Below are 144,179 nucleotides of genomic sequence, written 5' to 3'. Positions count from 1 at the left end.
CACTGTATGTCCACCTTAAAGTCGTCACAGTCATTCCCACTACGAGTTTCTCGAGTTAGCAAATGTACTTCGCCGGATGACGAGGCATTTGGCTACCTTAAGAGAGTCATAGTTACTGCAGCCGAATGCTCCCCTTCCTTTGAATCTTTTCCTCTCTTTAATTCGTACTGTGGAATGTCCAATCAGAAGCGAAACGCTGCAAGTAGTCCACCTTAACGATGTCTGAGTTACTCAAACGACGATATCCACGAGTTTTCAAATAAATTTCGCAGAGTGACGAGGCATTTGGCTACCTTAAGAGAGTCATAGTTACTCCTGCCGGCTGCTCCCATTTCTTTAGGCCTTTATCATTCTTGCTATGGCCAGTCCTACCGAACCGATATGCCACTGTATGTCCACCTTAACGTCGTCACAGTTACTCCCAATACGAGTTTCTCGAGTTAGCAAATGTACTTCGCAGGATGACGAGGCATTTGGCAACCTTAAGAGAGTCATAGTTACTGCAGCCAGATGCTCGCCTTCCTTTGAATGTTCGCTCTCTTTCATTCGTAATGCGGAATGTCCAAGCAGAAGCGAAATGCTGCAACTTGTCCACCTTAACGTAGTCTGAGTTATTAAAACGACTATATCGACGAGTTTTCAAATAAATTTCGCAGAGTGACAAGGCATTTGGCTACCTTAAGAGAGTCATAGTTACTCCTGCCGGCTGCTCCCATTTCTTTAGGAATTTATCATTCTTGCTATGGCCAGTCCTACAGAACCGATATGCCACTGTATGTCCACCTTAAAGTCGTCACAGTCATTCCCACTACGAGTTTCTCGAGTTAGCAAATGTACTTCGCCGGATGACGAGGCATTTGGCTACCTTAAGAGAGTCATAGTTACTGCAGCCGAATGCTCCCCTTCCTTTGAATCTTTTCCTCTCTTTAATTCGTACTGTGGAATGTCCAATCAGAAGCGAAACGCTGCAAGTAGTCCACCTTAACGATGTCTGAGTTACTCCAACGACGATATCCACGAGTTTTCAAATAGATTTCGCAGAGTGACGAGGCATTTGGCTACCTTAAGAGAGTCATAGTTACTCCTGCCGGCTGCTCCCATTTCTTTAGGCCTTTATCATTCTTGCTATGGCCAGTCCTACCGAACCGATATGCCACTGTATGTCCACCTTAACGTCGTCACAGTTACTCCCAATACGAGTTTCTCGAGTTAGCAAATGTACTTCGCAGGATGACGAGGCATTTGGCAACCTTAAGAGAGTCATAATTACTGCAGCCAGATGCTCGCCTTCCTTTGAATGTTCGCTCTCTTTCATTCGTACTGCGGAATGTCCAAGCAGAAGCGAAATGCTGCAACTTGTCCACCTTAACGTAGTCTGAGTTATTAAAACGACTATATCGACGAGTTTTCAAATAAATTTCGCAGAGTGACAAGGCATTTGGCTACCTTAAGAGAGTCATAGTTACTCCTGCCGGCTGCTCCCATTTCTTTAGGAATTTATCATTCCTGCTATGGCCAGTCCTACAGAACCGATATGCCACTGTATGTCCACCTTAAAGTCGTCACAGTCATTCCCACTACGAGTTTCTCGAGTTAGCAAATGTACTTCGCCGGATGACGAGGCATTTGGCTACCTTAAGAGAGTCATAGTTACTGCAGCCGAATGCTCCCCTTCCTTTGAATCTTTTCCTCTCTTTAATTCGTACTGTGGAATGTCCAATCATAAGCGAAACGCTGCAAGTAGTCCACCTTAACGATGTCTGAGTTACTCAAACGACGATATCCACGAGTTTTCAAATAAATTTCGCAGAGTGACGAGGCATTTGGCTACCTTAAGAGAGTCATAGTTACTCCTGCCGGCTGCTCCCATTTCTTTAGGCCTTTATCATTCTTGCTATGGCCAGTCCTACCGAACCGATATGCCACTGTATGTCCACCTTAAAGTCGTCACAGTCATTCCCACTACGAGTTTCTCGAGTTAGCAAATGTACTTCGCCGGATGACGAGGCATTTGGCTACCTTAAGAGAGTCATAGTTACTGCAGCCGAATGCTCCCCTTCCTTTGAATCTTTTCCTCTCTTTAATTCGTACTGTGGAATGTCCAATCAGAAGCGAAACGCTGCAAGTAGTCCACCTTAACGATGTCTGAGTTACTCCAACGACGATATCCACGAGTTTTCAAATAGATTTCGCAGAGTGACGAGGCATTTGGCTACCTTAAGAGAGTCATAGTTACTGCTGCCCGCTGCTCCCCCTTCTTTGAATCTTTCCTTTCTTTAATTCGTATTGCGGCCAGTCCTGCAGAAGCGAAATGGTACAGCATGTCCACCTTAACGTTGTCTGAGCTACTCCAACGCCGATATCCTCGAGTTTTCAAATAAATTGCGCAGAGTGACGTGGTATCTGGCTACCTTAAGAGGGTCGTAGTTTCTCCTGCCGGCTGCTCCCATTGCTTTAGGCCTTTATCATTCTTGCTATGGCCAGTCCTACAGAACCGATATGCCACTGTATGTCCACCTTAACGTCGTCACAGTTACTCCCAATACGAGTTTCTCGATTTAGCAAATGTACTTCGCAGGATGACGAGGCATTTGGCAACCTTAAGAGAGTCATAGTTACTGCAGCCAGATGCTCGCCTTCCTTTGAATGTTCGCTCTCTTTCATTCGTACTGCGGAATGTCCAAGCAGAAGCGAAATGCTGCAACTTGTCCACCTTAACGTAGTCTGAGTTATTAAAACGACTATATCGACGAGTTTTCAAATAAATTTCGCAGAGTGACAAGGCATTTGGCTACCTTAAGAGAGTCATAGTTACTCCTGCCGGCTGCTCCCATTTCTTTAGGAATTTATCATTCTTGCTGTGGCCAGTCCTACAGAACCGATATGCCACTGTATGTCCACCTTAAAGTCGTCACAGTCATTCCCACTACGAGTTTCTCGAGTTAGCAAATGTACTTCGCCGGATGACGAGGCATTTGGCTACCTTAAGAGAGTCATAGTTACTGCAGCCGAATGCTCCCCTTCCTTTGAATCTTTTCCTCTCTTTAATTCGTACTGTGGAATGTCCAATCAGAAGCGAAACGCTGCAAGTAGTCCACCTTAACGATGTCTGAGTTACTCCAACGACGATATCCACGAGTTTTCAAGTAGATTTCGCAGAGTGACGAGGCATTTGGCTACCTTAAGAGAGTCATAGTTACTGCAGCCAGATGCTCGCCTTCCTTTGAATGTTCGCTCTCTTTCATTCGTACTGCGGAATGTCCAAGCAGAAGCGAAATGCTGCAACTTGTCCACCTTAACGTAGTCTGAGTTATTAAAACGACTATATCGACGAGTTTTCAAATAAATTTCGCAGAGTGACAAGGCATTTGGCTACCTTAAGAGAGTCATAGTTACTCCTGCCGGCTGCTCCCATTTCTTTAGGAATTTATCATTCTTGCTATGGCCAGTCCTACAGAACCGATATGCCACTGTATGTCCACCTTAAAGTCGTCACAGTCATTCCCACTACGAGTTTCTCGAGTTAGCAAATGTACTTCGCCGGATGACGAGGCATTTGGCTACCTTAAGAGAGTCATAGTTACTGCAGCCGAATGCTCCCCTTCCTTTGAATCTTTTCCTCTCTTTAATTCGTACTGTGGAATGTCCAATCAGAAGCGAAACGCTGCAAGTAGTCAACCTTAACGATGTCTGAGTTACTCAAACGACGATATCCACGAGTTTTCAAATAAATTTCGCAGAGTGACGAGGCATTTGGCTACCTTAAGAGAGTCATAGTTACTCCTGCCGGCTGCTCCCATTTCTTTAGGCCTTTATCATTCTTGCTATGGCCAGTCCTACCGAACCGATATGCCACTGTATGTCCACCTTAACGTCGTCACAGTTACTCCCAATACGAGTTTCTCGAGTTAGCAAATGTACTTCGCAGGATGACGAGGCATTTGGCAACCTTAAGAGAGTCATAGTTACTGCAGCCAGATGCTCGCCTTCCTTTGAATGTTCGCTCTCTTTCATTCGTAATGCGGAATGTCCAAGCAGAAGCGAAATGCTGCAACTTGTCCACCTTAACGTAGTCTGAGTTATTAAAACGACTATATCGACGAGTTTTCAAATAAATTTCGCAGAGTGACAAGGCATTTGGCTACCTTAAGAGAGTCATAGTTACTCCTGCCGGCTGCTCCCATTTCTTTAGGAATTTATCATTCTTGCTATGGCCAGTCCTACAGAACCGATATGCCACTGTATGTCCACCTTAAAGTCGTCACAGTCATTCCCACTACGAGTTTCTCGAGTTAGCAAATGTACTTCGCCGGATGACGAGGCATTTGGCTACCTTAAGAGAGTCATAGTTACTGCAGCCGAATGCTCCCCTTCCTTTGAATCTTTTCCTCTCTTTAATTCGTACTGTGGAATGTCCAATCAGAAGCGAAACGCTGCAAGTAGTCCACCTTAACGATGTCTGAGTTACTCCAACGACGATATCCACGAGTTTTCAAATAGATTTCGCAGAGTGACGAGGCATTTGGCTACCTTAAGAGAGTCATAGTTACTCCTGCCGGCTGCTCCCATTTCTTTAGGCCTTTATCATTCTTGCTATGGCCAGTCCTACCGAACCGATATGCCACTGTATGTCCACCTTAACGTCGTCACAGTTACTCCCAATACGAGTTTCTCGAGTTAGCAAATGTACTTCGCAGGATGACGAGGCATTTGGCAACCTTAAGAGAGTCATAATTACTGCAGCCAGATGCTCGCCTTCCTTTGAATGTTCGCTCTCTTTCATTCGTACTGCGGAATGTCCAAGCAGAAGCGAAATGCTGCAACTTGTCCACCTTAACGTAGTCTGAGTTATTAAAACGACTATATCGACGAGTTTTCAAATAAATTTCGCAGAGTGACAAGGCATTTGGCTACCTTAAGAGAGTCATAGTTACTCCTGCCGGCTGCTCCCATTTCTTTAGGAATTTATCATTCCTGCTATGGCCAGTCCTACAGAACCGATATGCCACTGTATGTCCACCTTAAAGTCGTCACAGTCATTCCCACTACGAGTTTCTCGAGTTAGCAAATGTACTTCGCCGGATGACGAGGCATTTGGCTACCTTAAGAGAGTCATAGTTACTGCAGCCGAATGCTCCCCTTCCTTTGAATCTTTTCCTCTCTTTAATTCGTACTGTGGAATGTCCAATCAGAAGCGAAACGCTGCAAGTAGTCCACCTTAACGATGTCTGAGTTACTCAAACGACGATATCCACGAGTTTTCAAATAAATTTCGCAGAGTGACGAGGCATTTGGCTACCTTAAGAGAGTCATAGTTACTCCTGCCGGCTGCTCCCATTTCTTTAGGCCTTTATCATTCTTGCTATGGCCAGTCCTACCGAACCGATATGCCACTGTATGTCCACCTTAAAGTCGTCACAGTCATTCCCACTACGAGTTTCTCGAGTTAGCAAATGTACTTCGCCGGATGACGAGGCATTTGGCTACCTTAAGAGAGTCATAGTTACTGCAGCCGAATGCTCCCCTTCCTTTGAATCTTTTCCTCTCTTTAATTCGTACTGTGGAATGTCCAATCAGAAGCGAAACGCTGCAAGTAGTCCACCTTAACGATGTCTGAGTTACTCCAACGACGATATCCACGAGTTTTCAAATAGATTTCGCAGAGTGACGAGGCATTTGGCTACCTTAAGAGAGTCATAGTTACTGCTGCCCGCTGCTCCCCCTTCTTTGAATCTTTCCTTTCTTTAATTCGTATTGCGGCCAGTCCTGCAGAAGCGAAATGGTACAGCATGTCCACCTTAACGTTGTCTGAGCTACTCCAACGCCGATATCCTCGAGTTTTCAAATAAATTGCGCAGAGTGACGTGGTATCTGGCTACCTTAAGAGGGTCGTAGTTTCTCCTGCCGGCTGCTCCCATTGCTTTAGGCCTTTATCATTCTTGCTATGGCCAGTCCTACAGAACCGATATGCCACTGTATGTCCACCTTAACGTCGTCACAGTTACTCCCAATACGAGTTTCTCGATTTAGCAAATGTACTTCGCAGGATGACGAGGCATTTGGCAACCTTAAGAGAGTCATAGTTACTGCAGCCAGATGCTCGCCTTCCTTTGAATGTTCGCTCTCTTTCATTCGTACTGCGGAATGTCCAAGCAGAAGCGAAATGCTGCAACTTGTCCACCTTAACGTAGTCTGAGTTATTAAAACGACTATATCGACGAGTTTTCAAATAAATTTCGCAGAGTGACAAGGCATTTGGCTACCTTAAGAGAGTCATAGTTACTCCTGCCGGCTGCTCCCATTTCTTTAGGAATTTATCATTCTTGCTGTGGCCAGTCCTACAGAACCGATATGCCACTGTATGTCCACCTTAAAGTCGTCACAGTCATTCCCACTACGAGTTTCTCGAGTTAGCAAATGTACTTCGCCGGATGACGAGGCATTTGGCTACCTTAAGAGAGTCATAGTTACTGCAGCCGAATGCTCCCCTTCCTTTGAATCTTTTCCTCTCTTTAATTCGTACTGTGGAATGTCCAATCAGAAGCGAAACGCTGCAAGTAGTCCACCTTAACGATGTCTGAGTTACTCCAACGACGATATCCACGAGTTTTCAAGTAGATTTCGCAGAGTGACGAGGCATTTGGCTACCTTAAGAGAGTCATAGTTACTGCAGCCAGATGCTCGCCTTCCTTTGAATGTTCGCTCTCTTTCATTCGTACTGCGGAATGTCCAAGCAGAAGCGAAATGCTGCAACTTGTCCACCTTAACGTAGTCTGAGTTATTAAAACGACTATATCGACGAGTTTTCAAATAAATTTCGCAGAGTGACAAGGCATTTGGCTACCTTAAGAGAGTCATAGTTACTCCTGCCGGCTGCTCCCATTTCTTTAGGAATTTATCATTCTTGCTATGGCCAGTCCTACAGAACCGATATGCCACTGTATGTCCACCTTAAAGTAGTCACAGTCATTCCCACTACGAGTTTCTCGAGTTAGCAAATGTACTTCGCCGGATGACGAGGCATTTGGCTACCTTAAGAGAGTCATAGTTACTGCAGCCGAATGCTCCCCTTCCTTTGAATCTTTTCCTCTCTTTAATTCGTACTGTGGAATGTCCAATCAGAAGCGAAACGCTGCAAGTAGTCCACCTTAACGATGTCTGAGTTACTCAAACGACGATATCCACGAGTTTTCAAATAAATTTCGCAGAGTGACGAGGCATTTGGCTACCTTAAGAGAGTCATAGTTACTCCTGCCGGCTGCTCCCATTTCTTTAGGCCTTTATCATTCTTGCTATGGCCAGTCCTACCGAACCGATATGCCACTGTATGTCCACCTTAACGTCGTCACAGTTACTCCCAATACGAGTTTCTCGAGTTAGCAAATGTACTTCGCAGGATGACGAGGCATTTGGCAACCTTAAGAGAGTCATAGTTACTGCAGCCAGATGCTCGCCTTCCTTTGAATGTTCGCTCTCTTTCATTCGTACTGCGGAATGTCCAAGCAGAAGCGAAATGCTGCAACTTGTCCACCTTAACGTAGTCTGAGTTATTATAACGACTATATCGACGAGTTTTCAAATAAATTTCGCAGAGTGACAAGGCATTTGGCTACCTTAAGAGAGTCATAGTTACTCCTGCCGGCTGCTCCCATTTCTTTAGGAATTTATCATTCTTGCTATGGCCAGTCCTACAGAACCGATATGCCACTGTATGTCCACCTTAAAGTCGTCACAGTCATTCCCACTACGAGTTTCTCGAGTTAGCAAATGTACTTCGCCGGATGACGAGGCATTTGGCTACCTTAAGAGAGTCATAGTTACTGCAGCCGAATGCTCCCCTTCCTTTGAATCTTTTCCTCTCTTTAATTCGTACTGTGGCATGTCCAATCAGAAGCGAAACGCTGCAAGTAGTCCACCTTAACGATGTCTGAGTTACTCCAACGACGATATCCACGAGTTTTCAAATAGATTTCGCAGAGTGACGAGGCATTTGGCTACCTTAAGAGAGTCATAGTTACTGCTGCCCGCTGCTCCCCCTTCTTTGAATCTTTCCTTTCTTTAATTCGTATTGCGGCCAGTCCTGCAGAAGCGAAATGGTACAGCATGTCCACCTTAACGTTGTCTGAGCTACTCCAACGCCGATATCCTCGAGTTTTCAAATAAATTGCGCAGAGTGACGTGGTATCTGGCTACCTTAAGAGGGTCGTAGTTTCTCCTGCCGGCTGCTCCCATTGCTTTAGGCCTTTATCATTCTTGCTATGGCCAGTCCTACAGAACCGATATGCCACTGTATGTCCACCTTAACGTCGTCACAGTTACTCCCAATACGAGTTTCTCGATTTAGCAAATGTACTTCGCAGGATGACGAGGCATTTGGCAACCTTAAGAGAGTCATAGTTACTGCAGCCAGATGCTCGCCTTCCTTTGAATGTTCGCTCTCTTTCATTCGTACTGCGGAATGTCCAAGCAGAAGCGAAATGCTGCAACTTGTCCACCTTAACGTAGTCTGAGTTATTAAAACGACTATATCGACGAGTTTTCAAATAAATTTCGCAGAGTGACAAGGCATTTGGCTACCTTAAGAGAGTCATAGTTACTCCTGCCGGCTGCTCCCATTTCTTTAGGAATTTATCATTCTTGCTATGGCCAGTCCTACAGAACCGATATGCCACTGTATGTCCACCTTAAAGTCGTCACAGTCATTCCCGCTACGAGTTTCTCGAGTCAGCAAATGTACTTCGCCGGATGACGAGGCATTTGGCTACCTTAAGAGAGTCATAGTTACTGCAGCCGAATGCTCCCCTTCCTTTGAATCTTTTCCTCTCTTTAATTCGTACTGTGGAATGTCCAATCAGAAGCGAAACGCTGCAAGTAGTCCACCTTAACGATGTCTGAGTTACTCCAACGACGATATCCACGAGTTTTCAAGTAGATTTCGCAGAGTGACGAGGCATTTGGCTACCTTAAGAGAGTCATAGTTACTGCAGCCAGATGCTCGCCTTCCTTTGAATGTTCGCTCTCTTTCATTCGTACTGCGGAATGTCCAAGCAGAAGCGAAATGCTGCAACTTGTCCACCTTAACGTAGTCTGAGTTATTAAAACGACTATATCGACGAGTTTTCAAATAAATTTCGCAGAGTGACAAGGCATTTGGCTACCTTAAGAGAGTCATAGTTACTCCTGCCGGCTGCTCCCATTTCTTTAGGAATTTATCATTCTTGCTATGGCCAGTCCTACAGAACCGATATGCCACTGTATGTCCACCTTAAAGTAGTCACAGTCATTCCCACTACGAGTTTCTCGAGTTAGCAAATGTACTTCGCCGGATGACGAGGCATTTGGCTACCTTAAGAGAGTCATAGTTACTGCAGCCGAATGCTCCCCTTCCTTTGAATCTTTTCCTCTCTTTAATTCGTACTGTGGAATGTCCAATCAGAAGCGAAACGCTGCAAGGAGTCCACCTTAACGATGTCTGAGTTACTCAAACGACGATATCCACGAGTTTTCAAATAAATTTCGCAGAGTGACGAGGCATTTGGCTACCTTAAGAGAGTCATAGTTACTCCTGCCGGCTGCTCCCATTTCTTTAGGCCTTTATCATTCTTGCTATGGCCAGTCCTACCGAACCGATATGCCAATGTATGTCCACCTTAACGTCGTCACAGTTACTCCCAATACGAGTTTCTCGAGTTAGCAAATGTACTTCGCAGGATGACGAGGCATTTGGCAACCTTAAGAGAGTCATAGTTACTGCAGCCAGATGCTCGCCTTCCTTTGAATGTTCGCTCTCTTTCATTCGTACTGCGGAATGTCCAAGCAGAAGCGAAATGCTGCAACTTGTCCACCTTAACGTAGTCTGAGTTATTATAACGACTATATCGACGAGTTTTCAAATAAATTTCGCAGAGTGACAAGGCATTTGGCTACCTTAAGAGAGTCATAGTTACTCCTGCCGGCTGCTCCCATTTCTTTAGGAATTTATCATTCTTGCTATGGCCAGTCCTACAGAACCGATATGCCACTGTATGTCCACCTTAAAGTCGTCACAGTCATTCCCACTACGAGTTTCTCGAGTTAGCAAATGTACTTCGCCGGATGACGAGGCATTTGGCTACCTTAAGAGAGTCATAGTTACTGCAGCCGAATGCTCCCCTTCCTTTGAATCTTTTCCTCTCTTTAATTCGTACTGTGGCATGTCCAATCAGAAGCGAAACGCTGCTAGTAGTCCACCTTAACGATGTCTGAGTTACTCCAACGACGATATCCACGAGTTTTCAAATAGATTTCGCAGAGTGACGAGGCATTTGGCTACCTTAAGAGAGTCATAGTTACTGCTGCCCGCTGCTCCCCCTTCTTTGAATCTTTCCTTTCTTTAATTCGTATTGCGGCCAGTCCTGCAGAAGCGAAATGGTACAGCATGTCCACCTTAACGTTGTCTGAGCTACTCCAACGCCGATATCCTCGAGTTTTCAAATAAATTGCGCAGAGTGACGTGGTATCTGGCTACCTTAAGAGGGTCGTAGTTTCTCCTGCCGGCTGCTCCCATTGCTTTAGGAATTTATCATTCTTGCTATGGCCAGTCCTACAGAACCGATATGCCACTGTATGTCCACCTTAAAGTCGTCACAGTCATTCCCACTACGAGTTTCTCGAGTTAGCAAATGTACTTCGCCGGATGACGAGGCATTTGGCTACCTTAAGAGAGTCATAGTTACTGCAGCCGAATGCTCCCCTTCCTTTGAATCTTTTCCTCTCTTTAATTCGTACTGTGGAATGTCCAATCAGAAGCGAAACGCTGCAAGTAGTCCACCTTAACGATGTCTGAGTTACTCAAACGACGATATCCACGAGTTTTCAAATAAATTTCGCAGAGTGACGAGGCATTTGGCTACCTTAAGAGAGTCATAGTTACTCCTGCCGGCTGCTCCCATTTCTTTAGGCCTTTATCATTCTTGCTATGGCCAGTCCTACAGAACCGATATGCCACTGTATGTCCACCTTAACGTCGTCACAGTTACTCCCAATACGAGTTTCTCGAGTTAGCAAATGTACTTCGCAGGATGACGAGGCATTTGGCAACCTTAAGAGAGTCATAGTTACTGCAGCCAGATGCTCGCCTTCCTTTGAATGTTCGCTCTCTTTCATTCGTACTGCGGAATGTCCAAGCAGAAGCGAAATGCTGCAACTTGTCCACCTTAACGTAGTCTGAGTTATTAAAACGACTATATCGACGAGTTTTCAAATAAATTTCGCAGAGTGACAAGGCATTTTTGCTGCCTTAAGAGAGTCATAGTTACTCCTGCCGGCTGCTCCCATTTCTTTAGGAATTTATCATTCTTGCTATGGCCAGTCCTACAGAACCGATATGCCACTGTATGTCCACCTTAAAGTCGTCACAGTCATTCCCACTACGAGTTTCTCGAGTTAGCAAATGTACTTCGCCGGATGACGAGGCATTTGGCTACCTTAAGAGAGTCATAGTTACTGCAGCCGAATGCTCCCCTTCCTTTGAATCTTTTCCTCTCTTTAATTCGTACTGTGGAATGTCCAATCAGAAGCGAAACGCTGCAAGTAGTCCACCTTAACGATGTCTGAGTTACTCCAACGACGATATCCACGAGTTTTCAAGTAGATTTCGCAGAGTGACGAGGCATTTGGCTACCTTAAGAGAGTCATAGTTACTGCAGCCAGATGCTCGCCTTCCTTTGAATGTTCGCTCTCTTTCATTCGTACTGCGGAATGTCCAAGCAGAAGCGAAATGCTGCAACTTGTCCACCTTAACGTAGTCTGAGTTATTAAAACGACTATATCGACGAGTTTTCAAATAAATTTCGCAGAGTGACAAGGCATTTGGCTACCTTAAGAGAGTCATAGTTACTCCTGCCGGCTGCTCCCATTTCTTTAGGAATTTATCATTCTTGCTATGGCCAGTCCTACAGAACCGATATGCCACTGTATGTCCACCTTAAAGTCGTCACAGTCATTCCCACTACGAGTTTCTCGAGTTAGAAATGTACTTCGCCGGATGACGAGGCATTTGGCTACCTTAAGAGAGTCATAGTTACTGCAGCCGAATGCTCCCCTTCCTTTGAATCTTTTCCTCTCTTTAATTCGTACTGTGGAATGTCCAATCAGAAGCGAAACGCTGCAAGTAGTCCACCTTAACGATGTCTGAGTTACTCAAACGACGATATCCACGAGTTTTCAAATAAATTTCGCAGAGTGACGAGGCATTTGGCTACCTTAAGAGAGTCATAGTTACTCCTGCCGGCTGCTCCCATTTCTTTAGGCCTTTATCATTCTTGCTATGGCCAGTCCTACCGAACCGATATGCCACTGTATGTCCACCTTAACGTCGTCACAGTTACTCCCAATATGAGTTTCTCGAGTTAGCAAATGTACTTCGCAGGATGACGAGGCATTTGGCAACCTTAAGAGAGTCATAGTTACTGCAGCCAGATGCTCGCCTTCCTTTGAATGTTCGCTCTCTTTCATTCGTACTGCGGAATGTCCAAGCAGAAGCGAAATGCTGCAACTTGTCCACCTTAACGTAGTCTGAGTTATTAAAACGACTATATCGACGAGTTTTCAAATAAATTTCGCAGAGTGACAAGGCATTTGGCTACCTTAAGAGAGTCATAGTTACTCCTGCCGGCTGCTCCCATTTCTTTAGGAATTTATCATTCTTGCTATGGCCAGTCCTACAGAACCGATATGCCACTGTATGTCCACCTTAAAGTCGTCACAGTCATTCCCACTACGAGTTTCTCGAGTTAGCAAATGTACTTCGCCGGATGACGAGGCATTTGGCTACCTTAAGAGAGTCATAGTTACTGCAGCCGAATGCTCCCCTTCCTTTGAATCTTTTCCTCTCTTTAATTCGTACTGTGGAATGTCCAATCAGAAGCGAAACGCTGCAAGTAGTCCACCTTAACGATGTCTGAGTTACTCCAACGACGATATCCACGAGTTTTCAAATAGATTTCGCAGAGTGACGAGGCATTTGGCTACCTTAAGAGAGTCATAGTTACTGCTGCCCGCTGCTCCCCCTTCTTTGAATCTTTCCTTTCTTTAATTCGTATTGCGGCCAGTCCTGCAGAAGCGAAATGGTACAGCATGTCCACCTTAACGTTGTCTGAGCTACTCCAACGCCGATATCCTCGAGTTTTCAAATAAATTGCGCAGAGTGACGTGGTATCTGGCTACCTTAAGAGGGTCGTAGTTTCTCCTGCCGGCTGCTCCCATTGCTTTAGGAATTTATCATTCTTGCTATGGCCAGTCCTACAGAACCGATATGCCACTGTATGTCCACCTTAAAGTCGTCACAGTCATTCCCACTACGAGTTTCTCGAGTTAGCAAATGTACTTCGCCGGATGACGAGGCATTTGGCTACCTTAAGAGAGTCATAGTTACTGCAGCCGAATGCTCCCCTTCCTTTGAATCTTTTCCTCTCTTTAATTCGTACTGTGGAATGTCCAATCAGAAGCGAAACGCTGCAAGTAGTCCACCTTAACGATGTCTGAGTTACTCCAACGACGATATCCACGAGTTTTCAAATAGATTTCGCAGAGTGACGAGGCATTTGGCTACCTTAAGAGAGTCATAGTTACTGCTGCCCGCTGCTCCCCCTTCTTTGAATCTTTCCTTTCTTTAATTCGTATTGCGCCCAGTCCTGCAGAAGCGAAATGGTACAGCATGTCCACCTTAACGTTGTCTGATCTACTCCAACGCCGATATCCTCGAGTTTTCAAATAAATTGCGCAGAGTGACGTGGTATCTGGCTACCTTAAGAGGGTCGTAGTTTCTCCTGCCGGCTGCTCCCATTGCTTTAGGCCTTTATCATTCTTGCTATGGCCAGTCCTACAGAACCGATATGCCACTGTATGTCCACCTTAAAGTCGTCACAGTCATTCCCACTACGAGTTTCTCGAGTTAGCAAATGTACTTCGCCGGATGACGAGGCATTTGGCTACCTTAAGAGAGTCATAGTTACTGCAGCCGAATGCTCCCCTTCCTTTGAATCTTTTCCTCTCTTTAATTCGTACTGTGGAATGTCCAATCAGAAGCGAAACGCTGCAAGTAGTCCACCTTAACGATGTCTGAGTTACTCAAACGACGATATCCACGAGTTTCAAATAAATTTCGCAGAGCGACGAGGCATTTGGCTACCTTAAGAGAGTCATAGTTACTCCTGCCGGCTGCTCCCATTTCTTTAGGCCTTTATCATTCTTGCTATGGCCAGTCCTACCGAACCGATATGCCACTGTATGTCCACCTTAACGTCGTCACAGTTACTCCCAATACGAGTTTCTCGAGTTAGCAAATGTACTTCGCAGGATGACGAGGCATTTGGCAACCTTAAGAGAGTCATAGTTACTGCAGCCAGATGCTCGCCTTCCTTTGAATGTTCGCTCTCTTTCATTCGTACTGCGGAATGTCCAAGCAGAAGCGAAATGCTGCAACTTGTCCACCTTAACGTAGTCTGAGTTATTAAAACGACTATATCGACGAGTTTTCAAATAAATTTCGCAGAGTGACAAGGCATTTGGCTACCTTAAGAGAGTCATAGTTACTCCTGCCGGCTGCTCCCATTTCTTTAGGAATTTATCATTCTTGCTATGGCCAGTCCTACAGAACCGATATGCCACTGTATGTCCACCTTAAAGTCGTCACAGTCATTCCCACTACGAGTTTCTCGAGTTAGCAAATGTACTTCGCCGGATGACGAGGCATTTGGCTACCTTAAGAGAGTCATAGTTACTGCAGCCGAATGCTCCCCTTCCTTTGAATCTTTTCCTCTCTTTAATTCGTACTGTGGAATGTCCAATCAGAAGCGAAACGCTGCAAGTAGTCCACCTTAACGATGTCTGAGTTACTCCAACGACGATATCCACGAGTTTTCAAGTAGATTTCGCAGAGTGACGAGGCATTTGGCTACCTTAAGAGAGTCATAGTTACTGCAGCCAGATGCTCGCCTTCCTTTGAATGTTCGCTCTCTTTCATTCGTACTGCGGAATGTCCAAGCAGAAGCGAAATGCTGCAACTTGTCCACCTTAACGTAGTCTGAGTTATTAAAACGACTATATCGACGAGTTTTCAAATAAATTTCGCAGAGTGACAAGGCATTTGGCTACCTTAAGAGAGTCATAGTTACTCCTGCCGGCTGCTCCCATTTCTTTAGGAATTTATCATTCTTGCTATGGCCAGTCCTACAGAACAGATATGCCACTGTATGTCCACCTTAAAGTCGTCACAGTCATTCCCACTACGAGTTTCTCGAGTTAGCAAATGTACTTCGCCGGATGACGAGGCATTTGGCTACCTTAAGAGAGTCATAGTTACTGCAGCCGAATGCTCCCCTTCCTTTGAATCTTTTCCTCTCTTTAATTCGTACTGTGGAATGTCCAATCAGAAGCGAAACGCTGCAAGTAGTCCACCTTAACGATGTCTGAGTTACTCCAACGACGATATCCACGAGTTTTCAAGTAGATTTCGCAGAGTGACGAGGCATTTGGCTACCTTAAGAGAGTCATAGTTACTGCAGCCAGATGCTCGCCTTCCTTTGAATGTTCGCTCTCTTTCATTCGTACTGCGGAATGTCCAAGCAGAAGCGAAATGCTGCAACTTGTCCACCTTAACGTAGTCTGAGTTATTAAAACGACTATATCGACGAGTTTTCAAATAAATTTCGCAGAGTGACAAGGCATTTGGCTACCTTAAGAGAGTCATAGTTACTCCTGCCGGCTGCTCCCATTTCTTTAGGAATTTATCATTCTTGCTATGGCCAGTCCTACAGAACCGATATGCCACTGTATGTCCACCTTAAAGTCGTCACAGTCATTCCGACTACGAGTTTCTCGAGTTAGCAAATGTACTTCGCCGGATGACGAGGCATTTGGCTACCTTAAGAGAGTCATAGTTACTGCAGCCGAATGCTCCCCTTCCTTTGAATCTTTTCCTCTCTTTAATTCGTACTGTGGAATGTCCAATCAGAAGCGAAACGCTGCAAGTAGTCCACCTTAACGATGTCTGAGTTACTCAAACGACGATATCCACGAGTTTTCAAATAAATTTCGCAGAGTGACGAGGCATTTGGTTACCTTAAGAGAGTCATAGTTACTCCTGCCGGCTGCTCCCATTTCTTTAGGCCTTTATCATTCTTGCTATGGCCAGTCCTACCGAACCGATATGCCACTGTATGTCCACCTTAACGTCGTCACAGTTACTCCCAATACGAGTTTCTCGAGTTAGCAAATGTACTTCGCAGGATGACGAGGCATTTGGCAACCTTAAGAGAGTCATAGTTACTGCAGCCAGATGCTCGCCTTCCTTTGAATGTTCGCTCTCTTTCATTCGTACTGCGGAATGTCCAAGCAGAAGCGAAATGCTGCAACTTGTCCACCTTAACGTAGTCTGAGTTATTAAAACGACTATATCGACGAGTTTTCAAATAAATTTCGCAGAGTGACAAGGCATTTGGCTACCTTAAGAGAGTCATAGTTACTCCTGCCGGCTGCTCCCATTTCTTTAGGAATTTATCATTCTTGCTATGGCCAGTCCTACAGAACCGATATGCCACTGTATGTCCACCTTAAAGTCGTCACAGTCATTCCCACTACGAGTTTCTCGAGTTAGCAAATGTACTTCGCCGGATGACGAGGCATTTGGCTACCTTAAGAGAGTCATAGTTACTGCAGCCGAATGCTCCCCTTCCTTTGAATCTTTTCCTCTCTTTAATTCGTACTGTGGAATGTCCAATCAGAAGCGAAACGCTGCAAGTAGTCCACCTTAACGATGTCTGAGTTACTCCAACGACGATATCCACGAGTTTTCAAGTAGATTTCGCAGAGTGACGAGGCATTTGGCTACCTTAAGAGAGTCATAGTTACTGCAGCCAGATGCTCGCCTTCCTTTGAATGTTCGCTCTCTTTCATTCGTACTGCGGAATGTCCAAGCAGAAGCGAAATGCTGCAACTTGTCCACCTTAACGTAGTCTGAGTTATTAAAACGACTATATCGACGAGTTTTCAAATAAATTTCGCAGAGTGACAAGGCATTTGGCTACCTTAAGAGAGTCATAGTTACTCCTGCCGGCTGCTCCCATTTCTTTAGGCCTTTATCATTCTTGCTATGGCCAGTCCTACAGAACCGATATGCCACTGTATGTCCACCTTAAAGTCGTCACAGTCATTCCGACTACGAGTTTCTCGAGTTAGCAAATGTACTTCGCCGGATGACGAGGCATTTGGCTACCTTAAGAGAGTCATAGTTACTGCAGCCGAATGCTCCCCTTCCTTTGAATCTTTTCCTCTCTTTAATTCGTACTGTGGAATGTCCAATCAGAAGCGAAACGCTGCAAGTAGTCCACCTTAACGATGTCTGAGTTACTCAAACGACGATATCCACGAGTTTTCAAATAAATTTCGCAGAGTGACGAGGCCTTTGGCTACCTTAAGAGAGTCATAGTTACTCCTGCCGGCTGCTCCCATTTCTTTAGGCCTTTATCATTCTTGCTATGGCCAGTCCTACCGAACCGATATGCCACTGTATGTCCACCTTAACGTCGTCACAGTTACTCCCAATACGAGTTTCTCGAGTTAGCAAATGTACTTCGCAGGATGACGAGGCATTTGGCAACCTTAAGAGAGTCATAGTTACTGCAGCCAGATGCTCGCCTTCCTTTGAATGTTCGCTCTCTTTCATTCGTACTGCGGAATGTCCAAGCAGAAGCGAAATGCTGCAACTTGTCCACCTTAACGTAGTCTGAGTTATTAAAACGACTATATCGACCAGTTTTCAAATAAATTTCGCAGAGTGACAAGGCATTTGGCTACCTTAAGAGAGTCATAGTTACTCCTGCCGGCTGCTCCCATTTCTTTAGGAATTTATCATTCATGCTATGGCCAGTCCTACAGAACCGATATGCCACTGTATGTCCACCTTAAAGTCGTCACAGTCATTCCCACTACGAGTTTCTCGAGTTAGCAAATGTACTTCGCCGTATGACGAGGCATTTGGCTACCTTAAGAGAGTCATAGTTACTGCAGCCGAATGCTCCCCTTCCTTTGAATCTTTTCCTCTCTTTAATTCGTACTGTGGAATGTCCAATCAGAAGCGAAACGCTGCAAGTAGTCCACCTTAACGATGTCTGAGTTACTCAAACGACGATATCCACGAGTTTTCAAATAAATTTCGCAGAGTGACGAGGCATTTGGCTACCTTAAGAGAGTCATAGTTACTCCTGCCGGCTGCTCCCATTTCTTTAGGCCTTTATCATTCTTGCTATGGCCAGTCCTACCGAACCGATATGCCACTGTATGTCCACCTTAACGTCGTCACAGTTACTCCCAATACGAGTTTCTCGAGTTAGCAAATGTACTTCGCAGGATGACGTGGCATTTGGCAACCTTAAGAGAGTCATAGTTACTGCAGCCAGATGCTCGCCTTCCTTTGAATGTTCGCTCTCTTTCATTCGTACTGCGGAATGTCCAAGCAGAAGCGAAATGCTGCAACTTGTCCACCTTAACGTAGTCTGAGTTATTAAAACGACTATATCGACGAGTTTTCAAATAAATTTCGCAGAGTGACAAGGCATTTGGCTACCTTAAGAGAGTCATAGTTACTCCTGCCGGCTGCTCCCATTTCTTTAGGAATTTATCATTCTTGCTATGGCCAGTCCTACAGAACCGATATGCCACTGTATGTCCACCTTAAAGTCGTCACAGTCATTCCCACTACGAGTTTCTCGAGTTAGCAAATGTACTTCGCCGGATGACGAATCATTTGGCTACCTTAAGAGAGTCATAGTTACTGCAGCCGAATGCTCCCCTTCCTTTGAATCTTTTCCTCTCTTTAATTCGTACTGTGGAATGTCCAATCAGAAGCGAAACGCTGCAAGTAGTCCACCTTAACGATGTCTGAGTTACTCCAACGACGATATCCACGAGTTTTCAAATAGATTTCGCAGAGTGACGAGGCATTTGGCTACCTTAAGAGAGTCATAGTTACTGCTGCCCGCTGCTCCCCTTTCTTTGAATCTTTCCTTTCTTTAATTCGTATTGCGGCCAGTCCTGCAGAAGCGAAATGGTACAGCATGTCCACCTTAACGTTGTCTGAGCTACTCCAACGCCGATATCCTCGAGTTTTCAAATAAATTGCGCAGAGTGACGTGGTATCTGGCTACCTTAAGAGGGTCGTAGTTTCTCCTGCCGGCTGCTCCCATTGCTTTAGGCCTTTATCATTCTTGCTATGGCCAGTCCTACAGAACCGATATGCCACTGTATGTCCACCTTAAAGTCGTCACAGTCATTCCCACTACGAGTTTCTCGAGTTAGCAAATGTACTTCGCCGGATGACGAGGCATTTGGCTACCTTAAGAGAGTCATAGTTACTGCAGCCGAATGCTCCCCTTCCTTTGAATCTTTTCCTCTCTTTAATTCGTACTGTGGAATGTCCAATCAGAAGCGAAACGCTGCAAGTAGTCCACCTTAACGATGTCTGAGTTACTCAAACGACGATATCCACGAGTTTTCAAATAAATTTCGCAGAGTGACGAGGCATTTGGCTACCTTAAGAGAGTCATAGTTACTCCTGCCGGCTGCTCCCATTTCTTTAGGCCTTTATCATTCTTGCTATGGCCAGTCCTACCGAACCGATATGCCACTGTATGTCCACCTTAACGTCGTCACAGTTACTCCCAATACGAGTTTCTCGAGTTAGCAAATGTACTTCGCAGGATGACGAGGCATTTGGCAACCTTAAGAGAGTCATAGTTACTGCAGCCAGATGCTCGCCTTCCTTTGAATGTTCGCTCTCTTTCATTCGTACTGCGGAATGTCCAAGCAGAAGCGAAATGCTGCAACTTGTCCACCTTAACGTAGTCTGAGTTATTAAAACGACTATATCGACGAGTTTTCAAATAAATTTCGCAGAGTGACAAGGCATTTGGCTACCTTAAGAGAGTCATAGTTACTCCTGCCGGCTGCTCCCATTTCTTTAGGAATTTATCATTCTTGCTATGGCCAGTCCTACAGAACCGATATGCCACTGTATGTCCACCTTAAAGTCGTCACAGTCATTCCCACTACGAGTTTCTCGAGTTAGCAAATGTACTTCGCCGGATGACGAGGCATTTGGCTACCTTAAGAGAGTCATAGTTACTGCAGCCGAATGCTCCCCTTCCTTTGAATCTTTTCCTCTCTTTAATTCGTACTGTGGAATGTCCAATCAGAAGCGAAACGCTGCAAGTAGTCCACCTTAACGATGTCTGAGTTACTCAAACGACGATATCCACGAGTTTTCAAATAAATTTCGCAGAGTGACGAGGCATTTGGCTACCTTAAGAGAGTCATAGTTACTCCTGCCGGCTGCTCCCATTTCTTTAGGCCTTTATCATTCTTGCTATGGCCAGTCCTACCGAACCGATATGCCACTGTATGTCCACCTTAACGTCGTCACAGTTACTCCCAATACGAGTTTCTCGAGTTAGCAAATGTACTTCGCCGGATGACGAGGCATTTGGCTACCTTAAGAGAGTCATAGTTACTGCAGCCGAATGCTCCCCTTCCTTTGAATCTTTTCCTCTCTTTAATTCGTACTGTGGAATGTCCAATCAGAAGCGAAACGCTGCAAGTAGTCCACCTTAACGATGTCTGAGTTACTCCAACGACGATATCCACGAGTTTTCAAGTAGATTTCGCAGAGTGACGAGGCATTTGGCTACCTTAAGAGAGTCATAGTTACTGCAGCCAGATGCTCGCCTTCCTTTGAATGTTCGCTCTCTTTCATTCGTACTGCGGAATGTCCAAGCAGAAGCGAAATGCTGCAACTTGTCCACCTTAACGTAGTCTGAGTTATTAAAACGACTATATCGACGAGTTTTCAAATAAATTTCGCAGAGTGACAAGGCATTTGGCTACCTTAAGAGAGTCATAGTTACTCCTGCCGGCTGCTCCCATTTCTTTAGGAATTTATCATTCTTGCTATGGCCAGTCCTACAGAACCGATATGCCACTGTATGTCCACCTTAAAGTCGTCACAGTCATTCCGACTACGAGTTTCTCGAGTTAGCAAATGTACTTCGCCGGATGACGAGGCATTTGGCTACCTTAAGAGAGTCATAGTTACTGCAGCCGAATGCTCCCCTTCCTTTGAATCTTTTCCTCTCTTTAATTCGTACTGTGGAATGTCCAATCAGAAGCGAAACGCTGCAAGTAGTCCACCTTAACGATGTCTGAGTTACTCAAACGACGATATCCACGAGTTTTCAAATAAATTTCGCAGAGTGACGAGGCATTTGGCTACCTTAAGAGAGTCATAGTTACTCCTGCCGGCTGCTCCCATTTCTTTAGGCCTTTATCATTCTTGCTATGGCCAGTCCTACCGAACCGATATGCCACTGTATGTCCACCTTAACGTCGTCACAGTTACTCCCAATACGAGTTTCTCGAGTTAGCAAATGTACTTCGCAGGATGACGAGGCATTTGGCAACCTTAAGAGAGTCATAGTTACTGCAGCCAGATGCTCGCCTTCCTTTGAATGTTCGCTCTCTTTCATTCGTACTGCGGAATGTCCAAGCAGAAGCGAAATGCTGCAACTTGTCCACCTTAACGTAGTCTGAGTTATTAAAACGACTATATCGACCAGTTTTCAAATAAATTTCGCAGAGTGACAAGGCATTTGGCTACCTTAAGAGAGTCATAGTTACTCCTGCCGGCTGCTCCCATTTCTTTAGGCCTTTATCATTCTTGCTATGGCCAGTCCTACCGAACCGATATGCCACTGTATGTCCACCTTAACGTCGTCACAGTTACTCCCAATACGAGTTTCTCGAGTTAGCAAATGTACTTCGCAGGATGACGAGGCATTTGGCAACCTTAAGAGAGTCATAGTTACTGCAGCCAGATGCTCGCCTTCCTTTGAATGTTCGCTCTCTTTCATTCGTACTGCGGAATGTCCAAGCAGAAGCGAAATGCTGCAACTTGTCCACCTTAACGTAGTCTGAGTTATTAAAACGACTATATCGACCAGTTTTCAAATAAATTTCGCAGAGTGACAAGGCATTTGGCTACCTTAAGAGAGTCATAGTTACTCCTGCCGGCTGCTCCCATTTCTTTAGGAATTTATCATTCATGCTATGGCCAGTCCTACAGAACCGATATGCCACTGTATGTCCACCTTAAAGTCGTCACAGTCATTCCCACTACGAGTTTCTCGAGTTAGCAAATGTACTTCGCCGGATGACGAGGCATTTGGCTACCTTAAGAGAGTCATAGTTACTGCAGCCGAATGCTCCCCTTCCTTTGAATCTTTTCCTCTCTTTAATTCGTACTGTGGAATGTCCAATCAGAAGCGAAACGCTGCAAGTAGTCCACCTTAACGATGTCTGAGTTACTCAAACGACGATATCCACGAGTTTTCAAATAAATTTCGCAGAGTGACGAGGCATTTGGCTACCTTAAGAGAGTCATAGTTACTCCTGCCGGCTGCTCCCATTTCTTTAGGCCTTTATCATTCTTGCTATGGCCAGTCCTACCGAACCGATATGCCACTGTATGTCCACCTTAACGTCGTCACAGTTACTCCCAATACGAGTTTCTCGAGTTAGCAAATGTACTTCGCAGGATGACGTGGCATTTGGCAACCTTAAGAGAGTCATAGTTACTGCAGCCAGATGCTCGCCTTCCTTTGAATGTTCGCTCTCTTTCATTCGTACTGCGGAATGTCCAAGCAGAAGCGAAATGCTGCAACTTGTCCACCTTAACGTAGTCTGAGTTATTAAAACGACTATATCGACGAGTTTTCAAATAAATTTCGCAGAGTGACAAGGCATTTGGCTACCTTAAGAGAGTCATAGTTACTCCTGCCGGCTGCTCCCATTTCTTTAGGAATTTATCATTCTTGCTATGGCCAGTCCTACAGAACCGATATGCCACTGTATGTCCACCTTAAAGTCGTCACAGTCATTCCCACTACGAGTTTCTCGAGTTAGCAAATGTACTTCGCCGGATGACGAATCATTTGGCTACCTTAAGAGAGTCATAGTTACTGCAGCCGAATGCTCCCCTTCCTTTGAATCTTTTCCTCTCTTTAATTCGTACTGCGGAATGTCCAATCAGAAGCGAAACGCTGCAAGTAGTCCACCTTAACGATGTCTGAGTTACTCCAACGACGATATCCACGAGTTTTCAAATAGATTTCGCAGAGTGACGAGGCATTTGGCTACCTTAAGAGAGTCATAGTTACTGCTGCCCGCTGCTCCCCTTTCTTTGAATCTTTCCTTTCTTTAATTCGTATTGCGGCCAGTCCTGCAGAAGCGAAATGGTACAGCATGTCCACCTTAACGTTGTCTGAGCTACTCCAACGCCGATATCCTCGAGTTTTCAAATAAATTGCGCAGAGTGACGTGGTATCTGGCTACCTTAAGAGGGTCGTAGTTTCTCCTGCCGGCTGCTCCCATTGCTTTAGGCCTTTATCATTCTTGCTATGGCCAGTCCTACAGAACCGATATGCCACTGTATGTCCACCTTAAAGTCGTCACAGTCATTCCCACTACGAGTTTCTCGAGTTAGCAAATGTACTTCGCCGGATGACGAGGCATTTGGCTACCTTAAGAGAGTCATAGTTACTGCAGCCAGATGCTCGCCTTCCTTTGAATGTTCGCTCTCTTTCATTCGTACTGCGGAATGTCCAAGCAGAAGCGAAATGCTGCAACTTGTCCACCTTAACGTAGTCTGAGTTATTAAAACGACTATATCGACGAGTTTTCAAATAAATTTCGCAGAGTGACAAGGCATTTGGCTACCTTAAGAGAGTCATAGTTACTCCTGCCGGCTGCTCCCATTTCTTTAGGAATTTATCATTCTTGCTATGGCCAGTCCTACAGAACCGATATGCCACTGTATGTCCACCTTAAAGTCGTCACAGTCATTCCCACTACGAGTTTCTCGAGTTAGCAAATGTACTTCGCCGGATGACGAGGCATTTGGCTACCTTAAGAGAGTCATAGTTACTGCAGCCGAATGCTCCCCTTCCTTTGAATCTTTTCCTCTCTTTAATTCGTACTGTGGAATGTCCAATCAGAAGCGAAACGCTGCAAGTAGTCCACCTTAACGATGTCTGAGTTACTCAAACGACGATATCCACGAGTTTTCAAATAAATTTCGCAGAGTGACGAGGCATTTGGCTACCTTAAGAGAGTCATAGTTACTCCTGCCGGCTGCTCCCATTTCTTTAGGCCTTTATCATTCTTGCTATGGCCAGTCCTACCGAACCGATATGCCACTGTATGTCCACCTTAACGTCGTCACAGTTACTCCCAATACGAGTTTCTCGAGTTAGCAAATGTACTTCGCCGGATGACGAGGCATTTGGCTACCTTAAGAGAGTCATAGTTACTGCAGCCGAATGCTCCCCTTCCTTTGAATCTTTTCCTCTCTTTAATTCGTACTGTGGAATGTCCAATCAGAAGCGAAACGCTGCAAGTAGTCCACCTTAACGATGTCTGAGTTACTCCAACGACGATATCCACGAGTTTTCAAGTAGATTTCGCAGAGTGACGAGGCATTTGGCTACCTTAAGAGAGTCATAGTTACTGCAGCCAGATGCTCGCCTTCCTTTGAATGTTCGCTCTCTTTCATTCGTACTGCGGAATGTCCAAGCAGAAGCGAAATGCTGCAACTTGTCCACCTTAACGTAGTCTGAGTTATTAAAACGACTATATCGACGAGTTTTCAAATAAATTTCGCAGAGTGACAAGGCATTTGGCTACCTTAAGAGAGTCATAGTTACTCCTGCCGGCTGCTCCCATTTCTTTAGGAATTTATCATTCTTGCTATGGCCAGTCCTACAGAACCGATATGCCACTGTATGTCCACCTTAAAGTCGTCACAGTCATTCCGACTACGAGTTTCTCGAGTTAGCAAATGTACTTCGCCGGATGACGAGGCATTTGGCTACCTTAAGAGAGTCATAGTTACTGCAGCCGAATGCTCCCCTTCCTTTGAATCTTTTCCTCTCTTTAATTCGTACTGTGGAATGTCCAATCAGAAGCGAAACGCTGCAAGTAGTCCACCTTAACGATGTCTGAGTTACTCAAACGACGATATCCACGAGTTTTCAAATAAATTTCGCAGAGTGACGAGGCATTTGGCTACCTTAAGAGAGTCATAGTTACTCCTGCCGGCTGCTCCCATTTCTTTAGGCCTTTATCATTCTTGCTATGGCCAGTCCTACCGAACCGATATGCCACTGTATGTCCACCTTAACGTCGTCACAGTTACTCCCAATACGAGTTTCTCGAGTTAGCAAATGTACTTCGCAGGATGACGAGGCATTTGGCAACCTTAAGAGAGTCATAGTTACTGCAGCCAGATGCTCGCCTTCCTTTGAATGTTCGCTCTCTTTCATTCGTACTGCGGAATGTCCAAGCAGAAGCGAAATGCTGCAACTTGTCCACCTTAACGTAGTCTGAGTTATTAAAACGACTATATCGACCAGTTTTCAAATAAATTTCGCAGAGTGACAAGGCATTTGGCTACCTTAAGAGAGTCATAGTTACTCCTGCCGGCTGCTCCCATTTCTTTAGGCCTTTATCATTCTTGCTATGGCCAGTCCTACCGAACCGATATGCCACTGTATGTCCACCTTAACGTCGTCACAGTTACTCCCAATACGAGTTTCTCGAGTTAGCAAATGTACTTCGCAGGATGACGAGGCATTTGGCAACCTTAAGAGAGTCATAGTTACTGCAGCCAGATGCTCGCCTTCCTTTGAATGTTCGCTCTCTTTCATTCGTACTGCGGAATGTCCAAGCAGAAGCGAAATGCTGCAACTTGTCCACCTTAACGTAGTCTGAGTTATTAAAACGACTATATCGACCAGTTTTCAAATAAATTTCGCAGAGTGACAAGGCATTTGGCTACCTTAAGAGAGTCATAGTTACTCCTGCCGGCTGCTCCCATTTCTTTAGGAATTTATCATTCATGCTATGGCCAGTCCTACAGAACCGATATGCCACTGTATGTCCACCTTAAAGTCGTCACAGTCATTCCCACTACGAGTTTCTCGAGTTAGCAAATGTACTTCGCCGGATGACGAGGCATTTGGCTACCTTAAGAGAGTCATAGTTACTGCAGCCGAATGCTCCCCTTCCTTTGAATCTTTTCCTCTCTTTAATTCGTACTGTGGAATGTCCAATCAGAAGCGAAACGCTGCAAGTAGTCCACCTTAACGATGTCTGAGTTACTCAAGCGACGATATCCACGAGTTTTCAAATAAATTTCGCAGAGTGACGAGGCATTTGGCTACCTTAAGAGAGTCATAGTTACTCCTGCCGGCTGCTCCCATTTCTTTAGGCCTTTATCATTCTTGCTATGGCCAGTCCTACCGAACCGATATGCCACTGTATGTCCACCTTAACGTCGTCACAGTTACTCCCAATACGAGTTTCTCGAGTTAGCAAATGTACTTCGCAGGATGACGAGGCATTTGGCAACCTTAAGAGAGTCATAGTTACTGCAGCCAGATGCTCGCCTTCCTTTGAATGTTCGCTCTCTTTCATTCGTACTGCGGAATGTCCAAGCAGAAGCGAAATGCTGCAACTTGTCCACCTTAACGTAGTCTGAGTTATTAAAACGACTATATCGACCAGTTTTCAAATAAATTTCGCAGAGTGACAAGGCATTTGGCTACCTTAAGAGAGTCATAGTTACTCCTGCCGGCTGCTCCCATTTCTTTAGGCCTTTATCATTCTTGCTATGGCCAGTCCTACCGAACCGATATGCCACTGTATGTCCACCTTAACGTCGTCACAGTTACTCCCAATACGAGTTTCTCGAGTTAGCAAATGTACTTCGCAGGATGACGAGGCATTTGGCAACCTTAAGAGAGTCATAGTTACTGCAGCCAGATGCTCGCCTTCCTTTGAATGTTCGCTCTCTTTCATTCGTACTGCGGAATGTCCAAGCAGAAGCGAAATGCTGCAACTTGTCCACCTTAACGTAGTCTGAGTTATTAAAACGACTATATCGACCAGTTTTCAAATAAATTTCGCAGAGTGACAAGGCATTTGGCTACCTTAAGAGAGTCATAGTTACTCCTGCCGGCTGCTCCCATTTCTTTAGGAATTTATCATTCATGCTATGGCCAGTCCTACAGAACCGATATGCCACTGTATGTCCACCTTAAAGTCGTCACAGTCATTCCCACTACGAGTTTCTCGAGTTAGCAAATGTACTTCGCCGGATGACGAGGCATTTGGCTACCTTAAGAGAGTCATAGTTACTGCAGCCGAATGCTCCCCTTCCTTTGAATCTTTTCCTCTCTTTAATTCGTACTGTGGAATGTCCAATCAGAAGCGAAACGCTGCAAGTAGTCCACCTTAACGATGTCTGAGTTACTCAAGCGACGATATCCACGAGTTTTCAAATAAATTTCGCAGAGTGACGAGGCATTTGGCTACCTTAAGAGAGTCATAGTTACTCCTGCCGGCTGCTCCCATTTCTTTAGGCCTTTATCATTCTTGCTATGGCCAGTCCTACCGAACCGATATGCCACTGTATGTCCACCTTAACGTCGTCACAGTTACTCCCAATACGAGTTTCTCGAGTTAGCAAATGTACTTCGCAGGATGACGTGGCATTTGGCAACCTTAAGAGAGTCATAGTTACTGCAGCCAGATGCTCGCCTTCCTTTGAATGTTCGCTCTCTTTCATTCGTACTGCGGAATGTGCAAGCAGAAGCGAAATGCTGCAACTTGTCCACCTTAACGTAGTCTGAGTTATTAAAACGACTATATCGACGAGTTTTCAAATAAATTTCGCAGAGTGACAAGGCATTTGGCTACCTTAAGAGAGTCATAGTTACTCCTGCCGGCTGCTCCCATTTCTTTAGGAATTTATCATTCTTGCTATGGCCAGTCCTACAGAACCGATATGCCACTGTATGTCCACCTTAACGTCGTCACAGTTACTCCCAATACGAGTTTCTCGAGTTAGCAAATGTACTTCGCCGGATGACGAATCATTTGGCTACCTTAAGAGAGTCATAGTTACTGCAGCCGAATGCTCCCCTTCCTTTGAATCTTTTCCTCTCTTTAATTCGTACTGTGGAATGTCCAATCAGAAGCGAAACGCTGCAAGTAGTCCACCTTAACGATGTCTGAGTTACTCCAACGACGATATCCACGAGTTTTCAAATAGATTTCGCAGAGTGACGAGGCATTTGGCTACCTTAAGAGAGTCATAGTTACTGCTGCCCGCTGCTCCCCTTTCTTTGAATCTTTCCTTTCTTTAATTCGTATTGCGGCCAGTCCTGCAGAAGCGAAATGGTACAGCATGTCCACCTTAACGTTGTCTGAGCTACTCCAACGCCGATATCCTCGAGTTTTCAAATAAATTGCGCAGAGTGACGTGGTATCTGGCTACCTTAAGAGGGTCGTAGTTTCTCCTGCCGGCTGCTCCCATTGCTTTAGGCCTTTATCATTCTTGCTATGGCCAGTCCTACAGAACCGATATGCCACTGTATGTCCACCTTAAAGTCGTCACAGTCATTCCCACTACGAGTTTCTCGAGTTAGCAAATGTACTTCGCCGGATGACGAGGCATTTGGCTACCTTAAGAGAGTCATAGTTACTGCAGCCGAATGCTCCCCTTCCTTTGAATCTTTTCCTCTCTTTAATTCGTACTGTGGAATGTCCAATCAGAAGCGAAACGCTGCAAGTAGTCCACCTTAACGATGTCTGAGTTACTCAAACGACGATATCCACGAGTTTTCAAATAAATTTCGCAGAGTGACGAGGCATTTGGCTACCTTAAGAGAGTCATAGTTACTCCTGCCGGCTGCTCCCATTTCTTTAGGCCTTTATCATTCTTGCTATGGCCAGTCCTACCGAACCGATATGCCACTGTATGTCCACCTTAACGTCGTCACAGTTACTCCCAATACGAGTTTCTCGAGTTAGCAAATGTACTTCGCAGGATGACGAGGCATTTGGCAACCTTAAGAGAGTCATAGTTACTGCAGCCAGATGCTCGCCTTCCTTTGAATGTTCGCTCTCTTTCATTCGTACTGCGGAATGTCCAAGCAGAAGCGAAATGCTGCAACTTGTCCACCTTAACGTAGTCTGAGTTATTAAAACGACTATATCGACGAGTTTTCAAATAAATTTCGCAGAGTGACAAGGCATTTGGCTACCTTAAGAGAGTCATAGTTACTCCTGCCGGCTGCTCCCATTTCTTTAGGAATTTATCATTCTTGCTATGGCCAGTCCTACAGAACCGATATGCCACTGTATGTCCACCTTAAAGTCGTCACAGTCATTCCCACTACGAGTTTCTCGAGTTAGCAAATGTACTTCGCCGGATGACGAGGCATTTGGCTACCTTAAGAGAGTCATAGTTACTGCAGCCGAATGCTCCCCTTCCTTTGAATCTTTTCCTCTCTTTAATTCGTACTGTGGAATGTCCAATCAGAAGCGAAACGCTGCAAGTAGTCCACCTTAACGATGTCTGAGTTACTCAAACGACGATATCCACGAGTTTTCAAATAAATTTCGCAGAGTGACGAGGCATTTGGCTACCTTAAGAGAGTCATAGTTACTCCTGCCGGCTGCTCCCATTTCTTTAGGCCTTTATCATTCTTGCTATGGCCAGTCCTACCGAACCGATATGCCACTGTATGTCCACCTTAACGTCGTCACAGTTACTCCCAATACGAGTTTCTCGAGTTAGCAAATGTACTTCGCCGGATGACGAGGCATTTGGCTACCTTAAGAGAGTCATAGTTACTGCAGCCGAATGCTCCCCTTCCTTTGAATCTTTTCCTCTCTTTAATTCGTACTGTGGAATGTCCAATCAGAAGCGAAACGCTGCAAGTAGTCCACCTTAACGATGTCTGAGTTACTCCAACGACGATATCCACGAGTTTTCAAGTAGATTTCGCAGAGTGACGAGGCATTTGGCTACCTTAAGAGAGTCATAGTTACTGCAGCCAGATGCTCGCCTTCCTTTGAATGTTCGCTCTCTTTCATTCGTACTGCGGAATGTCCAAGCAGAAGCGAAATGCTGCAACTTGTCCACCTTAACGTAGTCTGAGTTATTAAAACGACTATATCGACCAGTTTTCAAATAAATTTCGCAGAGTGACAAGGCATTTGGCTACCTTAAGAGAGTCATAGTTACTCCTGCCGGCTGCTCCCATTTCTTTAGGCCTTTATCATTCTTGCTATGGCCAGTCCTACCGAACCGATATGCCACTGTATGTCCACCTTAACGTCGTCACAGTTACTCCCAATACGAGTTTCTCGAGTTAGCAAATGTACTTCGCAGGATGACGAGGCATTTGGCAACCTTAAGAGAGTCATAGTTACTGCAGCCAGATGCTCGCCTTCCTTTGAATGTTCGCTCTCTTTCATTCGTACTGCGGAATGTCCATGCAGAAGCGAAATGCTGCAACTTGTCCACCTTAACGTAGTCTGAGTTATTAAAACGACTATATCGACCAGTTTTCAAATAAATTTCGCAGAGTGACAAGGCATTTGGCTACCTTAAGAGAGTCATAGTTACTCCTGCCGGCTGCTCCCATTTCTTTAGGAATTTATCATTCATGCTATGGCCAGTCCTACAGAACCGATATGCCACTGTATGTCCACCTTAAAGTCGTCACAGTCATTCCCACTACGAGTTTCTCGAGTTAGCAAATGTACTTCGCCGGATGACGAGGCATTTGGCTACCTTAAGAGAGTCATAGTTACTGCAGCCGAATGCTCCCCTTCCTTTGAATCTTTTCCTCTCTTTAATTCGTACTGTGGAATGTCCAATCAGAAGCGAAACGCTGCAAGTAGTCCACCTTAACGATGTCTGAGTTACTCAAACGACGATATCCACGAGTTTTCAAATAAATTTCGCAGAGTGACGAGGCATTTGGCTACCTTAAGAGAGTCATAGTTACTCCTGCCGGCTGCTCCCATTTCTTTAGGCCTTTATCATTCTTGCTATGGCCAGTCCTACCGAACCGATATGCCACTGTATGTCCACCTTAACGTCGTCACAGTTACTCCCAATACGAGTTTCTCGAGTTAGCAAATGTACTTCGCAGGATGACGTGGCATTTGGCAACCTTAAGAGAGTCATAGTTACTGCAGCCAGATGCTCGCCTTCCTTTGAATGTTCGCTCTCTTTCATTCGTACTGCGGAATGTCCAAGCAGAAGCGAAATGCTGCAACTTGTCCACCTTAACGTAGTCTGAGTTATTAAAACGACTATATCGACGAGTTTTCAAATAAATTTCGCAGAGTGACAAGGCATTTGGCTACCTTAAGAGAGTCATAGTTACTCCTGCCGGCTGCTCCCATTTCTTTAGGAATTTATCATTCTTGCTATGGCCAGTCCTACAGAACCGATATGCCACTGTATGTCCACCTTAAAGTCGTCACAGTCATTCCCACTACGAGTTTCTCGAGTTAGCAAATGTACTTCGCCGGATGACGAATCATTTGGCTACCTTAAGAGAGTCATAGTTACTGCAGCCGAATGCTCCCCTTCCTTTGAATCTTTTCCTCTCTTTAATTCGTACTGTGGAATGTCCAATCAGAAGCGAAACGCTGCAAGTAGTCCACCTTAACGATGTCTGAGTTACTCCAACGACGATATCCACGAGTTTTCAAATAGATTTCGCAGAGTGACGAGGCATTTGGCTACCTTAAGAGAGTCATAGTTACTGCTGCCCGCTGCTCCCCTTTCTTTGAATCTTTCCTTTCTTTAATTCGTATTGCGGCCAGTCCTGCAGAAGCGAAATGGTACAGCATGTCCACCTTAACGTTGTCTGAGCTACTCCAACGCCGATATCCTCGAGTTTTCAAATAAATTGCGCAGAGTGACGTGGTATCTGGCTACCTTAAGAGGGTCGTAGTTTCTCCTGCCGGCTGCTCCCATTGCTTTAGGCCTTTATCATTCTTGCTATGGCCAGTCCTACAGAACCGATATGCCACTGTATGTCCACCTTAAAGTCGTCACAGTCATTCCCACTACGAGTTTCTCGAGTTAGCAAATGTACTTCGCCGGATGACGAGGCATTTGGCTACCTTAAGAGAGTCATAGTTACTGCAGCCAGATGCTCGCCTTCCTTTGAATGTTCGCTCTCTTTCATTCGTACTGCGGAATGTCCAAGCAGAAGCGAAATGCTGCAACTTGTCCACCTTAACGTAGTCTGAGTTATTAAAACGACTATATCGACGAGTTTTCAAATAAATTTCGCAGAGTGACAAGGCATTTGGCTACCTTAAGAGAGTCATAGTTACTCCTGCCGGCTGCTCCCATTTCTTTAGGAATTTATCATTCTTGCTATGGCCAGTCCTACAGAACCGATATGCCACTGTATGTCCACCTTAAAGTCGTCACAGTCATTCCCACTACGAGTTTCTCGAGTTAGCAAATGTACTTCGCCGGATGACGAGGCATTTGGCTACCTTAAGAGAGTCATAGTTACTGCAGCCGAATGCTCCCCTTCCTTTGAATCTTTTCCTCTCTTTAATTCGTACTGTGGAATGTCCAATCAGAAGCGAAACGCTGCAAGTAGTCCACCTTAACGATGTCTGAGTTACTCCAACGACGATATCCACGAGTTTTCAAATAGATTTCGCAGAGTGACGAGGCATTTGGCTACCTTAAGAGAGTCATAGTTACTCCTGCCGGCTGCTCCCATTTCTTTAGGCCTTTATCATTCTTGCTATGGCCAGTCCTACCGAACCGATATGCCACTGTATGTCCACCTTAACGTCGTCACAGTTACTCCCAATACGAGTTTCTCGAGTTAGCAAATGTACTTCGCCGGATGACGAGGCATTTGGCTACCTTAAGAGAGTCATAGTTACTGCAGCCGAATGCTCCCCTTCCTTTGAATCTTTTCCTCTCTTTAATTCGTACTGTGGAATGTCCAATCAGAAGCGAAACGCTGCAAGTAGTCCACCTTAACGATGTCTGAGTTACTCCAACGACGATATCCACGAGTTTTCAAGTAGATTTCGCAGAGTGACGAGGCATTTGGCTACCTTAAGAGAGTCATAGTTACTGCAGCCAGATGCTCGCCTTCCTTTGAATGTTCGCTCTCTTTCATTCGTACTGCGGAATGTCCAAGCAGAAGCGAAATGCTGCAACTTGTCCACCTTAACGTAGTCTGAGTTATTAAAACGACTATATCGACGAGTTTTCAAATAAATTTCGCAGAGTGACAAGGCATTTGGCTACCTTAAGAGAGTCATAGTTACTCCTGCCGGCTGCTCCCATTTCTTTAGGAATTTATCATTCTTGCTATGGCCAGTCCTACAGAACCGATATGCCACTGTATGTCCACCTTAAAGTCGTCACAGTCATTCCGACTACGAGTTTCTCGAGTTAGCAAATGTACTTCGCCGGATGACGAGGCATTTGGCTACCTTAAGAGAGTCATAGTTACTGCAGCCGAATGCTCCCCTTCCTTTGAATCTTTTCCTCTCTTTAATTCGTACTGTGGAATGTCCAATCAGAAGCGAAACGCTGCAAGTAGTCCACCTTAACGATGTCTGAGTTACTCAAACGACGATATCCACGAGTTTTCAAATAAATTTCGCAGAGTGACGAGGCATTTGGCTACCTTAAGAGAGTCATAGTTACTCCTGCCGGCTGCTCCCATTTCTTTAGGCCTTTATCATTCTTGCTATGGCCAGTCCTACCGAACCGATATGCCACTGTATGTCCACCTTAACGTCGTCACAGTTACTCCCAATACGAGTTTCTCGAGTTAGCAAATGTACTTCGCAGGATGACGAGGCATTTGGCAACCTTAAGAGAGTCATAGTTACTGCAGCCAGATGCTCGCCTTCCTTTGAATGTTCGCTCTCTTTCATTCGTACTGCGGAATGTCCAAGCAGAAGCGAAATGCTGCAACTTGTCCACCTTAACGTAGTCTGAGTTATTAAAACGACTATATCGACCAGTTTTCAAATAAATTTCGCAGAGTGACAAGGCATTTGGCTACCTTAAGAGAGTCATAGTTACTCCTGCCGGCTGCTCCCATTTCTTTAGGCCTTTATCATTCTTGCTATGGCCAGTCCTACCGAACCGATATGCCACTGTATGTCCACCTTAACGTCGTCACAGTTACTCCCAATACGAGTTTCTCGAGTTAGCAAATGTACTTCGCAGGATGACGAGGCATTTGGCAACCTTAAGAGAGTCATAGTTACTGCAGCCAGATGCTCGCCTTCCTTTGAATGTTCGCTCTCTTTCATTCGTACTGCGGAATGTCCAAGCAGAAGCGAAATGCTGCAACTTGTCCACCTTAACGTAGTCTGAGTTATTAAAACGACTATATCGACCAGTTTTCAAATAAATTTCGCAGAGTGACAAGGCATTTGGCTACCTTAAGAGAGTCATAGTTACTCCTGCCGGCTGCTCCCATTTCTTTAGGAATTTATCATTCATGCTATGGCCAGTCCTACAGAACCGATATGCCACTGTATGTCCACCTTAAAGTCGTCACAGTCATTCCCACTACGAGTTTCTCGAGTTAGCAAATGTACTTCGCCGGATGACGAGGCATTTGGCTACCTTAAGAGAGTCATAGTTACTGCAGCCGAATGCTCCCCTTCCTTTGAATCTTTTCCTCTCTTTAATTCGTACTGTGGAATGTCCAATCAGAAGCGAAACGCTGCAAGTAGTCCACCTTAACGATGTCTGAGTTACTCAAGCGACGATATCCACGAGTTTTCAAATAAATTTCGCAGAGTGACGAGGCATTTGGCTACCTTAAGAGAGTCATAGTTACTCCTGCCGGCTGCTCCCATTTCTTTAGGCCTTTATCATTCTTGCTATGGCCAGTCCTACCGAACCGATATGCCACTGTATGTCCACCTTAACGTCGTCACAGTTACTCCCAATACGAGTTTCTCGAGTTAGCAAATGTACTTCGCAGGATGACGAGGCATTTGGCAACCTTAAGAGAGTCATAGTTACTGCAGCCAGATGCTCGCCTTCCTTTGAATGTTCGCTCTCTTTCATTCGTACTGCGGAATGTCCAAGCAGAAGCGAAATGCTGCAACTTGTCCACCTTAACGTAGTCTGAGTTATTAAAACGACTATATCGACCAGTTTTCAAATAAATTTCGCAGAGTGACAAGGCATTTGGCTACCTTAAGAGAGTCATAGTTACTCCTGCCGGCTGCTCCCATTTCTTTAGGCCTTTATCATTCTTGCTATGGCCAGTCCTACCGAACCGATATGCCACTGTATGTCCACCTTAACGTCGTCACAGTTACTCCCAATACGAGTTTCTCGAGTTAGCAAATGTACTTCGCAGGATGACGAGGCATTTGGCAACCTTAAGAGAGTCATAGTTACTGCAGCCAGATGCTCGCCTTCCTTTGAATGTTCGCTCTCTTTCATTCGTACTGCGGAATGTCCAAGCAGAAGCGAAATGCTGCAACTTGTCCACCTTAACGTAGTCTGAGTTATTAAAACGACTATATCGACCAGTTTTCAAATAAATTTCGCAGAGTGACAAGGCATTTGGCTACCTTAAGAGAGTCATAGTTACTCCTGCCGGCTGCTCCCATTTCTTTAGGAATTTATCATTCATGCTATGGCCAGTCCTACAGAACCGATATGCCACTGTATGTCCACCTTAAAGTCGTCACAGTCATTCCCACTACGAGTTTCTCGAGTTAGCAAATGTACTTCGCCGGATGACGAGGCATTTGGCTACCTTAAGAGAGTCATAGTTACTGCAGCCGAATGCTCCCCTTCCTTTGAATCTTTTCCTCTCTTTAATTCGTACTGTGGAATGTCCAATCAGAAGCGAAACGCTGCAAGTAGTCCACCTTAACGATGTCTGAGTTACTCAAGCGACGATATCCACGAGTTTTCAAATAAATTTCGCAGAGTGACGAGGCATTTGGCTACCTTAAGAGAGTCATAGTTACTCCTGCCGGCTGCTCCCATTTCTTTAGGCCTTTATCATTCTTGCTATGGCCAGTCCTACCGAACCGATATGCCACTGTATGTCCACCTTAACGTCGTCACAGTTACTCCCAATACGAGTTTCTCGAGTTAGCAAATGTACTTCGCAGGATGACGTGGCATTTGGCAACCTTAAGAGAGTCATAGTTACTGCAGCCAGATGCTCGCCTTCCTTTGAATGTTCGCTCTCTTTCATTCGTACTGCGGAATGTGCAAGCAGAAGCGAAATGCTGCAACTTGTCCACCTTAACGTAGTCTGAGTTATTAAAACGACTATATCGACGAGTTTTCAAATAAATTTCGCAGAGTGACAAGGCATTTGGCTACCTTAAGAGAGTCATAGTTACTCCTGCCGGCTGCTCCCATTTCTTTAGGAATTTATCATTCTTGCTATGGCCAGTCCTACAGAACCGATATGCCACTGTATGTCCACCTTAAAGTCGTCACAGTCATTCCCACTACGAGTTTCTCGAGTTAGCAAATGTACTTCGCCGGATGACGAATCATTTGGCTACCTTAAGAGAGTCATAGTTACTGCAGCCGAATGCTCCCCTTCCTTTGAATCTTTTCCTCTCTTTAATTCGTACTGTGGAATGTCCAATCAGAAGCGAAACGCTGCAAGTAGTCCACCTTAACGATGTCTGAGTTACTCCAACGACGATATCCACGAGTTTTCAAATAGATTTCGCAGAGTGACGAGGCATTTGGCTACCTTAAGAGAGTCATAGTTACTGCTGCCCGCTGCTCCCCTTTCTTTGAATCTTTCCTTTCTTTAATTCGTATTGCGGCCAGTCCTGCAGAAGCGAAATGGTACAGCATGTCCACCTTAACGTTGTCTGAGCTACTCCAACGCCGATATCCTCGAGTTTTCAAATAAATTGCGCAGAGTGACGTGGTATCTGGCTACCTTAAGAGGGTCGTAGTTTCTCCTGCCGGCTGCTCCCATTGCTTTAGGCCTTTATCATTCTTGCTATGGCCAGTCCTACAGAACCGATATGCCACTGTATGTCCACCTTAAAGTCGTCACAGTCATTCCCACTACGAGTTTCTCGAGTTAGCAAATGTACTTCGCCGGATGACGAGGCATTTGGCTACCTTAAGAGAGTCATAGTTACTGCAGCCGAATGCTCCCCTTCCTTTGAATCTTTTCCTCTCTTTAATTCGTACTGTGGAATGTCCAATCAGAAGCGAAACGCTGCAAGTAGTCCACCTTAACGATGTCTGAGTTACTCAAACGACGATATCCACGAGTTTTCAAATAAATTTCGCAGAGTGACGAGGCATTTGGCTACCTTAAGAGAGTCATAGTTACTCCTGCCGGCTGCTCCCATTTCTTTAGGCCTTTATCATTCTTGCTATGGCCAGTCCTACCGAACCGATATGCCACTGTATGTCCACCTTAACGTCGTCACAGTTACTCCCAATACGAGTTTCTCGAGTTAGCAAATGTACTTCGCCGGATGACGAGGCATTTGGCTACCTTAAGAGAGTCATAGTTACTGCAGCCGAATGCTCCCCTTCCTTTGAATCTTTTCCTCTCTTTAATTCGTACTGTGGAATGTCCAATCAGAAGCGAAACGCTGCAAGTAGTCCACCTTAACGATGTCTGAGTTACTCCAACGACGATATCCACGAGTTTTCAAGTAGATTTCGCAGAGTGACGAGGCATTTGGCTACCTTAAGAGAGTCATAGTTACTGCAGCCAGATGCTCGCCTTCCTTTGAATGTTCGCTCTCTTTCATTCGTACTGCGGAATGTCCAAGCAGAAGCGAAATGCTGCAACTTGTCCACCTTAACGTAGTCTGAGTTATTAAAACGACTATATCGACGAGTTTTCAAATAAATTTCGCAGAGTGACAAGGCATTTGGCTACCTTAAGAGAGTCATAGTTACTCCTGCCGGCTGCTCCCATTTCTTTAGGAATTTATCATTCTTGCTATGGCCAGTCCTACAGAACCGATATGCCACTGTATGTCCACCTTAAAGTCGTCACAGTCATTCCGACTACGAGTTTCTCGAGTTAGCAAATGTACTTCGCCGGATGACGAGGCATTTGGCTACCTTAAGAGAGTCATAGTTACTGCAGCCGAATGCTCCCCTTCCTTTGAATCTTTTCCTCTCTTTAATTCGTACTGTGGAATGTCCAATCAGAAGCGAAACGCTGCAAGTAGTCCACCTTAACGATGTCTGAGTTACTCAAACGACGATATCCACGAGTTTTCAAATAAATTTCGCAGAGTGACGAGGCATTTGGCTACCTTAAGAGAGTCATAGTTACTCCTGCCGGCTGCTCCCATTTCTTTAGGCCTTTATCATTCTTGCTATGGCCAGTCCTACCGAACCGATATGCCACTGTATGTCCACCTTAACGTCGTCACAGTTACTCCCAATACGAGTTTCTCGAGTTAGCAAATGTACTTCGCAGGATGACGAGGCATTTGGCAACCTTAAGAGAGTCATAGTTACTGCAGCCAGATGCTCGCCTTCCTTTGAATGTTCGCTCTCTTTCATTCGTACTGCGGAATGTCCAAGCAGAAGCGAAATGCTGCAACTTGTCCACCTTAACGTAGTCTGAGTTATTAAAACGACTATATCGACCAGTTTTCAAATAAATTTCGCAGAGTGACAAGGCATTTGGCTACCTTAAGAGAGTCATAGTTACTCCTGCCGGCTGCTCCCATTTCTTTAGGAATTTATCATTCATGCTATGGCCAGTCCTACAGAACCGATATGCCACTGTATGTCCACCTTAAAGTCGTCACAGTCATTCCCACTACGAGTTTCTCGAGTTAGCAAATGTACTTCGCCGGATGACGAGGCATTTGGCTACCTTAAGAGAGTCATAGTTACTGCAGCCGAATGCTCCCCTTCCTTTGAATCTTTTCCTCTCTTTAATTCGTACTGTGGAATGTCCAATCAGAAGCGAAACGCTGCAAGTAGTCCACCTTAACGATGTCTGAGTTACTCAAGCGACGATATCCACGAGTTTTCAAATAAATTTCGCAGAGTGACGAGGCATTTGGCTACCTTAAGAGAGTCATAGTTACTCCTGCCGGCTGCTCCCATTTCTTTAGGCCTTTATCATTCTTGCTATGGCCAGTCCTACCGAACCGATATGCCACTGTATGTCCACCTTAACGTCGTCACAGTTACTCCCAATACGAGTTTCTCGAGTTAGCAAATGTACTTCGCAGGATGACGTGGCATTTGGCAACCTTAAGAGAGTCATAGTTACTGCAGCCAGATGCTCGCCTTCCTTTGAATGTTCGCTCTCTTTCATTCGTACTGCGGAATGTGCAAGCAGAAGCGAAATGCTGCAACTTGTCCACCTTAACGTAGTCTGAGTTATTAAAACGACTATATCGACGAGTTTTCAAATAAATTTCGCAGAGTGACAAGGCATTTGGCTACCTTAAGAGAGTCATAGTTACTCCTGCCGGCTGCTCCCATTTCTTTAGGAATTTATCATTCTTGCTATGGCCAGTCCTACAGAACCGATATGCCACTGTATGTCCACCTTAAAGTCGTCACAGTCATTCCCACTACGAGTTTCTCGAGTTAGCAAATGTACTTCGCCGGATGACGAATCATTTGGCTACCTTAAGAGAGTCATAGTTACTGCAGCCGAATGCTCCCCTTCCTTTGAATCTTTTCCTCTCTTTAATTCGTACTGTGGAATGTCCAATCAGAAGCGAAACGCTGCAAGTAGTCCACCTTAACGATGTCTGAGTTACTCCAACGACGATATCCACGAGTTTTCAAATAGATTTCGCAGAGTGACGAGGCATTTGGCTACCTTAAGAGAGTCATAGTTACTGCTGCCCGCTGCTCCCCTTTCTTTGAATCTTTCCTTTCTTTAATTCGTATTGCGGCCAGTCCTGCAGAAGCGAAATGGTACAGCATGTCCACCTTAACGTTGTCTGAGCTACTCCAACGCCGATATCCTCGAGTTTTCAAATAAATTGCGCAGAGTGACGTGGTATCTGGCTACCTTAAGAGGGTCGTAGTTTCTCCTGCCGGCTGCTCCCATTGCTTTAGGCCTTTATCATTCTTGCTATGGCCAGTCCTACAGAACCGATATGCCACTGTATGTCCACCTTAAAGTCGTCACAGTCATTCCCACTACGAGTTTCTCGAGTTAGCAAATGTACTTCGCCGGATGACGAGGCATTTGGCTACCTTAAGAGAGTCATAGTTACTGCAGCCGAATGCTCCCCTTCCTTTGAATCTTTTCCTCTCTTTAATTCGTACTGTGGAATGTCCAATCAGAAGCGAAACGCTGCAAGTAGTCCACCTTAACGATGTCTGAGTTACTCAAACGACGATATCCACGAGTTTTCAAATAAATTTCGCAGAGTGACGAGGCATTTGGCTACCTTAAGAGAGTCATAGTTACTCCTGCCGGCTGCTCCCATTTCTTTAGGCCTTTATCATTCTTGCTATGGCCAGTCCTACCGAACCGATATGCGACTGTATGTCCACCTTAGCGTCGTCACAGTTACTCCCAATACGAGTTTCTCGAGTTAGCAAATGTACTTCGCAGGATGACGAGGCAATTGGCAACCTTAAGAGAGTCATAGTTACTGCAGCCAGATGCTCGCCTTCCTTTGAATGTTCGCTCTCTTTCATTCGTACTGCGGAATGTCCAAGCAGAAGCGAAATGCTGCAACTTGTCCACCTTAACGTAGTCTGAGTTATTAAAACGACTATATCGACGAGTTTTCAAATAAATTTCGCAGAGTGACAAGGCATTTGGCTACCTTAAGAGAGTCATAGTTACTCCTGCCGGCTGCTCCCATTTCTTTAGGAATTTATCATTCTTGCTATGGCCAGTCCTACAGAACCGATATGCCACTGTATGTCCACCTTAAAGTCGTCACAGTCATTCCCACTACGAGTTTCTCGAGTTAGCAAATGTACTTCGCCGGATGACGAGGCATTTGGCTACCTTAAGAGAGTCATAGTTACTGCAGCCGAATGCTCCCCTTCCTTTGAATCTTTTCCTCTCTTTAATTCGTACTGTGGAATGTCCAATCAGAAGCGAAACGCTGCAAGTAGTCCACCTTAACGATGTCTGAGTTACTCCAACGACGATATCCACGAGTTTTCAAGTAGATTTCGCAGAGTGACGAGGCATTTGGCTACCTTAAGAGAGTCATAGTTACTGCAGCCAGATGCTCGCCTTCCTTTGAATGTTCGCTCTCTTTCATTCGTACTGCGGAATGTCCAAGCAGAAGCGAAATGCTGCAACTTGTCCACCTTAACGTAGTCTGAGTTATTAAAACGACTATATCGACGAGTTTTCAAATAAATTTCGCAGAGTGACAAGGCATTTGGCTACCTTAAGAGAGTCATAGTTACTCCTGCCGGCTGCTCCCATTTCTTTAGGAATTTATCATTCTTGCTATGGCCAGTCCTACCGAACCGATATGCCACTGTATGTCCACCTTAACGTCGTCACAGTTACTCCCAATACGAGTTTCTCGAGTTAGCAAATGTACTTCGCAGGATGACGAGGCATTTGGCAACCTTAAGAGAGTCATAGTTACTGCAGCCAGATGCTCGCCTTCCTTTGAATGTTCGCTCTCTTTCATTCGTACTGCGGAATGTCCAAGCAGAAGCGAAATGCTGCAACTTGTCCACCTTAACGTAGTCTGAGTTATTAAAACGACTATATCGACCAGTTTTCAAATAAATTTCGCAGAGTGACAAGGCATTTGGCTACCTTAAGAGAGTCATAGTTACTCCTGCCGGCTGCTCCCATTTCTTTAGGAATTTATCATTCATGCTATGGCCAGTCCTACAGAACCGATATGCCACTGTATGTCCACCTTAAAGTCGTCACAGTCATTCCCACTACGAGTTTCTCGAGTTAGCAAATGTACTTCGCAGGATGACGAGGCATTTGGCAACCTTAAGAGAGTCATAGTTACTGCAGCCAGATGCTCGCCTTCCTTTGAATGTTCGCTCTCTTTCATTCGTACTGCGGAATGTCCAAGCAGAAGCGAAATGCTGCAACTTGTCCACCTTAACGTAGTCTGAGTTATTAAAACGACTATATCGACGAGTTTTCAAATAAATTTCGCAGAGTGACAAGGCATTTGGCTACCTTAAGAGAGTCATAGTTACTCCTGCCGGCTGCTCCCATTTCTTTAGGAATTTATCATTCTTGCTATGGCCAGTCCTACAGAACCGATATGCCACTGTATGTCCACCTTAAAGTCGTCACAGTCATTCCCACTACGAGTTTCTCGAGTTAGCAAATGTACTTCGCCGGATGACGAGGCATTTGGCTACCTTAAGAGAGTCATAGTTACTGCAGCCGAATGCTCCCCTTCCTTTGAATCTTTTCCTCTCTTTAATTCGTACTGTGGAATGTCCAATCAGAAGCGAAACGCTGCAAGTAGTCCACCTTAACGATGTCTGAGTTACTCCAACGACGATATCCACGAGTTTTCAAATAGATTTCGCAGAGTGACGAGGCATTTGGCTACCTTAAGAGAGTCATAGTTACTGCTGACCGCTGCTCCCCTTTCTTTGAATCTTTCCTTTCTTTAATTCGTATTGCGGCCAGTCCTGCAGAAGCGAAATGGTACAGCATGTCCACCTTAACGTTGTCTGAGCTACTCCAACGCCGATATCCTCGAGTTTTCAAATAAATTGCGCAGAGTGACGTGGTATCTGGCTACCTTAAGAGGGTCGTAGTTTCTCCTGCCGGCTGCTCCCATTGCTTTAGGCCTTTATCATTCTTGCTATGGCCAGTCCTACAGAACCGATATGCCACTGTATGTCCACCTTAAAGTCGTCACAGTCATTCCCACTACGAGTTTCTCGAATTAGCAAATGTAGTTCGCCGGATGACGAGGCATTTGGCTACCTTAAGAGAGTCATAGTTACTGCTGCCGAATGCTCCCCTTCCTTTGAATCTTTTCCTCTCTTTAATTCGTACTGTGGAATGTCCAATCAGAAGCGAAACGCTGCAAGTAGTCCACCTTAACGATGTCTGAGTTACTCAAACGACGATATCCACGAGTTTTCAAATAAATTTCGCAGAGTGACGAGGCATTTGGCTACCTTAAGAGAGTCATAGTTACTCCTGCCGGCTGCTCCCATTTCTTTAGGAATTTATCATTCTTGCTATGGCCAGTCCTACAGAACCGATATGCCACTGTATGTCCACCTTAAAGTCGTCACAGTCATTCCCACTACGAGTTTCTCGAGTTAGCAAATGTACTTCGCCGGATGACGAGGCATTTGGCTACCTTAAGAGAGTCATAGTTACTGCAGCCGAATGCTCCCCTTCCTTTGAATCTTTTCCTCTCTTTAATTCGTACTGTGGAATGTCCAATCAGAAGCGAAACGCTGCAAGTAGTCCACCTTAACGATGTCTGAGTTACTCAAACGACGATATCCACGAGTTTTCAAATAAATTTCGCAGAGTGACGAGGCATTTGGCTACCTTAAGAGAGTCATAGTTACTCCTGCCGGCTGCTCCCATTTCTTTAGGAATTTATCATTCATGCTATGGCCAGTCCTACAGAACCGATATGCCACTGTATGTCCACCTTAAAGTCGTCACAGTCATTCCCACTACGAGTTTCTCGAGTTAGCAAATGTACTTCGCAGGATGACGAGGCATTTGGCAACCTTAAGAGAGTCATAGTTACTGCAGCCAGATGCTCGCCTTCCTTTGAATGTTCGCTCTCTTTCATTCGTACTGCGGAATGTCCAAGCAGAAGCGAAATGCTGCAACTTGTCCACCTTAACGTAGTCTGAGTTATTAAAACGACTATATCGACGAGTTTTCAAATAAATTTCGCAGAGTGACAAGGCATTTGGCTACCTTAAGAGAGTCATAGTTACTCCTGCCGGCTGCTCCCATTTCTTTAGGAATTTATCATTCTTGCTATGGCCAGTCCTACAGAACCGATATGCCACTGTATGTCCACCTTAAAGTCGTCACAGTCATTCCCACTACGAGTTTCTCGAGTTAGCAAATGTACTTCGCCGGATGACGAGGCATTTGGCTACCTTAAGAGAGTCATAGTTACTGCAGCCGAATGCTCCCCTTCCTTTGAATCTTTTCCTCTCTTTAATTCGTACTGTGGAATGTCCAATCAGAAGCGAAACGCTGCAAGTAGTCCACCTTAACGATGTCTGAGTTACTCCAACGACGATATCCACGAGTTTTCAAATAGATTTCGCAGAGTGACGAGGCATTTGGCTACCTTAAGAGAGTCATAGTTACTGCTGACCGCTGCTCCCCTTTCTTTGAATCTTTCCTTTCTTTAATTCGTATTGCGGCCAGTCCTGCAGAAGCGAAATGGTACAGCATGTCCACCTTAACGTTGTCTGAGCTACTCCAACGCCGATATCCTCGAGTTTTCAAATAAATTGCGCAGAGTGACGTGGTATCTGGCTACCTTAAGAGGGTCGTAGTTTCTCCTGCCGGCTGCTCCCATTGCTTTAGGCCTTTATCATTCTTGCTATGGCCAGTCCTACAGAACCGATATGCCACTGTATGTCCACCTTAAAGTCGTCACAGTCATTCCCACTACGAGTTTCTCGAATTAGCAAATGTACTTCGCCGGATGACGAGGCATTTGGCTACCTTAAGAGAGTCATAGTTACTGCTGCCGAATGCTCCCCTTCCTTTGAATCTTTTCCTCTCTTTAATTCGTACTGTGGAATGTCCAATCAGAAGCGAAACGCTGCAAGTAGTCCACCTTAACGATGTCTGAGTTACTCAAACGACGATATCCACGAGTTTTCAAATAAATTTCGCAGAGTGACGAGGCTTTTGGCTACCTTAAGAGAGTCATAGTTACTCCTGCCGGCTGCTCCCATTTCTTTAGGAATTTATCATTCTTGCTATGGCCAGTCCTACAGAACCGATATGCCACTGTATGTCCACCTTAAAGTCGTCACAGTCATTCCCACTACGAGTTTCTCGAGTTAGCAAATGTACTTCGCCGGATGACGAGGCATTTGGCTACCTTAAGAGAGTCATAGTTACTGCAGCCGAATGCTCCCCTTCCTTTGAATCTTTTCCTCTCTTTAATTCGTACTGTGGAATGTCCAATCAGAAGCGAAACGCTGCAAGTAGTCCACCTTAACGATGTCTGAGTTACTCAAACGACGATATCCACGAGTTTTCAAATAAATTTCGCAGAGTGACGAGGCATTTGGCTACCTTAAGAGAGTCATAGTTACTCCTGCCGGCTGCTCCCATTTCTTTAGGCCTTTATCATTCTTGCTATGGCCAGTCCTACCGAACCGATATGCCACTGTATGTCCACCTTAACGTCGTCACAGTTACTCCCAATACGAGTTTCTCGAGTTAGCAAATGTACTTCGCAGGATGACGAGGCAATTGGCAACCTTAAGAGAGTCATAGTTACTGCAGCCAGATGCTCGCCTTCCTTTGAATGTTCGCTCTCTTTCATTCGTACTGCGGAATGTCCAAGCAGAAGCGAAATGCTGCAACTTGTCCACCTTAACGTAGTCTGAGTTATTAAAACGACTATATCGACGAGTTTTCAAATAAATTTCGCAGAGTGACAAGGCATTTGGCTACCTTAAGAGAGTCATAGTTACTCCTGCCGGCTGCTCCCATTTCTTTAGGAATTTATCATTCTTGCTATGGCCAGTCCTACAGAACCGATATGCCACTGTATGTCCACCTTAAAGTCGTCACAGTCATTCCCACTACGAGTTTCTCGAGTTAGCAAATGTACTTCGCCGGATGACGAGGCATTTGGCTACCTTAAGAGAGTCATAGTTACTGCAGCCGAATGCTCCCCTTCCTTTGAATCTTTTCCTCTCTTTAATTCGTACTGTGGAATGTCCAATCAGAAGCGAAACGCTGCAAGTAGTCCACCTTAACGATGTCTGAGTTACTCCAACGACGATATCCACGAGTTTTCAAATAGATTTCGCAGAGTGACGAGGCATTTGGCTACCTTAAGAGAGTCATAGTTACTGCTGACCGCTGCTCCCCTTTCTTTGAATCTTTCCTTTCTTTAATTCGTATTGCGGCCAGTCCTGCAGAAGCGAAATGGTACAGCATGTCCACCTTAACGTTGTCTGAGCTACTCCAACGCCGATATCCTCGAGTTTTCAAATAAATTGCGCAGAGTGACGTGGTATCTGGCTACCTTAAGAGGGTCGTAGTTTCTCCTGCCGGCTGCTCCCATTGCTTTAGGCCTTTATCATTCTTGCTATGGCCAGTCCTACCGAACCGATATGCCACTGTATGTCCACCTTAACGTCGTCACAGTTACTCCCAATACGAGTTTCTCGAGTTAGCAAATGTACTTCGCAGGATGACGTGGCATTTGGCAACCTTAAGAGAGTCATAGTTACTGCAGCCAGATGCTCGCCTTCCTTTGAATGTTCGCTCTCTTTCATTCGTACTGCGGAATGTGCAAGCAGAAGCGAGATGCTGCAACTTGTCCACCTTAACGTAGTCTGAGTTATTAAAACGACTATATCGACGAGTTTTCAAATAAATTTCGCAGAGTGACAAGGCATTTGGCTACCTTAAGAGAGTCATAGTTACTCCTGCCGGCTGCTCCCATTTCTTTAGGAATTTATCATTCTTGCTATGGCCAGTCCTACAGAACCGATATGCCACTGTATGTCCACCTTAAAGTCGTCACAGTCATTCCCACTACGAGTTTCTCGAGTTAGCAAATGTACTTCGCCGGATGACGAATCATTTGGCTACCTTAAGAGAGTCATAGTTACTGCAGCCGAATGCTCCCCTTCCTTTGAATCTTTTCCTCTCTTTAATTCGTACTGTGGAATGTCCAATCAGAAGCGAAACGCTGCAAGTAGTCCACCTTAACGATGTCTGAGTTACTCCAACGACGATATCCACGAGTTTTCAAATAGATTTCGCAGAGTGACGAGGCATTTGGCTACCTTAAGAGAGTCATAGTTACTGCTGCCCGCTGCTCCCCTTTCTTTGAATCTTTCCTTTCTTTAATTCGTATTGCGGCCAGTCCTGCAGAAGCGAAATGGTACAGCATGTCCACCTTAACGTTGTCTGAGCTACTCCAACGCCGATATCCTCGAGTTTTCAAATAAATTGCGCAGAGTGACGTGGTATCTGGCTACCTTAAGAGGGTCGTAGTTTCTCCTGCCGGCTGCTCCCATTGCTTTAGGCCTTTATCATTCTTGCTATGGCCAGTCCTACAGAACCGATATGCCACTGTATGTCCACCTTAAAGTCGTCACAGTCATTCCCACTACGAGTTTCTCGAGTTAGCAAATGTACTTCGCCGGATGACGTGGCATTTGGCTACCTTAAGAGAGTCATAGTTACTGCAGCCGAATGCTCCCCTTCCTTTGAATCTTTTCCTCTCTTTAATTCGTACTGTGGAATGTCCAATCAGAAGCGAAACGCTGCAAGTAGTCCACCTTAACGATGTCTGAGTTACTCAAACGACGATATCCACGAGTTTTCAAATAAATTTCGCAGAGTGACGAGGCATTTGGCTACCTTAAGAGAGTCATAGTTACTCCTGCCGGCTGCTCCCATTTCTTTAGGCCTTTATCATTCTTGCTATGGCCAGTCCTACCGAACCGATATGCCACTGTATGTCCACCTTAACGTCGTCACAGTTACTCCCAATACGAGTTTCTCGAGTTAGCAAATGTACTTCGCAGGATGACGAGGCAATTGGCAACCTTAAGAGAGTCATAGTTACTGCAGCCAGATGCTCGCCTTCCTTTGAATGTTCGCTCTCTTTCATTCGTACTGCGGAATGTCCAAGCAGAAGCGAAATGCTGCAACTTGTCCACCTTAACGTAGTCTGAGTTATTAAAACGACTATATCGACGAGTTTTCAAATAAATTACGCAGAGTGACAAGGCATTTGGCTACCTTAAGAGAGTCATAGTTACTCCTGCCGGCTGCTCCCATTTCTTTAGGAATTTATCATTCTTGCTATGGCCAGTCCTACAGAACCGATATGCCACTGTATGTCCACCTTAAAGTCGTCACAGTCATTCCCACTACGAGTTTCTCGAGTTAGCAAATGTACTTCGCCGGATGACGAGGCATTTGGCTACCTTAAGAGAGTCATAGTTACTGCAGCCGAATGCTCCCCTTCCTTTGAATCTTTTCCTCTCTTTAATTCGTACTGTGGAATGTCCAATCAGAAGCGAAACGCTGCAAGTAGTCCACCTTAACGATGTCTGAGTTACTCCAACGACGATATCCACGAGTTTTCAAGTAGATTTCGCAGAGTGACGAGGCATTTGGCTACCTTAAGAGAGTCATAGTTACTGCAGCCAGATGCTCGCCTTCCTTTGAATGTTCGCTCTCTTTCATTCGTACTGCGGAATGTCCAAGCAGAAGCGAAATGCTGCAACTTGTCCACCTTAACGTAGTCTGAGTTATTAAAACGACTATATCGACGAGTTTTCAAATAAATTTCGCAGAGTGACAAGGCATTTGGCTACCTTAAGAGAGTCATAGTTACTCCTGCCGGCTGCTCCCATTTCTTTAGGAATTTATCATTCTTGCTATGGCCAGTCCTACCGAACCGATATGCCACTGTATGTCCACCTTAACGTCGTCACAGTTACTCCCAATACGAGTTTCTCGAGTTAGCAAATGTACTTCGCAGGATGACGAGGCATTTGGCAACCTTAAGAGAGTCATAGTTACTGCAGCCAGATGCTCGCCTTCCTTTGAATGTTCGCTCTCTTTCATTCGTACTGCGGAATGTCCAAGCAGAAGCGAAATGCTGCAACTTGTCCACCTTAACGTAGTCTGAGTTATTAAAACGACTATATCGACCAGTTTTCAAATAAATTTCGCAGAGTGACAAGGCATTTGGCTACCTTAAGAGAGTCATAGTTACTCCTGCCGGCTGCTCCCATTTCTTTAGGAATTTATCATTCATGCTATGGCCAGTCCTACAGAACCGATATGCCACTGTATGTCCACCTTAAAGTCGTCACAGTCATTCCCACTACGAGTTTCTCGAGTTAGCAAATGTACTTCGCAGGATGACGATACATTTGGCAACCTTAAGAGAGTCATAGTTACTGCAGCCAGATGCTCGCCTTCCTTTGAATGTTCGCTCTCTTTCATTCGTACTGCGGAATGTCCAAGCAGAAGCGAAATGCTGCAACTTGTCCACCTTAACGTAGTCTGAGTTATTAAAACGACTATATCGACGAGTTTTCAAATAAATTTCGCAGAGTGACAAGGCATTTGGCTACCTTAAGAGAGTCATAGTTACTCCTGCCGGCTGCTCCCATTTCTTTAGGAATTTATCATTCTTGCTATGGCCAGTCCTACAGAACCGATATGCCACTGTATGTCCACCTTAAAGTCGTCACAGTCATTCCCACTACGAGTTTCTCGAGTTAGCAAATGTACTTCGCCGGATGACGAGGCATTTGGCTACCTTAAGAGAGTCATAGTTACTGCAGCCGAATGCTCCCCTTCCTTTGAATCTTTTCCTCTCTTTAATTCGTACTGTGGAATGTCCAATCAGAAGCGAAACGCTGCAAGTAGTCCACCTTAACGATGTCTGAGTTACTCCAACGACGATATCCACGAGTTTTCAAATAGATTTCGCAGAGTGACGAGGCATTTGGCTACCTTAAGAGAGTCATAGTTACTGCTGACCGCTGCTCCCCTTTCTTTGAATCTTTCCTTTCTTTAATTCGTATTGCGGCCAGTCCTGCAGAAGCGAAATGGTACAGCATGTCCACCTTAACGTTGTCTGAGCTACTCCAACGCCGATATCCTCGAGTTTTCAAATAAATTGCGCAGAGTGACGTGGTATCTGGCTACCTTAAGAGGGTCGTAGTTTCTCCTGCCGGCTGCTCCCATTGCTTTAGGCCTTTATCATTCTTGCTATGGCCAGTCCTACCGAACCGATATGCCACTGTATGTCCACCTTAACGTCGTCACAGTTACTCCCAATACGAGTTTCTCGAGTTAGCAAATGTACTTCGCAGGATGACGTGGCATTTGGCAACCTTAAGAGAGTCATAGTTACTGCAGCCAGATGCTCGCCTTCCTTTGAATGTTCGCTCTCTTTCATTCGTACTGCGGAATGTGCAAGCAGAAGCGAGATGCTGCAACTTGTCCACCTTAACGTAGTCTGAGTTATTAAAACGACTATATCGACGAGTTTTCAAATAAATTTCGCAGAGTGACAAGGCATTTGGCTACCTTAAGAGAGTCATAGTTACTCCTGCCGGCTGCTCCCATTTCTTTAGGAATTTATCATTCTTGCTATGGCCAGTCCTACAGAACCGATATGCCACTGTATGTCCACCTTAAAGTCGTCACAGTCATTCCCACTACGAGTTTCTCGAGTTAGCAAATGTACTTCGCCGGATGACGAATCATTTGGCTACCTTAAGAGAGTCATAGTTACTGCAGCCGAATGCTCCCCTTCCTTTGAATCTTTTCCTCTCTTTAATTCGTACTGTGGAATGTCCAATCAGAAGCGAAACGCTGCAAGTAGTCCACCTTAACGATGTCTGAGTTACTCCAACGACGATATCCACGAGTTTTCAAATAGATTTCGCAGAGTGACGAGGCATTTGGCTACCTTAAGAGAGTCATAGTTACTGCTGCCCGCTGCTCCCCTTTCTTTGAATCTTTCCTTTCTTTAATTCGTATTGCGGCCAGTCCTGCAGAAGCGAAATGGTACAGCATGTCCACCTTAACGTTGTCTGAGCTACTCCAACGCCGATATCCTCGAGTTTTCAAATAAATTGCGCAGAGTGACGTGGTATCTGGCTACCTTAAGAGGGTCGTAGTTTCTCCTGCCGGCTGCTCCCATTGCTTTAGGCCTTTATCATTCTTGCTATGGCCAGTCCTACAGAACCGATATGCCACTGTATGTCCACCTTAAAGTCGTCACAGTCATTCCCACTACGAGTTTCTCGAGTTAGCAAATGTACTTCGCCGGATGACGAGGCATTTGGCTACCTTAAGAGAGTCATAGTTACTGCAGCCGAATGCTCCCCTTCCTTTGAATCTTTTCCTCTCTTTAATTCGTACTGTGGAATGTCCAATCAGAAGCGAAACGCTGCAAGTAGTCCACCTTAACGATGTCTGAGTTACTCAAACGACGATATCCACGAGTTTTCAAATAAATTTCGCAGAGTGACGAGGCATTTGGCTACCTTAAGAGAGTCATAGTTACTCCTGCCGGCTGCTCCCATTTCTTTAGGCCTTTATCATTCTTGCTATGGCCAGTCCTACCGAACCGATATGCCACTGTATGTCCACCTTAACGTCGTCACAGTTACTCCCAATACGAGTTTCTCGAGTTAGCAAATGTACTTCGCAGGATGACGAGGCAATTGGCAACCTTAAGAGAGTCATAGTTACTGCAGCCAGATGCTCGCCTTCCTTTGAATGTTCGCTCTCTTTCATTCGTACTGCGGAATGTCCAAGCAGAAGCGAAATGCTGCAACTTGTCCACCTTAACGTAGTCTGAGTTATTAAAACGACTATATCGACGAGTTTTCAAATAAATTTCGCAGAGTGACAAGGCATTTGGCTACCTTAAGAGAGTCATAGTTACTCCTGCCGGCTGCTCCCATTTCTTTAGGAATTTATCATTCTTGCTATGGCCAGTCCTACAGAACCGATATGCCACTGTATGTCCACCTTAAAGTCGTCACAGTCATTCCCACTACGAGTTTCTCGAGTTAGCAAATGTACTTCGCCGGATGACGAGGCATTTGGCTACCTTAAGAGAGTCATAGTTACTGCAGCCGAATGCTCCCCTTCCTTTGAATCTTTTCCTCTCTTTAATTCGTACTGTGGAATGTCCAATCAGAAGCGAAACGCTGCAAGTAGTCCACCTTAACGATGTCTGAGTTACTCCAACGACGATATCCACGAGTTTTCAAGTAGATTTCGCAGAGTGACGAGGCATTTGGCTACCTTAAGAGAGTCATAGTTACTGCAGCCAGATGCTCGCCTTCCTTTGAATGTTCGCTCTCTTTCATTCGTACTGCGGAATGTCCAAGCAGAAGCGAAATGCTGCAACTTGTCCACCTTAACGTAGTCTGAGTTATTAAAACGACTATATCGACGAGTTTTCAAATAAATTTCGCAGAGTGACAAGGCATTTGGCTACCTTAAGAGAGTCATAGTTACTCCTGCCGGCTGCTCCCATTTCTTTAGGAATTTATCATTCTTGCTATGGCCAGTCCTACCGAACCGATATGCCACTGTATGTCCACCTTAACGTCGTCACAGTTACTCCCAATACGAGTTTCTCGAGTTAGCAAATGTACTTCGCAGGATGACGAGGCATTTGGCAACCTTAAGAGAGTCATAGTTACTGCAGCCAGATGCTCACCTTCCTTTGAATGTTCGCTCTCTTTCATTCGTACTGCGGAATGTCCAAGCAGAAGCGAAATGCTGCAACTTGTCCACCTTAACGTAGTCTGAGTTATTAAAACGACTATATCGACCAGTTTTCAAATAAATTTCGCAGAGTGACAAGGCATTTGGCTACCTTAAGAGAGTCATAGTTACTCCTGCCGGCTGCTCCCATTTCTTTAGGAATTTATCATTCATGCTATGGCCAGTCCTACAGAACCGATATGCCACTGTATGTCCACCTTAAAGTCGTCACAGTCATTCCCACTACGAGTTTCTCGAGTTAGCAAATGTACTTCGCAGGATGACGAGGCATTTGGCAACCTTAAGAGAGTCATAGTTACTGCAGCCAGATGCTCGCCTTCCTTTGAATGTTCGCTCTCTTTCATTCGTACTGCGGAATGTCCAAGCAGAAGCGAAATGCTGCAACTTGTCCACCTTAACGTAGTCTGAGTTATTAAAACGACTATATCGACGAGTTTTCAAATAAATTTCGCAGAGTGACAAGGCATTTGGCTACCTTAAGAGAGTCATAGTTACTCCTGCCGGCTGCTCCCATTTCTTTAGGAATTTATCATTCTTGCTATGGCCAGTCCTACAGAACCGATATGCCACTGTATGTCCACCTTAAAGTCGTCACAGTCATTCCCACTACGAGTTTCTCGAGTTAGCAAATGTACTTCGCCGGATGACGAGGCATTTGGCTACCTTAAGAGAGTCATAGTTACTGCAGCCGAATGCTCCCCTTCCTTTGAATCTTTTCCTCTCTTTAATTCGTACTGTGGAATGTCCAATCAGAAGCGAAACGCTGCAAGTAGTCCACCTTAACGATGTCTGAGTTACTCCAACGACGATATCCACGAGTTTTCAAATAGATTTCGCAGAGTGACGAGGCATTTGGCTACCTTAAGAGAGTCATAGTTACTGCTGACCGCTGCTCCCCTTTCTTTGAATCTTTCCTTTCTTTAATTCGTATTGCGGCCAGTCCTGCAGAAGCGAAATGGTACAGCATGTCCACCTTAACGTTGTCTGAGCTACTCCAACGCCGATATCCTCGAGTTTTCAAATAAATTGCGCAGAGTGACGTGGTATCTGGCTACCTTAAGAGGGTCGTAGTTTCTCCTGCCGGCTGCTCCCATTGCTTTAGGCCTTTATCATTCTTGCTATGGCCAGTCCTACAGAACCGATATGCCACTGTATGTCCACCTTAAAGTCGTCACAGTCATTCCCACTACGAGTTTCTCGAATTAGCAAATGTACTTCGCCGGATGACGAGGCATTTGGCTACCTTAAGAGAGTCATAGTTACTGCTGCCGAATGCTCCCCTTCCTTTGAATCTTTTCCTCTCTTTAATTCGTACTGTGGAATGTCCAATCAGAAGCGAAACGCTGCAAGTAGTCCACCTTAACGATGTCTGAGTTACTCAAACGACGATATCCACGAGTTTTCAAATAAATTTCGCAGAGTGACGAGGCATTTGGCTACCTTAAGAGAGTCATAGTTACTCCTGCCGGCTGCTCCCATTTCTTTAGGAATTTATCATTCTTGCTATGGCCAGTCCTACAGAACCGATATGCCACTGTATGTCCACCTTAAAGTCGTCACAGTCATTCCCACTACGAGTTTCTCGAGTTAGCAAATGTACTTCGCCGGATGACGAGGCATTTGGCTACCTTAAGAGAGTCATAGTTACTGCAGCCGAATGCTCCCCTTCCTTTGAATCTTTTCCTCTCTTTAATTCGTACTGTGGAATGTCCAATCAGAAGCGAAACGCTGCAAGTAGTCCACCTTAACGATGTCTGAGTTACTCAAACGACGATATCCACGAGTTTTCAAATAAATTTCGCAGAGTGACGAGGCATTTGGCTACCTTAAGAGAGTCATAGTTACTCCTGCCGGCTGCTCCCATTTCTTTAGGCCTTTATCATTCTTGCTATGGCCAGTCCTACCGAACCGATATGCCACTGTATGTCCACCTTAACGTCGTCACAGTTACTCCCAATACGAGTTTCTCGAGTTAGCAAATGTACTTCGCAGGATGACGAGGCATTTGGCAACCTTAAGAGAGTCATAGTTACTGCAGCCAGATGCTCGCCTTCCTTTGAATGTTCGCTCTCTTTCATTCGTACTGCGGAATGTCCAAGCAGAAGCGAAATGCTGCAACTTGTCCACCTTAACGTAGTCTGAGTTATTAAAACGACTATATCGACGAGTTTTCAAATAAATTTCGCAGAGTGACAAGGCATTTGGCTACCTTAAGAGAGTCATAGTTACTCCTGCCGGCTGCTCCCATTTCTTTAGGAATTTATCATTCTTGCTATGGCCAGTCCTACAGAACCGATATGCCACTGTATGTCCACCTTAAAGTCGTCACAGTCATTCCCACTACGAGTTTCTCGAGTTAGCAAATGTACTTCGCCGGATGACGAATCATTTGGCTACCTTAAGAGAGTCATAGTTACTGCAGCCGAATGCTCCCCTTCCTTTGAATCTTTTCCTCTCTTTAATTCGTACTGTGGAATGTCCAATCAGAAGCGAAACGCTGCAAGTAGTCCACCTTAACGATGTCTGAGTTACTCCAACGACGATATCCACGAGTTTTCAAATAGATTTCGCAGAGTGACGAGGCATTTGGCTACCTTAAGAGAGTCATAGTTACTGCTGCCCGCTGCTCCCCTTTCTTTGAATCTTTCCTTTCTTTAATTCGTATTGCGGCCAGTCCTGCAGAAGCGAAATGGTACAGCATGTCCACCTTAACGTTGTCTGAGCTACTCGAACGCCGATATCCTCGAGTTTTCAAATAAATTGCGCAGAGTGACGTGGTATCTGGCTACCTTAAGAGGGTCGTAGTTTCTCCTGCCGGCTGCTCCCATTGCTTTAGGCCTTTATCATTCTTGCTATGGCCAGTCCTACAGAACCGATATGCCACTGTATGTCCACCTTAAAGTCGTCACAGTCATTCCCACTACGAGTTTCTCGAGTTAGCAAATGTACTTCGCCGGATGACGAGGCATTTGGCTACCTTAAGAGAGTCATAGTTACTGCAGCCGAATGCTCCCCTTCCTTTGAATCTTTTCCTCTCTTTAATTCGTACTGTGGAATGTCCAATCAGAAGCGAAACGCTGCAAGTAGTCCACCTTAACGATGTCTGAGTTACTCAAACGACGATATCCACGAGTTTTCAAATAAATTTCGCAGAGTGACGAGGCATTTGGCTACCTTAAGAGAGTCATAGTTACTCCTGCCGGCTGCTCCCATTTCTTTAGGCCTTTATCATTCTTGCTATGGCCAGTCCTACCGAACCGATATGCCACTGTATGTCCACCTTAACGTCGTCACAGTTACTCCCAATACGAGTTTCTCGAGTTAGCAAATGTACTTCGCAGGATGACGAGGCATTTGGCAACCTTAAGAGAGTCATAGTTACTGCAGCCAGATGCTCGCCTTCCTTTGAATGTTCGCTCTCTTTCATTCGTACTGCGGAATGTCCAAGCAGAAGCGAAATGCTGCAACTTGTCCACCTTAACGTAGTCTGAGTTATTAAAACGACTATATCGACGAGTTTTCAAATAAATTTCGCAGAGTGACAAGGCATTTGGCTACCTTAAGAGAGTCATAGTTACTCCTGCCGGCTGCTCCCATTTCTTTAGGAATTTATCATTCTTGCTATGGCCAGTCCTACAGAACCGATATGCCACTGTATGTCCACCTTAAAGTCGTCACAGTCATTCCCACTACGAGTTTCTCGAGTTAGCAAATGTACTTCGCCGGATGACGAGGCATTTGGCTACCTTAAGAGAGTCATAGTTACTGCAGCCGAATGCTCCCCTTCCTTTGAATCTTTTCCTCTCTTTAATTCGTACTGTGGAATGTCCAATCAGAAGCGAAACGCTGCAAGTAGTCCACCTTAACGATGTCTGAGTTACTCCAACGACGATATCCACGAGTTTTCAAGTAGATTTCGCAGAGTGACGAGGCATTTGGCTACCTTAAGAGAGTCATAGTTACTGCAGCCAGATGCTCGCCTTCCTTTGAATGTTCGCTCTCTTTCATTCGTACTGCGGAATGTCCAAGCAGAAGCGAAATGCTGCAACTTGTCCACCTTAACGTAGTCTGAGTTATTAAAACGACTATATCGACGAGTTTTCAAATAAATTTCGCAGAGTGACAAGGCATTTGGCTACCTTAAGAGAGTCATAGTTACTCCTGCCGGCTGCTCCCATTTCTTTAGGAATTTATCATTCTTGCTATGGCCAGTCCTACAGAACCGATATGCCACTGTATGTCCACCTTAAAGTCGTCACAGTCATTCCCACTACGAGTTTCTCGAGTTAGCAAATGTACTTCGCCGGATGACGAGGCATTTGGCTACCTTAAGAGAGTCATAGTTACTGCAGCCGAATGCTCCCCTTCCTTTGAATCTTTTCCTCTCTTTAATTCGTACTGTGGAATGTCCAATCAGAAGCGAAACGCTGCAAGTAGTCCACCTTAACGATGTCTGAGTTACTCCAACGACGATATCCACGAGTTTTCAAATAGATTTCGCAGAGTGACGAGGCATTTGGCTACCTTAAGAGAGTCATAGTTACTGCTGCCCGCTGCTCCCCTTTCTTTGAATCTTTCCTTTCTTTAATTCGTATTGCGGCCAGTCCTGCAGAAGCGAAATGGTACAGCATGTCCACCTTAACGTTGTCTGAGCTACTCCAACGCCGATATCCTCGAGTTTTCAAATAAATTGCGCAGAGTGACGTGGTATCTGGCTACCTTAAGAGGGTCGTAGTTTCTCCTGCCGGCTGCTCCCATTGCTTTAGGCCTTTATCATTCTTGCTATGGCCAGTCCTACAGAACCGATATGCCACTGTATGTCCACCTTAAAGTCGTCACAGTCATTCCCACTACGAGTTTCTCGAGTTAGCAAATGTACTTCGCCGGATGACGAGGCATTTGGCTACCTTAAGAGAGTCATAGTTACTGCAGCCGAATGCTCCCCTTCCTTTGAATCTTTTCCTCTCTTTAATTCGTACTGTGGAATGTCCAATCAGAAGCGAAACGCTGCAAGTAGTCCACCTTAACGATGTCTGAGTTACTCAAACGACGATATCCACGAGTTTTCAAATAAATTTCGCAGAGTGACGAGGCATTTGGCTACCTTAAGAGAGTCATAGTTACTCCTGCCGGCTGCTCCCATTTCTTTAGGAATTTATCATTCTTGCTATGGCCAGTCCTACAGAACCGATATGCCACTGTATGTCCACCTTAAAGTCGTCACAGTCATTCCCACTACGAGTTTCTCGAGTTAGCAAATGTACTTCGCCGGATGACGAGGCATTTGGCTACCTTAAGAGAGTCATAGTTACTGCAGCCGAATGCTCCCCTTCCTTTGAATCTTTTCCTCTCTTTAATTCGTACTGTGGAATGTCCAATCAGAAGCGAAACGCTGCAAGTAGTCCACCTTAACGATGTCTGAGTTACTCCAACGACGATATCCACGAGTTTTCAAATAGATTTCGCAGAGTGACGAGGCATTTGGCTACCTTAAGAGAGTCATAGTTACTGCTGCCCGCTGCTCCCCTTTCTTTGAATCTTTCCTTTCTTTAATTCGTATTGCGGCCAGTCCTGCAGAAGCGAAATGGTACAGCATGTCCACCTTAACGTTGTCTGAGCTACTCCAACGCCGATATCCTCGAGTTTTCAAATAAATTGCGCAGAGTGACGTGGTATCTGGCTACCTTAAGAGGGTCGTAGTTTCTCCTGCCGGCTGCTCCCATTGCTTTAGGCCTTTATCATTCTTGCTATGGCCAGTCCTACAGAACCGATATGCCACTGTATGTCCACCTTAAAGTCGTCACAGTCATTCCCACTACGAGTTTCTCGAGTTAGCAAATGTACTTCGCCGGATGACGAGGCATTTGGCTACCTTAAGAGAGTCATAGTTACTGCAGCCGAATGCTCCCCTTCCTTTGAATCTTTTCCTCTCTTTAATTCGTACTGTGGAATGTCCAATCAGAAGCGAAACGCTGCAAGTAGTCCACCTTAACGATGTCTGAGTTACTCAAACGACGATATCCACGAGTTTTCAAATAAATTTCGCAGAGTGACGAGGCATTTGGCTACCTTAAGAGAGTCATAGTTACTCCTGCCGGCTGCTCCCATTTCTTTAGGCCTTTATCATTCTTGCTATGGCCAGTCCTACCGAACCGATATGCCACTGTATGTCCACCTTAACGTCGTCACAGTTACTCCCAATACGAGTTTCTCGAGTTAGCAAATGTACTTCGCAGGATGACGAGGCATTTGGCAACCTTAAGAGAGTCATAGTTACTGCAGCCAGATGCTCGCCTTCCTTTGAATGTTCGCTCTCTTTCATTCGTACTGCGGAATGTCCAAGCAGAAGCGAAATGCTGCAACTTGTCCACCTTAACGTAGTCTGAGTTATTAAAACGACTATATCGACGAGTTTTCAAATAAATTTCGCAGAGTGACAAGGCATTTGGCTACCTTAAGAGAGTCATAGTTACTCCTGCCGGCTGCTCCCATTTCTTTAGGAATTTATCATTCTTGCTATGGCCAGTCCTACAGAACCGATATGCCACTGTATGTCCACCTTAAAGTCGTCACAGTCATTCCCACTACGAGTTTCTCGAGTTAGCAAATGTACTTCGCCGGATGACGAGGCATTTGGCTACCTTAAGAGAGTCATAGTTACTGCAGCCGAATGCTCCCCTTCCTTTGAATCTTTTCCTCTCTTTAATTCGTACTGTGGAATGTCCAATCAGAAGCGAAACGCTGCAAGTAGTCCACCTTAACGATGTCTGAGTTACTCCAACGACGATATCCACGAGTTTTCAAGTAGATTTCGCAGAGTGACGAGGCATTTGGCTACCTTAAGAGAGTCATAGTTACTGCAGCCAGATGCTCGCCTTCCTTTGAATGTTCGCTCTCTTTCATTCGTACTGCGGAATGTCCAAGCAGAAGCGAAATGCTGCAACTTGTCCACCTTAACGTAGTCTGAGTTATTAAAACGACTATATCGACGAGTTTTCAAATAAATTTCGCAGAGTGACAAGGCATTTGGCTACCTTAAGAGAGTCATAGTTACTCCTGCCGGCTGCTCCCATTTCTTTAGGAATTTATCATTCTTGCTATGGCCAGTCCTACAGAACCGATATGCCACTGTATGTCCACCTTAAAGTCGTCACAGTCATTCCCACTACGAGTTTCTCGAGTTAGCAAATGTACTTCGCCGGATGACGAGGCATTTGGCTACCTTAAGAGAGTCATAGTTACTGCAGCCGAATGCTCCCCTTCCTTTGAATCTTTTCCTCTCTTTAATTCGTACTGTGGAATGTCCAATCAGAAGCGAAACGCTGCAAGTAGTCCACCTTAACGATGTCTGAGTTACTCCAACGACGATATCCACGAGTTTTCAAATAGATTTCGCAGAGTGACGAGGCATTTGGCTACCTTAAGAGAGTCATAGTTACTGCTGCCCGCTGCTCCCCTTTCTTTGAATCTTTCCTTTCTTTAATTCGTATTGCGGCCAGTCCTGCAGAAGCGAAATGGTACAGCATGTCCACCTTAACGTTGTCTGAGCTACTCCAACGCCGATATCCTCGAGTTTTCAAATAAATTGCGCAGAGTGACGTGGTATCTGGCTACCTTAAGAGGGTCGTAGTTTCTCCTGCCGGCTGCTCCCATTGCTTTAGGCCTTTATCATTCTTGCTATGGCCAGTCCTACAGAACCGATATGCCACTGTATGTCCACCTTAAAGTCGTCACAGTCATTCCCACTACGAGTTTCTCGAGTTAGCAAATGTACTTCGCCGGATAACGAGGCATTTGGCTACCTTAAGAGAGTCATAGTTACTGCAGCCGAATGCTCCCCTTCCTTTGAATCTTTTCCTCTCTTTAATTCGTACTGTGGAATGTCCAATCAGAAGCGAAACGCTGCAAGTAGTCCACCTTAACGATGTCTGAGTTACTCAAACGACGATATCCACGAGTTTTCAAATAAATTTCGCAGAGTGACGAGGCATTTGGCTACCTTAAGAGAGTCATAGTTACTCCTGCCGGCTGCTCCCATTTCTTTAGGCCTTTATCATTCTTGCTATGGCCAGTCCTACCGAACCGATATGCCACTGTATGTCCACCTTAACGTCGTCACAGTTACTCCCAATACGAGTTTCTCGAGTTAGCAAATGTACTTCGCAGGATGACGAGGCATTTGGCAACCTTAAGAGAGTCATAGTTACTGCAGCCAGATGCTCGCCTTCCTTTGAATGTTCGCTCTCTTTCATTCGTACTGCGGAATGTCCAAGCAGAAGCGAAATGCTGCAACTTGTCCACCTTAACGTAGTCTGAGTTATTAAAACGACTATATCGACGAGTTTTCAAATAAATTTCGCAGAGTGACAAGGCATTTGGCTACCTTAAGAGAGTCATAGTTACTCCTGCCGGCTGCTCCCATTTCTTTAGGAATTTATCATTCTTGCTATGGCCAGTCCTACAGAACCGATATGCCACTGTATGTCCACCTTAAAGTCGTCACAGTCATTCCCACTACGAGTTTCTCGAGTTAGCAAATGTACTTCGCCGGATGACGAGGCATTTGGCTACCTTAAGAGAGTCATAGTTACTGCAGCCGAATGCTCCCCTTCCTTTGAATCTTTTCCTCTCTTTAATTCGTACTGTGGAATGTCCAATCAGAAGCGAAACGCTGCAAGTAGTCCACCTTAACGATGTCTGAGTTACTCCAACGACGATATCCACGAGTTTTCAAGTAGATTTCGCAGAGTGACGAGGCATTTGGCTACCTTAAGAGAGTCATAGTTACTGCAGCCAGATGCTCGCCTTCCTTTGAATGTTCGCTCTCTTTCATTCGTACTGCGGAATGTCCAAGCAGAAGCGAAATGCTGCAACTTGTCCACCTTAACGTAGTCTGAGTTATTAAAACGACTATATCGACGAGTTTTCAAATAAATTTCGCAGAGTGACAAGGCATTTGGCTACCTTAAGAGAGTCATAGTTACTCCTGCCGGCTGCTCCCATTTCTTTAGGAATTTATCATTCTTGCTATGGCCAGTCCTACAGAACCGATATGCCACTGTATGTCCACCTTAAAGTCGTCACAGTCATTCCCACTACGAGTTTCTCGAGTTAGCAAATGTACTTCGCCGGATGACGAGGCATTTGGCTACCTTAAGAGAGTCATAGTTACTGCAGCCGAATGCTCCCCTTCCTTTGAATCTTTTCCTCTCTTTAATTCGTACTGTGGAATGTCCAATCAGAAGCGAAACGCTGCAAGTAGTCCACCTTAACGATGTCTGAGTTACTCCAACGACGATATCCACGAGTTTTCAAATAGATTTCGCAGAGTGACGAGGCATTTGGCTACCTTAAGAGAGTCATAGTTACTGCTGCCCGCTGCTCCCCTTTCTTTGAATCTTTCCTTTCTTTAATTCGTATTGCGGCCAGTCCTGCAGAAGCGAAATGGTACAGCATGTCCACCTTAACGTTGTCTGAGCTACTCCAACGCCGATATCCTCGAGTTTTCAAATAAATTGCGCAGAGTGACGTGGTATCTGGCTACCTTAAGAGGGTCGTAGTTTCTCCTGCCGGCTGCTCCCATTGCTTTAGGCCTTTATCATTCTTGCTATGGCCAGTCCTACAGAACCGATATGCCACTGTATGTCCACCTTAAAGTCGTCACAGTCATTCCCACTACGAGTTTCTCGAGTTAGCAAATGTACTTCGCCGGATGACGAGGCATTTGGCTACCTTAAGAGAGTCATAGTTACTGCAGCCGAATGCTCCCCTTCCTTTGAATCTTTTCCTCTCTTTAATTCGTACTGTGGAATGTCCAATCAGAAGCGAAACGCTGCAAGTAGTCCACCTTAACGATGTCTGAGTTACTCAAACGACGATATCCACGAGTTTTCAAATAAATTTCGCAGAGTGACGAGGCATTTGGCTACCTTAAGAGAGTCATAGTTACTCCTGCCGGCTGCTCCCATTTCTTTAGGAATTTATCATTCTTGCTATGGCCAGTCCTACAGAACCGATATGCCACTGTATGTCCACCTTAAAGTCGTCACAGTCATTCCCACTACGAGTTTCTCGAGTTAGCAAATGTACTTCGCCGGATGACGAGGCATTTGGCTACCTTAAGAGAGTCATAGTTACTGCAGCCGAATGCTCCCCTTCCTTTGAATCTTTTCCTCTCTTTAATTCGTACTGTGGAATGTCCAATCAGAAGCGAAACGCTGCAAGTAGTCCACCTTAACGATGTCTGAGTTACTCCAACGACGATATCCACGAGTTTTCAAATAGATTTCGCAGAGTGACGAGGCATTAGGCTACCTTAAGAGAGTCATAGTTACTGCTGCCCGCTGCTCCCCTTTCTTTGAATCTTTCCTTTCTTTAATTCGTATTGCGGCCAGTCCTGCAGAAGCGAAATGGTACAGCATGTCCACCTTAACGTTGTCTGAGCTACTCCAACGCCGATATCCTCGAGTTTTCAAATAAATTGCGCAGAGTGACGTGGTATCTGGCTACCTTAAGAGGGTCGTAGTTTCTCCTGCCGGCTGCTCCCATTGCTTTAGGCCTTTATCATTCTTGCTATGGCCAGTCCTACAGAACCGATATGCCACTGTATGTCCACCTTAAAGTCGTCACAGTCATTCCCACTACGAGTTTCTCGAGTTAGCAAATGTACTTCGCCGGATGACGAGGCATTTGGCTACCTTAAGAGAGTCATAGTTACTGCAGCCGAATGCTCCCCTTCCTTTGAATCTTTTCCTCTCTTTAATTCGTACTGTGGAATGTCCAATCAGAAGCGAAACGCTGCAAGTAGTCCACCTTAACGATGTCTGAGTTACTCAAACGACGATATCCACGAGTTTTCAAATAAATTTCGCAGAGTGACGAGGCATTTGGCTACCTTAAGAGAGTCATAGTTACTCCTGCCGGCTGCTCCCATTTCTTTAGGCCTTTATCATTCTTGCTATGGCCAGTCCTACCGAACCGATATGCCACTGTATGTCCACCTTAACGTCGTCACAGTTACTCCCAATACGAGTTTCTCGAGTTAGCAAATGTACTTCGCAGGATGACGAGGCATTTGGCAACCTTAAGAGAGTCATAGTTACTGCAGCCAGATGCTCGCCTTCCTTTGAATGTTCGCTCTCTTTCATTCGTACTGCGGAATGTCCAAGCAGAAGCGAAATGCTGCAACTTGTCCACCTTAACGTAGTCTGAGTTATTAAAACGACTATATCGACGAGTTTTCAAATAAATTTCGCAGAGTGACAAGGCATTTGGCTACCTTAAGAGAGTCATAGTTACTCCTGCCGGCTGCTCCCATTTCTTTAGGAATTTATCATTCTTGCTATGGCCAGTCCTACAGAACCGATATGCCACTGTATGTCCACCTTAAAGTCGTCACAGTCATTCCCACTACGAGTTTCTCGAGTTAGCAAATGTACTTCGCCGGATGACGAGGCATTTGGCTACCTTAAGAGAGTCATAGTTACTGCAGCCGAATGCTCCCCTTCCTTTGAATCTTTTCCTCTCTTTAATTCGTACTGTGGAATGTCCAATCAGAAGCGAAACGCTGCAAGTAGTCCACCTTAACGATGTCTGAGTTACTCCAACGACGATATCCACGAGTTTTCAAGTAGATTTCGCAGAGTGACGAGGCATTTGGCTACCTTAAGAGAGTCATAGTTACTGCAGCCAGATGCTCGCCTTCCTTTGAATGTTCGCTCTCTTTCATTCGTACTGCGGAATGTCCAAGCAGAAGCGAAATGCTGCAACTTGTCCACCTTAACGTAGTCTGAGTTATTAAAACGACTATATCGACGAGTTTTCAAATAAATTTCGCAGAGTGACAAGGCATTTGGCTACCTTAAGAGAGTCATAGTTACTCCTGCCGGCTGCTCCCATTTCTTTAGGAATTTATCATTCTTGCTATGGCCAGTCCTACAGAACCGATATGCCACTGTATGTCCACCTTAAAGTCGTCACAGTCATTCCCACTACGAGTTTCTCGAGTTAGCAAATGTACTTCGCCGGATGACGAGGCATTTGGCTACCTTAAGAGAGTCATAGTTACTGCAGCCGAATGCTCCCCTTCCTTTGAATCTTTTCCTCTCTTTAATTCGTACTGTGGAATGTCCAATCAGAAGCGAAACGCTGCAAGTAGTCCACCTTAACGATGTCTGAGTTACTCCAACGACGATATCCACGAGTTTTCAAATAGATTTCGCAGAGTGACGAGGCATTTGGCTACCTTAAGAGAGTCATAGTTACTGCTGCCCGCTGCTCCCCTTTCTTTGAATCTTTCCTTTCTTTAATTCGTATTGCGGCCAGTCCTGCAGAAGCGAAATGGTACAGCATGTCCACCTTAACGTTGTCTGAGCTACTCCAACGCCGATATCCTCGAGTTTTCAAATAAATTGCGCAGAGTGACGTGGTATCTGGCTACCTTAAGAGGGTCGTAGTTTCTCCTGCCGGCTGCTCCCATTGCTTTAGGCCTTTATCATTCTTGCTATGGCCAGTCCTACAGAACCGATATGCCACTGTATGTCCACCTTAAAGTCGTCACAGTCATTCCCACTACGAGTTTCTCGAGTTAGCAAATGTACTTCGCCGGATAACGAGGCATTTGGCTACCTTAAGAGAGTCATAGTTACTGCAGCCGAATGCTCCCCTTCCTTTGAATCTTTTCCTCTCTTTAATTCGTACTGTGGAATGTCCAATCAGAAGCGAAACGCTGCAAGTAGTCCACCTTAACGATGTCTGAGTTACTCAAACGACGATATCCACGAGTTTTCAAATAAATTTCGCAGAGTGACGAGGCATTTGGCTACCTTAAGAGAGTCATAGTTACTCCTGCCGGCTGCTCCCATTTCTTTAGGCCTTTATCATTCTTGCTATGGCCAGTCCTACCGAACCGATATGCCACTGTATGTCCACCTTAACGTCGTCACAGTTACTCCCAATACGAGTTTCTCGAGTTAGCAAATGTACTTCGCAGGATGACGAGGCATTTGGCAACCTTAAGAGAGTCATAGTTACTGCAGCCAGATGCTCGCCTTCCTTTGAATGTTCGCTCTCTTTCATTCGTACTGCGGAATGTCCAAGCAGAAGCGAAATGCTGCAACTTGTCCACCTTAACGTAGTCTGAGTTATTAAAACGACTATATCGACGAGTTTTCAAATAAATTTCGCAGAGTGACGAGGCATTTGGCTACCTTAAGAGAGTCATAGTTACTCCTGCCGGCTGCTCCCATTTCTTTAGGAATTTATCATTCTTGCTATGGCCAGTCCTACAGAACCGATATGCCACTGTATGTCCACCTTAAAGTCGTCACAGTCATTCCCACTACGAGTTTCTCGAGTTAGCAAATGTACTTCGCCGGATGACGAGGCATTTGGCTACCTTAAGAGAGTCATAGTTACTGCAGCCGAATGCTCCCCTTCCTTTGAATCTTTTCCTCTCTTTAATTCGTACTGTGGAATGTCCAATCAGAAGCGAAACGCTGCAAGTAGTCCACCTTAACGATGTCGGAGTTACTCCAACGACGATATCCACGAGTTTTCAAGTAGATTTCGCAGAGTGACGAGGCATTTGGCTACCTTAAGAGAGTCATAGTTACTGCAGCCAGATGCTCGCCTTCCTTTGAATGTTCGCTCTCTTTCATTCGTACTGCGGAATGTCCAAGCAGAAGCGAAATGCTGCAACTTGTCCACCTTAACGTAGTCTGAGTTATTAAAACGACTATATCGACGAGTTTTCAAATAAATTTCGCAGAGTGACAAGGCATTTGGCTACCTTAAGAGAGTCATAGTTACTCCTGCCGGCTGCTCCCATTTCTTTAGGAATTTATCATTCTTGCTATGGCCAGTCCTACAGAACCGATATGCCACTGTATGTCCACCTTAAAGTCATCACAGTCATTCCCACTACGAGTTTCTCGAGTTAGCAAATGTACTTCGCCGGAAGACGAGGCATTTGGCTACCTTAAGAGAGTCATAGTTACTGCAGCCGAATGCTCCCCTTCCTTTGAATCTTTTCCTCTCTTTAATTCGTACTGTGGAATGTCCAATCAGAAGCGAAACGCTGCAAGTAGTCCACCTTAACGATGTCTGAGTTACTCCAACGACGATATCCACGAGTTTTCAAATAGATTTCGCAGAGTGACGAGGCATTTGGCTACCTTAAGAGAGTCATAGTTACTGCTGCCCGCTGCTCCCCCTTCTTTGAATCTTTCCTTTCTTTAATTCGTATTGCGGCCAGTCCTGCAGAAGCGAAATGGTACAGCATGTCCACCTTAACGTTGTCTGAGCTACTCCAACGCCGATATCCTCGAGTTTTCAAATAAATTGCGCAGAGTGACGTGGTATCTGGCTACCTTAAGAGGGTCGTAGTTTCTCCTGCCGGCTGCTCCCATTGCTTTAGGCCTTTATCATTCTTGCTATGGCCAGTCCTACAGAACCGATATGCCACTGTATGTCCACCTTAAAGTCGTCACAGTCATTCCCACTACGAGTTTCTCGAGTTAGCAAATGTACTTCGCCGGATGACGAGGCATTTGGCTACCTTAAGAGAGTCATAGTTACTGCAGCCGAATGCTCCCCTTCCTTTGAATCTTTTCCTCTCTTTAATTCGTACTGTGGAATGTCCAATCAGAAGCGAAACGCTGCAAGTAGTCCACCTTAACGATGTCTGAGTTACTCCAACGACGATATCGACGAGTTTTCAAATAGATTTCGCAGAGTGACGAGGCATTTGGCTACCTTAAGAGAGTCATAGTTACTGCTGCCCGCTGCTCCCCCTTCTTTGAATCTTTCCTTTCTTTAATTCGTATTGCGGCCAGTCCTGCAGAAGCGAAATGGTACAGCATGTCCACCTTAACGTTGTCTGAGCTACTCCAACGCCGATATCCTCGAGTTTTCAAATAAATTGCGCAGAGTGACGTGGTATCTGGCTACCTTAAGAGGGTCGTAGTTTCTCCTGCCGGCTGCTCCCATTGCTTTAGGCCTTTATCATTCTTGCTATGGCCAGTCCTACAGAACCGATATGCCACTGTATGTCCACCTTAAAGTCGTCACAGTCATTCCCACTACGAGTTTCTCGAGTTAGCAAATGTACTTCGCCGGATGACGAGGCATTTGGCTACCTTAAGAGAGTCATAGTTACTGCAGCCGAATGCTCCCCTTCCTTTGAATCTTTTCCTCTCTTTAATTCGTACTGTGGAATGTCCAATCAGAAGCGAAACGCTGCAAGTAGTCCACCTTAACGATGTCTGAGTTACTCAAACGACGATATCCACGAGTTTTCAAATAAATTTCGCAGAGTGACGAGGCATTTGGCTACCTTAAGAGAGTCATAGTTACTCCTGCCGGCTGCTCCCATTTCTTTAGGCCTTTATCATTCTTGCTATGGCCAGTCCTACCGAACCGATATGCCACTGTATGTCCACCTTAACGTCGTCACAGTTACTCCCAATACGAGTTTCTCGAGTTAGCAAATGTACTTCGCAGGATGACGAGGCATTTGGCAACCTTAAGAGAGTCATAGTTACTGCAGCCAGATGCTCGCCTTCCTTTGAATGTTCGCTCTCTTTCATTCGTACTGCGGAATGTCCAAGCAGAAGCGAAATGCTGCAACTTGTCCACCTTAACGTAGTCTGAGTTATTAAAACGACTATATCGACGAGTTTTCAAATAAATTTCGCAGAGTGACAAGGCATTTGGCTACCTTAAGAGAGTCATAGTTACTCCTGCCGGCTGCTCCCATTTCTTTAGGAATTTATCATTCATGCTATGGCCAGTCCTACAGAACCGATATGCCACTGTATGTCCACCTTAAAGTCGTCACAGTCATTCCCACTACGAGTTTCTCGAGTTAGCAAATGTACTTCGCCGGATGACGAGGCATTTGGCTACCTTAAGAGAGTCATAGTTACTGCAGCCGAATGCTCCCCTTCCTTTGAATCTTTTCCTCTCTTTAATTCGTACTGTGGAATGTCCAATCAGAAGCGAAACGCTGCAAGTAGTCCACCTTAACGATGTCTGAGTTACTCCAACGACGATATCCACGAGTTTTCAAATAGATTTCGCAGAGTGACGAGGCATTTGGCTACCTTAAGAGAGTCATAGTTACTGCTGCCCGCTGCTCCCCTTTCTTTGAATCTTTCCTTTCTTTAATTCGTATTGCGGCCAGTCCTGCAGAAGCGAAATGGTACAGCATGTCCACCTTAACGTTGTCTGAGCTACTCCAACGAGGATATCCTCGAGTTTTCAAATAAATTGCGCAGAGTGACGTGGTATCTGGCTACCTTAAGAGGGTCGTAGTTTCTCCTGCCGGCTGCTCCCATTGCTTTAGGCCTTTATCATTCTTGCTATGGCCAGTCCTACAGAACCGATATGCCACTGTATGTCCACCTTAAAGTCGTCACAGTCATTCCCACTACGAGTTTCTCGAGTTAGCAAATGTACTTCGCCGGATAACGAGGCATTTGGCTACCTTAAGAGAGTCATAGTTACTGCAGCCGAATGCTCCCCTTCCTTTGAATCTTTTCCTCTCTTTAATTCGTACTGTGGAATGTCCAATCAGAAGCGAAACGCTGCAAGTAGTCCACCTTAACGATGTCTGAGTTACTCAAACGACGATATCCACGAGTTTTCAAATAAATTTCGCAGAGTGACGAGGCATTTGGCTACCTTAAGAGAGTCATAGTTACTCCTGCCGGCTGCTCCCATTTCTTTAGGCCTTTATCATTCTTGCTATGGCCAGTCCTACCGAACCGATATGCCACTGTATGTCCACCTTAACGTCGTCACAGTTACTCCCAATACGAGTTTCTCGAGTTAGCAAATGTACTTCGCAGGATGACGAGGCATTTGGCAACCTTAAGAGAGTCATAGTTACTGCAGCCAGATGCTCGCCTTCCTTTGAATGTTCGCTCTCTTTCATTCGTACTGCGGAATGTCCAAGCAGAAGCGAAATGCTGCAACTTGTCCACCTTAACGTAGTCTGAGTTATTAAAACGACTATATCGACGAGTTTTCAAATAAATTTCGCAGAGTGACGAGGCATTTGGCTACCTTAAGAGAGTCATAGTTACTCCTGCCGGCTGCTCCCATTTCTTTAGGAATTTATCATTCTTGCTATGGCCAGTCCTACAGAACCGATATGCCACTGTATGTCCACCTTAAAGTCGTCACAGTCATTCCCACTACGAGTTTCTCGAGTTAGCAAATGTACTTCGCCGGATGACGAGGCATTTGGCTACCTTAAGAGAGTCATAGTTACTGCAGCCGAATGCTCCCCTTCCTTTGAATCTTTTCCTCTCTTTAATTCGTACTGTGGAATGTCCAATCAGAAGCGAAACGCTGCAAGTAGTCCACCTTAACGATGTCGGAGTTACTCCAACGACGATATCCACGAGTTTTCAAGTAGATTTCGCAGAGTGACGAGGCATTTGGCTACCTTAAGAGAGTCATAGTTACTGCAGCCAGATGCTCGCCTTCCTTTGAATGTTCGCTCTCTTTCATTCGTACTGCGGAATGTCCAAGCAGAAGCGAAATGCTGCAACTTGTCCACCTTAACGTAGTCTGAGTTATTAAAACGACTATATCGACGAGTTTTCAAATAAATTTCGCAGAGTGACAAGGCATTTGGCTACCTTAAGAGAGTCATAGTTACTCCTGCCGGCTGCTCCCATTTCTTTAGGAATTTATCATTCTTGCTATGGCCAGTCCTACAGAACCGATATGCCACTGTATGTCCACCTTAAAGTCGTCACAGTCATTCCCACTACGAGTTTCTCGAGTTAGCAAATGTACTTCGCCGGAAGACGAGGCATTTGGCTACCTTAAGAGAGTCATAGTTACTGCAGCCGAATGCTCCCCTTCCTTTGAATCTTTTCCTCTCTTTAATTCGTACTGTGGAATGTCCAATCAGAGGCGAAACGCTGCAAGTAGTCCACCTTAACGATGTCTGAGTTACTCCAACGACGATATCCACGAGTTTTCAAATAGATTTCGCAGAGTGACGAGGCATTTGGCTACCTTAAGAGAGTCATAGTTACTGCTGCCCGCTGCTCCCCCTTCTTTGAATCTTTCCTTTCTTTAATTCGTATTGCGGCCAGTCCTGCAGAAGCGAAATGGTACAGCATGTCCACCTTAACGTTGTCTGAGCTACTCCAACGCCGATATCCTCGAGTTTTCAAATAAATTGCGCAGAGTGACGTGGTATCTGGCTACCTTAAGAGGGTCGTAGTTTCTCCTGCCGGCTGCTCCCATTGCTTTAGGCCTTTATCATTCTTGCTATGGCCAGTCCTACAGAACCGATATGCCACTGTATGTCCACCTTAAAGTCGTCACAGTCATTCCCACTACGAGTTTCTCGAGTTAGCAAATGTACTTCGCCGGATGACGAGGCATTTGGCTACCTTAAGAGAGTCATAGTTACTGCAGCCGAATGCTCCCCTTCCTTTGAATCTTTTCCTCTCTTTAATTCGTACTGTGGAATGTCCAATCAGAAGCGAAACGCTGCAAGTAGTCCACCTTAACGATGTCTGAGTTACTCCAACGACGATATCGACGAGTTTTCAAATAGATTTCGCAGAGTGACGAGGCATTTGGCTACCTTAAGAGAGTCATAGTTACTGCTGCCCGCTGCTCCCCCTTCTTTGAATCTTTCCTTTCTTTAATTCGTATTGCGGCCAGTCCTGCAGAAGCGAAATGGTACAGCATGTCCACCTTAACGTTGTCTGAGCTACTCCAACGCCGATATCCTCGAGTTTTCAAATAAATTGCGCAGAGTGACGTGGTATCTGGCTACCTTAAGAGGGTCGTAGTTTCTCCTGCCGGCTGCTCCCATTGCTTTAGGCCTTTATCATTCTTGCTATGGCCAGTCCTACAGAACCGATATGCCACTGTATGTCCACCTTAAAGTCGTCACAGTCATTCCCACTACGAGTTTCTCGAGTTAGCAAATGTACTTCGCCGGATGACGAGGCATTTGGCTACCTTAAGAGAGTCATAGTTACTGCAGCCGAATGCTCCCCTTCCTTTGAATCTTTTCCTCTCTTTAATTCGTACTGTGGAATGTCCAATCAGAAGCGAAACGCTGCAAGTAGTCCACCTTAACGATGTCTGAGTTACTCAAACGACGATATCCACGAGTTTTCAAATAAATTTCGCAGAGTGACGAGGCATTTGGCTACCTTAAGAGAGTCATAGTTACTCCTGCCGGCTGCTCCCATTTCTTTAGGCCTTTATCATTCTTGCTATGGCCAGTCCTACCGAACCGATATGCCACTGTATGTCCACCTTAACGTCGTCACAGTTACTCCCAATACGAGTTTCTCGAGTTAGCAAATGTACTTCGCAGGATGACGAGGCATTTGGCAACCTTAAGAGAGTCATAGTTACTGCAGCCAGATGCTCGCCTTCCTTTGAATGTTCGCTCTCTTTCTTTCGTACTGCGGAATGTCCAAGCAGAAGCGAAATGCTGCAACTTGTCCACCTTAACGTAGTCTGAGTTATTAAAACGACTATATCGACGAGTTTTCAAATAAATTTCGCAGAGTGACAAGGCATTTGGCTACCTTAAGAGAGTCATAGTTACTCCTGCCGGCTGCTCCCATTTCTTTAGGAATTTATCATTCATGCTATGGCCAGTCCTACAGAACCGATATGCCACTGTATGTCCACCTTAAAGTCGTCACAGTCATTCCCACTACGAGTTTCTCGAGTTAGCAAATGTACTTCGCCGGATGACGAGGCATTTGGCTACCTTAAGAGAGTCATAGTTACTGCAGCCGAATGCTCCCCTTCCTTTGAATCTTTTCCTCTCTTTAATTCGTACTGTGGAATGTCCAATCAGAAGCGAAACGCTGCAAGTAGTCCACCTTAACGATGTCTGAGTTACTCAAACGACGATATCCACGAGTTTTCAAATAAATTTCGCAGAGTGACGAGGCATTTGGCCACCTTAAGAGAGTCATAGTTACTCCTGCCGGCTGCTCCCATTTCTTTAGGCCTTTATCATTCTTGCTATGGCCAGTCCTACCGAACCGATATGCCACTGTATGTCCACCTTAACGTCGTCACAGTTACTCCCAATACGAGTTTCTCGAGTTAGCAAATGTACTTCGCAGGATGACGAGGCATTTGGCAACCTTAAGAGAGTCATAGTTACTGCAGCCAGATGCTCGCCTTCCTTTGAATGTTCGCTCTCTTTCATTCGTACTGCGGAATGTCCAAGCAGAAGCGAAATGCTGCAACTTGTCCACCTTAACGTAGTCTGAGTTATTAAAACGACTATATCGACGAGTTTTCAAATAAATTTCGCAGAGTGACAAGGCATTTGGCTACCTTAAGAGAGTCATAGTTACTCCTGCCGGCTGCTCCCATTGCTTTAGGCCTTTATCATTCTTGCTATGGCCAGTCCTACAGAACCGATATGCCACTGTATGTCCACCTTAAAGTCGTCACAGTCATTCCCACTACGAGTTTCTCGAGTTAGCAAATGTACTTCGCCGGATGACGAGGCATTTGGCTACCTTAAGAGAGTCATAGTTACTGCAGCCGAATGCTCCCCTTCCTTTGAATCTTTTCCTCTCTTTAATTCGTACTGTGGAATGTCCAATCAGAAGCGAAACGCTGCAAGTAGTCCACCTTAACGATGTCTGAGTTACTCCAACGACGATATCCACGAGTTTTCAAATAGATTTCGCAGAGTGACGAGGCATTTGGCTACCTTAAGAGAGTCATAGTTACTGCTGCCCGCTGCTCCCCCTTCTTTGAATCTTTCCTTTCTTTAATTCGTATTGCGGCCAGTCCTGCAGAAGCGAAATGGTACAGCATGTCCACCTTAACGTTGTCTGAGCTACTCCAACGCCGATATCCTCGAGTTTTCAAATAAATTGCGCAGAGTGACGTGGTATCTGGCTACCTTAAGAGGGTCGTAGTTTCTCCTGCCGGCTGCTCCCATTGCTTTAGGCCTTTATCATTCTTGCTATGGCCAGTCCTACAGAACCGATATGCCACTGTATGTCCACCTTAAAGTCGTCACAGTCATTCCCACTACGAGTTTCTCGAGTTAGCAAATGTACTTCGCCGGATGACGAGGCATTTGGCTACCTTAAGAGAGTCATAGTTACTGCAGCCGAATGCTCCCCTTCCTTTGAATCTTTTCCTCTCTTTAATTCGTACTGTGGAATGTCCAATCAGAAGCGAAACGCTGCAAGTAGTCCACCTTAACGATGTCTGAGTTACTCCAACGACGATATCCACGAGTTTTCAAGTAGATTTCGCAGAGTGACGAGGCATTTGGCTACCTTAAGAGAGTCATAGTTACTGCAGCCAGATGCTCGCCTTCCTTTGAATGTTCGCTCTCTTTCATTCGTACTGCGGAATGTCCAAGCAGAAGCGAAATGCTGCAACTTGTCCACCTTAACGTAGTCTGAGTTATTAAAACGACTATATCGACGAGTTTTCAAATAAATTTCCCAGAGTGACAAGGCATTTGGCTACCTTAAGAGAGTCATAGTTACTCCTGCCGGCTGCTCCCATTTCTTTAGGAATTTATCATTCTTGCTATGGCCAGTCCTACAGAACAGATATGCCACTGTATGTCCACCTTAAAGTCGTCACAGTCATTCCCACTACGAGTTTCTCGAGTTAGCAAATGTACTTCGCCGGATGACGAGGCATTTGGCTACCTTAAGAGAGTCATAGTTACTGCAGCCGAATGCTCCCCTTCCTTTGAATCTTTTCCTCTCTTTAATTCGTACTGTGGAATGTCCAATCAGAAGCGAAACGCTGCAAGTAGTCCACCTTAACGATGTCTGAGTTACTCCAACGACGATATCCACGAGTTTTCAAATAGATTTCGCAGAGTGACGAGGCATTTGGCTACCTTAAGAGAGTCATAGTTACTGCTGCCCGCTGCTCCCCTTTCTTTGAATCTTTCCTTTCTTTAATTCGTATTGCGGCCAGTCCTGCAGAAGCGAAATGGTACAGCATGTCCACCTTAACGTTGTCTGAGCTACTCCAACGCCGATATCCTCGAGTTTTCAAATAAATTGCGCAGAGTGACGTGGTATCTGGCTACCTTAAGAGGGTCGTAGTTTCTCCTGCCGGCTGCTCCCATTGCTTTAGGCCTTTATCATTCTTGCTATGGCCAGTCCTACAGAACCGATATGCCACTGTATGTCCACCTTAAAGTCGTCACAGTCATTCCCACTACGAGTTTCTCGAGTTAGCAAATGTACTTCGCCGGATGACGAGGCATTTGGCTACCTTAAGAGAGTCATAGTTACTGCAGCCGAATGCTCCCCTTCCTTTGAATCTTTTCCTCTCTTTAATTCGTACTGTGGAATGTCCAATCAGAAGCGAAACGCTGCAAGTAGTCCACCTTAACGATGTCTGAGTTACTCAAACGACGATATCCACGAGTTTTCAAATAAATTTCGCAGAGTGACGAGGCATTTGGCTACCTTAAGAGAGTCATAGTTACTCCTGCCGGCTGCTCCCATTTCTTTAGGAATTTATCATTCTTGCTATGGCCAGTCCTACAGAACCGATATGCCACTGTATGTCCACCTTAAAGTCGTCACAGTCATTCCCACTACGAGTTTCTCGAGTTAGCAAATGTACTTCGCCGGATGACGAGGCATTTGGCTACCTTAAGAGAGTCATAGTTACTGCAGCCGAATGCTCCCCTTCCTTTGAATCTTTTCCTCTCTTTAATTCGTACTGTGGAATGTCCAATCAGAAGCGAAACGCTGCAAGTAGTCCACCTTAACGATGTCTGAGTTACTCCAACGACGATATCCACGAGTTTTCAAATAGATTTCGCAGAGTGACGAGGCATTTGGCTACCTTAAGAGAGTCATAGTTACTGCTGCCCGCTGCTCCCCTTTCTTTGAATCTTTCCTTTCTTTAATTCGTATTGCGGCCAGTCCTGCAGAAGCGAAATGGTACAGCATGTCCACCTTAACGTTGTCTGAGCTACTCCAACGCCGATATCCTCGAGTTTTCAAATAAATTGCGCAGAGTGACGTGGTATCTGGCTACCTTAAGAGGGTCGTAGTTTCTCCTGCCGGCTGCTCCCATTGCTTTAGGCCTTTATCATTCTTGCTATGGCCAGTCCTACAGAACCGATATGCCACTGTATGTCCACCTTAAAGTCGTCACAGTCATTCCCACTACGAGTTTCTCGAGTTAGCAAATGTACTTCGCCGGATAACGAGGCATTTGGCTACCTTAAGAGAGTCATAGTTACTGCAGCCGAATGCTCCCCTTCCTTTGAATCTTTTCCTCTCTTTAATTCGTACTGTGGAATGTCCAATCAGAAGCGAAACGCTGCAAGTAGTCCACCTTAACGATGTCTGAGTTACTCAAACGACGATATCCACGAGTTTTCAAATAAATTTCGCAGAGTGACGAGGCATTTGGCTACCTTAAGAGAGTCATAGTTACTCCTGCCGGCTGCTCCCATTTCTTTAGGCCTTTATCATTCTTGCTATGGCCAGTCCTACCGAACCGATATGCCACTGTATGTCCACCTTAACGTCGTCACAGTTACTCCCAATACGAGTTTCTCGAGTTAGCAAATGTACTTCGCAGGATGACGAGGCATTTGGCAACCTTAAGAGAGTCATAGTTACTGCAGCCAGATGCTCGCCTTCCTTTGAATGTTCGCTCTCTTTCATTCGTACTGCGGAATGTCCAAGCAGAAGCGAAATGCTGCAACTTGTCCACCTTAACGTAGTCTGAGTTATTAAAACGACTATATCGACGAGTTTTCAAATAAATTTCGCAGAGTGACAAGGCATTTGGCTACCTTAAGAGAGTCATAGTTACTCCTGCCGGCTGCTCCCATTTCTTTAGGAATTTATCATTCTTGCTATGGCCAGTCCTACAGAACCGATATGCCACTGTATGTCCACCTTAAAGTCGTCACAGTCATTCCCACTACGAGTTTCTCGAGTTAGCAAATGTACTTCGCCGGATGACGAGGCATTTGGCTACCTTAAGAGAGTCATAGTTACTGCAGCCGAATGCTCCCCTTCCTTTGAATCTTTTCCTCTCTTTAATTCGTACTGTGGAATGTCCAATCAGAAGCGAAACGCTGCAAGTAGTCCACCTTAACGATGTCGGAGTTACTCCAACGACGATATCCACGAGTTTTCAAGTAGATTTCGCAGAGTGACGAGGCATTTGGCTACCTTAAGAGAGTCATAGTTACTGCAGCCAGATGCTCGCCTTCCTTTGAATGTTCGCTCTCTTTCATTCGTACTGCGGAATGTCCAAGCAGAAGCGAAATGCTGCAACTTGTCCACCTTAACGTAGTCTGAGTTATTAAAACGACTATATCGACGAGTTTTCAAATAAATTTCGCAGAGTGACAAGGCATTTGGCTACCTTAAGAGAGTCATAGTTACTCCTGCCGGCTGCTCCCATTTCTTTAGGAATTTATCATTCTTGCTATGGCCAGTCCTACAGAACCGATATGCCACTGTATGTCCACCTTAAAGTCGTCACAGTCATTCCCACTACGAGTTTCTCGAGTTAGCAAATGTACTTCGCCGGATGACGAGGCATTTGGCTACCTTAAGAGAGTCATAGTTACTGCAGCCGAATGCTCCCCTTCCTTTGAATCTTTTCCTCTCTTTAATTCGTACTGTGGAATGTCCAATCAGAAGCGAAACGCTGCAAGTAGTCCACCTTAACGATGTCTGAGTTACTCCAACGACGATATCCACGAGTTTTCAAATAGATTTCGCAGAGTGACGAGGCATTTGGCTACCTTAAGAGAGTCATAGTTACTGCTGCCCGCTGCTCCCCCTTCTTTGAATCTTTCCTTTCTTTAATTCGTATTGCGGCCAGTCCTGCAGAAGCGAAATGGTACAGCATGTCCACCTTAACGTTGTCTGAGCTACTCCAACGCCGATATCCTCGAGTTTTCAAATAAATTGCGCAGAGTGACGTGGTATCTGGCTACCTTAAGAGGGTCGTAGTTTCTCCTGCCGGCTGCTCCCATTGCTTTAGGCCTTTATCATTCTTGCTATGGCCAGTCCTACAGAACCGATATGCCACTGTATGTCCACCTTAAAGTCGTCACAGTCATTCCCACTACGAGTTTCTCGAGTTAGCAAATGTACTTCGCCGGATGACGAGGCATTTGGCTACCTTAAGAGAGTCATAGTTACTGCAGCCGAATGCTCCCCTTCCTTTGAATCTTTTCCTCTCTTTAATTCGTACTGTGGAATGTCCAATCAGAAGCGAAACGCTGCAAGTAGTCCACCTTAACGATGTCTGAGTTACTCCAACGACGATATCCACGAGTTTTCAAATAGATTTCGCAGAGTGACGAGGCATTTGGCTACCTTAAGAGAGTCATAGTTACTGCTGCCCGCTGCTCCCCCTTCTTTGAATCTTTCCTTTCTTTAATTCGTATTGCGGCCAGTCCTGCAGAAGCGAAATGGTACAGCATGTCCACCTTAACGTTGTCTGAGCTACTCCAACGCCGATATCCTCGAGTTTTCAAATAAATTGCGCAGAGTGACGTGGTATCTGGCTACCTTAAGAGGGTCGTAGTTTCTCCTGCCGGCTGCTCCCATTGCTTTAGGCCTTTATCATTCTTGCTATGGCCAGTCCTACAGAACCGATATGCCACTGTATGTCCACCTTAAAGTCGTCACAGTCATTCCCACTACGAGTTTCTCGAGTTAGCAAATGTACTTCGCCGGATGACGAGGCATTTGGCTACCTTAAGAGAGTCATAGTTACTGCAGCCGAATGCTCCCCTTCCTTTGAATCTTTTCCTCTCTTTAATTCGTACTGTGGAATGTCCAATCAGAAGCGAAACGCTGCAAGTAGTCCACCTTAACGATGTCTGAGTTACTCAAACGACGATATCCACGAGTTTTCAAATAAATTTCGCAGAGTGACGAGGCATTTGGCTACCTTAAGAGAGTCATAGTTACTCCTGCCGGCTGCTCCCATTTCTTTAGGCCTTTATCATTCTTGCTATGGCCAGTCCTACCGAACCGATATGCCACTGTATGTCCACCTTAACGTCGTCACAGTTACTAACAATACGAGTTTCTCGAGTTAGCAAATGTACTTCGCAGGATGACGAGGCATTTGGCAACCTTAAGAGAGTCATAGTTACTGCAGCCAGATGCTCGCCTTCCTTTGAATGTTCGCTCTCTTTCATTCGTACTGCGGAATGTCCAAGCAGAAGCGAAATGCTGCAACTTGTCCACCTTAACGTAGTCTGAGTTATTAAAACGACTATATCGACGAGTTTTCAAATAAATTTCGCAGAGTGACAAGGCATTTGGCTACCTTAAGAGAGTCATAGTTACTCCTGCCGGCTGCTCCCATTTCTTTAGGAATTTATCATTCATGCTATGGCCAGTCCTACAGAACCGATATGCCACTGTATGTCCACCTTAAAGTCGTCACAGTCATTCCCACTACGAGTTTCTCGAGTTAGCAAATGTACTTCGCCGGATGACGAGGCATTTGGCTACCTTAAGAGAGTCATAGTTACTGCAGCCGAATGCTCCCCTTCCTTTGAATCTTTTCCTCTCTTTAATTCGTACTGTGGAATGTCCAATCAGAAGCGAAACGCTGCAAGTAGTCCACCTTAACGATGTCTGAGTTACTCAAACGACGATATCCACGAGTTTTCAAATAAATTTCGCAGAGTGACGAGGCATTTGGCCACCTTAAGAGAGTCATAGTTACTCCTGCCGGCTGCTCCCATTTCTTTAGGCCTTTATCATTCTTGCTATGGCCAGTCCTACCGAACCGATATGCCACTGTATGTCCACCTTAACGTCGTCACAGTTACTCCCAATACGAGTTTCTCGAGTTAGCAAATGTACTTCGCAGGATGACGAGGCATTTGGCAACCTTAAGAGAGTCATAGTTACTGCAGCCAGATGCTCGCCTTCCTTTGAATGTTCGCTCTCTTTCATTCGTACTGCGGAATGTCCAAGCAGAAGCGAAATGCTGCAACTTGTCCACCTTAACGTAGTCTGAGTTATTAAAACGACTATATCGACGAGTTTTCAAATAAATTTCGCAGAGTGACAAGGCATTTGGCTACCTTAAGAGAGTCATAGTTACTCCTGCCGGCTGCTCCCATTTCTTTAGGAATTTATCATTCTTGCTATGGCCAGTCCTACAGAACCGATATGCCACTGTATGTCCACCTTAAAGTCGTCACAGTCATTCCCACTACGAGTTTCTCGAGTTAGCAAATGTACTTCGCCGAATGACGAGGCATTTGGCTACCTTAAGAGAGTCATAGTTACTGCAGCCGAATGCTCCCCTTCCTTTGAATCTTTTCCTCTCTTTAATTCGTACTGTGGAATGTCCAATCAGAAGCGAAACGCTGCAAGTAGTCCACCTTAACGATGTCTGAGTTACTCCAACGACGATATCCACGAGTTTTCAAATAGATTTCGCAGAGTGACGAGGCATTTGGCTACCTTAAGAGAGTCATAGTTACTGCTGAACGCTGCTCCCCCTTCTTTGAATCTTTCCTTTCTTTAATTCGTATTGCGGCCAGTCCTGCAGAAGCGAAATGGTACAGCATGTCCACCTTAACGTTGTCTGAGCTACTCCAACGCCGATATCCTCGAGTTTTCAAATAAATTGCGCAGAGTGACGTGGTATCTGGCTACCTTAAGAGGGTCGTAGTTTCTCCTGCCGGCTGCTCCCATTGCTTTAGGCCTTTATCATTCTTGCTATGGCCAGTCCTACAGAACCGATATGCCACTGTATGTCCACCTTAAAGTCGTCACAGTCATTCCCACTACGAGTTTCTCGAGTTAGCAAATGTACTTCGCCGGATGACGAGGCATTTGGCTACCTTAAGAGAGTCATAGTTACTGCAGCCGAATGCTCCCCTTCCTTTGAATCTTTTCCTCTCTTTAATTCGTACTGTGGAATGTCCAATCAGAAGCGAAACGCTGCAAGTAGTCCACCTTAACGATGTCTGAGTTACTCAAACGACGATATCCACGAGTTTTCAAATAAATTTCGCAGAGTGACGAGGCATTTGGCTACCTTAAGAGAGTCATAGTTACTCCTGCCGGCTGCTCCCATTTCTTTAGGCCTTTATCATTCTTGCTATGGCCAGTCCTACCGAACCGATATGCCACTGTATGTCCACCTTAACGTCGTCACAGTTACTCCCAATACGAGTTTCTCGAGTTAGCAAATGTACTTCGCAGGATGACGAGGCATTTGGCAACCTTAAGAGAGTCATAGTTACTGCAGCCAGATGCTCGCCTTCCTTTGAATGTTCGCTCTCTTTCATTCGTACTGCGGAATGTCCAAGCAGAAGCGAAATGCTGCAACTTGTCCACCTTAACGTAGTCTGAGTTATTAAAACGACTATATCGACGAGTTTTCAAATAAATTTCGCAGAGTGACAAGGCATTTGGCTACCTTAAGAGAGTCATAGTTACTCCTGCCGGCTGCTCCCATTTCTTTAGGAATTTATCATTCATGCTATGGCCAGTCCTACAGAACCGATATGCCACTGTATGTCCACCTTAAAGTCGTCACAGTCATTCCCACTACGAGTTTCTCGAGTTAGCAAATGTACTTCGCCGGATGACAAGGCATTTGGCTACCTTAAGAGAGTCATAGTTACTGCAGCCGAATGCTCCCCTTCCTTTGAATCTTTTCCTCTCTTTAATTCGTACTGTGGAATGTCCAATCAGAAGCGAAACGCTGCAAGTAGTCCACCTTAACGATGTCTGAGTTACTCAAACGACGATATCCACGAGTTTTCAAATAAATTTCGCAGAGTGACGAGGCATTTGGCCACCTTAAGAGAGTCATAGTTACTCCTGCCGGCTGCTCCCATTTCTTTAGGCCTTTATCATTCTTGCTATGGCCAGTCCTACCGAACCGATATGCCACTGTATGTCCACCTTAACGTCGTCACAGTTACTCCCAATACGAGTTTCTCGAGTTAGCAAATGTACTTCGCAGGATGACGAGGCATTTGGCAACCTTAAGAGAGTCATAGTTACTGCAGCCAGATGCTCGCCTTCCTTTGAATGTTCGCTCTCTTTCATTCGTACTGCGGAATGTCCAAGCAGAAGCGAAATGCTGCAACTTGTCCACCTTAACGTAGTCTGAGTTATTAAAACGACTATATCGACGAGTTTTCAAATAAATTTCGCAGAGTGACAAGGCATTTGGCTACCTTAAGAGAGTCATAGTTACTCCTGCCGGCTGCTCCCATTTCTTTAGGAATTTATCATTCTTGCTATGGCCAGTCCTACAGAACCGATATGCCACTGTATGTCCACCTTAAAGTCGTCACAGTCATTCCCACTACGAGTTTCTCGAGTTAGCAAATGTACTTCGCCGGATGACGAGGCATTTGGCTACCTTAAGAGAGTCATAGTTACTGCAGCCGAATGCTCCCCTTCCTTTGAATCTTTTCCTCTCTTTAATTCGTACTGTGGAATGTCCAATCAGAAGCGAAACGCGGCAAGTTGTCCACCTTAACGATGTCTGAGTTACTCCAACGACGATATCCACGAGTTTTCAAATAGATTTCGCAGAGTGACGAGGCATTTGGCTACCTTAAGAGAGTCATAGTTACTGCTGCCCGCTGCTCCCCCTTCTTTGAATCTTTCCTTTCTTTAATTCGTATTGCGGCCAGTCCTGCAGAAGCGAAATGGTACAGCATGTCCACCTTAACGTTGTCTGAGCTACTCCAACGCCGATATCCTCGAGTTTTCAAATAAATTGCGCAGAGTGACGTGGTATCTGGCTACCTTAAGAGGGTCGTAGTTTCTCCTGCCGGCTGCTCCCATTGCTTTAGGCCTTTATCATTCTTGCTATGGCCAGTCCTACAGAACCGATATGCCACTGTATGTCCACCTTAAAGTCGTCACAGTCATTCCCACTACGAGTTTCTCGAGTTAGCAAATGTACTTCGCCGGATGACGAGGCATTTGGCTACCTTAAGAGAGTCATAGTTACTGCAGCCGAATGCTCCCCTTCCTTTGAATCTTTTCCTCTCTTTAATTCGTACTGTGGAATGTCCAATCAGAAGCGAAACGCTGCAAGTAGTCCACCTTAACGATGTCTGAGTTACTCAAACGACGATATCCACGAGTTTTCAAATAAATTTCGCAGAGTGACGAGGCATTTGGCTACCTTAAGAGAGTCATAGTTACTCCTGCCGGCTGCTCCCATTTCTTTAGGCCTTTATCATTCTTGCTATGGCCAGTCCTACCGAACCGATATGCCACTGTATGTCCACCTTAACGTCGTCACAGTTACTCCCAATACGAGTTTCTCGAGTTAGCAAATGTACTTCGCAGGATGACGAGGCATTTGGCAACCTTAAGAGAGTCATAGTTACTGCAGCCAGATGCTCGCCTTCCTTTGAATGTTCGCTCTCTTTCATTCGTACTGCGGAATGTCCAAGCAGAAGCGAAATGCTGCAACTTGTCCACCTTAACGTAGTCTGAGTTATTAAAACGACTATATCGACGAGTTTTCAAATAAATTTCGCAGAGTGACAAGGCATTTGGCTACCTTAAGAGAGTCATAGTTACTCCTGCCGGCTGCTCCCATTTCTTTAGGAATTTATCATTCATGCTATGGCCAGTCCTACAGAACCGATATGCCACTGTATGTCCACCTTAAAGTCGTCACAGTCATTCCCACTACGAGTTTCTCGAGTTAGCAAATGTACTTCGCCGGATGACGAGGCATTTGGCTACCTTAAGAGAGTCATAGTTACTGCAGCCGAATGCTCCCCTTCCTTTGAATCTTTTCCTCTCTTTAATTCGTACTGTGGAATGTCCAATCAGAAGCGAAACGCTGCAAGTAGTCCACCTTAACGATGTCTGAGTTACTCAAACGACGATATCCACGAGTTTTCAAATAGATTTCGCAGAGTGACGAGGCATTTGGCTACCTTAAGAGAGTCATAGTTACTGCTGCCCGCTGCTCCCCCTTCTTTGAATCTTTCCTTTCTTTAATTCGTATTGCGGCCAGTCCTGCAGAAGCGAAATGGTACAGCATGTCCACCTTAACGTTGTCTGAGCTACTCCAACGCCGATATCCTCGAGTTTTCAAATAAATTGCGCAGAGTGACGTGGTATCTGGCTACCTTAAGAGGGTCGTAGTTTCTCCTGCCGGCTGCTCCCATTGCTTTAGGCCTTTATCATTCTTGCTATGGCCAGTCCTACAGAACCGATATGCCACTGTATGTCCACCTTAAAGTCGTCACAGTCATTCCCACTACGAGTTTCTCGAGTTAGCAAATGTACTTCGCCGGATGACGAGGCATTTGGCTACCTTAAGAGAGTCATAGTTACTGCAGCCGAATGCTCCCCTTCCTTTGAATCTTTTCCTCTCTTTAATTCGTACTGTGGAATGTCCAATCAGAAGCGAAACGCTGCAAGTAGTCCACCTTAACGATGTCTGAGTTACTCAAACGACGATATCCACGAGTTTTCAAATAAATTTCGCAGAGTGACGAGGCATTTGGCTACCTTAAGAGAGTCATAGTTACTCCTGCCGGCTGCTCCCATTTCTTTAGGCCTTTATCATTCTTGCTATGGCCAGTCCTACCGAACCGATATGCCACTGTATGTCCACCTTAACGTCGTCACAGTTACTCCCAATACGAGTTTCTCGAGTTAGCAAATGTACTTCGCAGGATGACGAGGCATTTGGCAACCTTAAGAGAGTCATAGTTACTGCAGCCAGATGCTCGCCTTCCTTTGAATGTTCGCTCTCTTTCATTCGTACTGCGGAATGTCCAAGCAGAAGCGAAATGCTGCAACTTGTCCACCTTAACGTAGTCTGAGTTATTAAAACGACTATATCGACGAGTTTTCAAATAAATTTCGCAGAGTGACAAGGCATTTGGCTACCTTAAGAGAGTCATAGTTACTCCTGCCGGCTGTTCCCATTTCTTTAGGAATTTGTCATTCTTGCTATGGCCAGTCCTACAGAACCGATATGCCACTGTATGTCCACCTTAAAGTCGTCACAGTCATTCCCACTACGAGTTTCTCGAGTTAGCAAATGTACTTCGCCGGATGACGAGGCATTTGGCTACCTTAAGAGAGTCATAGTTACTGCAGCCGAATGCTCCCCTTCCTTTGAATCTTTTCCTCTCTTTAATTCGTACTGTGGAATGTCCAATCAGAAGCGAAACGCTGCAAGTAGTCCACCTTAACGATGTCTGAGTTACTCCAACGACGATATCCACGAGTTTTCAAGTAGATTTCGCAGAGTGACGAGGCATTTGGCTACCTTAAGAGAGTCATAGTTACTGCAGCCAGATGCTCGCCTTCCTTTGAATGTTCGCTCTCTTTCATTCGTACTGCGGAATGTCCAAGCAGAAGCGAAATGCTGCAACTTGTCCACCTTAACGTAGTCTGAGTTATTAAAACGACTATATCGACGAGTTTTCAAATAAATTTCGCAGAGTGACAAGGCATTTGGCTACCTTAAGAGAGTCATAGTTACTCCTGCCGGCTGCTCCCATTTCTTTAGGAATTTATCATTCTTGCTATGGCCAGTCCTACAGAACCGATATGCCACTGTATGTCCACCTTAAAGTCGTCACAGTCATTCCCACTACGAGTTTCTCGAGTTAGCAAATGTACTTCGCCGGATGACGAGGCATTTGGCTACCTTAAGAGAGTCATAGTTACTGCAGCCGAATGCTCCCCTTCCTTTGAATCTTTTCCTCTCTTTAATTCGTACTGTGGAATGTCCAATCAGAAGCGAAACGCTGCAAGTAGTCCACCTTAACGATGTCTGAGTTACTCAAACGACGATATCCACGAGTTTTCAAATAAATTTCGCAGAGTGACGAGGCATTTGGCTACCTTAAGAGAGTCATAGTTACTCCTGCCGGCTGCTCCCATTTCTTTAGGCCTTTATCATTCTTGCTATGGCCAGTCCTACCGAACCGATATGCCACTGTATGTCCACCTTAACGTCGTCACAGTTACTCCCAACACGAGTTTCTCGAGTTAGCAAATGTACTTCGCAGGATGACGAGGCATTTGGCAACCTTAAGAGAGTCATAGTTACTGCAGCCAGATGCTCGCCTTCCTTTGAATGTTCGCTCTCTTTCATTCGTACTGCGGAATGTCCAAGCAGAAGCGAAATGCTGCAACTTGTCCACCTTAACGTAGTCTGAGTTATTAAAACGACTATATCGACGAGTTTTCAAATAAATTTCGCAGAGTGACAAGGCATTTGGCTACCTTAAGAGAGTCATAGTTACTCCTGCCGGCTGCTCCCATTTCTTTAGGAATTTATCATTCTTGCTATGGCCAGTCCTACAGAACCGATATGCCACTGTATGTCCACCTTAAAGTCGTCACAGTCATTCCCACTACGAGTTTCTCGAGTTAGCAAATGTACTTCGCCGGATGACGAGGCATTTGGCTACCTTAAGAGAGTCATAGTTACTGCAGCCGAATGCTCCCCTTCCTTTGAATCTTTTCCTCTCTTTAATTCGTACTGTGGAATGTCCAATCAGAAGCGAAACGCTGCAAGTAGTCCACCTTAACGATGTCTGAGTTACTCAAACGACGATATCCACGAGTTTTCAAATAAATTTCGCAGAGTGACGAGGCATTTGGCTACCTTAAGAGAGTCATAGTTACTCCTGCCGGCTGCTCCCATTTCTTTAGGCCTTTATCATTCTTGCTATGGCCAGTCCTACCGAACCGATATGCCACTGTATGTCCACCTTAACGTCGTCACAGTTACTCCCAATACGAGTTTCTCGAGTTAGCAAATGTACTTCGCAGGATGACGAGGCATTTGGCAACCTTAAGAGAGTCATAGTTACTGCAGCCAGATGCTCGCCTTCCTTTGAATGTTCGCTCTCTTTCATTCGTACTGCGGAATGTCCAAGCAGAAGCGAAATGCTGCAACTTGTCCACCTTAACGTAGTCTGAGTTATTAAAACGACTATATCGACGAGTTTTCAAATAAATTTCGCAGAGTGACAAGGCATTTGGCTACCTTAAGAGAGTCATAGTTACTCCTGCCGGCTGCTCCCATTTCTTTAGGAATTTATCATTCTTGCTATGGCCAGTCCTACAGAACCGATATGCCACTGTATGTCCACCTTAAAGTCGTCACAGTCATTCCCACTACGAGTTTCTCGAGTTAGCAAATGTACTTCGCCGGATGACGAGGCATTTGGCTACCTTAAGAGAGTCATAGTTACTGCAGCCGAATGCTCCCCTTCCTTTGAATCTTTTCCTCTCTTTAATTCGTACTGTGGAATGTCCAATCAGAAGCGAAACGCTGCAAGTAGTCCACCTTAACGATGTCTGAGTTACTCAAACGACGATATCCACGAGTTTTCAAATAGATTTCGCAGAGTGACGAGGCATTTGGCTACCTTAAGAGAGTCATAGTTACTGCTGCCCGCTGCTCCCCCTTCTTTGAATCTTTCCTTTCTTTAATTCGTATTGCGGCCAGTCCTGCAGAAGCGAAATGGTACAGCATGTCCACCTTAACGTTGTCTGAGCTACTCCAACGCCGATATCCTCGAGTTTTCAAATAAATTGCGCAGAGTGACGTGGTATCTGGCTACCTTAAGAGGGTCGTAGTTTCTCCTGCCGGCTGCTCCCATTGCTTTAGGCCTTTATCATTCTTGCTATGGCCAGTCCTACAGAACCGATATGCCACTGTATGTCCACCTTAAAGTCGTCACAGTCATTCCCACTACGAGTTTCTCGAGTTAGCAAATGTACTTCGCCGGATGACGAGGCATTTGGCTACCTTAAGAGAGTCATAGTTACTGCAGCCGAATGCTCCCCTTCCTTTGAATCTTTTCCTCTCTTTAATTCGTACTGTGGAATGTCCAATCAGAAGCGAAACGCTGCAAGTAGTCCACCTTAACGATGTCTGAGTTACTCAAACGACGATATCCACGAGTTTTCAAATAAATTTCGCAGAGTGACGAGGCATTTGGCTACCTTAAGAGAGTCATAGTTACTCCTGCCGGCTGCTCCCATTTCTTTAGGCCTTTATCATTCTTGCTATGGCCAGTCCTTCCGAACCGATATGCCACTGTATGTCCACCTTAACGTCGTCACAGTTACTCCCAATACGAGTTTCTCGAGTTAGCAAATGTACTTCGCAGGATGACGAGGCATTTGGCAACCTTAAGAGAGTCATAGTTACTGCAGCCAGATGCTCGCCTTCCTTTGAATGTTCGCTCTCTTTCATTCGTACTGCGGAATGTCCAAGCAGAAGCGAAATGCTGCAACTTGTCCACCTTAACGTAGTCTGAGTTATTAAAACGACTATATCGACGAGTTTTCAAATAAATTTCGCAGAGTGACAAGGCATTTGGCTACCTTAAGAGAGTCATAGTTACTCCTGCCGGCTGCTCCCATTTCTTTAGGAATTTGTCATTCTTGCTATGGCCAGTCCTACAGAACCGATATGCCACTGTATGTCCACCTTAAAGTCGTCACAGTCATTCCCACTACGAGTTTCTCGAGTTAGCAAATGTACTTCGCCGGATGACGAGGCATTTGGCTACCTTAAGAGAGTCATAGTTACTGCAGCCGAATGCTCCCCTTCCTTTGAATCTTTTCCTCTCTTTAATTCGTACTGTGGAATGTCCAATCAGAAGCGAAACGCTGCAAGTAGTCCACCTTAACGATGTCTGAGTTACTCCAACGACGATATCCACGAGTTTTCAAGTAGATTTCGCAGAGTGACGAGGCATTTGGCTACCTTAAGAGAGTCATAGTTACTGCAGCCAGATGCTCGCCTTCCTTTGAATGTTCGCTCTCTTTCATTCGTACTGCGGAATGTCCAAGCAGAAGCGAAATGCTGGAACTTGTCCACCTTAACGTAGTCTGAGTTATTAAAACGACTATATCGACGAGTTTTCAAATAAATTTCGCAGAGTGACAAGGCATTTGGCTACCTTAAGAGAGTCATAGTTACTCCTGCCGGCTGCTCCCATTTCTTTAGGAATTTATCATTCTTGCTATGGCCAGTCCTACAGAACCGATATGCCACTGTATGTCCACCTTAAAGTCGTCACAGTCATTCCCACTACGAGTTTCTCGAGTTAGCAAATGTACTTCGCCGGATGACGAGGCATTTGGCTACCTTAAGAGAGTCATAGTTACTGCAGCCGAATGCTCCCCTTCCTTTGAATCTTTTCCTCTCTTTAATTCGTACTGTGGAATGTCCAATCAGAAGCGAAACGCTGCAAGTAGTCCACCTTAACGATGTCTGAGTTACTCAAACGACGATATCCACGAGTTTTCAAATAAATTTCGCAGAGTGACGAGGCATTTGGCTACCTTGAGAGAGTCATAGTTACTCCTGCCGGCTGCTCCCATTTCTTTAGGCCTTTATCATTCTTGCTATGGCCAGTCCTACCGAACCGATATGCCACTGTATGTCCACCTTAACGTCGTCACAGTTACTCCCAATACGAGTTTCTCGAGTTAGCAAATGTACTTCGCAGGATGACGAGGCATTTGGCAACCTTAAGAGAGTCATAGTTACTGCAGCCAGATGCTCGCCTTCCTTTGAATGTTCGCTCTCTTTCATTCGTACTGCGGAATGTCCAAGCAGAAGCGAAATGCTGCAACTTGTCCACCTTAACGTAGTCTGAGTTATTAAAACGACTATATCGACGAGTTTTCAAATAAATTTCGCAGAGTGACAAGGCATTTGGCTACCTTAAGAGAGTCATAGTTACTCCTGCCGGCTGCTCCCATTTCTTTAGGAATTTATCATTCTTGCTATGGCCAGTCCTACAGAACCGATATGCCACTGTATGTCCACCTTAAAGTCGTCACAGTCATTCCCACTACGAGTTTCTCGAGTTAGCAAATGTACTTCGCCGGATGACGAGGCATTTGGCTACCTTAAGAGAGTCATAGTTACTGCAGCCGAATGCTCCCCTTCCTTTGAATCTTTTCCTCTCTTTAATTCGTACTGTGGAATGTCCAATCAGAAGCGAAACGCTGCAAGTAGTCCACCTTAACGATGTCTGAGTTACTCAAACGACGATATCCACGAGTTTTCAAATAGATTTCGCAGAGTGACGAGGCATTTGGCTACCTTAAGAGAGTCATAGTTACTGCTGCCCGCTGCTCCCCCTTCTTTGAATCTTTCCTTTCTTTAATTCGTATTGCGGCCAGTCCTGCAGAAGCGAAATGGTACAGCATGTCCACCTTAACGTTGTCTGAGCTACTCCAACGCCGATATCCTCGAGTTTTCAAATAAATTGCGCAGAGTGACGTGGTATCTGGCTACCTTAAGAGGGTCGTAGTTTCTCCTGCCGGCTGCTCCCATTGCTTTAGGCCTTTATCATTCTTGCTATGGCCAGTCCTACAGAACCGATATGCCACTGTATGTCCACCTTAAAGTCGTCACAGTCATTCCCACTACGAGTTTCTCGAGTTAGCAAATGTACTTCGCCGGATGACGAGGCATTTGGCTACCTTAAGAGAGTCATAGTTACTGCAGCCGAATGCTCCCCTTCCTTTGAATCTTTTCCTCTCTTTAATTCGTACTGTGGAATGTCCAATCAGAAGCGAAACGCTGCAAGTAGTCCACCTTAACGATGTCTGAGTTACTCAAACGACGATATCCACGAGTTTTCAAATAAATTTCGCAGAGTGACGAGGCATTTGGCTACCTTAAGAGAGTCATAGTTACTCCTGCCGGCTGCTCCCATTTCTTTAGGCCTTTATCATTCTTGCTATGGCCAGTCCTTCCGAACCGATATGCCACTGTATGTCCACCTTAACGTCGTCACAGTTACTCCCAATACGAGTTTCTCGAGTTAGCAAATGTACTTCGCAGGATGACGAGGCATTTGGCAACCTTAAGAGAGTCATAGTTACTGCAGCCAGATGCTCGCCTTCCTTTGAATGTTCGCTCTCTTTCATTCGTACTGCGGAATGTCCAAGCAGAAGCGAAATGCTGCAACTTGTCCACCTTAACGTAGTCTGAGTTATTAAAACGACTATATCGACGAGTTTTCAAATAAATTTCGCAGAGTGACAAGGCATTTGGCTACCTTAAGAGAGTCATAGTTACTCCTGCCGGCTGCTCCCATTTCTTTAGGAATTTGTCATTCTTGCTATGGCCAGTCCTACAGAACCGATATGCCACTGTATGTCCACCTTAAAGTCGTCACAGTCATTCCCACTACGAGTTTCTCGAGTTAGCAAATGTACTTCGCCGGATGACGAGGCATTTGGCTACCTTAAGAGAGTCATAGTTACTGCAGCCGAATGCTCCCCTTCCTTTGAATCTTTTCCTCTCTTTAATTCGTACTGTGGAATGTCCAATCAGAAGCGAAACGCTGCAAGTAGTCCACCTTAACGATGTCTGAGTTACTCCAACGACGACATCCACGAGTTTTCAAGTAGATTTCGCAGAGTGACGAGGCATTTGGCTACCTTAAGAGAGTCATAGTTACTGCAGCCAGATGCTCGCCTTCCTTTGAATGTTCGCTCTCTTTCATTCGTACTGCGGAATGTCCAAGCAGAAGCGAAATGCTGGAACTTGTCCACCTTAACGTAGTCTGAGTTATTAAAACGACTATATCGACGAGTTTTCAAATAAATTTCGCAGAGTGACAAGGCATTTGGCTACCTTAAGAGAGTCATAGTTACTCCTGCCGGCTGCTCCCATTTCTTTAGGAATTTATCATTCTTGCTATGGCCAGTCCTACAGAACCGATATGCCACTGTATGTCCACCTTAAAGTCGTCACAGTCATTCCCACTACGAGTTTCTCGAGTTAGCAAATGTACTTCGCCGGATGACGAGGCATTTGGCTACCTTAAGAGAGTCATAGTTACTGCAGCCGAATGCTCCCCTTCCTTTGAATCTTTTCCTCTCTTTAATTCGTACTGTGGAATGTCCAATCAGAAGCGAAACGCTGCAAGTAGTCCACCTTAACGATGTCTGAGTTACTCAAACGACGATATCCACGAGTTTTCAAATAAATTTCGCAGAGTGACGAGGCATTTGGCTACCTTAAGAGAGTCATAGTTACTCCTGCCGGCTGCTCCCATTTCTTTAGGCCTTTATCATTCTTGCTATGGCCAGTCCTTCCGAACCGATATGCCACTGTATGTCCACCTTAACGTCGTCACAGTTACTCCCAATACGAGTTTCTCGAGTTAGCAAATGTACTTCGCAGGATGACGAGGCATTTGGCAACCTTAAGAGAGTCATAGTTACTGCAGCCAGATGCTCGCCTTCCTTTGAATGTTCGCTCTCTTTCATTCGTACTGCGGAATGTCCAAGCAGAAGCGAAATGCTGCAACTTGTCCACCTTAACGTAGTCTGAGTTATTAAAACGACTATATCGACGAGTTTTCAAATAAATTTCGCAGAGTGACAAGGCATTTGGCTACCTTAAGAGAGTCATAGTTACTCCTGCCGGCTGCTCCCATTTCTTTAGGAATTTGTCATTCTTGCTATGGCCAGTCCTGCAGAACCGATATGCCACTGTATGTCCACCTTAAAGTCGTCACAGTCATTCCCACTACGAGTCTCTCGAGTTAGCAAATGTACTTCGCCGGATGACGAGGCATTTGGCTACCTTAAGAGAGTCATAGTTACTGCAGCCGAATGCTCCCCTTCCTTTGAATCTTTTCCTCTCTTTAATTCGTACTGTGGAATGTCCAATCAGAAGCGAAACGCTGCAAGTAGTCCACCTTAACGATGTCTGAGTTACTCCAACGACGATATCCACGAGTTTTCAAGTAGATTTCGCAGAGTGACGAGGCATTTGGCTACCTTAAGAGAGTCATAGTTACTGCAGCCAGATGCTCGCCTTCCTTTGAATGTTCGCTCTCTTTCATTCGTACTGCGGAATGTCCAAGCAGAAGCGAAATGCTGCAACTTGTCCACCTTAACGTAGTCTGAGTTATTAAAACGACTATATCGACGAGTTTTCAAATAAATTTCGCAGAGTGACAAGGCATTTGGCTACCTTAAGAGAGTCATAGTTACTCCTGCCGGCTGCTCCCATTTCTTTAGGAATTTATCATTCTTGCTATGGCCAGTCCTACAGAACCGATATGCCACTGTATGTCCACCTTAAAGTCGTCACAGTCATTCCCACTACGAGTTTCTCGAGTTAGCAAATGTACTTCGCCGGATGACGAGGCATTTGGCTACCTTAAGAGAGTCATAGTTACTGCAGCCGAATGCTCCCCTTCCTTTTAATCTTTTCCTCTCTTTAATTCGTACTGTGGAATGTCCAATCAGAAGCGAAACGCTGCAAGTAGTCCACCTTAACGATGTCTGAGTTACTCAAACGACGATATCCACGAGTTTTCAAATAAATTTCGCAGAGTGACGAGGCATTTGGCTACCTTAAGAGAGTCATAGTTACTCCTGCCGGCTGCTCCCATTTCTTTAGGCCTTTATCATTCTTGCTATGGCCAGTCCTACCGAACCGATATGCCACTGTATGTCCACCTTAACGTCGTCACAGTTACTCCCAATACGAGTTTCTCGAGTTAGCAAATGTACTTCGCAGGATGACGAGGCATTTGGCAACCTTAAGAGAGTCATAGTTACTGCAGCCAGATGCTCGCCTTCCTTTGAATGTTCGCTCTCTTTCATTCGTACTGCGGAATGTCCAAGCAGAAGCGAAATGCTGCAACTTGTCCACCTTAACGTAGTCTGAGTTATTAAAACGACTATATCGACGAGTTTTCAAATAAATTTCGCAGAGTGACAAGGCATTTGGCTACCTTAAGAGAGTCATAGTTACTCCTGCCGGCTGCTCCCATTTCTTTAGGAATTTATCATTCTTGCTATGGCCAGTCCTACAGAACCGATATGCCACTGTATGTCCACCTTAAAGTCGTCACAGTCATTCCCACTACGAGTTTCTCGAGTTAGCAAATGTACTTCGCCGGATGACGAGGCATTTGGCTACCTTAAGAGAGTCATAGTTACTGCAGCCGAATGCTCCCCTTCCTTTGAATCTTTTCCTCTCTTTAATTCGTACTGTGGAATGTCCAATCAGAAGCGAAACGCTGCAAGTAGTCCACCTTAACGATGTCTGAGTTACTCAAACGACGATATCCACGAGTTTTCAAATAGATTTCGCAGAGTGACGAGGCATTTGGCTACCTTAAGAGAGTCATAGTTACTGCTGCCCGCTGCTCCCCCTTCTTTGAATCTTTCCTTTCTTTAATTCGTATTGCGGCCAGTCCTGCAGAAGCGAAATGGTACAGCATGTCCACCTTAACGTTGTCTGAGCTACTCCAACGCCGATATCCTCGAGTTTTCAAATAAATTGCGCAGAGTGACGTGGTATCTGGCTACCTTAAGAGGGTCGTAGTTTCTCCTGCCGGCTGCTCCCATTGCTTTAGGCCTTTATCATTCTTGCTATGGCCAGTCCTACAGAACCGATATGCCACTGTATGTCCACCTTAAAGTCGTCACAGTCATTCCCACTACGAGTTTCTCGAGTTAGCAAATGTACTTCGCCGGATGACGAGGCATTTGGCTACCTTAAGAGAGTCATAGTTACTGCAGCCGAATGCTCCCCTTCCTTTGAATCTTTTCCTCTCTTTAATTCGTACTGTGGAATGTCCAATCAGAAGCGAAACGCTGCAAGTAGTCCACCTTAACGATGTCTGAGTTACTCAAACGACGATATCCACGAGTTTTCAAATAAATTTCGCAGAGTGACGAGGCATTTGGCTACCTTAAGAGAGTCATAGTTACTCCTGCCGGCTGCTCCCATTTCTTTAGGCCTTTATCATTCTTGCTATGGCCAGTCCTTCCGAACCGATATGCCACTGTATGTCCACCTTAACGTCGTCACAGTTACTCCCAATACGAGTTTCTCGAGTTAGCAAATGTACTTCGCAGGATGACGAGGCATTTGGCAACCTTAAGAGAGTCATAGTTACTGCAGCCAGATGCTCGCCTTCCTTTGAATGTTCGCTCTCTTTCATTCGTACTGCGGAATGTCCAAGCAGAAGCGAAATGCTGCAACTTGTCCACCTTAACGTAGTCTGAGTTATTAAAACGACTATATCGACGAGTTTTCAAATAAATTTCGCAGAGTGACAAGGCATTTGGCTACCTTAAGAGAGTCATAGTTACTCCTGCCGGCTGCTCCCATTTCTTTAGGAATTTGTCATTCTTGCTATGGCCAGTCCTACAGAACCGATATGCCACTGTATGTCCACCTTAAAGTCGTCACAGTCATTCCCACTACGAGTTTCTCGAGTTAGCAAATGTACTTCGCCGGATGACGAGGCATTTGGCTACCTTAAGAGAGTCATAGTTACTGCAGCCGAATGCTCCCCTTCCTTTGAATCTTTTCCTCTCTTTAATTCGTACTGTGGAATGTCCAATCAGAAGCGAAACGCTGCAAGTAGTCCACCTTAACGATGTCTGAGTTACTCCAACGACGATATCCACGAGTTTTCAAGTAGATTTCGCAGAGTGACGAGGCATTTGGCTACCTTAAGAGAGTCATAGTTACTGCAGCCAGATGCTCGCCTTCCTTTGAATGTTCGCTCTCTTTCATTCGTACTGCGGAATGTCCAAGCAGAAGCGAAATGCTGGAACTTGTCCACCTTAACGTAGTCTGAGTTATTAAAACGACTATATCGACGAGTTTTCAAATAAATTTCGCAGAGTGACAAGGCATTTGGCTACCTTAAGAGAGTCATAGTTACTCCTGCCGGCTGCTCCCATTTCTTTAGGAATTTATCATTCTTGCTATGGCCAGTCCTACAGAACCGATATGCCACTGTATGTCCACCTTAAAGTCGTCACAGTCATTCCCACTACGAGTTTCTCGAGTTAGCAAATGTACTTCGCCGGATGACGAGGCATTTGGCTACCTTAAGAGAGTCATAGTTACTGCAGCCGAATGCTCCCCTTCCTTTGAATCTTTTCCTCTCTTTAATTCGTACTGTGGAATGTCCAATCAGAAGCGAAACGCTGCAAGTAGTCCACCTTAACGATGTCTGAGTTACTCAAACGACGATATCCACGAGTTTTCAAATAAATTTCGCAGAGTGACGAGGCATTTGGCTACCTTAAGAGAGTCATAGTTACTCCTGCCGGCTGCTCCCATTTCTTTAGGCCTTTATCATTCTTGCTATGGCCAGTCCTTCCGAACCGATATGCCACTGTATGTCCACCTTAACGTCGTCACAGTTACTCCCAATACGAGTTTCTCGAGTTAGCAAATGTACTTCGCAGGATGACGAGGCATTTGGCAACCTTAAGAGAGTCATAGTTACTGCAGCCAGATGCTCGCCTTCCTTTGAATGTTCGCTCTCTTTCATTCGTACTGCGGAATGTCCAAGCAGAAGCGAAATGCTGCAACTTGTCCACCTTAACGTAGTCTGAGTTATTAAAACGACTATATCGACGAGTTTTCAAATAAATTTCGCAGAGTGACAAGGCATTTGGCTACCTTAAGAGAGTCATAGTTACTCCTGCCGGCTGCTCCCATTTCTTTAGGAATTTGTCATTCTTGCTATGGCCAGTCCTGCAGAACCGATATGCCACTGTATGTCCACCTTAAAGTCGTCACAGTCATTCCCACTACGAGTCTCTCGAGTTAGCAAATGTACTTCGCCGGATGACGAGGCATTTGGCTACCTTAAGAGAGTCATAGTTACTGCAGCCGAATGCTCCCCTTCCTTTGAATCTTTTCCTCTCTTTAATTCGTACTGTGGAATGTCCAATCAGAAGCGAAACGCTGCAAGTAGTCCACCTTAACGATGTCTGAGTTACTCCAACGACGATATCCACGAGTTTTCAAGTAGATTTCGCAGAGTGACGAGGCATTTGGCTACCTTAAGAGAGTCATAGTTACTGCAGCCAGATGCTCGCCTTCCTTTGAATGTTCGCTCTCTTTCATTCGTACTGCGGAATGTCCAAGCAGAAGCGAAATGCTGCAACTTGTCCACCTTAACGTAGTCTGAGTTATTAAAACGACTATATCGACGAGTTTTCAAATAAATTTCGCAGAGTGACAAGGCATTTGGCTACCTTAAGAGAGTCATAGTTACTCCTGCCGGCTGCTCCCATTTCTTTAGGAATTTATCATTCTTGCTATGGCCAGTCCTACAGAACCGATATGCCACTGTATGTCCACCTTAAAGTCGTCACAGTCATTCCCACTACGAGTTTCTCGAGTTAGCAAATGTACTTCGCCGGATGACGAGGCATTTGGCTACCTTAAGAGAGTCATAGTTACTGCAGCCGAATGCTCCCCTTCCTTTTAATCTTTTCCTCTCTTTAATTCGTACTGTGGAATGTCCAATCAGAAGCGAAACGCTGCAAGTAGTCCACCTTAACGATGTCTGAGTTACTCAAACGACGATATCCACGAGTTTTCAAATAAATTTCGCAGAGTGACGAGGCATTTGGCTACCTTAAGAGAGTCATAGTTACTCCTGCCGGCTGCTCCCATTTCTTTAGGCCTTTATCATTCTTGCTATGGCCAGTCCTTCCGAACCGATATGCCACTGTATGTCCACCTTAACGTCGTCACAGTTACTCCCAATACGAGTTTCTCGAGTTAGCAAATGTACTTCGCAGGATGACGAGGCATTTGGCAACCTTAAGAGAGTCATAGTTACTGCAGCCAGATGCTCGCCTTCCTTCGAATGTTCGCTCTCTTTCATTCGTACTGCGGAATGTCCAAGCAGAAGCGAAATGCTGCAACTTGTCCACCTTAACGTAGTCTGAGTTATTAAAACGACTATATCGACGAGTTTTCAAATAAATTTCGCAGAGTGACAAGGCATTTGGCTACCTTAAGAGAGTCATAGTTACTCCTGCCGGCTGCTCCCATTTCTTTAGGAATTTGTCATTCTTGCTATGGCCAGTCCTACAGAACCGATATGCCACTGTATGTCCACCTTAAAGTCGTCACAGTCATTCCCACTACGAGTTTCTCGAGTTAGCAAATGTACTTCGCCGGATGACGAGGCATTTGGCTACCTTAAGAGAGTCATAGTTACTGCAGCCGAATGCTCCCCTTCCTTTGAATCTTTTCCTCTCTTTAATTCGTACTGTGGAATGTCCAATCAGAAGCGAAACGCTGCAAGTAGTCCACCTTAACGATGTCTGAGTTACTCCAACGACGATATCCACGAGTTTTCAAGTAGATTTCGCAGAGTGACGAGGCATTTGGCTACCTTAAGAGAGTCATAGTTACTGCAGCCAGATGCTCGCCTTCCTTTGAATGTTCGCTCTCTTTCATTCGTACTGCGGAATGTCCAAGCAGAAGCGAAATGCTGCAACTTGTCCACCTTAACGTAGTCTGAGTTATTAAAACGACTATATCGACGAGTTTTCAAATAAATTTCGCAGAGTGACAAGGCATTTGGCTACCTTAAGAGAGTCATAGTTACTCCTGCCGGCTGCTCCCATTTCTTTAGGAATTTGTCATTCTTGCTATGGCCAGTCCTACAGAACCGATATGCCACTGTATGTCCACCTTAAAGTCGTCACAGTCATTCCCACTACGAGTTTCTCGAGTTAGCAAATGTACTTCGCCGGATGACGAGGCATTTGGCTACCTTAAGAGAGTCATAGTTACTGCAGCCGAATGCTCCCCTTCCTTTGAATCTTTTCCTCTCTTTAATTCGTACTGTGGAATGTCCAATCAGAAGCGAAACGCTGCAAGTAGTCCACCTTAACGATGTCTGAGTTACTCAAACGACGATATCCACGAGTTTTCAAATAAATTTCGCAGAGTGACGAGGCATTTGGCTACCTTAAGAGAGTCATGGTTACTCCTGCCGGCTGCTCCCATTTCTTTAGGCCTTTATCATTCTTGCTATGGCCAGTCCTACCGAACCGATATGCCACTGTATGTCCACCTTAACGTCGTCACAGTTACTCCCAATACGAGTTTCTCGAGTTAGCAAATGTACTTCGCAGGATGACGAGGCATTTGGCAACCTTAAGAGAGTCATAGTTACTGCAGCCAGATGCTCGCCTTCCTTTGAATGTTCGCTCTCTTTCATTCGTACTGCGGAATGTCCAAGCAGAAGCGAAATGCTGCAACTTGTCCACCTTAACGTAGTCTGAGTTATTAAAACGACTATATCGACGAGTTTTCAAATAAATTTCGCAGAGTGACAAGGCATTTGGCTACCTTAAGGGAGTCATAGTTACTCCTGCCGGCTGCTCCCATTTCTTTAGGAATTTGTCATTCTTGCTATGGCCAGTCCTACAGAACCGATATGCCACTGTATGTCCACCTTAAAGTCGTCACAGTCATTCCCACTACGAGTTTCTCGAGTTAGCAAATGTACTTCGCCGGATGACGAGGCATTTGGCTACCTTAAGAGAGTCATAGTTACTGCAGCCGAATGCTCCCCTTCCTTTGAATCTTTTCCTCTCTTTAATTCGTACTGTGGAATGTCCAATCAGAAGCGAAACGCTGCAAGTAGTCCACCTTAACGATGTCTGAGTTACTCCAACGACGATATCCACGAGTTTTCAAGTAGATTTCGCAGAGTGACGAGGCATTTGGCTACCTTAAGAGAGTCATAGTTACTGCAGCCAGATGCTCGCCTTCCTTTGAATGTTCGCTCTCTTTCATTCGTACTGCGGAATGTCCAAGCAGAAGCGAAATGCTGCAACTTGTCCACCTTAACGTAGTCTGAGTTATTAAAACGACTATATCGACGAGTTTTCAAATAAATTTCGCAGAGTGACAAGGCATTTGGCTACCTTAAGAGAGTCATAGTTACTCCTGCCGGCTGCTCCCATTTCTTTAGGAATTTATCATTCTTGCTATGGCCAGTCCTACAGAACCGATATGCCACTGTATGTCCACCTTAAAGTCGTCACAGTCATTCCCACTACGAGTTTCTCGAGTTAGCAAATGTACTTCGCCGGATGACGAGGCATTTGGCTACCTTAAGAGAGTCATAGTTACTGCAGCCGAATGCTCCCCTTCCTTTGAATCTTTTCCTCTCTTTAATTCGTACTGTGGAATGTCCAATCAGAAGCGAAACGCTGCAAGTAGTCCACCTTAACGATGTCTGAGTTACTCAAACGACGATATCCACGAGTTTTCAAATAAATTTCGCAGAGTGACGAGGCATTTGGCTACCTTAAGAGAGTCATAGTTACTCCTGCCGGCTGCTCCCATTTCTTTAGGCCTTTATCATTCTTGCTATGGCCAGTCCTACCGAACCGATATGCCACTGTATGTCCACCTTAACGTCGTCACAGTTACTCCCAATACGAGTTTCTCGAGTTAGCAAATGTACTTCGCAGGATGACGAGGCATTTGGCAACCTTAAGAGAGTCATAGTTACTGCAGCCAGATGCTCGCCTTCCTTTGAATGTTCGCTCTCTTTCATTCGTACTGCGGAATGTCCAAGCAGAAGCGAAATGCTGCAACTTGTCCACCTTAACGTAGTCTGAGTTATTAAAACGACTATATCGACGAGTTTTCAAATAAATTTCGCAGAGTGACAAGGCATTTGGCTACCTTAAGAGAGTCATAGTTACTCCTGCCGGCTGCTCCCATTTCTTTAGGAATTTATCATTCTTGCTATGGCCAGTCCTACAGAACCGATATGCCACTGTATGTCCACCTTAAAGTCGTCACAGTCATTCCCACTACGAGTTTCTCGAGTTAGCAAATGTACTTCGCCGGATGACGAGGCATTTGGCTACCTTAAGAGAGTCATAGTTACTGCAGCCGAATGCTCCCCTTCCTTTGAATCTTTTCCTCTCTTTAATTCGTACTGTGGAATGTCCAATCAGAAGCGAAACGCTGCAAGTAGTCCACCTTAACGATGTCTGAGTTACTCAAACGACGATATCCACGAGTTTTCAAATAAATTTCGCAGAGTGACGAGGCATTTGGCTACCTTAAGAGAGTCATAGTTACTCCTGCCGGCTGCTCCCATTTCTTTAGGCCTTTATCATTCTTGCTATGGCCAGTCCTACCGAACCGATATGCCACTGTATGTCCACCTTAACGTCGTCACAGTTACTCCCAATACGAGTTTCTCGAGTTAGCAAATGTACTTCGCAGGATGACGAGGCATTTGGCAACCTTAAGAGAGTCATAGTTACTGCAGCCAGATGCTCGCCTTCCTTTGAATGTTCGCTCTCTTTCATTCGTACTGCGGAATGTCCAAGCAGAAGCGAAATGCTGCAACTTGTCCACCTTAACGTAGTCTGAGTTATTAAAACGACTATATCGACGAGTTTTCAAATAAATTTCGCAGAGTGACAAAGCATTTGGCTACCTTAAGAGAGTCATAGTTACTCCTGCCGGCTGCTCCCATTTCTTTAGGAATTTATCATTCTTGCTATGGCCAGTCCTACAGAACCGATATGCCACTGTATGTCCACCTTAAAGTCGTCACAGTCATTCCCACTACGAGTTTCTCGAGTTAGCAAATGTACTTCGCCGGATGACGAGGCATTTGGCTACCTTAAGAGAGTCATAGTTACTGCAGCCGAATGCTCCCCTTCCTTTTAATCTTTTCCTCTCTTTAATTCGTACTGTGGAATGTCCAATCAGAAGCGAAACGCTGCAAGTAGTCCACCTTAACGATGTCTGAGTTACTCAAACGACGATATCCACGAGTTTTCAAATAAATTTCGCAGAGTGACGAGGCATTTGGCTACCTTAAGAGAGTCATAGTTACTCCTGCCGGCTGCTCCCATTTCTTTAGGCCTTTATCATTCTTGCTATGGCCAGTCCTACCGAACCGATATGCCACTGTATGTCCACCTTAACGTCGTCACAGTTACTCCCAATACGAGTTACTCGAGTTAGCAAATGTACTTCGCAGGATGACGAGGCATTTGGCAACCTTAAGAGAGTCATAGTTACTGCAGCCAGATGCTCGCCTTCCTTTGAATGTTCGCTCTCTTTCATTCGTACTGCGGAATGTCCAAGCAGAAGCGAAATGCTGCAACTTGTCCACCTTAACGTAGTCTGAGTTATTAAAACGACTATATCGACGAGTTTTCAAATAAATTTCGCAGAGTGACAAAGCATTTGGCTACCTTAAGAGAGTCATAGTTACTCCTGCCGGCTGCTCCCATTTCTTTAGGAATTTATCATTCTTGCTATGGCCAGTCCTACAGAACCGATATGCCACTGTATGTCCACCTTAAAGTCGTCACAGTCATTCCCACTACGAGTTTCTCGAGTTAGCAAATGTACTTCGCCGGATGACGAGGCATTTGGCTACCTTAAGAGAGTCATAGTTACTGCAGCCGAATGCTCCCCTTCCTTTGAATCTTTTCCTCTCTTTAATTCGTACTGTGGAATGTCCAATCAGAAGCGAAACGCTGCAAGTAGTCCACCTTAACGATGTCTGAGTTACTCAAACGACGATATCCACGAGTTTTCAAATAAATTTCGCAGAGTGACGAGGCATTTGGCTACCTTAAGAGAGTCATAGTTACTCCTGCCGGCTGCTCCCATTTCTTTAGGCCTTTATCATTCTTGCTATGGCCAGTCCTACCGAACCGATATGCCACTGTATGTCCACCTTAACGTCGTCACAGTTACTCCCAATACGAGTTTCTCGAGTTAGCAAATGTACTTCGCAGGATGACGAGGCATTTGGCAACCTTAAGAGAGTCATAGTTACTGCAGCCAGATGCTCGCCTTCCTTTGAATGTTCGCTCTCTTTCATTCGTACTGCGGAATGTCCAAGCAGAAGCGAAATGCTGCAACTTGTCCACCTTAACGTAGTCTGAGTTATTAAAACGACTATATCGACGAGTTTTCAAATAAATTTCGCAGAGTGACAAAGCATTTGGCTACCTTAAGAGAGTCATAGTTACTCCTGCCGGCTGCTCCCATTTCTTTAGGAATTTATCATTCTTGCTATGGCCAGTCCTACAGAACCGATATGCCACTGTATGTCCACCTTAAAGTCGTCACAGTCATTCCCACTACGAGTTTCTCGAGTTAGCAAATGTACTTCGCCGGATGACGAGGCATTTGGCTACCTTAAGAGAGTCATAGTTACTGCAGCCGAATGCTCCCCTTCCTTTTAATCTTTTCCTCTCTTTAATTCGTACTGTGGAATGTCCAATCAGAAGCGAAACGCTGCAAGTAGTCCACCTTAACGATGTCTGAGTTACTCAAACGACGATATCCACGAGTTTTCAAATAAATTTCGCAGAGTGACGAGGCATTTGGCTACCTTAAGAGAGTCATAGTTACTCCTGCCGGCTGCTCCCATTTCTTTAGGCCTTTATCATTCTTGCTATGGCCAGTCCTACCGAACCGATATGCCACTGTATGTCCACCTTAACGTCGTCACAGTTACTCCCAATACGAGTTACTCGAGTTAGCAAATGTACTTCGCAGGATGACGAGGCATTTGGCAACCTTAAGAGAGTCATAGTTACTGCAGCCAGATGCTCGCCTTCCTTTGAATGTTCGCTCTCTTTCATTCGTACTGCGGAATGTCCAAGCAGAAGCGAAATGCTGCAACTTGTCCACCTTAACGTAGTCTGAGTTATTAAAACGACTATATCGACGAGTTTTCAAATAAATTTCGCAGAGTGACAAAGCATTTGGCTACCTTAAGAGAGTCATAGTTACTCCTGCCGGCTGCTCCCATTTCTTTAGGAATTTATCATTCTTGCTATGGCCAGTCCTACAGAACCGATATGCCACTGTATGTCCACCTTAAAGTCGTCACAGTCATTCCCACTACGAGTTTCTCGAGTTAGCAAATGTACTTCGCCGGATGACGAGGCATTTGGCTACCTTAAGAGAGTCATAGTTACTGCAGCCGAATGCTCCCCTTCCTTTGAATCTTTTCCTCTCTTTAATTCGTACTGTGGAATGTCCAATCAGAAGCGAAACGCTGCAAGTAGTCCACCTTAACGATGTCTGAGTTACTCAAACGACGATATCCACGAGTTTTCAAATAAATTTCGCAGAGTGACGAGGCATTTGGCTACCTTAAGAGAGTCATAGTTACTCCTGCCGGCTGCTCCCATTTCTTTAGGCCTTTATCATTCTTGCTATGGCCAGTCCTACCGAACCGATATGCCACTGTATGTCCACCTTAACGTCGTCACAGTTACTCCCAATACGAGTTTCTCGAGTTAGCAAATGTACTTCGCAGGATGACGAGGCATTTGGCAACCTTAAGAGAGTCATAGTTACTGCAGCCAGATGCTCGCCTTCCTTTGAATGTTCGCTCTCTTTCATTCGTACTGCGGAATGTCCAAGCAGAAGCGAAATGCTGCAACTTGTCCACCTTAACGTAGTCTGAGTTATTAAAACGACTATATCGACGAGTTTTCAAATAAATTTCGCAGAGTGACAAAGCATTTGGCTACCTTAAGAGAGTCATAGTTACTCCTGCCGGCTGCTCCCATTTCTTTAGGAATTTATCATTCTTGCTATGGCCAGTCCTACAGAACCGATATGCCACTGTATGTCCACCTTAAAGTCGTCACAGTCATTCCCACTACGAGTTTCTCGAGTTAGCAAATGTACTTCGCCGGATGACGAGGCATTTGGCTACCTTAAGAGAGTCATAGTTACTGCAGCCGAATGCTCCCCTTCCTTTGAATCTTTTCCTCTCTTTAATTCGTACTGTGGAATGTCCAATCAGAAGCGAAACGCTGCAAGTAGTCCACCTTAACGATGTCTGAGTTACTCAAACGACGATATCCACGAGTTTTCAAATAAATTTCGCAGAGTGACGAGGCATTTGGCCACCTTAAGAGAGTCATAGTTACTCCTGCCGGCTGCTCCCATTTCTTTAGGCCTTTATCATTCTTGCTATGGCCAGTCCTACCGAACCGATATGCCACTGTATGTCCACCTTAACGTCGTCACAGTTACTCCCAATACGAGTTTCTCGAGTTAGCAAATGTACTTCGCAGGATGACGAGGCATTTGGCAACCTTAAGAGAGTCATAGTTACTGCAGCCAGATGCTCGCCTTCCTTTGAATGTTCGCTCTCTTTCATTCGTACTGCGGAATGTCCAAGCAGAAGCGAAATGCTGCAACTTGTCCACCTTAACGTAGTCTGAGTTATTAAAACGACTATATCGACGAGTTTTCAAATAAATTTCGCAGAGTGACAAAGCATTTGGCTACCTTAAGAGAGTCATAGTTACTCCTGCCGGCTGCTCCCATTTCTTTAGGAATTTATCATTCTTGCTATGGCCAGTCCTACAGAACCGATATGCCACTGTATGTCCACCTTAAAGTCGTCACAGTCATTCCCACTACGAGTTTCTCGAGTTAGCAAATGTACTTCGCCGGATGACGAGGCATTTGGCTACCTTAAGAGAGTCATAGTTACTGCAGCCGAATGCTCCCCTTCCTTTTAATCTTTTCCTCTCTTTAATTCGTACTGTGGAATGTCCAATCAGAAGCGAAACGCTGCAAGTAGTCCACCTTAACGATGTCTGAGTTACTCAAACGACGATATCCACGAGTTTTCAAATAAATTTCGCAGAGTGACGAGGCATTTGGCTACCTTAAGAGAGTCATAGTTACTCCTGCCGGCTGCTCCCATTTCTTTAGGCCTTTATCATTCTTGCTATGGCCAGTCCTACCGAACCGATATGCCACTGTATGTCCACCTTAACGTCGTCACAGTTACTCCCAATACGAGTTTCTCGAGTTAGCAAATGTACTTCGCAGGATGACGAGGCATTTGGCAACCTTAAGAGAGTCATAGTTACTGCAGCCAGATGCTCGCCTTCCTTTGAATGTTCGCTCTCTTTCATTCGTACTGCGGAATGTCCAAGCAGAAGCGAAATGCTGCAACTTGTCCACCTTAACGTAGTCTGAGTTATTAAAACGACTATATCGACGAGTTTTCAAATAAATTTCGCAGAGTGACAAAGCATTTGGCTACCTTAAGAGAGTCATAGTTACTCCTGCCGGCTGCTCCCATTTCTTTAGGAATTTATCATTCTTGCTATGGCCAGTCCTACAGAACCGATATGCCACTGTATGTCCACCTTAAAGTCGTCACAGTCATTCCCACTACGAGTTTCTCGAGTTAGCAAATGTACTTCGCCGGATGACGAGGCATTTGGCTACCTTAAGAGAGTCATAGTTACTGCAGCCGAATGCTCCCCTTCCTTTGAATCTTTTCCTCTCTTTAATTCGTGTTGTGGAATGTCCAATCAGAAGCGAAACGCTGCAAGTAGTCCACCTTAACGATGTCTGAGTTACTCAAACGACGATATCCACGAGTTTTCAAATAAATTTCGCAGAGTGACGAGGCATTTGGCTACCTTAAGAGAGTCATAGTTACTCCTGCCGGCTGCTCCCATTTCTTTAGGCCTTTATCATTCTTGCTATGGCCAGTCCTACCGAACCGATATGCCACTGTATGTCCACCTTAACGTCGTCACAGTTACTCCCAATACGAGTTTCTCGAGTTAGCAAATGTACTTCGCAGGATGACGAGGCATTTGGCAACCTTAAGAGAGTCATAGTTACTGCAGCCAGATGCTCGCCTTCCTTTGAATGTTCGCTCTCTTTCATTCGTACTGCGGAATGTCCAAGCAGAAGCGAAATGCTGCAACTTGTCCACCTTAACGTAGTCTGAGTTATTAAAACGACTATATCGACGAGTTTTCAAATAAATTTCGCAGAGTGACAAAGCATTTGGCTACCTTAAGAGAGTCATAGTTACTCCTGCCGGCTGCTCCCATTTCTTTAGGAATTTATCATTCTTGCTATGGCCAGTCCTACAGAACCGATATGCCACTGTATGTCCACCTTAAAGTCGTCACAGTCATTCCCACTACGAGTTTCTCGAGTTAGCAAATGTACTTCGCCGGATGACGAGGCATTTGGCTACCTTAAGAGAGTCATAGTTACTGCAGCCGAATGCTCCCCTTCCTTTGAATCTTTTCCTCTCTTTAATTCGTACTGTGGAATGTCCAATCAGAAGCGAAACGCTGCAAGTAGTCCACCTTAACGATGTCTGAGTTACTCAAACGACGATATCCACGAGTTTTCAAATAAATTTCGCAGAGTGACGAGGCATTTGGCTACCTTAAGAGAGTCATAGTTACTCCTGCCGGCTGCTCCCATTTCTTTAGGCCTTTATCATTCTTGCTATGGCCAGTCCTACCAAACCGATATGCCACTGTATGTCCACCTTAACGTCGTCACAGTTACTCCCAATACGAGTTTCTCGAGTTAGCAAATGTACTTCGCAGGATGACGAGGCATTTGGCAACCTTAAGAGAGTCATAGTTACTGCAGCCAGATGCTCGCCTTCCTTTGAATGTTCGCTCTCTTTCATTCGTACTGCGGAATGTCCAAGCAGAAGCGAAATGCTGCAACTTGTCCACCTTAACGTAGTCTGAGTTATTAAAACGACTATATCGACGAGTTTTCAAATAAATTTCGCAGAGTGACAAAGCATTTGGCTACCTTAAGAGAGTCATAGTTACTCCTGCCGGCTGCTCCCATTTCTTTAGGAATTTATCATTCTTGCTATGGCCATCCTACAGAACCGATATGCCACTGTATGTCCACCTTAAAGTCGTCACAGTCATTCCCACTACGAGTTTCTCGAGTTAGCAAATGTACTTCGCCGGATGACGAGGCATTTGGCTACCTTAAGAGAGTCATAGTTACTGCAGCCGAATGCTCCCCTTCCTTTGAATCTTTTCCTCTCTTTAATTCGTACTGTGGAATGTCCAATCAGAAGCGAAACGCTGCAAGTAGTCCACCTTAACGATGTCTGAGTTACTCAAACGACGATATCCACGAGTTTTCAAATAAATTTCGCAGAGTGACGAGGCATTTGGCTACCTTAAGAGAGTCATAGTTACTCCTGCCGGCTGCTCCCATTTCTTTAGGCCTTTATCATTCTTGCTATGGCCAGTCCTACCGAACCGATATGCCACTGTATGTCCACCTTAACGTCGTCACAGTTACTCCCAATACGAGTTTCTCGAGTTAGCAAATGTACTTCGCAGGATGACGAGGCATTTGGCAACCTTAAGAGAGTCATAGTTACTGCAGCCAGATGCTCGCCTTCCTTTGAATGTTCGCTCTCTTTCATTCGTACTGCGGAATGTCCAAGCAGAAGCGAAATGCTGCAACTTGTCCACCTTAACGTAGTCTGAGTTATTAAAACGACTATATCGACGAGTTTTCAAATAAATTTCGCAGAGTGACAAAGCACTTGGCTACCTTAAGAGAGTCATAGTTACTCCTGCCGGCTGCTCCCATTTCTTTAGGAATTTATCATTCTTGCTATGGCCAGTCCTACAGAACCGATATGCCACTGTATGTCCACCTTAAAGTCGTCACAGTCATTCCCACTACGAGTTTCTCGAGTTAGCAAATGTACTTCGCCGGATGACGAGGCATTTGGCTACCTTAAGAGAGTCATAGTTACTGCAGCCGAATGCTCCCCTTCCTTTGAATCTTTTCCTCTCTTTAATTCGTACTGTGGAATGTCCAATCAGAAGCGAAACGCTGCAAGTAGTCCACCTTAACGATGTCTGAGTTACTCCAACGACGATATCCACGAGTTTTCAAATAGATTTCGCAGAGTGACGAGGCATTTGGCTACCTTAAGAGAGTCATAGTTACTGCTGCCCGCTGCTCCCCCTTCTTTCAATCTTTCCTTTCTTTAATTCGTATTGCGGCCAGTCCTGCAGAAGCGAAATGGTACAGCATGTCCACCTTAACGTTGTCTGAGCTACTCCAACGCCGATATCCTCGAGTTTTCAAATAAATTGCGCAGAGTGACGTGGTATCTGGCTACCTTAAGAGGGTCGTAGTTTCTCCTGCCGGCTGCTCCCATTGCTTTAGGCCTTTATCATTCTTGCTATGGCCAGTCCTACCGAACCGATATGCCACTGTATGTCCACCTTAACGTCGTCACAGTTACTCCCAATACGAGTTTCTCGAGTTAGCAAATGTACTTCGCAGGATGACGAGGCATTTGGCAACCTTAAGAGAGTCATAGTTACTGCAGCCAGATGCTCGCCTTCCTTTGAATGTTCGCTCTCTTTCATTCGTACTGCGGAATGTCCAAGCAGAAGCGAAATGCTGCAACTTGTCCACCTTAACGTAGTCTGAGTTATTAAAACGACTATATCGACGAGTTTTCAAATAAATTTCGCAGAGTGACAAGGCATTTGGCTACCTTAAGAGAGTCATAGTTACTCCTGCCGGCTGCTCCCATTTCTTTAGGAATTTATCATTCTTGCTATGGCCAGTCCTACAGAACCGATATGCCACTGTATGTCCACCTTAAAGTCGTCACAGTCATTCCCACTACGAGTTTCTCGAGTTAGCAAATGTACTTCGCCGGATGACGAGGCATTTGGCTACCTTAAGAGAGTCATAGTTACTGCAGCCGAATGCTCCCCTTCCTTTGAATCTTTTCCTCTCTTTAATTCGTACTGTGGAATGTCCAATCAGAAGCGAAACGCTGCAAGTAGTCCACCTTAACGATGTCTGAGTTACTCAAACGACGATATCCACGAGTTTTCAAATAAATTTCGCAGAGTGACGAGGCATTTGGCTACCTTAAGAGAGTCATAGTTACTCCTGCCGGCTGCTCCCATTTCTTTAGGCCTTTATCATTCTTGCTATGGCCAGTCCTACCGAACCGATATGCCACTGTATGTCCACCTTAACGTCGTCACAGTTACTCCCAATACGAGTTTCTCGAGTTAGCAAATGTACTTCGCAGGATGACGAGGCATTTGGCAACCTTAAGAGAGTCATAGTTACTGCAGCCAGATGCTCGCCTTCCTTTGAATGTTCGCTCTCTTTCATTCGTACTGCGGAATGTCCAAGCAGAAGCGAAATGCTGCAACTTGTCCACCTTAACGTAGTCTGAGTTATTAAAACGACTATATCGACGAGTTTTCAAATAAATTTCGCAGAGTGACAAAGCATTTGGCTACCTTAAGAGAGTCATAGTTACTCCTGCCGGCTGCTCCCATTTCTTTAGGAATTTATCATTCTTGCTATGGCCAGTCCTACAGAACCGATATGCCACTGTATGTCCACCTTAAAGTCGTCACAGTCATTCCCACTACGAGTTTCTCGAGTTAGCAAATGTACTTCGCCGGATGACGAGGCATTTGGCTACCTTAAGAGAGTCATAGTTACTGCAGCCGAATGCTCCCCTTCCTTTGAATCTTTTCCTCTCTTTAATTCGTACTGTGGAATGTCCAATCAGAAGCGAAACGCTGCAAGTAGTCCACCTTAACGATGTCTGAGTTACTCAAACGACGATATCCACGAGTTTTCAAATAAATTTCGCAGAGTGACGAGGCATTTGGCTACCTTAAGAGAGTCATAGTTACTCCTGCCGGCTGCTCCCATTTCTTTAGGCCTTTATCATTCTTGCTATGGCCAGTCCTACCGAACCGATATGCCACTGTATGTCCACCTTAACGTCGTCACAGTTACTCCCAATACGAGTTTCTCGAGTTAGCAAATGTACTTCGCAGGATGACGAGGCATTTGGCAACCTTAAGAGAGTCATAGTTACTGCAGCCAGATGCTCGCCTTCCTTTGAATGTTCGCTCTCTTTCATTCGTACTGCGGAATGTCCAAGCAGAAGCGAAATGCTGCAACTTGTCCACCTTAACGTAGTCTGAGTTATTAAAACGACTATATCGACGAGTTTTCAAATAAATTTCGCAGAGTGACAAAGCATTTGGCTACCTTAAGAGAGTCATAGTTACTCCTGCCGGCTGCTCCCATTTCTTTAGGAATTTATCATTCTTGCTATGGCCAGTCCTACAGAACCGATATGCCACTGTATGTCCACCTTAAAGTCGTCACAGTCATTCCCACTACGAGTTTCTCGAGTTAGCAAATGTACTTCGCCGGATGACGAGGCATTTGGCTACCTTAAGAGAGTCATAGTTACTGCAGCCGAATGCTCCCCTTCCTTTGAATCTTTTCCTCTCTTTAATTCGTACTGTGGAATGTCCAATCAGAAGCGAAACGCTGCAAGTAGTCCACCTTAACGATGTCTGAGTTACTCAAACGACGATATCCACGAGTTTTCAAATAAATTTCGCAGAGTGACGAGGCATTTGGCTACCTTAAGAGAGTCATAGTTACTCCTGCCGGCTGCTCCCATTTCTTTAGGCCTTTATCATTCTTGCTATGGCCAGTCCTACCGAACCGATATGCCACTGTATGTCCACCTTAACGTCGTCACAGTTACTCCCAATACGAGTTTCTCGAGTTAGCAAATGTACTTCGCAGGATGACGAGGCATTTGGCAACCTTAAGAGAGTCATAGTTACTGCAGCCAGATGCTCGCCTTCCTTTGAATGTTCGCTCTCTTTCATTCGTACTGCGGAATGTCCAAGCAGAAGCGAAATGCTGCAACTTGTCCACCTTAACGTAGTCTGAGTTATTAAAACGACTATATCGACGAGTTTTCAAATAAATTTCGCAGAGTGACAAAGCATTTGGCTACCTTAAAAGAGTCATAGTTACTCCTGCCGGCTGCTCCCATTTCTTTAGGAATTTATCATTCTTGCTATGGCCAGTCCTACAGAACCGATATGCCACTGTATGTCCACCTTAAAGTCGTCACAGTCATTCCCACTACGAGTTTCTCGAGTTAGCAAATGTACTTCGCCGGATGACGAGGCATTTGGCTACCTTAAGAGAGTCATAGTTACTGCAGCCGAATGCTCCCCTTCCTTTGAATCTTTTCCTCTCTTTAATTCGTACTGTGGAATGTCCAATCAGAAGCGAAACGCTGCAAGTAGTCCACCTTAACGATGTCTGAGTTACTCAAACGACGATATCCACGAGTTTTCAAATAAATTTCGCAGAGTGACGAGGCATTTGGCTACCTTAAGAGAGTCATAGTTACTCCTGCCGGCTGCTCCCATTTCTTTAGGCCTTTATCATTCTTGCTATGGCCAGTCCTACCGAACCGATATGCCACTGTATGTCCACCTTAACGTCGTCACAGTTACTCCCAATACGAGTTTCTCGAGTTAGCAAATGTACTTCGCAGGATGACGAGGCATTTGGCAACCTTAAGAGAGTCATAGTTACTGCAGCCAGATGCTCGCCTTCCTTTGAATGTTCGCTCTCTTTCATTCGTACTGCGGAATGTCCAAGCAGAAGCGAAATGCTGCAACTTGTCCACCTTAACGTAGTCTGAGTTATTAAAACGACTATATCGACGAGTTTTCAAATAAATTTCGCAGAGTGACAAAGCATTTGGCTACCTTAAGAGAGTCATAGTTACTCCTGCCGGCTGCTCCCATTTCTTTAGGAATTTATCATTCTTGCTATGGCCAGTCCTACAGAACCGATATGCCACTGTATGTCCACCTTAAAGTCGTCACAGTCATTCCCACTACGAGTTTCTCGAGTTAGCAAATGTACTTCGCCGGATGACGAGGCATTTGGCTACCTTAAGAGAGTCATAGTTACTGCAGCCGAATGCTCCCCTTCCTTTGAATCTTTTCCTCTCTTTAATTCGTACTGTGGAATGTCCAATCAGAAGCGAAACGCTGCAAGTAGTCCACCTTAACGATGTCTGAGTTACTCCAACGACGATATCCACGAGTTTTCAAATAGATTTCGCAGAGTGACGAGGCATTTGGCTACCTTAAGAGAGTCATAGTTACTGCTGCCCGCTGCTCCCCCTTCTTTGAATCTTTCCTTTCTTTAATTCGTATTGCGGCCAGTCCTGCAGAAGCGAAATGGTACAGCATGTCCACCTTAACGTTGTCTGAGCTACTCCAACGCCGATATCCTCGAGTTTTCAAATAAATTGCGCAGAGTGACGTGGTATCTGGCTACCTTAAGAGGGTCGTAGTTTCTCCTGCCGGCTGCTCCCATTGCTTTAGGCCTTTATCATTCTTGCTATGGCCAGTCCTACCGAACCGATATGCCACTGTATGTCCACCTTAACGTCGTCACAGTTACTCCCAATACGAGTTTCTCGAGTTAGCAAATGTACTTCGCAGGATGACGAGGCATTTGGCAACCTTAAGAGAGTCATAGTTACTGCAGCCAGATGCTCGCCTTCCTTTGAATGTTCGCTCTCTTTCATTCGTACTGCGGAATGTCCAAGCAGAAGCGAAATGCTGCAACTTGTCCACCTTAACGTAGTCTGAGTTATTAAAACGACTATATCGACGAGTTTTCAAATAAATTTCGCAGAGTGACAAGGCATTTGGCTACCTTAAGAGAGTCATAGTTACTCCTGCCGGCTGCTCCCATTTCTTTAGGAATTTATCATTCTTGCTATGGCCAGTCCTACAGAACCGATATGCCACTGTATGTCCACCTTAAAGTCGTCACAGTCATTCCCACTACGAGTTTCTCGAGTTAGCAAATGTACTTCGCCGGATGACGAGGCATTTGGCTACCTTAAGAGAGTCATAGTTACTGCAGCCGAATGCTCCCCTTCCTTTGAATCTTTTCCTCTCTTTAATTCGTACTGTGGAATGTCCAATCAGAAGCGAAACGCTGCAAGTAGTCCACCTTAACGATGTCTGAGTTACTCAAACGACGATATCCACGAGTTTTCAAATAAATTTCGCAGAGTGACGAGGCATTTGGCTACCTTAAGAGAGTCATAGTTACTCCTGCCGGCTGCTCCCATTTCTTTAGGCCTTTATCATTCTTGCTATGGCCAGTCCTACCGAACCGATATGCCACTGTATGTCCACCTTAACGTCGTCACAGTTACTCCCAATACGAGTTTCTCGAGTTAGCAAATGTACTTCGCAGGATGACGAGGCATTTGGCAACCTTAAGAGAGTCATAGTTACTGCAGCCAGATGCTCGCCTTCCTTTGAATGTTCGCTCTCTTTCATTCGTACTGCGGAATGTCCAAGCAGAAGCGAAATGCTGCAACTTGTCCACCTTAACGTAGTCTGAGTTATTAAAACGACTATATCGACGAGTTTTCAAATAAATTTCGCAGAGTGACAAAGCATTTGGCTACCTTAAGAGAGTCATAGTTACTCCTGCCGGCTGCTCCCATTTCTTTAGGAATTTATCATTCTTGCTATGGCCAGTCCTACAGAACCGATATGCCACTGTATGTCCACCTTAAAGTCGTCACAGTCATTCCCACTACGAGTTTCTCGAGTTAGCAAATGTACTTCGCCGGATGACGAGGCATTTGGCTACCTTAAGAGAGTCATAGTTACTGCAGCCGAATGCTCCCCTTCCTTTGAATCTTTTCCTCTCTTTAATTCGTACTGTGGAATGTCCAATCAGAAGCGAAACGCTGCAAGTAGTCCACCTTAACGATGTCTGAGTTACTCAAACGACGATATCCACGAGTTTTCAAATAAATTTCGCAGAGTGACGAGGCATTTGGCTACCTTAAGAGAGTCATAGTTACTCCTGCCGGCTGCTCCCATTTCTTTAGGCCTTTATCATTCTTGCTATGGCCAGTCCTACCGAACCGATATGCCACTGTATGTCCACCTTAACGTCGTCACAGTTACTCCCAATACGAGTTTCTCGAGTTAGCAAATGTACTTCGCAGGATGACGAGGCATTTGGCAACCTTAAGAGAGTCATAGTTACTGCAGCCAGATGCTCGCCTTCCTTTGAATGTTCGCTCTCTTTCATTCGTACTGCGGAATGTCCAAGCAGAAGCGAAATGCTGCAACTTGTCCACCTTAACGTAGTCTGAGTTATTAAAACGACTATATCGACGAGTTTTCAAATAAATTTCGCAGAGTGACAAGGCATTTGGCTACCTTAAGAGAGTCATAGTTACTCCTGCCGGCTGCTCCCATTTCTTTAGGAATTTATCATTCTTGCTATGGCCAGTCCTACAGAACCGATATGCCACTGTATGTCCACCTTAAAGTCGTCACAGTCATTCCCACTACGAGTTTCTCGAGTTAGCAAATGTACTTCGCCGGATGACGAGGCATTTGGCTACCTTAAGAGAGTCATAGTTACTGCAGCCGAATGCTCCCCTTCCTTTGAATCTTTTCCTCTCTTTAATTCGTACTGTGGAATGTCCAATCAGAAGCGAAACGCTGCAAGTAGTCCACATTAACGATGTCTGAGTTACTCCAACGACGATATCCACGAGTTTTCAAATAGATTTCGCAGAGTGACGAGGCATTTGGCTACCTTAAGAGAGTCATAGTTACTGCTGCCCGCTGCTCCCCCTTCTTTGAATCTTTCCTTTCTTTAATTCGTATTGCGGCCAGTCCTGCAGAAGCGAAATGGTACAGCATGTCCACCTTAACGTTGTCTGAGCTACTCCAACGCCGATATCCTCGAGTTTTCAAATAAATTGCGCAGAGTGACGTGGTATCTGGCTACCTTAAGAGGGTCGTAGTTTCTCCTGCCGGCTGCTCCCATTGCTTTAGGCCTTTATCATTCTTGCTATGGCCAGTCCTACAGAACCGATATGCCACTGTATGTCCACCTTAAAGTCGTCACAGTCATTCCCACTACGAGTTTCTCGAGTTAGCAAATGTACTTCGCCGGATGACGAGGCATTTGGCTACCTTAAGAGAGTCATAGTTACTGCAGCCGAATGCTCCCCTTCCTTTGAATCTTTTCCTCTCTTTAATTCGTACTGTGGAATGTCCAATCCGAAGCGAAACGCTGCAAGTAGTCCACCTTAACGATGTCTGAGTTACTCAAACGACGATATCCACGAGTTTTCAAATAAATTTCGCAGAGTGACGAGGCATTTGGCTACCTTAAGAGAGTCATAGTTACTCCTGCCGGCTGCTCCCATTTCTTTAGGCCTTTATCATTCTTGCTATGGCCAGTCCTACCGAACCGATATGCCACTGTATGTCCACCTTAACGTCGTCACAGTTACTCCCAATACGAGTTTCTCGAGTTAGCAAATGTACTTCGCAGGATGACGAGGCATTTGGCAACCTTAAGAGAGTCATAGTTACTGCAGCCAGATGCTCGCCTTCCTTTGAATGTTCGCTCTGTTTCATTCGTACTGCGGAATGTCCAAGCAGAAGCGAAATGCTGCAACTTGTCCACCTTAACGTAGTCTGAGTTATTAAAACGACTATATCGACGAGTTTTCAAATAAATTTCGCAGAGTGACAAGGCATTTGGCTACCTTAAGAGAGTCATAGTTACTCCTGCCGGCTGCTCCCATTTCTTTAGGAATTTATCATTCTTGCTATGGCCAGTCCTACAGAACCGATATGCCACTGTATGTCCACCTTAAAGTCGTCACAGTCATTCCCACTACGAGTTTCTCGAGTTAGCAAATGTACTTCGCCGGATGACGAGGCATTTGGCTACCTTAAGAGAGTCATAGTTACTGCAGCCGAATGCTCCCCTTCCTTTGAATCTTTTCCTCTCTTTAATTCGTACTGTGGAATGTCCAATCAGAAGCGAAACGCTGCAAGTAGTCCACCTTAACGATGTCTGAGTTACTCAAACGACGATATCCACGAGTTTTCAAATAAATTTCGCAGAGTGACGAGGCATTTGGCTACCTTAAGAGAGTCATAGTTACTCCTGCCGGCTGCTCCCATTTCTTTAGGCCTTTATCATTCTTGCTATGGCCAGTCCTACCGAACCGATATGCCACTGTATGTCCACCTTAACGTCGTCACAGTTACTCCCAATACGAGTTTCTCGAGTTAGCAAATGTACTTCGCAGGATGACGAGGCATTTGGCAACCTTAAGAGAGTCATAGTTACTGCAGCCAGATGCTCGCCTTCCTTTAAATGTTCGCTCTCTTTCATTCGTACTGCGGAATGTCCAAGCAGAAGCGAAATGCTGCAACTTGTCCACCTTAACGTAGTCTGAGTTATTAAAACGACTATATCGACGAGTTTTCAAATAAATTTCGCAGAGTGACAAAGCATTTGGCTACCTTAAGAGAGTCATAGTTACTCCTGCCGGCTGCTCCCATTTCTTTAGGAATTTATCATTCTTGCTATGGCCAGTCCTACAGAACCGATATGCCACTGTATGTCCACCTTAAAGTCGTCACAGTCATTCCCACTACGAGTTTCTCGAGTTAGCAAATGTACTTCGCCGGATGACGAGGCATTTGGCTACCTTAAGAGAGTCATAGTTACTGCAGCCGAATGCTCCCCTTCCTTTGAATCTTTTCCTCTCTTTAATTCGTACTGTGGAATGTCCAATCAGAAGCGAAACGCTGCAAGTAGTCCACCTTAACGATGTCTGAGTTACTCCAACGACGATATCCACGAGTTTTCAAATAGATTTCGCAGAGTGACGAGGCATTTGGCTACCTTAAGAGAGTCATAGTTACTGCTGCCCGCTGCTCCCCCTTCTTTGAATCTTTCCTTTCTTTAATTCGTATTGCGGCCAGTCCTGCAGAAGCGAAATGGTACAGCATGTCCACCTTAACGTTGTCTGAGCTACTCCAACGCCGATATCCTCGAGTTTTCAAATAAATTGCGCAGAGTGACGTGGTATCTGGCTACCTTAAGAGGGTCGTAGTTTCTCCTGCCGGCTGCTCCCATTGCTTCAGGCCTTTATCATTCTTGCTATGGCCAGTCCTACAGAACCGATATGCCACTGTATGTCCACCTTAAAGTCGTCACAGTCATTCCCACTACGAGTTTCTCGAGTTAGCAAATGTACTTCGCCGGATGACGAGGCATTTGGCTACCTTAAGAGAGTCATAGTTACTGCAGCCGAATGCTCCCCTTCCTTTGAATCTTTTCCTCTCTTTAATTCGTACTGTGGAATGTCCAATCAGAAGCGAAACGCTGCAAGTAGTCCACCTTAACGATGTCTGAGTTACTCAAACGACGATATCCACGAGTTTTCAAATAAATTTCGCAGAGTGACGAGGCATTTGGCTACCTTAAGAGAGTCATAGTTACTCCTGCCGGCTGCTCCCATTTCTTTAGGCCTTTATCATTCTTGCTATGGCCAGTCCTACCGAACCGATATGCCACTGTATGTCCACCTTAACGTCGTCACAGTTACTCCCAATACGAGTTTCTCGAGTTAGCAAATGTACTTCGCAGGATGACGAGGCATTTGGCAACCTTAAGAGAGTCATAGTTACTGCAGCCAGATGCTCGCCTTCCTTTGAATGTTCGCTCTCTTTCATTCGTACTGCGGAATGTCCAAGCAGAAGCGAAATGCTGCAACTTGTCCACCTTAACGTAGTCTGAGTTATTAAAACGACTATATCGACGAGTTTTCAAATAAATTTCGCAGTGTGACAAAGCATTTGGCTACCTTAAGAGAGTCATAGTTACTCCTGCCGGCTGCTCCCATTTCTTTAGGAATCTATCATTCTTGCTATGGCCAGTCCTACAGAACCGATATGCCACTGTATGTCCACCTTAAAGTCGTCACAGTCATTCCCACTACGAGTTTCTCGAGTTAGCAAATGTACTTCGCCGGATGACGAGGCATTTGGCTACCTTAAGAGAGTCATAGTTACTGCAGCCGAATGCTCCCCTTCCTTTGAATCTTTTCCTCTCTTTAATTCGTACTGTGGAATGTCCAATCAGAAGCGAAACGCTGCAAGTAGTCCACCTTAACGATGTCTGAGTTACTCAAACGACGATATCCACGAGTTTTCAAATAAATTTCGCAGAGTGACGAGGCATTTGGCTACCTTAAGAGAGTCATAGTTACTCCTGCCGGCTGCTCCCATTTCTTTAGGCCTTTATCATTCTTGCTATGGCCAGTCCTACCGAACCGATATGCCACTGTATGTCCACCTTAACGTCGTCACAGTTACTCCCAATACGAGTTTCTCGAGTTAGCAAATGTACTTCGCAGGATGACGAGGCATTTGGCAACCTTAAGAGAGTCATAGTTACTGCAGCCAGATGCTCGCCTTCCTTTGAATGTTCGCTCTCTTTCATTCGTACTGCGGAATGTCCAAGCAGAAGCGAAATGCTGCAACTTGTCCACCTTAACGTAGTCTGAGTTATTAAAACGACTATATCGACGAGTTTTCAAATAAATTTCGCAGAGTGACAAAGCATTTGGCTACCTTAAGAGAGTCATAGTTACTCCTGCCGGCTGCTCCCATTTCTTTAGGAATTTATCATTCTTGCTATGGCCAGTCCTACAGAACCGATATGCCACTGTATGTCCACCTTAAAGTCGTCACAGTCATTCCCACTACGAGTTTCTCGAGTTAGCAAATGTACTTCGCCGGATGACGAGGCATTTGGCTACCTTAAGAGAGTCATAGTTACTGCAGCCGAATGCTCCCCTTCCTTTGAATCTTTTCCTCTCTTTAATTCGTACTGTGGAATGTCCAATCAGAAGCGAAACGCTGCAAGTAGTCCACCTTAACGATGTCTGAGTTACTCAAACGACGATATCCACGAGTTTTCAAATAAATTTCGCAGAGTGACGAGGCATTTGGCTACCTTAAGAGAGTCATAGTTACTCCTGCCGGCTGCTCCCATTTCTTTAGGCCTTTATCATTCTTGCTATGGCCAGTCCTACCGAACCGATATGCCACTGTATGTCCACCTTAACGTCGTCACAGTTACTCCCAATACGAGTTTCTCGAGTTAGCAAATGTACTTCGCAGGATGACGAGGCATTTGGCAACCTTAAGAGAGTCATAGTTACTGCAGCCAGATGCTCGCCTTCCTTTAAATGTTCGCTCTCTTTCATTCGTACTGCGGAATGTCCAAGCAGAAGCGAAATGCTGCAACTTGTCCACCTTAACGTAGTCTGAGTTATTAAAACGACTATATCGACGAGTTTTCAAATAAATTTCGCAGAGTGACAAAGCATTTGGCTACCTTAAGAGAGTCATAGTTACTCCTGCCGGCTGCTCCCATTTCTTTAGGAATTTATCATTCTTGCTATGGCCAGTCCTACAGAACCGATATGCCACTGTATGTCCACCTTAAAGTCGTCACAGTCATTCCCACTACGAGTTTCTCGAGTTAGCAAATGTACTTCGCCGGATGACGAGGCATTTGGCTACCTTAAGAGAGTCATAGTTACTGCAGCCGAATGCTCCCCTTCCTTTGAATCTTTTCCTCTCTTTAATTCGTACTGTGGAATGTCCAATCAGAAGCGAAACGCTGCAAGTAGTCCACCTTAACGATGTCTGAGTTACTCAAACGACGATATCCACGAGTTTTCAAATAAATTTCGCAGAGTGACGAGGCATTTGGCTACCTTAAGAGAGTCATAGTTACTCCTGCCGGCTGCTCCCATTTCTTTAGGCCTTTATCATTCTTGCTATGGCCAGTCCTACCGAACCGATATGCCACTGTATGTCCACCTTAACGTCGTCACAGTTACTCCCAATACGAGTTTCTCGAGTTAGCAAATGTACTTCGCAGGATGACGAGGCATTTGGCAACCTTAAGAGAGTCATAGTTACTGCAGCCAGATGCTCGCCTTCCTTTGAATGTTCGCTCTCTTTCATTCGTACTGCGGAATGTCCAAGCAGAAGCGAAATGCTGCAACTTGTCCACCTTAACGTTGTCTGAGCTACTCCAACGCCGATATCCTCGAGTTTTCAAATAAATTGCGCAGAGTGACGTGGTATCTGGCTACCTTAAGAGGGTCGTAGTTTCTCCTGCCGGCTGCTCCCATTGCTTCAGGCCTTTATCATTCTTGCTATGGCCAGTCCTACAGAACCGATATGCCACTGTATGTCCACCTTAAAGTCGTCACAGTCATTCCCACTACGAGTTTCTCGAGTTAGCAAATGTACTTCGCCGGATGACGAGGCATTTGGCTACCTTAAGAGAGTCATAGTTACTGCAGCCGAATGCTCCCCTTCCTTTGAATCTTTTCCTCTCTTTAATTCGTACTGTGGAATGTCCAATCAGAAGCGAAACGCTGCAAGTAGTCCACCTTAACGATGTCTGAGTTACTCAAACGACGATATCCACGAGTTTTCAAATAAATTTCGCAGAGTGACGAGGCATTTGGCTACCTTAAGAGAGTCATAGTTACTCCTGCCGGCTGCTCCCATTTCTTTAGGCCTTTATCATTCTTGCTATGGCCAGTCCTACCGAACCGATATGCCACTGTATGTCCACCTTAACGTCGTCACAGTTACTCCCAATACGAGTTTCTCGAGTTAGCAAATGTACTTCGCAGGATGACGAGGCATTTGGCAACCTTAAGAGAGTCATAGTTACTGCAGCCAGATGCTCGCCTTCCTTTGAATGTTCGCTCTCTTTCATTCGTACTGCGGAATGTCCAAGCAGAAGCGAAATGCTGCAACTTGTCCACCTTAACGTAGTCTGAGTTATTAAAACGACTATATCGACGAGTTTTCAAATAAATTTCGCAGAGTGACAAAGCATTTGGCTACCTTAAGAGAGTCATAGTTACTCCTGCCGGCTGCTCCCATTTCTTTAGGAATCTATCATTCTTGCTATGGCCAGTCCTACAGAACCGATATGCCACTGTATGTCCACCTTAAAGTCGTCACAGTCATTCCCACTACGAGTTTCTCGAGTTAGCAAATGTACTTCGCCGGATGACGAGGCATTTGGCTACCTTAAGAGAGTCATAGTTACTGCAGCCGAATGCTCCCCTTCCTTTGAATCTTTTCCTCTCTTTAATTCGTACTGTGGAATGTCCAATCAGAAGCGAAACGCTGCAAGTAGTCCACCTTAACGATGTCTGAGTTACTCAAACGACGATATCCACGAGTTTTCAAATAAATTTCGCAGAGTGACGAGGCATTTGGCTACCTTAAGAGAGTCATAGTTACTCCTGCCGGCTGCTCCCATTTCTTTAGGCCTTTATCATTCTTGCTATGGCCAGTCCTACCGAACCGATATGCCACTGTATGTCCACCTTAACGTCGTCACAGTTACTCCCAATACGAGTTTCTCGAGTTAGCAAATGTACTTCGCAGGATGACGAGGCATTTGGCAACCTTAAGAGAGTCATAGTTACTGCAGCCAGATGCTCGCCTTCCTTTGAATGTTCGCTCTCTTTCATTCGTACTGCGGAATGTCCAAGCAGAAGCGAAATGCTGCAACTTGTCCACCTTAACGTAGTCTGAGTTATTAAAACGACTATATCGACGAGTTTTCAAATAAATTTCGCAGAGTGACAAAGCATTTGGCTACCTTAAGAGAGTCATAGTTACTCCTGCCGGCTGCTCCCATTTCTTTAGGAATTTATCATTCTTGCTATGGCCAGTCCTACAGAACCGATATGCCACTGTATGTCCACCTTAAAGTCGTCACAGTCATTCCCACTACGAGTTTCTCGAGTTAGCAAATGTACTTCGCCGGATGACGAGGCATTTGGCTACCTTAAGAGAGTCATAGTTACTGCAGCCGAATGCTCCCCTTCCTTTGAATCTTTTCCTCTCTTTAATTCGTACTGTGGAATGTCCAATCAGAAGCGAAACGCTGCAAGTAGTCCACCTTAACGATGTCTGAGTTACTCCAACGACGATATCCACGAGTTTTCAAATAGATTTCGCAGAGTGACGAGGCATTTGGCTACCTTAAGAGAGTCATAGTTACTGCTGCCCGCTGCTCCCCCTTCTTTGAATCTTTCCTTTCTTTAATTCGTATTGCGGCCAGTCCTGCAGAAGCGAAATGGTACAGCATGTCCACCTTAACGTTGTCTGAGCTACTCCAACGCCGATATCCTCGAGTTTTCAAATAAATTGCGCAGAGTGACGTGGTATCTGGCTACCTTAAGAGGGTCGTAGTTTCTCCTGCCGGCTGCTCCCATTGCTTCAGGCCTTTATCATTCTTGCTATGGCCAGTCCTACAGAACCGATATGCCACTGTATGTCCACCTTAAAGTCGTCACAGTCATTCCCACTACGAGTTTCTCGAGTTAGCAAATGTACTTCGCCGGATGACGAGGCATTTGGCTACCTTAAGAGAGTCATAGTTACTGCAGCCGAATGCTCCCCTTCCTTTGAATCTTTTCCTCTCTTTAATTCGTACTGTGGAATGTCCAATCAGAAGCGAAACGCTGCAAGTAGTCCACCTTAACGATGTCTGAGTTACTCAAACGACGATATCCACGAGTTTTCAAATAAATTTCGCAGAGTGACGAGGCATTTGGCTACCTTAAGAGAGTCATAGTTACTCCTGCCGGCTGCTCCCATTTCTTTAGGCCTTTATCATTCTTGCTATGGCCAGTCCTACCGAACCGATATGCCACTGTATGTCCACCTTAACGTCGTCACAGTTACTCCCAATACGAGTTTCTCGAGTTAGCAAATGTACTTCGCAGGATGACGAGGCATTTGGCAACCTTAAGAGAGTCATAGTTACTGCAGCCAGATGCTCGCCATCCTTTGAATGTTCGCTCTCTTTCATTCGTACTGCGGAATGTCCAAGCAGAAGCGAAATGCTGCAACTTGTCCACCTTAACGTAGTCTGAGTTATTAAAACGACTATATCGACGAGTTTTCAAATAAATTTCGCAGAGTGACAAAGCATTTGGCTACCTTAAGAGAGTCATAGTTACTCCTGCCGGCTGCTCCCATTTCTTTAGGAATCTATCATTCTTGCTATGGCCAGTCCTACAGAACCGATATGCCACTGTATGTCCACCTTAAAGTCGTCACAGTCATTCCCACTACGAGTTTCTCGAGTTAGCAAATGTACTTCGCCGGATGACGAGGCATTTGGCTACCTTAAGAGAGTCATAGTTACTGCAGCCGAATGCTCCCCTTCCTTTGAATCTTTTCCTCTCTTTAATTCGTACTGTGGAATGTCCAATCAGAAGCGAAACGCTGCAAGTAGTCCACCTTAACGATGTCTGAGTTACTCAAACGACGATATCCACGAGTTTTCAAATAAATTTCGCAGAGTGACGAGGCATTTGGCTACCTTAAGAGAGTCATAGTTACTCCTGCCGGCTGCTCCCATTTCTTTAGGCCTTTATCATTCTTGCTATGGCCAGTCCTACCGAACCGATATGCCACTGTATGTCCACCTTAACGTCGTCACAGTTACTCCCAATACGAGTTTCTCGAGTTAGCAAATGTACTTCGCAGGATGACGAGGCATTTGGCAACCTTAAGAGAGTCATAGTTACTGCAGCCAGATGCTCGCCTTCCTTTAAATGTTCGCTCTCTTTCATTCGTACTGCGGAATGTCCAAGCAGAAGCGAAATGCTGCAACTTGTCCACCTTAACGTAGTCTGAGTTATTAAAACGACTATATCGACGAGTTTTCAAATAAATTTCGCAGAGTGACAAAGCATTTGGCTACCTTAAGAGAGTCATAGTTACTCCTGCCGGCTGCTCCCATTTCTTTAGGAATTTATCATTCTCGCTATGGCCAGTCCTACAGAACCGATATGCCACTGTATGTCCACCTTAAAGTCGTCACAGTCATTCCCACTACGAGTTTCTCGAGTTAGCAAATGTACTTCGCCGGATGACGAGGCATTTGGCTACCTTAAGAGAGTCATAGTTACTGCAGCCGAATGCTCCCCTTCCTTTGAATCTTTTCCTCTCTTTAATTCGTACTGTGGAATGTCCAATCAGAAGCGAAACGCTGCAAGTAGTCCACCTTAACGATGTCTGAGTTACTCAAACGACGATATCCACGAGTTTTCAAATAAATTTCGCAGAGTGACGAGGCATTTGGCTACCTTAAGAGAGTCATAGTTACTCCTGCCGGCTGCTCCCATTTCTTTAGGCCTTTATCATTCTTGCTATGGCCAGTCCTACCGAACCGATATGCCACTGTATGTCCACCTTAACGTCGTCACAGTTACTCCCAATACGAGTTTCTCGAGTTAGCAAATGTACTTCGCAGGATGACGAGGCATTTGGCAACCTTAAGAGAGTCATAGTTACTGCAGCCAGATGCTCGCCTTCCTTTGAATGTTCGCTCTCTTTCATTCGTACTGCGGAATGTCCAAGCAGAAGCGAAATGCTGCAACTTGTCCACCTTAACGTAGTCTGAGTTATTAAAACGACTATATCGACGAGTTTTCAAATAAATTTCGCAGAGTGACAAAGCATTTGGCTACCTTAAGAGAGTCATAGTTACTCCTGCCGGCTGCTCCCATTTCTTTAGGAATTTATCATTCTTGCTATGGCCAGTCCTACAGAACCGATATGCCACTGTATGTCCACCTTAAAGTCGTCACAGTCATTCCCACTACGAGTTTCTCGAGTTAGCAAATGTACTTCGCCGGATGACGAGGCATTTGGCTACCTTAAGAGAGTCATAGTTACTGCAGCCGAATGCTCCCCTTCCTTTGAATCTTTTCCTCTCTTTAATTCGTACTGTGGAATGTCCAATCAGAAGCGAAACGCTGCAAGTAGTCCACCTTAACGATGTCTGAGTTACTCAAACGACGATATCCACGAGTTTTCAAATAAATTTCGCAGAGTGACGAGGCATTTGGCTACCTTAAGAGAGTCATAGTTACTCCTGCCGGCTGCTCCCATTTCTTTAGGCCTTTATCATTCTTGCTATGGCCAGTCCTACCGAACCGATATGCCACTGTATGTCCACCTTAACGTCGTCACAGTTACTCCCAATACGAGTTTCTCGAGTTAGCAAATGTACTTCGCAGGATGACGAGGCATTTGGCAACCTTAAGAGAGTCATAGTTACTGCAGCCAGATGCTCGCCTTCCTTTAAATGTTCGCTCTCTTTCATTCGTACTGCGGAATGTCCAAGCAGAAGCGAAATGCTGCAACTTGTCCACCTTAACGTAGTCTGAGTTATTAAAACGACTATATCGACGAGTTTTCAAATAAATTTCGCAGAGTGACAAAGCATTTGGCTACCTTAAGAGAGTCATAGTTACTCCTGCCGGCTGCTCCCATTTCTTTAGGAATTTATCATTCTTGCTATGGCCAGTCCTACAGAACCGATATGCCACTGTATGTCCACCTTAAAGTCGTCACAGTCATTCCCACTACGAGTTTCTCGAGTTAGCAAATGTACTTCGCCGGATGACGAGGCATTTGGCTACCTTAAGAGAGTCATAGTTACTGCAGCCGAATGCTCCCCTTCCTTTGAATCTTTTCCTCTCTTTAATTCGTACTGTGGAATGTCCAATCAGAAGCGAAACGCTGCAAGTAGTCCACCTTAACGATGTCTGAGTTACTCAAACGACGATATCCACGAGTTTTCAAATAAATTTCGCAGAGTGACGAGGCATTTGGCTACCTTAAGAGAGTCATAGTTACTCCTGCCGGCTGCTCCCATTTCTTTAGGCCTTTATCATTCTTGCTATGGCCAGTCCTACCGAACCGATATGCCACTGTATGTCCACCTTAACGTCGTCACAGTTACTCCCAATACGAGTTTCTCGAGTTAGCAAATGTACTTCGCAGGATGACGAGGCATTTGGCAACCTTAAGAGAGTCATAGTTACTGCAGCCAGATGCTCGCCTTCCTTTGAATGTTCGCTCTCTTTCATTCGTACTGCGGAATGTCCAAGCAGAAGCGAAATGCTGCAACTTGTCCACCTTAACGTAGTCTGAGTTATTAAAACGACTATATCGACGAGTTTTCAAATAAATTTCGCAGAGTGACAAGGCATTTGGCTACCTTAAGAGAGTCATAGTTACTCCTGCCGGCTGCTCCCATTTCTTTAGGAATTTATCATTCTTGCTATGGCCAGTCCTACAGAACCGATATGCCACTGTATGTCCACCTTAAAGTCGTCACAGTCATTCCCACTACGAGTTTCTCGAGTTAGCAAATGTACTTCGCCGGATGACGAGGCATTTGGCTACCTTAAGAGAGTCATAGTTACTGCAGCCGAATGCTCCCCTTCCTTTGAATCTTTTCCTCTCTTTAATTCGTACTGTGGAATGTCCAATCAGAAGCGAAACGCTGCAAGTAGTCCACCTTAACGATGTCTGAGTTACTCCAACGACGATATCCACGAGTTTTCAAATAGATTTCGCAGAGTGACGAGGCATTTGGCTACCTTAAGAGAGTCATAGTTACTGCTGCCCGCTGCTCCCCCTTCTTTGAATCTTTCCTTTCTTTAATTCGTATTGCGGCCAGTCCTGCAGAAGCGAAATGGTACAGCATGTCCACCTTAACGTTGTCTGAGCTACTCCAACGCCGATATCCTCGAGTTTTCAAATAAATTGCGCAGAGTGACGTGGTATCTGGCTACCTTAAGAGGGTCGTAGTTTCTCCTGCCGGCTGCTCCCATTGCTTTAGGCCTTTATCATTCTTGCTATGGCCAGTCCTACAGAACCGATATGCCACTGTATGTCCACCTTAAAGTCGTCACAGTCATTCCCACTACGAGTTTCTCGAGTTAGCAAATGTACTTCGCCGGATGACGAGGCATTTGGCTACCTTAAGAGAGTCATAGTTACTGCAGCCGAATGCTCCCCTTCCTTTGAATCTTTTCCTCTCTTTAATTCGTACTGTGGAATGTCCAATCAGAAGCGAAACGCTGCAAGTAGTCCACCTTAACGATGTCTGAGTTACTCAAACGACGATATCCACGAGTTTTCAAATAAATTTCGCAGAGTGACGAGGCATTTGGCTACCTTAAGAGAGTCATAGTTACTCCTGCCGGCTGCTCCCATTTCTTTAGGCCTCTATCATTCTTGCTATGGCCAGTCCTACCGAACCGATATGCCACTGTATGTCCACCTTAACGTCGTCACAGTTACTCCCAATACGAGTTTCTCGAGTTAGCAAATGTACTTCGCAGGATGACGAGGCATTTGGCAACCTTAAGAGAGTCATAGTTACTGCAGCCAGATGCTCGCCTTCCTTTGAATGTTCGCTCTCTTTCATTCGTACTGCGGAATGTCCAAGCAGAAGCGAAATGCTGCAACTTGTCCACCTTAACGTAGTCTGAGTTATTAAAACGACTATATCGACGAGTTTTCAAATAAATTTCGCAGAGTGACAAGGCATTTGGCTACCTTAAGAGAGTCATAGTTACTCCTGCCGGCTGCTCCCATTTCTTTAGGAATTTATCATCCTTGCTATGGCCAGTCCTACAGAACCGATATGCCACTGTATGTCCACCTTAAAGTCGTCACAGTCATTCCCACTACGAGTTTCTCGAGTTAGCAAATGTACTTCGCCGGATGACGAGGCATTTGGCTACCTTAAGAGAGTCATAGTTACTGCAGCCGAATGCTCCCCTTCCTTTGAATCTTTTCCTCTCTTTAATTCGTACTGTGGAATGTCCAATCAGAAGCGAAACGCTGCAAGTAGTCCACCTTAACGATGTCTGAGTTACTCAAACGACGATATCCACGAGTTTTCAAATAAATTTCGCAGAGTGACGAGGCATTTGGCTACCTTAAGAGAGTCATAGTTACTCCTGCCGGCTGCTCCCATTTCTTTAGGCCTTTATCATTCTTGCTATGGCCAGTCCTACCGAACCGATATGCCACTGTATGTCCACCTTAACGTCGTCACAGTTACTCCCAATACGATTTTCTCGAGTTAGCAAATGTACTTCGCAGGATGACGAGGCATTTGGCAACCTTAAGAGAGTCATAGTTACTGCAGCCAGATGCTCGCCTTCCTTTGAATGTTCGCTCTCTTTCATTCGTACTGCGGAATGTCCAAGCAGAAGCGAAATGCTGCAACTTGTCCACCTTAACGTAGTCTGAGTTATTAAAACGACTATATCGACGAGTTTTCAAATAAATTTCGCAGAGTGACAAAGCATTTGGCTACCTTAAGAGAGTCATAGTTACTCCTGCCGGCTGCTCCCATTTCTTTAGGAATTTATCATTCTTGCTATGGCCAGTCCTACAGAACCGATATGCCACTGTATGTCCACCTTAAAGTCGTCACAGTCATTCCCACTACGAGTTTCTCGAGTTAGCAAATGTACTTCGCCGGATGACGAGGCATTTGGCTACCTTAAGAGAGTCATAGTTACTGCAGCCGAATGCTCCCCTTCCTTTGAATCTTTTCCTCTCTTTAATTCGTACTGTGGAATGTCCAATCAGAAGCGAAACGCTGCAAGTAGTTCACCTTAACGATGTCTGAGTTACTCCAACGACGATATCCACGAGTTTTCAAATAGATTTCGCAGAGTGACGAGGCATTTGGCTACCTTAAGAGAGTCATAGTTACTGCTGCCCGCTGCTCCCCCTTCTTTGAATCTTTCCTTTCTTTAATTCGTATTGCGGCCAGTCCTGCAGAAGCGAAATGGTACAGCATGTCCACCTTAACGTTGTCTGAGCTACTCCAACGCCGATATCCTCGAGTTTTCAAATAAATTGCGCAGAGTGACGTGGTATCTGGCTACCTTAAGAGGGTCGTAGTTTCTCCTGCCGGCTGCTCCCATTGCTTTAGGCCTTTATCATTCTTGCTATGGCCAGTCCTACAGAACCGATATGCCACTGTATGTCCACCTTAAAGTCGTCACAGTCATTCCCACTACGAGTTTCTCGAGTTAGCAAATGTACTTCGCCGGATGACGAGGCATTTGGCTACCTTAAGAGAGTCATAGTTACTGCAGCCGAATGCTCCCCTTCCTTTGAATCTTTTCCTCTCTTTAATTCGTACTGTGGAATGTCCAATCAGAAGCGAAACGCTGCAAGTAGTCCACCTTAACGATGTCTGAGTTACTCAAACGACGATATCCACGAGTTTTCAAATAAATTTCGCAGAGTGACGAGGCATTTGGCTACCTTAAGAGAGTCATAGTTACTCCTGCCGGCTGCTCCCATTTCTTTAGGCCTTTATCATTCTTGCTATGGCCAGTCCTACCGAACCGATATGCCACTGTATGTCCACCTTAACGTCGTCACAGTTACTCCCAATACGAGTTTCTCGAGTTAGCAAATGTACTTCGCAGGATGACGAGGCATTTGGCAACCTTAAGAGAGTCATAGTTACTGCAGCCAGATGCTCGCCTTCCTTTGAATGTTCGCTCTCTTTCATTCGTACTGCGGAATGTCCAAGCAGAAGCGAAATGCTGCAACTTGTCCACCTTAACGTAGTCTGAGTTATTAAAACGACTATATCGACGAGTTTTCAAATAAATTTCGCAGAGTGACAAGGCATTTGGCTACCTTAAGAGAGTCATAGTTACTCCTGCCGGCTGCTCCCATTTCTTTAGGAATTTATCATTCTTGCTATGGCCAGTCCTACAGAACCGATATGCCACTGTATGTCCACCTTAAAGTCGTCAAAGTCATTCCCACTACGAGTTTCTCGAGTTAGCAAATGTACTTCGCCGGATGACGAGGCATTTGGCTACCTTAAGAGAGTCATAGTTACTGCAGCCGAATGCTCCCCTTCCTTTGAATCTTTTCCTCTCTTTAATTCGTACTGTGGAATGTCCAATCAGAAGCGAAACGCTGCAAGTAGTCCACCTTAACGATGTCTGAGTTACTCAAACGACGATATCCACGAGTTTTCAAATAAATTTCGCAGAGTGACGAGGCATTTGGCTACCTTAAGAGAGTCATAGTTACTCCTGCCGGCTGCTCCCATTTCTTTAGGCCTTTATCATTCTTGCTATGGCCAGTCCTACCGAACCGATATGCCACTGTATGTCCACCTTAACGTCGTCACAGTTACTCCCAATACGAGTTTCTCGAGTTAGCAAATGTACTTCGCAGGATGACGAGGCATTTGGCAACCTTAAGAGAGTCATAGTTACTGCAGCCAGATGCTCGCCTTCCTTTGAATGTTCGCTCTCTTTCATTCGTACTGCGGAATGTCCAAGCAGAAGCGAAATGCTGCAACTTGTCCACCTTAACGTAGTCTGAGTTATTAAAACGACTATATCGACGAGTTTTCAAATAAATTTCGCAGAGTGACAAAGCATTTGGCTACCTTAAGAGAGTCATAGTTACTCCTGCCGGCTGCTCCCATTTCTTTAGGAATTTATCATTCTTGCTATGGCCAGTCCTACAGAACCGATATGCCACTGTATGTCCACCTTAAAGTCGTCACAGTCATTCCCACTACGAGTTTCTCGAGTTAGCAAATGTACTTCGCCGGATGACGAGGCATTTGGCTACCTTAAGAGAGTCATAGTTACTGCAGCCGAATGCTCCCCTTACTTTGAATCTTTTCCTCTCTTTAATTCGTACTGTGGAATGTCCAATCAGAAGCGAAACGCTGCAAGTAGTCCACCTTAACGATGTCTGAGTTACTCAAACGACGATATCCACGAGTTTTCAAATAAATTTCGCAGAGTGACGAGGCATTTGGCTACCTTAAGAGAGTCATAGTTACTCCTGCCGGCTGCTCCCATTTCTTTAGGCCTTTATCATTCTTGCTATGGCCAGTCCTACCGAACCGATATGCCACTGTATGTCCACCTTAACGTCGTCACAGTTACTCCCAATACGAGTTTCTCGAGTTAGCAAATGTACTTCGCAGGATGACGAGGCATTTGGCAACCTTAAGAGAGTCATAGTTACTGCAGCCAGATGCTCGCCTTCCTTTGAATGTTCGCTCTCTTTCATTCGTACTGCGGAATGTCCAAGCAGAAGCGAAATGCTGCAACTTGTCCACCTTAACGTAGTCTGAGTTATTAAAACGACTATATCGACGAGTTTTCAAATAAATTTCGCAGAGTGACAAGGCATTTGGCTACTTTAAGAGAGTCATAGTTACTCCTGCCGGCTGCTCCCATTTCTTTAGGAATTTATCATTCTTGCTATGGCCAGTCCTACAGAACCGATATGCCACTGTATGTCCACCTTAAAGTCGTCACAGTCATTCCCACTACGAGTTTCTCGAGTTAGCAAATGTACTTCGCCGGATGACGAGGCATTTGGCTACCTTAAGAGAGTCATAGTTACTGCTGCCCGCTGCTCCCCCTTCTTTGAATCTTTCCTTTCTTTAATTTGTATTGCGGCCAGTCCTGCAGAAGCGAAATGGTACAGCATGTCCACCTTAACGTTGTCTGAGCTACTCCAACGCCGATATCCTCGAGTTTTCAAATAAATTGCGCAGAGTGACGTGGTATCTGGCTACCTTAAGAGGGTCGTAGTTTCTCCTGCCGGCTGCTCCCATTGCTTTAGGCCTTTATCATTCTTGCTATGGCCAGTCCTACAGAACCGATATGCCACTGTATGTCCACCTTAAAGTCGTCACAGTCATTCCCACTACGAGTTTCTCGAGTTAGCAAATGTACTTCGCCGGATGACGAGGCATTTGGCTACCTTAAGAGAGTCATAGTTACTGCAGCCGAATGCTCCCCTTCCTTTGAATCTTTTCCTCTCTTTAATTCGTACTGTGGAATGTCCAATCAGAAGCGAAACGCTGCAAGTAGTCCACCTTAACGATGTCTGAGTTACTCAAACGACGATATCCACGAGTTTTCAAATAAATTTCGCAGAGTGACGAGGCATTTGGCTACCTTAAGAGAGTCATAGTTACTCCTGCCGGCTGCTCCCATTTCTTTAGGCCTTTATCATTCTTGCTATGGCCAGTCCTACCGAACCGATATGCCACTGTATGTCCACCTTAACGTCGTCACAGTTACTCCCAATACGAGTTTCTCGAGTTAGCAAATGTACTTCGCAGGATGACGAGGCATTTGGCAACCTTAAGAGAGTCATAGTTACTGCAGCCAGATGCTCGCCTTCCTTTGAATGTTCGCTCTCTTTCATTCGTACTGCGGAATGTCCAAGCAGAAGCGAAATGCTGCAACTTGTCCACCTTAACGTAGTCTGAGTTATTAAAACGACTATATCGACGAGTTTTCAAATAAATTTCGCAGAGTGACAAGGCATTTGGCTACCTTAAGAGAGTCATAGTTACTCCTGCCGGCTGCTCCCATTTCTTTAGGAATTTATCATTCTTGCTATGGCCAGTCCTACAGAACCGATATGCCACTGTATGTCCACCTTAAAGTCGTCACAGTCATTCCCACTACGAGTTTCTCGAGTTAGCAAATGTACTTCGCCGGATGACGAGGCATTTGGCTACCTTAAGAGAGTCATAGTTACTGCAGCCGAATGCTCCCCTTCCTTTGAATCTTTTCCTCTCTTTAATTCGTACTGTGGAATGTCCAATCAGAAGCGAAACGCTGCAAGTAGTCCACCTTAACGATGTCTGAGTTACTCAAACGACGATATCCACGAGTTTTCAAATAAATTTCGCAGAGTGACGAGGCATTTGGCTACCTTAAGAGAGTCATAGTTACTCCTGCCGGCTGCTCCCATTTCTTTAGGCCTTTATCATTCTTGCTATGGCCAGTCCTACCGAACCGATATGCCACTGTATGTCCACCTTAACGTCGTCACAGTTACTCCCAATACGAGTTTCTCGAGTTAGCAAATGTACTTCGCAGGATGACGAGGCATTTGGCAACCTTAAGAGAGTCATAGTTACTGCAGCCAGATGCTCGCCTTCCTTTGAATGTTCGCTCTCTTTCATTCGTACTGCGGAATGTCCAAGCAGAAGCGAAATGCTGCAACTTGTCCACCTTAACGTAGTCTGAGTTATTAAAACGACTATATCGACGAGTTTTCAAATAAATTTCGCAGAGTGACAAAGCATTTGGCTACCTTAAGAGAGTCATAGTTACTCCTGCCGGCTGCTCCCATTTCTTTAGGAATTTATCATTCTTGCTATGGCCAGTCCTACAGAACCGATATGCCACTGTATGTCCACCTTAAAGTCGTCACAGTCATTCCCACTACGAGTTTCTCGAGTTAGCAAATGTACTTCGCCGGATGACGAGGCATTTGGCTACCTTAAGAGAGTCATAGTTACTGCAGCCGAATGCTCCCCTTCCTTTGAATCTTTTCCTCTCTTTAATTCGTACTGTGGAATGTCCAATCAGAAGCGAAACGCTGCAAGTAGTCCACCTTAACGATGTCTGAGTTACTCAAACGACGATATCCACGAGTTTTCAAATAAATTTCGCAGAGTGACGAGGCATTTGGCTACCTTAAGAGAGTCATAGTTACTCCTGCCGGCTGCTCCCATTTCTTTAGGCCTTTATCATTCTTGCTATGGCCAGTCCTACCGAACCGATATGCCACTGTATGTCCACCTTAACGTCGTCACAGTTACTCCCAATACGAGTTTCTCGAGTTAGCAAATGTACTTCGCGGGATGACGAGGCATTTGGCAACCTTAAGAGAGTCATAGTTACTGCAGCCAGATGCTCGCCTTCCTTTGAATGTTCGCTCTCTTTCATTCGTACTGCGGAATGTCCAAGCAGAAGCGAAATGCTGCAACTTGTCCACCTTAACGTAGTCTGAGTTATTAAAACGACTATATCGACGAGTTTTCAAATAAATTTCGCAGAGTGACAAAGCATTTGGCTACCTTAAGAGAGTCATAGTTACTCCTGCCGGCTGCTCCCATTTCTTTAGGAATTTATCATTCTTGCTATGGCCAGTCCTACAGAACCGATATGCCACTGTATGTCCACCTTAAAGTCGTCACAGTCATTCCCACTACGAGTTTCTCGAGTTAGCAAATGTACTTCGCCGGATGACGAGGCATTTGGCTACCTTAAGAGAGTCATAGTTGCTGCTGCCCGCTGCTCCCCCTTCTTTGAATCTTTCCTTTCTTTAATTCGTATTGCGGCCAGTCCTGCAGAAGCGAAATGGTACAGCATGTCCACCTTAACGTTGTCTGAGCTACTCCAACGCCGATATCCTCGAGTTTTCAAATAAATTGCGCAGAGTGACGTGGTATCTGGCTACCTTAAGAGGGTCGTAGTTTCTCCTGCCGGCTGCTCCCATTGCTTTAGGCCTTTATCATTCTTGCTATGGCCAGTCCTACAGAACCGATATGCCACTGTATGTCCACCTTAAAGTCGTCACAGTCATTCCCACTACGAGTTTCTCGAGTTAGCAAATGTACTTCGCCGGATGACGAGGCATTTGGCTACCTTAAGAGAGTCATAGTTACTGCAGCCGAATGCTCCCCTTCCTTTGAATCTTTTCCTCTCTTTAATTCGTACTGTGGAATGTCCAATCAGAAGCGAAACGCTGCAAGTAGTCCACCTTAACGATGTCTGAGTTACTCAAACGACGATATCCACGAGTTTTCAAATAAATTTCGCAGAGTGACGAGGCATTTGGCTACCTTAAGAGAGTCATAGTTACTCCTGCCGGCTGCTCCCATTTCTTTAGGCCTTTATCATTCTTGCTATGGCCAGTCCTACCGAACCGATATGCCACTGTATGTCCACCTTAACGTCGTCACAGTTACTCCCAATACGAGTTTCTCGAGTTAGCAAATGTACTTCGCAGGATGACGAGGCATTTGGCAACCTTAAGAGAGTCATAGTTACTGCAGCCAGATGCTCGCCTTCCTTTGAATGTTCGCTCTCTTTCATTCGTACTGCGGAATGTCCAAGCAGAAGCGAAATGCTGCAACTTGTCCACCTTAACGTAGTCTGAGTTATTAAAACGACTATATCGACGAGTTTTCAAATAAATTTCGCAGAGTGACAAAGCATTTGGCTACCTTAAGAGAGTCATAGTTACTCCTGCCGGCTGCTCCCATTTCTTTAGGAATTTATCATTCTTGCTATGGCCAGTCCTACAGAACCGATATGCCACTGTATGTCCACCTTAAAGTCGTCACAGTCATTCCCACTACGAGTTTCTCGAGTTAGCAAATGTACTTCGCCGGATGACGAGGCATTTGGCTACCTTAAGAGAGTCATAGTTACTGCAGCCGAATGCTCCCCTTCCTTTGAATCTTTTCCTCTCTTTAATTCGTACTGTGGAATGTCCAATCAGAAGCGAAACGCTGCAAGTAGTCCACCTTAACGATGTCTGAGTTACTCAAACGACGATATCCACGAGTTTTCAAATAAATTTCGCAGAGTGACGAGGCATTTGGCTACCTTAAGAGAGTCATAGTTACTCCTGCCGGCTGCTCCCATATCTTTAGGCCTTTATCATTCTTGCTATGGCCAGTCCTACCGAACCGATATGCCACTGTATGTCCACCTTAACGTCGTCACAGTTACTCCCAATACGAGTTTCTCGAGTTAGCAAATGTACTTCGCAGGATGACGAGGCATTTGGCAACCTTAAGAGAGTCATAGTTACTGCAGCCAGATGCTCGCCTTCCTTTGAATGTTCGCTCTCTTTCATTCGTACTGCGGAATGTCCAAGCAGAAGCGAAATGCTGCAACTTGTCCACCTTAACGTAGTCTGAGTTATTAAAACGACTATATCGACGAGTTTTCAAATAAATTTCGCAGAGTGACAAGGCATTTGGCTACTTTAAGAGAGTCATAGTTACTCCTGCCGGCTGCTCCCATTTCTTTAGGAATTTATCATTCTTGCTATGGCCAGTCCTACAGAACCGATATGCCACTGTATGTCCACCTTAAAGTCGTCACAGTCATTCCCACTACGAGTTTCTCGAGTTAGCAAATGTACTTCGCCGGATGACGAGGCATTTGGCTACCTTAAGAGAGTCATAGTTACTGCTGCCCGCTGCTCCCCCTTCTTTGAATCTTTCCTTTCTTTAATTCGTATTGCGGCCAGTCCTGCAGAAGCGAAATGGTACAGCATGTCCACCTTAACGTTGTCTGAGCTACTCCAACGCCGATATCCTCGAGTTTTCAAATAAATTGCGCAGAGTGACGTGGTATCTGGCTACCTTAAGAGGGTCGTAGTTTCTCCTGCCGGCTGCTCCCATTGCTTTAGGCCTTTATCATTCTTGCTATGGCCAGTCCTACAGAACCGATATGCCACTGTATGTCCACCTTAAAGTCGTCACAGTCATTCCCACTACGAGTTTCTCGAGTTAGCAAATGTACTTCGCCGGATGACGAGGCATTTGGCTACCTTAAGAGAGTCATAGTTACTGCAGCCGAATGCTCCCCTTCCTTTGAATCTTTTCCTCTCTTTAATTCGTACTGTGGAATGTCCAATCAGAAGCGAAACGCTGCAAGTAGTCCACCTTAACGATGTCTGAGTTACTCAAACGACGATATCCACGAGTTTTCAAATAAATTTCGCAGAGTGACGAGGCATTTGGCTACCTTAAGAGAGTCATAGTTACTCCTGCCGGCTGCTCCCATTTCTTTAGGCCTTTATCATTCTTGCTATGGCCAGTCCTACCGAACCGATATGCCACTGTATGTCCACCTTAACGTCGTCACAGTTACTCCCAATACGAGTTTCTCGAGTTAGCAAATGTACTTCGCAGGATGACGAGGCATTTGGCAACCTTAAGAGAGTCATAGTTACTGCAGCCAGATGCTCGCCTTCCTTTGAATGTTCGCTCTCTTTCATTCGTACTGCGGAATGTCCAAGCAGAAGCGAAATGCTGCAACTTGTCCACCTTAACGTAGTCTGAGTTATTAAAACGACTATATCGACGAGTTTTCAAATAAATTTCGCAGAGTGACAAGGCATTTGGCTACCTTAAGAGAGTCATAGTTACTCCTGCCGGCTGCTCCCATTTCTTTAGGAATTTATCATTCTTGCTATGGCCAGTCCTACAGAACCGATATGCCACTGTATGTCCACCTTAAAGTCGTCACAGTCATTCCCACTACGAGTTTCTCGAGTTAGCAAATGTACTTCGCCGGATGACGAGGCATTTGGCTACCTTAAGAGAGTCATAGTTACTGCAGCCGAATGCTCCCCTTCCTTTGAATCTTTTCCTCTCTTTAATTCGTACTGTGGAATGTCCAATCAGAAGCGAAACGCTGCAAGTAGTCCACCTTAACGATGTCTGAGTTACTCAAACGACGATATCCACGAGTTTTCAAATAAATTTCGCAGAGTGACGAGGCATTTGGCTACCTTAAGAGAGTCATAGTTACTCCTGCCGGCTGCTCCCATTTCTTTAGGCCTTTATCATTCTTGCTATGGCCAGTCCTACCGAACCGATATGCCACTGTATGTCCACCTTAACGTCGTCACAGTTACTCCCAATACGAGTTTCTCGAGTTAGCAAATGTACTTCGCAGGATGACGAGGCATTTGGCAACCTTAAGAGAGTCATAGTTACTGCAGCCAGATGCTCGCCTTCCTTTGAATGTTCGCTCTCTTTCATTCGTACTGCGGAATGTCCAAGCAGAAGCGAAATGCTGCAACTTGTCCACCTTAACGTAGTCTGAGTTATTAAAACGACTATATCGACGAGTTTTCAAATAAATTTCGCAGAGTGACAAAGCATTTGGCTACCTTAAGAGAGTCATAGTTACTCCTGCCGGCTGCTCCCATTTCTTTAGGAATTTATCATTCTTGCTATGGCCAGTCCTACAGAACCGATATGCCACTGTATGTCCACCTTAAAGTCGTCACAGTCATTCCCACTACGAGTTTCTCGAGTTAGCAAATGTACTTCGCCGGATGACGAGGCATTTGGCTACCTTAAGAGAGTCATAGTTACTGCAGCCGAATGCTCCCCTTCCTTTGAATCTTTTCCTCTCTTTAATTCGTACTGTGGAATGTCCAATCAGAAGCGAAACGCTGCAAGTAGTCCACCTTAACGATGTCTGAGTTACTCAAACGACGATATCCACGAGTTTTCAAATAAATTTCGCAGAGTGACGAGGCATTTGGCTACCTTAAGAGAGTCATAGTTACTCCTGCCGGCTGCTCCCATTTCTTTAGGCCTTTATCATTCTTGCTATGGCCAGTCCTACCGAACCGATATGCCACTGTATGTCCACCTTAACGTCGTCACAGTTACTCCCAATACGAGTTTCTCGAGTTAGCAAATGTACTTCGCAGGATGACGAGGCATTTGGCAACCTTAAGAGAGTCATAGTTACTGCAGCCAGATGCTCGCCTTCCTTTGAATGTTCGCTCTCTTTCATTCGTACTGCGGAATGTCCAAGCAGAAGCGAAATGCTGCAACTTGTCCACCTTAACGTAGTCTGAGTTATTAAAACGACTATATCGACGAGTTTTCAAATAAATTTCGCAGAGTGACAAGGCATTTGGCTACCTTAAGAGAGTCATAGTTACTCCTGCCGGCTGCTCCCATTTCTTTAGGAATTTATCATTCTTGCTATGGCCAGTCCTACAGAACCGATATGCCACTGTATGTCCACCTTAAAGTCGTCACAGTCATTCCCACTACGAGTTTCTCGAGTTAGCAAATGTACTTCGCCGGATGACGAGGCATTTGGCTACCTTAAGAGAGTCATAGTTACTGCTGCCCGCTGCTCCCCCTTCTTTGAATCTTTCCTTTCTTTAATTCGTATTGCGGCCAGTCCTGCAGAAGCGAAATGGTACAGCATGTCCACCTTAACGTTGTCTGAGCTACTCCAACGCCGATATCCTCGAGTTTTCAAATAAATTGCGCAGAGTGACGTGGTATCTGGCTACCTTAAGAGGGTCGTAGTTTCTCCTGCCGGCTGCTCCCATTGCTTTAGGCCTTTATCATTCTTGCTATGGCCAGTCCTACAGAACCGATATGCCACTGTATGTCCACCTTAAAGTCGTCACAGTCATTCCCACTACGAGTTTCTCGAGTTAGCAAATGTACTTCGCCGGATGACGAGGCATTTGGCTACCTTAAGAGAGTCATAGTTACTGCAGCCGAATGCTCCCCTTCCTTTGAATCTTTTCCTCTCTTTAATTCGTACTGTGGAATGTCCAATCAGAAGCGAAACGCTGCAAGTAGTCCACCTTAACGATGTCTGAGTTACTCAAACGACGATATCCACGAGTTTTCAAATAAATTTCGCAGAGTGACGAGGCATTTGGCTACCTTAAGAGAGTCATAGTTACTCCTGCCGGCTGCTCCCATTTCTTTAGGCCTTTATCATTCTTGCTATGGCCAGTCCTACCGAACCGATATGCCACTGTATGTCCACCTTAACGTCGTCACAGTTACTCCCAATACGAGTTTCTCGAGTTAGCAAATGTACTTCGCAGGATGACGAGGCATTTGGCAACCTTAAGAGAGTCATAGTTACTGCAGCCAGATGCTCGCCTTCCTTTGAATGTTCGCTCTCTTTCATTCGTACTGCGGAATGTCCAAGCAGAAGCGAAATGCTGCAACTTGTCCACCTTAACGTAGTCTGAGTTATTAAAACGACTATATCGACGAGTTTTCAAATAAATTTCGCAGAGTGACAAGGCATTTGGCTACCTTAAGAGAGTCATAGTTACTCCTGCCGGCTGCTCCCATTTCTTTAGGAATTTATCATCCTTGCTATGGCCAGTCCTACAGAACCGATATGCCACTGTATGTCCACCTTAAAGTCGTCACAGTCATTCCCACTACGAGTTTCTCGAGTTAGCAAATGTACTTCGCCGGATGACGAGGCATTTGGCTACCTTAAGAGAGTCATAGTTACTGCAGCCGAATGCTCCCCTTCCTTTGAATCTTTTCCTCTCTTTAATTCGTACTGTGGAATGTCCAATCAGAAGCGAAACGCTGCAAGTAGTCCACCTTAACGATGTCTGAGTTACTCAAACGACGATATCCACGAGTTTTCAAATAAATTTCGCAGAGTGACGAGGCATTTGGCTACCTTAAGAGAGTCATAGTTACTCCTGCCGGCTGCTCCCATTTCTTTAGGCCTTTATCATTCTTGCTATGGCCAGTCCTACCGAACCGATATGCCACTGTATGTCCACCTTAACGTCGTCACAGTTACTCCCAATACGAGTTTCTCGAGTTAGCAAATGTACTTCGCAGGATGACGAGGCATTTGGCAACCTTAAGAGAGTCATAGTTACTGCAGCCAGATGCTCGCCTTCCTTTGAATGTTCGCTCTCTTTCATTCGTACTGCGGAATGTCCAAGCAGAAGCGAAATGCTGCAACTTGTCCACCTTAACGTAGTCTGAGTTATTAAAACGACTATATCGACGAGTTTTCAAATAAATTTCGCAGAGTGACAAAGCATTTGGCTACCTTAAGAGAGTCATAGTTACTCCTGCCGGCTGCTCCCATTTCTTTAGGAATTTATCATTCTTGCTATGGCCAGTCCTACAGAACCGATATGCCACTGTATGTCCACCTTAAAGTCGTCACAGTCATTCCCACTACGAGTTTCTCGAGTTAGCAAATGTACTTCGCCGGATGACGAGGCATTTGGCTACCTTAAGAGAGTCATAGTTACTGCAGCCGAATGCTCCCCTTCCTTTGAATCTTTTCCTCTCTTTAATTCGTACTGTGGAATGTCCAATCAGAAGCGAAACGCTGCAAGTAGTTCACCTTAACGATGTCTGAGTTACTCCAACGACGATATCCACGAGTTTTCAAATAGATTTCGCAGAGTGACGAGGCATTTGGCTACCTTAAGAGAGTCATAGTTACTGCTGCCCGCTGCTCCCCCTTCTTTGAATCTTTCCTTTCTTTAATTCGTATTGCGGCCAGTCCTGCAGAAGCGAAATGGTACAGCATGTCCACCTTAACGTTGTCTGAGCTACTCCAACGCCGATATCCTCGAGTTTTCAAATAAATTGCGCAGAGTGACGTGGTATCTGGCTACCTTAAGAGGGTCGTAGTTTCTCCTGCCGGCTGCTCCCATTGCTTTAGGCCTTTATCATTCTTGCTATGGCCAGTCCTACAGAACCGATATGCCACTGTATGTCCACCTTAAAGTCGTCACAGTCATTCCCACTACGAGTTTCTCGAGTTAGCAAATGTACTTCGCCGGATGACGAGGCATTTGGCTACCTTAAGAGAGTCATAGTTACTGCAGCCGAATGCTCCCCTTCCTTTGAATCTTTTCCTCTCTTTAATTCGTACTGTGGAATGTCCAATCAGAAGCGAAACGCTGCAAGTAGTCCACCTTAACGATGTCTGAGTTACTCAAACGACGATATCCACGAGTTTTCAAATAAATTTCGCAGAGTGACGAGGCATTTGGCTACCTTAAGAGAGTCATAGTTACTCCTGCCGGCTGCTCCCATTTCTTTAGGCCTTTATCATTCTTGCTATGGCCAGTCCTACCGAACCGATATGCCACTGTATGTCCACCTTAACGTCGTCACAGTTACTCCCAATACGAGTTTCTCGAGTTAGCAAATGTACTTCGCAGGATGACGAGGCATTTGGCAACCTTAAGAGAGTCATAGTTACTGCAGCCAGATGCTCGCCTTCCTTTGAATGTTCGCTCTCTTTCATTCGTACTGCGGAATGTCCAAGCAGAAGCGAAATGCTGCAACTTGTCCACCTTAACGTAGTCTGAGTTATTAAAACGACTATATCGACGAGTTTTCAAATAAATTTCGCAGAGTGACAAGGCATTTGGCTACCTTAAGAGAGTCATAGTTACTCCTGCCGGCTGCTCCCATTTCTTTAGGAATTTATCATTCTTGCTATGGCCAGTCCTACAGAACCGATATGCCACTGTATGTCCACCTTAAAGTCGTCACAGTCATTCCCACTACGAGTTTCTCGAGTTAGCAAATGTACTTCGCCGGATGACGAGGCATTTGGCTACCTTAAGAGAGTCATAGTTACTGCAGCCGAATGCTCCCCTTCCTTTGAATCTTTTCCTCTCTTTAATTCGTACTGTGGAATGTCCAATCAGAAGCGAAACGCTGCAAGTAGTCCACCTTAACGATGTCTGAGTTACTCAAACGACGATATCCACGAGTTTTCAAATAAATTTCGCAGAGTGACGAGGCATTTGGCTACCTTAAGAGAGTCATAGTTACTCCTGCCGGCTGCTCCCATTTCTTTAGGCCTTTATCATTCTTGCTATGGCCAGTCCTACCGAACCGATATGCCACTGTATGTCCACCTTAACGTCGTCACAGTTACTCCCAATACGAGTTTCTCGAGTTAGCAAATGTACTTCGCAGGATGACGAGGCATTTGGCAACCTTAAGAGAGTCATAGTTACTGCAGCCAGATGCTCGCCTTCCTTTGAATGTTCGCTCTCTTTCATTCGTACTGCGGAATGTCCAAGCAGAAGCGAAATGCTGCAACTTGTCCACCTTAACGTAGTCTGAGTTATTAAAACGACTATATCGACGAGTTTTCAAATAAATTTCGCAGAGTGACAAGGCATTTGGCTACCTTAAGAGAGTCATAGTTACTCCTGCCGGCTGCTCCCATTTCTTTAGGAATTTATCATTCTTGCTATGGCCAGTCCTACAGAACCGATATGCCACTGTATGTCCACCTTAAAGTCGTCACAGTCATTCCCACTACGAGTTTCTCGAGTTAGCAAATGTACTTCGCCGGATGACGAGGCATTTGGCTACCTTAAGAGAGTCATAGTTACTGCAGCCGAATGCTCCCCTTCATTTGAATCTTTTCCTCTCTTTAATTCGTACTGTGGAATGTCCAATCAGAAGCGAAACGCTGCAAGTAGTCCACCTTAACGATGTCTGAGTTACTCCAACGACGATATCCACGAGTTTTCAAATAGATTTCGCAGAGTGACGAGGCATTTGGCTACCTTAAGAGAGTCATAGTTACTGCTGCCCGCTGCTCCCCCTTCTTTGAATCTTTCCTTTCTTTAATTCGTATTGCGGCCAGTCCTGCAGAAGCGAAATGGTACAGCATGTCCACCTTAACGTTGTCTGAGCTACTCCAACGCCGATATCCTCGAGTTTTCAAATAAATTGCGCAGAGTGACGTGGTATCTGGCTACCTTAAGAGGGTCGTAGTTTCTCCTTCCGGCTGCTCCCATTGCTTTAGGCCTTTATCATTCTTGCTATGGCCAGTCCTACAGAACCGATATGCCACTGTATGTCCACCTTAAAGTCGTCACAGTCATTCCCACTACGAGTTTCTCGAGTTAGCAAATGTACTTCGCCGGATGACGAGGCATTTGGCTACCTTAAGAGAGTCATAGTTACTGCAGCCGAATGCTCCCCTTCCTTTGAATCTTTTCCTCTCTTTAATTCGTACTGTGGAATGTCCAATCAGAAGCGAAACGCTGCAAGTAGTCCACCTTAACGATGTCTGAGTTACTCAAACGACGATATCCACGAGTTTTCAAATAAATTTCGCAGAGTGACGAGGCATTTGGCTACCTTAAGAGAGTCATAGTTACTCCTGCCGGCTGCTCCCATTTCTTTAGGCCTTTATCATTCTTGCTATGGCCAGTCCTACCGAACCGATATGCCACTGTATGTCCACCTTAACGTCGTCACAGTTACTCCCAATTCGAGTTTCTCGAGTTAGCAAATGTACTTCGCAGGATGACGAGGCATTTGGCAACCTTAAGAGAGTCATAGTTACTGCAGCCAGATGCTCGCCTTCCTTTGAATGTTCGCTCTCTTTCATTCGTACTGCGGAATGTCCAAGCAGAAGCGAAATGCTGCAACTTGTCCACCTTAACGTAGTCTGAGTTATTAAAACGACTATATCGACGAGTTTTCAAATAAATTTCGCAGAGTGACAAGGCATTTGGCTACCTTAAGAGAGTCATAGTTACTCCTGCCGGCTGCTCCCATTTCTTTAGGAATTTATCATTCTTGCTATGGCCAGTCCTACAGAACCGATATGCCACTGTATGTCCACCTTAAAGTCGTCACAGTCATTCCCACTACGAGTTTCTCGAGTTAGCAAATGTACTTCGCCGGATGACGAGGCATTTGGCTACCTTAAGAGAGTCATAGTTACTGCAGCCGAATGCTCCCCTTCCTTTGAATCTTTTCCTCTCTTTAATTCGTACTGTGGAATGTCCAATCAGAAGCGAAACGCTGCAAGTAGTCCACCTTAACGATGTCTGAGTTACTCAAACGACGATATCCACGAGTTTTCAAATAAATTTCGCAGAGTGACGAGGCATTTGGCTACCTTAAGAGAGTCATAGTTACTCCTGCCGGCTGCTCCCATTTCTTTAGGCCTTTATCATTCTTGCTATGGCCAGTCCTACCGAACCGATATGCCACTGTATGTCCACCTTAACGTCGTCACAGTTACTCCCAATACGAGTTTCTCGAGTTAGCAAATGTACTTCGCAGGATGACGAGGCATTT

This window comes from Schistocerca americana, chromosome 9 (assembly GCF_021461395.2).
Source record: "Schistocerca americana isolate TAMUIC-IGC-003095 chromosome 9, iqSchAmer2.1, whole genome shotgun sequence".
Taxonomy (NCBI): Eukaryota; Metazoa; Arthropoda; class Insecta; order Orthoptera; family Acrididae; genus Schistocerca; species Schistocerca americana.
The sequence above is the reverse complement of the archived record's forward strand: the minus strand, read 5'-3'. Positions refer to the sequence as shown.